Source organism: Pelophylax lessonae, assembly GCF_965119305.1.
Source record: "Pelophylax lessonae genome assembly, chromosome: 3".
Classification (NCBI taxonomy): domain Eukaryota; kingdom Metazoa; phylum Chordata; class Amphibia; order Anura; family Ranidae; genus Pelophylax; species Pelophylax lessonae.
The window spans coordinates 205,178,695-205,322,873 of record NC_138770.1 but is presented as its reverse complement, the minus strand read 5'-3'; positions in this window follow the sequence as shown (position 1 = coordinate 205,322,873).

The following is a 144,179-nucleotide window of genomic DNA, read 5'->3' as shown; positions in this document are numbered from 1 at the left end:
AAACACGTCTTTAACCCCCTTAGCGGTAATCCCGAGCGTGACTCGGGGTTGATTTTTCATATCAGGAGCGGTAACCCCGAGTCACGCTCGGGGTGGATTGCAGAGAGCGCAGCGGTGTTCTCTTACCTTATCCTGGCGATCCAGCGATGATCTCTCATTGCTGTGACTGCCAGCCGAGAGTCCCGCCGCTCCTCCGTCCCTCCGTCGGTCTGATCACTTCCTAGTTCCGTTCCCTGCAGCAGCAATGCTGCATGGGAGCGGAACTAGGGAGGGAAATTAAAAAAAAAAAAAAAACGTTGCACAAAACACAAAACACATTTTATATTATATATATATATATATATATATATATATATATATGCATATATATATATATATATGCGCATATATATATATATATATATATGCGCATATATATATATATATATATATATATATATATATATATATATATATATACACCGGTATATGTCAGGTTGGATGGTAAACGTTGGTGGACAGCCATTTTTAGGTCTCTCCAGAGATGCTCAATTGGGTTTAAGTCAGGGCTCTGGCTGGGCCATTCAAGAACAGTCACGGAGTTGTTGTGAAGCCACTCCTTCGTTATTTTAGCTGTGTGCTTAGGATCATTGTCTTGTTGGAAGGCCCAGTCTGAGGTCCAGAGCACTCTGGAGAAGGTTTTTGTCCAGGATATCCCTGTACTTGGCCGCATTTATCTTTCCCTCGATTGCAACCAGTCGTCCTGTCCCTGCAGCTGAAAAACACCCCCACAGCATGATGCTGCCAACACCATGCTTCACTGTTGGGACTGTATTGGACAGGTGATGAGCAGTGCCTGGTTTTCTCCACACATACCGCTTAGAATTAAGGCCATAAAGTTCTATTTTGGTCTCATCAGACCAGAGAATCTTATTTCTCACCATCTTGGAGTCCTTCAGGTGTTTTTTTAGCAAACTCCATGCGGCTTTCATGTGTCTTACACTGAGGAGAGGCTTCCGTCGGGCCACTCTTCCATAAAGCCCCGACTGGTGGAGGGCTGCAGTGATGGTTGACTTTCTACAACTTTCTCCCATCTCCTGACTGCATCTCTGGAGCTCAGCCACAGTGATCTTTGGTCGTCCCAAACGTCTTCCATTTGAGGATTATGGAGGCCACTGTGCTCTTAGGAACCTTAAGTGCAGCAGAAATCTTTTTGTAACCTTGGCCAGATCTGTGCCTTGCCACAATTCTGTCTCTGAGCTCTTCAAGCAGTTCCTTTGACCTCATGATTCTCATTTGCTCTGACATGCATTGTGATCTGGAAGGTCTTATATAGACAGGTGTGTGGCTTTCCTAATCAAGTCCAATCAGTATAATCAAACACAGCTGGACGCAAATGAAGGTGTAGAACCATCTCAAGGATGATCAGAAGAAATGGAAAGCACCTGAGTTAAATATATGAGTGTCACAGCAAAGAGTCTGAATAGGACCATGTGATATTTCAGTTTTTCTTTTTTAATAAATCTGCAACAATGTCAACAATTCTGTGTTTTTCTGTCAGTATGGGGTGCTATGTGTACATTCATGAGGAAGAAGAATGAACTTAAATGATTTTAGCAAATGGCTGCAATATAACAAAGAGTGGAAAATGTAAGGGGGTCTGAATACTTTCCGTACCCACTGTAATAGCGGTGGAAGCTTTATGAAGAGGTTCCACACTAAAATGGTGCCTTTGTTTACATTTGTAGACCTTTGGTAAATTGGTGCCGAAATTGGAAGTGATATATTGCTAAAACGGCACCTTTGTTTGCATTTGTAGATCTAAAGCTGGATACACACTATCCAACTTTTATGGTTAGATTTCCTTCAGATTTACCTTTTCTATGTAATGCAAGGGCCTGCCAGATTGCATACAAATTGAAAGTGTTTAGGTTTGATCTCATATTATATGGTTTTGGTAAGTCTAAAGGAAAAAGTCTTCAGAAAATCTTATAGTGTGTATGGCCCATAACGTAAAATGGCACCGAAACTGGAAGGGACATGTTGCTCCATGGCAAAATGGCGTAGAAAGTGGATATGACGTGAAAAATGATTCCGCGAGTAGGCTATATGTAGGGCCAATCACACTGTACACTAGAGGCTCCTGAGGATGAGCATTGGCTGGAAACACATTGGGTGGCGCCACTCACATGACGTCACGCCGCCGCGAGTGCTGTTTGGGGCGGCGTTTCACAAGTGAGTGTCTTTTGTTTGTATTTTATATAACATGACGAATTTTAATAAATGATGCTGCACTATAATATTCTGTTTGTTCTGCTTGTACATCATGTTGCGAGGAGAGTCTATGACTGTCCCTTCACCACATGTGGGTTGAGATTCCTGTGACGGTGATATCGGAGTCGGCTCACTCTTTGGAATACTGCTGTGACAGGTGCAGTGATTTATATCATCTGATGAGTTTGCATTGCATAAGGGTATGAAGGAGTGAGGCACTGGAAGTCTGTGTTTGTTTTCATCACAGGTGCACTTCTCCTATCTGCTTTGCAAAAAGTTCATTATCATACTGCACTATGATTATTTCGTTTTTATATGTTTTCCCCATGTTCTAATGTTGGGAAAGACAGAAGCATTCACCAACATTGACAGGCCCTCTTGTCTGGAGATCTACACAGGTATCTTCACAAGATATAAGGAGCCTATTTCCAATTTTTTGTTAGTGACTTAATGATTCCCAGTAAGACTCGATTCACACTAGTGCGACTTGTCAGGCAACTTGTCAGCCTGACAAGTCGCACTCCCTCGTGGTCCATTGACTGCTACAGGATCTGTTCTAATAGGAGCGACACAAGTCGCTCCGACTTAGAAAAAGGGTCCTGTACTACTTCGGAGCGACTTGCATAGACTTCCATTATGTGAAGTCCATGCAAGTCGCTCGGAAGTCGTGGTGCATGGGAATGCACAAGTCGCCCCCGAAGTAGTACAGAGTCGTGCCCGCCCCAGTGTGAACCGACTCTAAAGGAGGAGTTTATTTAGACTGCGTATGGACTTCATCTGGATGTTTTTGTTAAAAGAAAAACGAACCCAGTTGGACTCTTTATGAACTTGCTTTGGGCATCATTATCTAACTGTGAAGTATCACACTAATAATTGGTGTTTCATGACTGTTAGAAGTGCTGCAATTTATTATTGTTATTATTATCCAATAAGGTCTACCAGAGGCGTAACTAGAACCTTCAGGGCCCTGATGCAAGAAACCATGAATTGCCCCCCAGACCCCTGGCCGGGGCCCTTACCTTCAAGCCCAGGGCTCTTCCCACTAATCCTGGGGCTCTTTACACTCGTTGCATGGCCTTTTATTACGGTCCCACAGCAGGATTCTTTCACAAGTTCTGCAGTGGGCCCCCTTCCTTCAATCTTGTGGGCCCCCTTCCTGCAATCTTGGGGCCTCCCCACAGTGGTGCAATGCCAGGGTCCAGTCGCAAGTGTGACCTTTGCGATCCTGGAAGTTCACCCACTGGTTTGCTACCGGGCCCCCTGGAGCATGGGGCCCGGTAGCGATTGCAACCCCTGCAACCCCTGTAGTTACGCCCCTGAGGTCTACCAAAGGATTTCACAATGTGGAGCTTTCTCTTTCTCTTTTGTAATAAGTCCATGGAGATGATGTTGAGATGACCAGTAAAGCCTTAATCCCTATTCTTGGAGAAACATCTTGAAACATCTTTGAGAAATACCCCAGCCAGGTTGTTTGGCCACAGACTCAATTGACCTCTCTTTGATTTGAGGGTCCTCTGAAGGCGGTAAGCCTGCACTTTTTGCTAAGGTGGTAGTGTCACTTTTGAACTAAATTTCTTTATTCCTACTTGGACTTAATTTTATCAGGTTATCCTTACAGAGGGAAAATTTGTATGGACACTTGGATTATGCACTTAATTTTTGTATATCACTGCTAATATTTTTTGAATATTACAGTTTTGTAGCGTGGCTCTCTTTGATCCTTCTGTGATCTATGTGAAATGTTTAAAGGTGCACACCTGATCTTGTTAAGGTGAGTGCATTTGATTTATTTATTCTTTCAGTTTAATAAAGTGCTTTACTGCGCTAGATGTGCGTTTCCCTTGTGCGTGATCCCAGGGAGAGCTGCAGATCAATTAACACGTGGAGAGGACATATAATACGTCAGTGTTCTGTGAAGCTGATTATAAGGATACTTCAGCACATTAAGTGGAAAAACAACTATTTTCTTCTTGTTACTATTTTATTGCTTTCTGTGTCCCTGCAGATTATTCCTCATTTCCTGGCTAGTGAAAATATTGTCACAATATCAGTAAATACGGGGAAACCTCTCTAAGGCTCCGTTCACATGTCAGCGTTTGGATTGCGGGCAGAACCGCCGCGGTTCCGCCCGCGATCCGGAGATTTATTGCAAATCGCGGGACGCCTAGCGTTGCCCGTTGATTTGCAATAGCCCCCCAAACGCCGAGCGATGTTGCCGCGATTTCCGCCTGCCGAATCGCGGCAACATCGCGCAAACAAAATCGCGGGACGCAATACGCTCCAAAGAAGCTCTTGTACTTCTTTGGAGCGTATTGCGTCCCGCGATTTTGTTTGCGCGATGTTGCCGCGATTCGGCAGGCGGAAATCGCGGCAACATCGCTCTGCGTTTGGGGGGCTATTGCAAATCAACGGGCAACGCTAGGCGTCCCACGATTTGCAATAATCTCCGGATCGCGGGCGGAACCGCGGCGGTTCTGCCCGCGATCCAAACGCTGACATGTGAATGCAGCCTTATATAGCCCTGAATATCAGTGAAAAAAATAAACAACAGGGATTCCAATCCTTTCCCACTCTATCCTAAAGTAAAAAAAAAAAATCTGTGGCTGGACTTACATTTTAGGTTATACATGACAATTTTAGTTTTACATTTGACAACTTTACTCAAGGCAATTGTATGTTATACTTAAAAGAGTTGTAAAGGCAGAAGGTTTTTTTTTAACTTAATGAATTTTATGCATTAAGATAAAAAACCTTCAGTGTTTAGCAGCCCCACTAATACTTACCTGAGCCCTAGCTCTATCCAGCGATGTCCACGAGCCCCTCAGCTGTCCGGAACTCTCCCTCCTGATTGGCTGAGACACAGCCGTGTCGCCTTTGGCTCCCATGGTAGTCAATCAAAGTCAGTTAGCCAATTAGAAGAGAGAGAGTGGGCAGGGCAGAACAGCAGCTCTGTATCTGAATGGACACACGGAGCTGCAGCTCGACTCAGGTGCCCCCATAGCAAGCTGCTTGCTGTGGGGCACTCAATAGGAGGGAGGGGCCAGGAGCTCCAGCCAGGAACCTGAGAAGAGGAGGCTCTGGGCTGCTCTGTGCAAAACCAACTGCACAGATGAGGTAAGTATAACATGTTATTTTAAAAAAACTTTAAAGTGATTGTAAATTCTTTTCTTTTTTTTTTCAATAACTACATATTATACTTACCTCCTCTGTGCAGTTGGTTTTGCACAGAGCAGCCTGGATCCTCCTCTTCTCGGGTCCCTCTTCGGCTCTCCTGGCTGGATCGGAAGGAGCCTTAGGTGGGGCTGAGGGGGGCTGCTGCACACAGAAGGTTTTTTATCCTAATGCATGGAATGCATTAGGATAAAAACCTTCTGACTTTACAACCACTTGTTGTAAACCTTATGACTATAGACCTTTATACAGTCAAGGCAAACTTTATTTTGAAATACATGTCAGTGTTTAGTTATCCAGCTAGCAATAGAGAAAATTAAAGTGTTTGCTACCCCAATACTTCATATTCCTTATATGGGTCTGCTGTACCATGTACTTGTATGAGAAAGTATCCTATTCTCTTTGTATTGCTTCCTTTATGTGAAATTCCTGGTGTTCCTGTTAGTCCCTCTGCTTTTCTAGTAAAAACTGACCACACCAAGCAGGAGAGCACATTGTGGTCAGTTCTCTAGCTGTGCTGAAAACTCAGTGATTTCTCCTCCAATGATCAGACTTGTCCCAACATGCCCCCACTGCACAGCTATTCACTGGGAAGTTCAGTGTGCTGCTGCTTCAACTCAACCCCCCCCCCCCCCCCCCCAGCTCTTATGCAGCTGAGAACAGAAGGAATAAGATAATTTATAAAAAATGTATTTATAATGTTTTTTTATATCTATACAAAAATGTTTTGCCTTTCATTTCTGTTTTAACCACTTCAGCCCCGGAAGGTTTTACCCCCTTAATGACCAGGCCATTTTTTGCAAATCGGCACTGCATTGTTTTAACTAACAATTGCGTGGTCCTGCGACGCTGTACCCAAATACAATTAATGTCCTATTTTCTCCACAAATATAGCTTTCTTTTGGTGGTATTTGATCACCTCTGCAATTTTTAGATTTTGTGCTATAAACAAAAAAAGAGCAAGATTTTTGAAAAAAAAAAAAAAAAAAAAACCACAATGTTTTTTATTTTTTGCTATAAAACATTCCCAAAAAAAAAAAAAAATAATAAAATTTTGTGATCAGTTTAGGCCAATTTGTATTGTGCTACATATTTTTGGTAAAAAACAATCCCAAAAAGCATAACTTAATTGGTTTGCACAAAAGTTATAGCGTTTACAAACTATGGGATAGATTTTTGGACTTTTTTTTTTGTTTTTATTAGTAATGGCGGCATTTAGCGATTTTTAGCAGGACTGCGACATTGCAGTGGACAAATCTGACAATAAGTGACACTTTTTGGGGACCAGTGACAGCAATACAGTGATCAGAGCTAAATAATATGCATTGTTACTGTATAAATGACACTGGCAGGGAAGGGGTTAATACTGGAGGTGATCAAGGGGTTAAATGTGCTCCTAAATTGTGCTTTCTAAGTGTGGGAGGGGAGGGCTCTGTGAAAGGCACACAGAGATCGGTGTTTCAGCTCAGCTGAGACACATAATCTCATTGTGCCTGTCTGACAGGGGAGCCGCCTGCTTTGTTTACATAGGCAGACGGCTCTCCTGTCAGGTTCCCTGAAGATCGTGGGAGGCCGGTGGTGATTGAGCCGTTCCTCCCGCGGCCTGACTCTTGCTGTGTCTAAGCACAGCGGGAGCGCAGCTCTGGTGGCACGCATGCGCCGCCGACACCATGTGCACATAATCACATAGATCTATAAGATTATGCGCAGTCGAGCCACCCTGCCGCAGTAAATCTGCGTGGGGCGGTCGGCAAGTGGTTACACTGAATGTGTTGTTTTACAAGGTGATCAGTTACAATCACTTTAAGGTGCTCTAAACTCATTTTACCCATGTACAGTGGTGATTGAAAGTTTGGGCACCCCAGGTAAATTTCTGTATTAATGTGCATAAAGAAGCCAAGGAAAGATGGAAAAATCTCCAAAAGGCATCAAATTACAGATTAGACATTCTTATAATATGTCAACAAAAGTTAGATTTTATTTTCATCATTTACACTTTCAAAATTAGAGAAAACAAAAAAATGGCATCTGCAAAAGTTAATATCTTGTACTGCCCCCTTTGGCAAGTATCACAGCTTGTAAACGCATTTGTAGCCAGCCAAGAGTCTTTCAATTCTTGTTTGAGGTATCTTTGCCCATTCTTCTCACAAAAGTCTTCCAGTTCTTTGAGATTTCTGGGCTGTCTGTCACACACTGCTCTTTTAAGGTCTATCCATAGATTTTCAATTATGTTGAGGTCAGGAGATTGTGAAGGCCATGGCAAAACCTTCAGTTTACGCCTCTTGATGTAATCCCCAGTGGATTTCGAGGTGTGTTTAGGATCATTATCCATTTGTAGAAGCTTTCCTCTCTTTAACTTCAGCTTTTTCACAGATGGCATCAAGTTACCATCCAAAATTTGCTGAAATTTTATTGAATCCATTTTTCCTTCTACTCGTGAGTAGAGATGTATAGAACTGTTCGCCGGCGAACAGTTCCCGGCGAACTTCGCATGTTCGCGTTCGCCGCTGCGGGCGAACATATGCGATGTTCGGTCCGCCCCCCATAATACATCATTGAGGCAAACTTTGACCCTGAACCTCACAGTCAGCAGACACATTTCCAGCCAATCAGCATACCTCCCTCCCACACCCTCCCACCTCCTATAAATAAGCAAGGGCAGCATCCATCTTAGATCATTCTGAAGCAGTGTGTGTAGTGAGAGTAGGGAGAGAGCTGCTGCTGCTGCTGCTGCTGCTGCTGCTGCTGCTGTTAAGCTAGGGACAGTTAGTCAGTGTTCCTGGTCTTGCAGTGTTCTTGGTCCACTACTGCTGTAATATCAGCACCCCAAAAAGCCCTTCTAAGGGCTGGTATTTGTGTATTTTTTATATATATATATATATATATATATATATATATATATATATATATATATATATCTAGCGTCCCCAAAAGCCCTTTTAAGGGCTGGTAATTGAGTTGTTTCTTCTTATATATATATATATATCTATCTATCTATCTAGTGTCCCCAAAAGCCCTTTTAAGGGCTGGTAATTGAGGTTTTTTTTTTTTATTTATATATATATACATATATATATATATATATACATATATATATATTTAGCGTCCCCAAAAGCCCTTTTAAGGGCTGGTAACTGGTAATAGAGTTTTTTCTATATATATATATATATATATATATATATATATATATATATATATATATATATTGTAAGGGATTAGCTCGGTGGCGGGTGTGGATGACCCCTTGGGGGGTGCGTTTTCCCAGAGAGGTAGCCGACAAGTGCTTGCAAACAAACAGTGTGGTTTATTAAATGGTGTTTTCTTCACCAGGCTGTATGCAGCAAAACATCCAAAATAAAATAAAACAGAAAATAAATCCTTGCCTCTGTGGGCGGCTACCTTCTCACAACTGGAACCTGCCTAAGTGTCTGTCTCCAACCTACCGTCGGGCAGACTTCCTTGTCCTACAGCGGACACTCAATAGTCCTTTTATAATAGCTTCACAGGGCAACACAGTCCTTTTGTTTCTTTCACATCAACAGTTCGTCTTCTCACCTTTGAGACGTATTCACCCTTGGTTACCGTCCCGGGCACACATCACTCCGGGGGGTCTTCTCCCAGGCCCACACATCCTGTCGGGAGGCACACGCTGACTGTCCTCCTGCTCCCAGCCCACATGGCTTCAGGACACAGCTTCTGGAGGCAGCAGTCCTTCTCCCATGCCCACACGGCGTTGGGAGGTACACGTATGTCTGCCTTCCTCTCCCAGCCCACACGGCGACAGGAGGCAGCAAACAATAGGACTTTCTCTGAACAAATTATAGAGCCTTAACTCCCTCATTCTGAACAGGTGAAGGCCTTTCAACTTCCTGCTGGCTAGCTCTGTAGCCAACACCCTAAATTAATTAATGGACTTTCTAAATCAGGTGGAAATGTATCTCCTTCCTGTGACTACATTCCCAGATTTAGCTGACTTCCTGTCACATACCCCCCCCCTCTTGTTTCAACCCTAGGGTTGGGACACATATTTCCAGGCACGCATGTGTCAGGCACTGCTGACTCACTGATAAGCCTCCTATTATCCTCAAGCTTCCGGATGAAACTGTTTTGTCATCTTCATTGACGGATTTCTCATAAATGCCACACAGTTTGTCTCTCATCTCATATACACATTCTTCAACTGCATTTTTGGCATCATTTTGCTCCTTCTCGTTTCTGTCATCTTCATTGACAGCTTTCTCATAAATGTCAGACAGCTTGTCCCTCATAACCGTCTGTCCAATCCACCATGGAGGACCGTGATCCATAGGCAACTCAATTGGGCTAGTCTTAATGTCTTCAACATTCTTAAGACGCCTCTCTCTGCAATCCATAAATGTTTTCCACAAAACTTTGAGAACCTTTGCTTCACTAAGCTTTGTTCCAAGTAGGGACTCTTGACATCCCTCTGTGACTTGAGTTGCCTCTCCATACATCTGTACACAATCATTGACTTTTTGTTGTAAAAGGGAATGATCTTCCTTCTTGAGCTTTGCTTGCTCTAAGATGCTGTGCAGAGGATTTTCCAATTGAGACAACAGGCTGTCACACATTTCTTCAAAGTGACCCCTGTTCCTTTTCTCAGAGATATCAATATCATTCACCAAACATTTCATATTCATAGGCAGATCTGAAGCATTTGCACTCATCAACTTCTTAAACTTTTCGCCCTCCTGAGCGAGTCGCAGTAAAGGCCTACTATTTGATTTGATATTCAGTTTATATTTCTTGCCAAACTCTTCACAGAAGAAGCCAACCAGAACATCATCAACTTTCCTTCCACCAACATAGGGGTCAAAGGCAACAACACAGTTGAACCCAGCGATCTGGGTGGTATCCATTATAGACCTCCTCTCTGCATCAGTGAAGAAGCATGGAACTGCAACACATTCTTTTACAGGTTTCTTCAATGCACTTTCTGCTGAACTATTTGACCGCTCAAGGTCACCTAGTTCTTTTTCTCTATCTGAATTCCACATGGAATGCATCTCAAGATCACGATCAAACTTCTGCCACCCGTCTTTCACCAGTTCCATTTTGGAAACACTCCCTGAAAGGCACTTATTCATTTGCTTCACGTTTTCACCAACAGCCTTAGTTTTCTCCACTAGGTTTTCAGCCTGAACTGAGAAATCACCACATTTCTTACTCAGCTCCTTTGTTTGCTGAAGTTCTAATGATACATTTTCCAATGCTTGAAGTTTTTGAAGGAACGGTTTATTCCAAAGGGGTGATTCAAGCCACATGTCGTCACATTTCTGAGGCTCACTCAGGACAGACCCCAAAACACTGATCCTTTTAAAAACTGCATCAGGCACACTATCCCCTCTTTGGGACAGATCCTCTGTTGCCTGGAATTCCTCTTCCAGTTCCTGCAACGGAATCTTCATCTCTTCTACTTGCTGTTCTAAGGCTCGCTTAGACTTTTCTAGCTCCTGAACGCTTTTCACAACATCATCCTTGGAGCTGACCAATTCTTCCATTTCTGTACGCAGCTGTTTAACACTTTCTAGTTCAGCCTTACACTCTAGAGCTTCCTCCAAAGAGCGAGCCAAGAACAGGGCTTTGCTCTCGTTATCACGCACCTCCGTTTCTGCACGTGCGCGTTCTTCTGCATATTTTGCAGACACAGTCTTCTCTTCACCAAGCATCTGATCAAACTTCTTTTTCACATCTTCAACACACTGTAATGAACCAACGCTTTCTTCCATGCGTTTTTTCATATCCGCTATCTGAGCTTGCAATGTTGCGACTTGCTCTGATAGGTTTTTCTTTGCTTCCGCCTCCTCTTTTAATTGTTCCAGGAAGCCATTTTTCTCATCTTCCATTTGTTTGAGCTTTGTGCTAAAACTCAGCCTTTGACACCTCTCTTCCTGTAAGAGTTCCTGCGTGTCTTGCAGCTGCGATTCCAAGATAGAAAAATCTTCCGCAATTTCTCTAGATTTGCTGTCTGCTTGAGAAAGCTGATTTGTAACATTGTCCAACTCAACCTGCAGTCGGTTTGCCTTCTCTGACAGCTTAGCACACAATCGGTCACCTTCTGACACCTTGACTTGCGATTCCAGAAGCTGTGCCTCTACTTTTTCCCTCTTATGTTCACAATCTTCTTTTCCCTGCATAAGAGCCTTCACCTCATTGGCTAGTTTCTGGGAATGAGACTGTAATTCTGCCACACAGGCTTCTTTCTCCTTTAACTGCTGCTGGAAACGTTGGGCTTCACCTTTCCAACTTTCACAGTCTGCACGTAATTCATTTACCACATTGCTCAAAGTAGTGAGCTCATACACAGTACTCAGTAATTTAGCCTCTCTTTTACTTTTCTCGTTGTCGCTGAGAGACAATGTCGTTTTCAGAGCGACATTCTGTTCCTGCGACTCCTGCAGGTCTATTTTTGTAGCTCCCAAAGACTGAAGACTTTTTTCCAGCTGATTACGCAACTCCAACATATCAGCCATACTTTGCTTCTGCAAAGTCTGAATTTCACTTTCCTTTTCCATGAGGATGGTATCTTTCTCCATTATAGTCTCTCTGTGTTTTTGCAACTCGACCAAAAGAAGAGCAGTGGATTCTTCCCACTGTAACACATGAGACTTGAGTAGTTCATTCATTTCCTGCAAGTTTCTATGCTCCATTTTAAGCAATTCCAAGGCTTGTTCCTTTTCTTCCATTTTCCGTTGCAAGGCATCCAACTCAGCGCTGCACACATACTCGGTTTCCTCCAAACCGATGGCCTCCATTGGCTGCTGGCGTCTCTGTTTCCAGCCTGCCATGCTCTCTTGATGAGCCTTTTGTTGAGCTGCAAAGCTCTGCTGAAAATCCGCATTTGCCTGCTGTTGAGCTGCATTTGCTTGCTGTTGAGCTGCATTTGATATAATCAGATGTTTCAACATCTCCTCCATTTTGAGTTTACTTTTCATCTGAGCACACTGCGTCTCCATAGCAGTTTCATCAGTGTTGCTAGGGACAACAACCTTCCTCTTTAGTAGACTCTCTTTAGGCATGGATGGGGCTGGTTCAGACGGCAACATCCCCTCCATCCATAGAATCCGGTCTCTCATTTCATCTATCTTTGCATTTTTCAGGCGTTTGGACCGCCCCATCTTCAATAACTCCACAAACAAATTTTTCACAGTCCAGCAAACAATTTTCAGACCACTGTCTCTTCAACACATGTAGTTTTTCTCTCTCTTGCAGGATCTCTTTTCCTGCGCACACAGTTTGTGCAGTCACTTGCACCAGACACAACAAAGTTCATCAAAAAATTTTGAGACCCCTGTCTCTTTAAAACACTTTTTTTTTTTTTTTTTCTGTCAGGATCTTCTCTCCTGCACACATAGATTGTGCAATCTCATGCACCAGACAAAGTTCATCAAACATTTGCACTTCCTTGCAGGGATCTTCGCTTCTGCCCACTGCATACCTCCACCATATGTAAGGGATTAGCTCGGTGGCGGGTGTGGATGACCCCTTGGGGGGTGCGTTTTCCCAGAGAGGTAGCCGACAAGTGCTTGCAAACAAACAGTGTGGTTTATTAAATGGTGTTTTCTTCACCAGGCTGTATGCAGCAAAACATCCAAAATAAAATAAAACAGAAAATAAATCCTTGCCTCTGTGGGCGGCTACCTTCTCACAACTGGAACCTGCCTAAGTGTCTGTCTCCAACCTACCGTCGGGCAGACTTCCTTGTCCTACAGCGGACACTCAATAGTCCTTTTATAATAGCTTCACAGGGCAACACAGTCCTTTTGTTTCTTTCACATCAACAGTTCGTCTTCTCACCTTTGAGACGTATTCACCCTTGGTTACCGTCCCGGGCACACATCACTCCGGGGGGTCTTCTCCCAGGCCCACACATCCTGTCGGGAGGCACACGCTGACTGTCCTCCTGCTCCCAGCCCACATGGCTTCAGGACACAGCTTCTGGAGGCAGCAGTCCTTCTCCCATGCCCACACGGCGTCGGGAGGTACACGTATGTCTGCCTTCCTCTCCCAGCCCACACGGCGACAGGAGGCAGCAAACAATAGGACTTTCTCTTAACAAATTATAGAGCCTTAACTCCCTCATTCTGAACAGGTGAAGGCCTTTCAACTTCCTGCTGGCTAGCTCTGTAGCCAACACCCTAAATTAATTAATGGACTTTCTAAATCAGGTGGAAATGTATCTCCTTCCTGTGACTACATTCCCAGATTTAGCTGACTTCCTGTCACAATATATATATATATATTGTACACTGCAGTTGCCTGCCCGCTGTGTGTGAGAGGCCACAGACCTACCACAGACTGTACTGTGTGCACACCACACTCATTTCGGGTGGCACAGGCACAGTACCTGGCATTTTAAAAAATATTTTTTTTTTCCTCTGTCATAATTGCAGTGAGTGCTGTGTCAGGTCCACAGAGTGCACTGTACCCACTGCAGTGCACTGCCCACCACTGATATATATACGGTGGCACAGCATCTTGTTGCAATAAATTGAAAAAAAAAAATATTTTTTATTATTGCAGTTGCCTGGGCTGCCAGTGACTGTCAGGTCCACAGAGTGTACTGTGCCCACTGCAGTGCCACTGTGTGCCCACCCACCACTGATATATAAGGTGGCACAGCAGCTTGCAAAGTAAAAAAAAATATATATTTTTTTTAAATTGCAGTTGCCTGGGTGCCAGTGACTGCTGTCAGGTCCACAGAGAGTGTACTGTGCCACTGCCCACCCACCACTGATATATAAGGTGGCACAGCAGCTTGCAAAGTAAAAAAATATATATATTTTTTTAAATTGCAGTTGCCTGGGTGCCAGTGACTGCTGTCAGGTCCACAGAGAGTGTACTGTGCCACTGCCCACCCACCACTGATATATAAGGTGGCACAGCAGCTTGCAAAGTAAAAAAATATATATATTTTTTTAAATTACAGTTGCCTGGGTGCCAGTGACTGCTGTCAGGTCCACAGAGAGTGTACTGTGCCACTGCCCACCCACCACTGATATATATGCCTGCAAGAGAAAAAGACAGCCGCAGAGAAGCCGTATTCCTGGAAATATAAGAAAAATGCTGTTTTTTAGGGGTTCTGGACATGCTACAGAGCTGAAACTTGACAGGTACACTTTTTAGACCCCCCAGACACTGAATACAAAAAATGACATGCCTGCCTAAAAAAATGCCCGCTAAATGCCTGCAAGAAAAAAAGCCAGCCGCAGAGAAGCCGTATTCCTGAAAATATAAGAAAAATGCTGTTTTTTTAGGGGTTCTGGACATGCTACAGAGCTGAAACTTGACAGGTACACGCTTTAGACCCCCCAGACACTAAATACAAAAAATGACATGCCTGCCTAAAAAAATGCCCGCTAAATGCCTGCAAGAGAAAAAGCAAGCCGCAGAGAAGCCGTATTCCTGAAAATATAAGAAAAATGCTGTTTTTTAGGGGTTCTGGACATGCTATAGAGCTGAAACTTGACAGGTACACTTTTTAGACCCCCCAGACACTGAATACAAAAAATGACATGCCTGCCTAAAAAAATGCCCGCTAAATGCCTGCAAGAGAAAAAGCCAGCCGCAGAGAAGCCGTATTCCTGAAAATATAAGAAAAATGCTGTTTTTTAGGGGTTCTGGACATGCTACAGAGCTGAAACTTGACAGGTACACTTTTTAGACCCCCCAGACACTAAATACAAAAAATGACATGCCTGCCTAAAAAAATGCCCGCTAAATGCCTGCAAGAGAAAAAGCCAGCCGCAGAGAAGCCGTATTCCTGAAAATATAAGAAAAATGCTGTTTTTTAGGGGTTCTGGACATGCTACAGAGCTGAAACTTGACAGGTACACTTTTTAGACCCCCCAGACACTGAATACAAAAAATGACATGCCTGCCTAAAAAAATGCCAGCTAAATGCCTGCAAGAAAAAAAGCCAGCCGCAGAGAAGCCATATTCCTGAAAATATAAGAAAAATGCTGTTTTTTAGGGGTTCTGGACATGCTACAGAGCTGAAACTTGACAGGTACACTTTTTAGACCCCCCAGACACTAAATACAAAAAATGACATGCCTGCCTAAAAAAATGCCCGCTAAATGCCTGCAAGAGAAAAAGCCAGCCGCAGAGAAGCCGTATTCCTGAAAATATAAGAAAAATGCTGTTTTTTAGGGGTTCTGGACATGCTACAGAGCTGAAACTTGACAGGTACACTTTTTAGACCCCCCAGACACTAAATACAAAAAATGACATGCCTGCCTAAAAAAATGCCCGCTAAATGCCTGCAAGAGAAAAAGCCAGCCGCAGAGAAGCCGTATTCCTGAAAATATAAGAAAAATGCTGTTTTTTAGGGGTTCTGGACATGCTACAGAGCTGAAACTTGACAGATACACTTTTTAGACCCCCCAGATGCTAAATCCAAAGAAATTTTTTATTTTTATTTTTTTTTAATTTTTCCAATAATTGGCTCTCTATCAAAAAATTATAATTTTTAAGAACTTTTTTTTGCGTGATCCCTCTCCGGCATGCCACAGTCCAGGTGTTAGTCCCCTTGAAACAACTTTTCCATCACTATTGTGGCCAGAAAGAGTCCCTGTGTGTTTTAAAATTTGCCTGCCTATTGAAGTCTATGGCGGTTCGCCCGGTTCGCCGGTTCGCGAACATTTGCCGATGTTCGCGTTCGCCGTTCGCGAACGGCGAATTTTAGGTTCGCGACATCACTACTCGTGAGATGTTCCCTGTGCCACTGGCTGCAATACAACCCCAAAGCATGATTGATCCACTCCCATGCTTAACAGTTGGACAGAGGTTCTTTTCATTAAATTCTGTGCCCCTTCTTCTCCAAGCGTACCTTTGCTCATTCCGGCCAGAAAGTTCAATTTTAACCTCATCGGTCCACAGAACTTGTTTCCAAAATGCATCAGGCTTGTCTATATGTTCATTTGCAAAGTTCAAACGCTGATTTTTGTGGTGAGGACGTAGAAGAGGTTTTCTTCTGATGACTCTTCTGATGTATTTGTACAAGTATCTCTTTATAGTGGAATAGTGTACCACAACTCCATTGCCTGCCAGATCTTTCTGGAGGGATCGTGCAGTCAAACGTGGGTTTTGAATTGTTTTTCTCACAATCCTGCGAGCTGTTCTGTCTGATATTTTTCTTGGTCTTCCAGATCTTGCTTTAACTTCCACTGTTCCTGATGACTGCCATTTCTTAATTACATTCCAAACAGAGGATATTGACATCTGAAAACGCTTTGCTATCTTCTTATAGCCTTCTCCAGCTTTGTGAGCGTCAACTATTTCCAGTTTCAGTTTTATAGACAACTGCTTAAAAGATCCCATGGTTCTGATTGTTGGGGCAAGGTCAGATGAGTCTGGGCATTTAAAACATTTGAGAAAGACATCACCTGGTCTTCCCAGATGATGATTGAGAACAATCCATGACAGTGGCAGGTCTCAGCCTTGCAAAGGGGGCAGTGCATGCTATAAATTATGCAGGGTGCTCAAACTTTTGCAGACACCATTTTTTTGTTTTCTGTAATCTTGAAAGTGTCAATGATGGAAATAAAATCTAACTTTTGTTGACATATTATAAGAATGTCTAATCTGTAATTTGATGCCTTTTGGAGATTTTTCCATCTTTCCTTGGCTTCTTTATGCACATTAATACAAATCTTTACCTGGGGTGTGCAAACTTTCGATCACCACTGTATATAAGAAGGGACTTTTCAGTTATCATTTTCCTAGGACATAAAATTGTGCCTGCTCATCCCCAGTGTTCAGAATGACATATTCCTTCTTCTGATCTCATTTCACAATTGCAGATGCAAGCATCAAGCTGGTTGTTACTGACATAATAGGAAAGCAATGAAGGGTTGAGCAATAGGTTTTGGTTAGGGTTGACAAGTTAATTTATGGTTCGATGATTTCTGCTGGCTTCTAGCACATTTAGAAAAAAAAAAACCCGCTCCTTTCTAATCCCTCACCAATTATGTTATTGACTGTCCAATCAAGATGAAGAATAAGGTGACAGACCAGCGGAGCTGAGTGTAAGCCACTAAACCATGACTGATCATTTCCTGAGATTCACAACCATCATACATTTCTTACACCAAGTGTCCAAGAGAGCAATAAAACAGATCATCACCACTTTTATAATGAATTTACAGTCCAGCACATCACTTCTTATATACCTGACATTCAATACAACACTCGTAAGTCACGCTGTAACTACTTCTAGCCTAGACAAATAAACCTACAGCACTGGATTTCAAATATCTTGGCATACTTAACACTCCTTATATGTTACATTTTATAGTAAGCTTCATACATGAAGCTGTCTCTCTACATAGAGGTAGTGGAGTAGATCTACTAAAGGCAAATATGCTGTTCACTTTTCAAGGGAATTTTCCCTTAACTTAGTAAATTTACTTTGCCTAAAGGCCCAATCACATGTGTTTTTGCTGCACATTATTGAATGCTGGAAGTCAGCAAATCTACACCTCCTTCACTCAGCTCTGGGGAAAATTCTCTTGCAAATATAACATCCAATTTGCCTTTAGTAAATCAACCCCAGTAACTCAGTAGCACTCTGGAGCAGCATAGAAGATGGAGCTTCAATTTGAGCATCTGAGTGCAGTATGGGTTGGATTGTGTGCATACACGTGTGACCACGTGCTGCTTTTGTTGGTGCTAAGTAGACCGTTTTAAACTGTTGCACATGGCCAGTGCTGAATTGTTTTCAGCAGTACCTGTTAACATTTGTCCAGTATCTCTTGACTGACTTTCTGATATTGACCCAAATTTATCTTGACCTGCATCTATTATTGACCTGTACTGACCTTGGCTGTACCATGACCACATTTCCGACTGCTCCCCTTGCTCTAGATCTGCTCATCTGATACCGACCCCAGCTTGGAATCTGACCTCACACCTGTTATTGACTACCTGATCTGTTGGCCAGCTGATGACCCAACCTGCCCAACCTTGAACCAGCCTGAACTCCTGCATCACTTCTGCTTACCTGTCTGCAATTCCACTTACTATCTACCTGCCTATTCACCATTCTGCTGATCCTGTGTTTGCCCATCACAAATGCTGACTGGTCTCCAGCATTTCATCCTCCAGGGGGAAGTTACACATCCCAAACTTGACCAGTGGCTCCCAATTGTCGGCATCAGCACCCAGCAAACCAGCGAGGCACTCATACTAATTCATGCCCTTGTGCTACCTGTCCTGTATCAGGGCCCGGGCTGGAGGTATGAGAGAGGCCATTCTCATCTCACCAGGCTCTGCTGCAAGGTACATGATATGCAATTTGCTGATTGACTTTGTGGGGGAAGTAGAACTGAATAGAGATACAGCAGCAAATGAGACTGTACCATCTACACTTGTTTTATCATAGCATGGCATTAAGCTAAGCAGATGCTTCACTTAACACTGAGTCTGAGTACAACATTTGTCTCAATCCACCTTTTCTACTCTAAATGCTATGGAACACTTGAAAGGCAATAGTCGGTGTACATTTTATCTTACATTTAGCTGTCTACAGACAAGCTACAACGGTAGCTAAAAATGGATTGCCAAAATGATTTCCTCTATGCATTATGCATATTCACATTTATATCCTATAAGTGAGTATGTGAATGATTCAACCACGGTGACATTGCAGCTTATACATCATTGAGTTTTGTGGGTAGAAGTGTCTCGTCTAACAATTCACTCTGGTTAGGTGGAGGGATTTTTGGTCCCTTTTTACCCACTTCACTATAACCTGGTCTGGTTGTACTGTACAGGTCTTATGACTCACACCTTCACCACAGAAAGCCTAGTTTAGTACAGACATATGTATTTAGTATTGTGTTATTCTTGCATTGGATGAAAAAACACTTTAATAAAAGGAGGCCCATTTATAGATTACATATAATTTGGTTATTGAAAAAAAAAAACTGGCCATATGCTTTAGACCAGGGATGTCAAACTTAATTTCTTTGCAGCCCACATCAGCATTATGGTTGCCCTCAATGGCCAGTTGTATCTGTAAGACTAGATGTCTAGAGCGCCCCACTTCCCCTAAGACCAGATGTCAAGAGCCCCTCCACCATCAAAAGTCATCCATCATCAGAAGTCAAGAGTCCTCCACCATCCCTTACATCACAGTGCATCTCCCTTACCTTGTGCTGCTTCCAGGAAGAAGCTGAGACAGAGCTGGCAACTTCAGAGACACGTTGGGGGCCAGATAAAGGGGGTGCCGCAGTTTCAGGAGAGGTGTGAAGGCCACATGAAATGGCCTTGTGTTTGACAGGTGCTTTAGACACTATACACAATGCAACCTTCAAATATTTTTTCCTTTAAAATATGTAAGTGAGGATATTGTTTAATTTAGCAGGGGACCATGTTGCTGCAATTACAACAGAGAAAATTAAGTTGCTAGCCCTGAAAAAATCCTATCTGGCCAACAGAATGTTTTCATTGAGAACTGTTGGTAGAGAGACTGGGACCATGGCAGAGATTTTGGATAGAGAGTAGGAGGGAGATCCGTAAAAAGGTAATTCACAAATCTTCACTGCACTGAATGAACACAGAAAAGGCTGAACTATGAACACTTTCAAGTCTTCAGATTCCCCAGAGAGTTGTTGAGTAACTTGGAGATCAAGGACTCTTCATCTAGGTATGTGCTGGAGGCAGATAGGCATAGGATGTTATCTTAATACTATCAAATAGGTGGCCTCATATGATCATAATGAAATTAAGTAAAAATAAATAAATATGCATTAAAAAAAAAAAGAAAATAATTAAGGGCCCCTTCACACTCAATACACAAAAAATCATATCTGCACTATCTTTGGCAGCACAGCCCACAAAAATGCACATCTACATGTAGTGGCATTTAGGTCGATTGTATATATGCATTAGGGTACCATTCAGAAAGAATGCAGCACGCCACAAGTCACAAAGAGTATACCATATGGTAGCACATGCCAAACACGTATTTTAGCATGTGTTACTGCAACACAAAGGTGTTGAGAAGATCCTCCCACGTGCACATAATATACACTTTTAGGATCAACATCTATAAGTAAACATCTATTGGCTGAGCTTACTATTGATGCTATATAAATCCTGAAAAATAGTAATAATAATAATATTCTCCCCTTGCATATGCCACCAGTAGAAAGTATAATCTTAAGGTCATAATTTAGGCTTGAGGTTGGACAATTTTGGTACTTAATAACTCAACAAAACACACAAAGTTTAAACATTATTTTCCTTGTGTAAAATTTAATGGATTAAGCCTTTTGTCACAACTGTGTATTTTTTTACCTAAAATGGAGATTTAATAAACATTTGTTTGCAAATTTCAGAGATTTCCTACAAACATTTGTTTGCAGATTTTAGAGATTTCATTTTTTTTTTTTTTTACCGCCTAGTTACTTATTTTTTCCAACTGACTGAAAGAAATTTCTAGGAAAAACTGTTATTTTTATTTATAGTACTCCAAACGTAATTATCCACGGAGTAAAAATATGGAAAATGGTGTGCTCAAACATAGAATCTGTATTCAGGCTTCAAAAAAAGTAAAAGAAACTCAACAAATTACGTGTGTGCCTTGCTGGATACACACTATACAACTTTTGTTGGTAGATTACCTTTAGATTTACCTTCAACTATGTAGTGAAAGGACCTGCCTGATTGCATACAAATTGAAAGTGTTTAGGTTTGACCTCATATTATATGGTTTTGGTAAATCTAAAGAAAAAAGTCTAAATAAAGTTGTATAGTGTGTATCCAGCTTTACTCTTTTCTGTAAGGTTTGCTGACTTTTCTGTGGTCTGCTTCTATTCTTGAATCTAATACAAGTAAAATACGTGTAAGTTGAATGAAGAGGAAAGAAAACATGATTAATAAAGTAGTGTTATCTGGGAATTTGGGGAACCCAACCATAGTATGCCAAAATAGGCAATCTCTTACATGTCATTTTTTTTACACTTTCAACAAATTGCCTTTGGTAATTTGTGTGACCTCTAGGAGATAAAAAATATAAAAAAATCACAGGTCTCACCCAATGTAACTCATGTCTTTTACAAGCCAGTACTAAAAAGTGAGACTTGGAAAATAATCAGCTGACACGAACAATAAAATTGCACTGTTAATGGACTAAACTGCCCAGGTTTGATTCACCAAGGGTTTGCAAATTCTGTTCAAAATTTGTCCGAAATGTACTATTGAAAACAAAAAAACAGCAAGTGGTTTACTACAAAAATTAAACTTTTACAAATTACACAACAGGGTAACCTGCAAGCAGTAGCACAGCCTTAAATAGGGATAACAGACCTAACTGGCCTTTTCCCAAACTTTAAAAGGGGGTAATTCCCATGCTAGGATCTAAGTGACAGGCGACAGCCTACCTCACATTTCCCAATAGAGGGATATGAAAAATTAGAGATCAAAATGGAGGGAATGGGTGGCACTGCCTTGGAAACAACTATGGGTATGTCCAGGCAAAATCCTATTGCATGAAAGCCTTAAGTATGTGATAAACAAATGTAAAGTGCTGGTATACCAAACTGTTTTCTTATAACAGATCCTATATGTGTCTATAGTGTATAGATCAATAAATAAAGTGTTTAAATTACAAGTGATCTACAAAAAAAATCAATATACAATAATTACATAAATCGAAATAAAACATAATAAAAAAATGTGCAAAAAAAAAAAAAAATGCAAGGTGCATACAGTAAACCAAAAATCCATATAAAGTGACTAGTGCAAAAAATTGGTGCAAATTTGAGCTATGGTATTAAAACCATGGACAATTGTAGATCTGCAATGTGTTAATCTGCAAATCAATACAATAATTCATAAATCCATGAATGCACTGTGCAATGCTCGCCCAACAGTAGTGACCACTGACCTAAAATCAGCCACAAAATAAAATTTAATAATAGAAATAAAAAAAAGCAGCAAAGGGGTTGATTTCCCAATGAGCTAGCAATCCAAATTAAAGTACAGTTTTCTAACTAGCCCGGATCTCTTCCTGTGCAGTTTGCCAATTTATTCTTTGCTTTTTTGACATCGGTTTCCAATTCAATAACACTTTGGCTGTTCTGTTCCCCCCTTCCTTTTAAAATAAGGGGATTGGCATATTCAAAAGCCCCCTTTTGGCCCTTCCAAACCTGCTGGCCATAGTTTTCCCCCATAATGCGGAGTTCCGGCCACAAAAAAAAATTTCAATGAAAATACCCCCGGGACAGTCAGGGCTAGTACATTCCACAATGGATAGCCTCTGATCTGTCCCGGTTCGCACTTACCTTTTAGAAGAAATACTTACCTTGAAAATATCTTCTCCAGCGCTGCCATCTCGGCAGCTGAAGTCAGTGCATCCTCTTCTGCATCCTCTTCCGTGTCCTCTTCTCCCAGAATGCGCCTGCACCGGCCCCGCTCGTCACTTTCGGTGTGCGCGCGTCATCCCTCCACAACTTCTGGGAATGCCCAGAAGCTGTTTAGCAGGGAATGAGGCGCCGCACCGGAAGTGACGAGCGGGGCGGTGCAGGCGCATTGATTCCTGGGAGCGATGACGTTCAGCTCCCAGGAATCAATGCACAGAGGAAGTGACGGCGCGGGCCGCGGCCGCAGAGAGAGGAAGTGGAAGAAAGGTGAGTATATTTTTCTTCAATAACAAGGTAAGTAAACAAAACAAAAAAATCTTAATTATCCATTTCTTTTTCAGGTGACTAGAAGCAAGCAGATGGCCCAAAATCGACGATGTTGATTTTGTGGCCGGAACTCCGCTTTAAGGACCGGAAGATTTTACCCCCTAATGACCCAGCCATTTTTGCGATTCGGCACTGCGTTACTTTGACTGACAATTGCGCGGTTGTGCACCGCTGTACCCAAATAAAAATTGATGTACTTTATTTTTCACAAATAGACCTTTCTTTTGGTGGTATTTGATCACCTCTGCAGTTTCTCTTTTTTGCGCTATAAAAAAAAAAAAGAATGACACTTCTGTGAAAAAATAACAATATTTTTTACTTTCTGCTATAAAACATATCCAATAAAAACAAAATTAAACAATCAAATTTTTTTCATTAATTTAGGCCAATATGTATTCTGACACAAATTTTTTTGTAAAAAAAAATCCCAGTAAGTGTATATTGATTAGTTTGTGCAAAAGCTTCTACAAACTAGGGGATAGATTTATGGCATTTTTATTTATTTATTTATTTTTTACTAGTAATAGTGGCAATCAGCTATTTTTAGTGGCACTGCAACATTGTGGCCGACAGATCGGACATCTGACACTTTTGAGAAGACAAGTGACATTACTACAGTAATCAGTGCTAAAAATTTGCACTGTTACTGTACTAATGACACTGGCAGGGAAGGGGTTAACACCAGGGGCGATCTAAGGGTTAAATCTGCTCCTAGGGGGTGCTTTCTAACTGTATAGGGGAAGGACTCACTAGGTGAACACAGAGTTCATCTGTGACAGAACTGTGTTTGGCCTTGTTTACATAGGCAGACCGCCATTCTGTCTCCATGGGGAGCAATCGCGGGTGGCCGGCAGACATTGCGTCCGCCAAACCCACTGATTGGTAGCCCCCCTGGCCAATCAGTGCATGCCCCCACTGTCTATTACACTAAGTGACATACAGGTACGTCATTTTGCGTAGTAGAGCCGATCTGCCGCAGTAAAACTATGGCAGCTGGTCGACAAGTGGTTAAGGCTGGGTTCACACATATGTGGGCGTGGTTTCAGTGCGGCAGTCCGGTGCGTTTCTGTTCACCGGTTCAGGCGCAATTCAGGTGTGAATTTTTACCTGAAATCGCACCTGAACAGGACCCAAAAACGCACAGGACCCTTTTTGAAACTGCACCAGGGCCGCCGCGCACATGTGTGAACCAGCTGCATTGAAAGCAAATATGTGAACCCAACCTAAAAGTCATACAGTCCATTAGACTGAGACCAAAAGACATTTTGTGAGTCTGCACAAAAATTCCCTGGGACCATTAATTTGAACAGACAGGATCGTTTGTAGCTGCAAACCTAAACCTTCCCATAGAAGATGTTTTTTCCCTAGCAGTAGCAGTAAGTAATAATGTTTTTTTATTCAGATGACCAATGTTTTGGTAGGGCACAGCAATAGTAGAGATGGGCTGTGATGTCCTCTCTCCTGGAACAAAAGAGGATAACACTCCATACTGAGGACACAAGCAGTAATAAAAAACTGACAGGGGTTCTAATTTGTGAAGGTATTCAAAACTAAAAAAAAAAATAAAAAAAGCTTAAGGGCTCTTTCACACGGGCGGTCCGATCAGATCCGCCTGTCAGTTCTAAGTCCTGATTCAGCCCTATGGAGCAGCGGATGTCAGCGGTGACATGTCCCGGGGATCGGATCGGATGGGATCGGATGAGAGCGGACAGGCGGTCCGCTCTCATCCGATTCCCCATAGAGAGCAGCGGGGGGTGTGACACCTCCCTCTCCGCACTGCAAGCGGAGGCGGAGCTGTCATCTGCCGGCTCAGCGGGGATCACGGATCGATCCCCGCTGAGCAGAACGGATCCGCCTACAGAGGCGGACCGTGTGAAAGAGCCCTAAGGCTCATACACACTTGACGAGAATCGGACGAAATATCCTCCGATTTTTCTCTCTCATGCTCGGCGGTCATACCCGTTTTTAGTTGCATAAATGTTCACAAAATTTCTCGTTCAATTTTTTTTCTTTTTTGGGACATTTGTTCCTAGACTTCCGGGTCGTCAGCAACTTCAGATCATGCGCGGTCTTTCCTATCCGATTTTTCACGGACGTACTGTATACACATTAAACGAAAATTGGTCGTCTGGGGACGGACGATAAAACTTTTGGTGTTTGTCCCTCCATTTTTTTTCGATGAAAATGTCGGCATCGGCTGCTGAAAGTTGTGTACACACTAGCCGAAAATCGTACGATTTTACCTCGGATGGGAATTTTCGGCAGATTTTCTACTAGTGTCTACCCCACTTTAGCTTGAGTTGGGCTTTAGTAAGTGGCCTTGAGTGGGAGCAGATTTGAAATCCTGCCTAGGTAAGCATAATTTGCTGTAGAGTGCACATGGTTTTTATACTGTAGGTTTGCTAAATTTCTACGTTGTTTCTTATGATTATGAAAATGAATAAGGTTTACAACCATGTTTAGTATGCTGCCACACATGTCTTGTGTTTTCCCCAGGCTCTGGATCCAGTTTAACTTAGGAGGAGGCAGTGGTTTGTCAGTACTCTAGATTCACACATCGATAGTAGCCTGATCATTGTGATAACAGTAGAGTGAGTTCCACCAGCCTACATGTCTACTTCCTTTTCAAGACAGAAGAATTTCATAAATGTCTCATAGATGTCTGCGTTCATGGCTTTAATAATGTGTACAAGGTGTTTATAACAAGTTCAATTGATTTTGCCCCCAAATGTGCAATAGATTTGGTATTTCAGGCAATGAGTTCCATCAGCTGTGTGTTTGATCACAGAGTTCACCTTTGGACACGTATAAAGAAACTCTTGGACAGGGAGCAGATGGAGTATGTTTATAGGATGTAAGCTGCATGATGGATGAGGTGAACTGATAAGGAGAGGAAAGAGAAGATTAACAATGAAGGAATTTGAGACCCTACCCTAGCTTTGTAATCAGTGCTCTTCACACTGTGACTGAGCCAGAAGAAAGGATCCATCCAAAATGTATTTCACTCACAATCAGGAGATCATGTCATGAAGAACTGACTTTCACCACAGGGAAACCTGAAAAGAAAGCTTCAGGGTCACCTATGATCAGCCCTGGAAAACAATGCAGGTATTGTGCATGTGTGAGGATTATGGTTTGCAGCCATAGTCAAGCATTCTCCAGATATTTTTCATCTTATTTATTTTTTTATATTCCGTGCACTTTTAAAGTTAAACTCCAGGCGAACATAATTGAATTATACATATGCTTATTGTTTTTCTTGCCAGTGTATTTGCAATTTTGTAGAGCCATTTTTTTTTATTTACATACATTTTTCACCTTAACCACCTTAGTTCATGCAATGCTGTTTCCCATTTCCCCTCTCTGCCTCCAGCCCATTCATTGGAGAATGAATCATCAGCTTTATCACTTCTGTCCAGTGAGCAAGGGAGGGGTGACTCAGAAGACAGTAAAACTAGCGATTATTATTATTATATTATTATTATATAGGATTTATATAGCGCCAACAGTTTACGCAGTGCTTTATAACTTGAGGGTAGACAGTACAAATACAATACACTTTAATACAGTAGGAATCAGAGGGTCCTGCTCTTTAGAGCATACAATCTAAGAGGGAGGGTCAAGAGATAGAAGAGGTAATAATAATAGAGCTGATGGAGAAAATAAAGGTATAGTTGTTAGGTGGATGCCAGATAAGTTTCTCCGAAGAGATGTGTTTTCACTTTTCAGGGATCGTCTGAAAGTAGACAAAGTAGGATAGTCGGACAGATTGGGGTAGAGCATTCCAGAGGATGGGAGAGGCTCGGGAGCAGTCCTGGAGGCGAGGAAGAGGTTACAAGGGAGCTTGAGAGCAGGAGGTCCTGGGAGGAACGAAGAGAACGAGTTGGTTGGTATTTTGAGACCAGATTAGTGATGTAGCTGGGCGCTAAGTTATGGATGGCTTTATAAGTTATGGTTAGTAACTTGAATTTAATTTGTTGGTTGAGTGGCAGCCAATAGAGGGATTGGCAAAGAGGGGTAGCAAGCACAGAGCGGTTTGCAAGGCGGATGAGCGTTCATGATGGACTGAAGTGGGGATCATCCTGGCCTCATCCTGGCTGTGTGGTAGAGCAGAGCCATGAAAATCAAGAGTGTCTAAATAAAATTACAAATATGATGGAATCTGAAAAAGAAAATATGATGTATTTCAACTGTGTTTAGATGTTTGCCTGAAAATTCACTTAAACCATCATTATATTTACTAATCTTATCATAATGGTTTCATTGTGCAAACATAGTTTAGATTATTTCATTATTTTCCAAATGTGTGACATTAGTGAAATGAAATAAAGCAAATACAAAACTACTGACTGCAATTTATGGTTCGTTACCATTAATTCGATTTTATCTGTGATAAATAAAAAGCTGTACAATAAGATAAGCAGAAATATCAGATGTTGGAGAAGACTAAGCTGATCAGTAGAATTTTGTTCAAAGAAATTCATTTTCAGAACGTTTGTTCAAGTTTCTAACAGTTAGTGAGGTCAGGGCAGCAATCCTTTTCAACCATGGTGACAAGGAAAATTGAAGGAGAGGAAAAGAAATCTTTACTAAAAACAAATTCAATTCTAACTGTGAATGTGGTTTTCATTCGGGAATTCAAAAGATTGGAATGGCAATCAAACAAAAATTTTCAGAATTTTTATATGAAATTTGTTAAGTCCATAATAGTACTATCTAATGCTCTGACAAACAATTATTTTGAATTGCCATATTAATGTTTGAACAAGGCTATGTTCTCATGTTCTACAGTAAAGCAATACAAGAGATGTGCAACAAATGGCAGTCAGATATGAGGTGTTGTCAAATACGTAAAGTTCTTTCCTTAAAAAAGCATGCTCAGATTACCAAAATATAATTCAAAACATGAAATATGAAATAAATGTATCAGCCACACTCCACTCTAAGCTCCTCTTGCCATATTTATTAGTTGTCAAAAAATGACTGCATACAACATTGTCTCCATCTGAGAAGCAACCTTCCTTCATGCATTTCATCACTCCTGGCTTCTTTGCAAGGATACGGGAAGTCCCCTATCTGTGGCTGATAACGTTTTTCATATTTCCAACAGGGAGTGGAGATGGACTACAGTGGCCAGCATCCAAATTGTCCATGTACAGATGGGGTGAGTCTTGAGCGGAGCTGTGGATTTGGGTATGTCTGTTAAAATATCTTAAAATACACTGTAGCCTTAAAGTTGCTACGGGTTATAAATCAGCATTAGGAACAATGTTCTAAAGGTGCAGGTATCAGATGGCTATTGAATGGTTATTTTGGTGAAAGAGTAATGAAGAAACACATTTTTCACCTATATCTTTAAACATTTTATATCTAGCATTTCTATAAATCTATTCATTAAAGGAAAACCTGTCCCAAAATTTAGACAAATTGAACATATGGTTTAAAAATGCTTTAATTACTTGATCAATCGTTACAGTTATCCAAAGTTATATGCAAACCCTGACTCAGCTTGTAGAAGTCAGTCCTTGTCCCACCTTTCCAAGCCTTTCTATTGGTCACTGAGGCTGACCATCACTTTAAAGGATTAACACTGAGGCCCAGGAGGCAAGAAAAAGTAACAAAGCCTAATGTTTACTGGAAAAGTACAGATTTTACTTTTTCTCTACATTTACTGATCATCATTAGGTGTAGTTTTTCCCAAAGGCAAACTCTACTTATAATTTTTTTTTTAATCACTATCTCAATTTGAATAGGTCAGAATTGTAACAGATTCACTTAAAGTGGAACTTCACTCACACAATCAACATTTATTATTTTTATTCCTCATTAGTTAATAGATATGAAAGTATATCGTATTTACTTGTTTTAGGCTTTTTATTTTACATTTCTTCAGTTACTTCCTGGTTTCTTGCCTAGGCAAAATGATGTCATACATCCTAGGAATCTTTAGTAAGGTCAACAACTTGTAATGACAAAAAATTCCCCTAGGGGTGGGACTTTATAGGCACAATAGTATAAATTAGAACATATATGTATAAAAGATTTATATTTATTGAATACACATAGAAAAAAATACAACAATAGTTGGTATATACATTAAAAACAAGCAATGCAAGCACACTGTGTGTATGATGAAAACAGAACCTCAATCAACAGGACCAGATATCCGACGCGTTTTGAGGTTTTTATGACCCCTTCGTCAGGGATAATACTGGCACCCTATATGGTTGGTTTTCACAAATACAAGGGAGCTTGCAGGTTTAAAAACAGGGAATAGAGGAGCTACGACCCAGACAATGCCGTGTGTTCAGTGATGAGAGTTTTTTCTCCTTATTATGTATATCATCCAGGAGGTGGGAAAAGAAGACTAGTGGCCACAGTGCCTCCTAATTCAGGGCAGCTGGAGTCCAATTGTTGCTTAGCGGGATGGGACTGGCATAAGCCTGTCCAAGCTTTAAATTCCTCGGGGATCAGAGAGCTGTCTGGACTAGCCTTCTCCCAGTAAATGGATCGCCTGGAAGTGGCCACTAGTCTACTTTTCCCACCTCCTGGATGATATACATAATAAGGAGAAAAAACTCTCATCACTGAACACACGGCATTGTCTGGGTCATAGCTCCTCTATTCCCTGTTTTTAAACCTGCAAGCTCCCTTGTATTTGTGAAAACCAACCATATAGGATGCCAGTATTATCCCTGATGAAGGGGTCATAAAAACCTTGAAACGCGTCGGATATCTGGTCCTGTTGATTGAGGTTCTGTTTTCATCATACACACAGTGTGCTTGCATTGCTTGTTTTTAATGTATATACCAACTATTGTTGTATTTTTTTCTATGTGTATTCAATAAATATAAATCTTTTATACATATATGGTGATTGCCAGACCATTATTCTTGATCTTTAAGGATAGTTTACAGACGGGTATGGTGCCAGCTGATTGGAAAAAAGCCAACGTGGTACCAATATTTAAGAAGGGGCCGAGATATATCCCGGGTAACTATAGGCCGGTCAGCCTAACATCTGTAGTCTGCAAAATTTTGGAGGGGATGTTAAGGGACCACATACAAGACTTTAGTAATGAAAACGGTATTATAAGTAGTAATCAGCATGGATTTATGAAAAATCGTTCCTGCCAAACCAATCTATTAACCTTCTACGATGAAGTGAGCAGCCACCTAGATAAAGGGAAGCCTGTGGATGTGGTATATCTGGACTTTGCAAAGGCCTTTGACACCGTTCCCCACAAACGATTACTGTTCAAACTAAGGAAGGTAGGTATGGACCATAGGGTGAGTATCTGGATAGAGAACTGGCTCCAGGGGAGAGTACAAAGGGTGGTGATTAATGGGGAGTACTCGGATTGGGCGGGTGTGGAAAGTGGGGTCCCCCAGGGTTCTGTCCTGGGACCAATCCTGTTTAATTTGTTCATAAATGATCTAGAGGAGGGGATATCTAGTACAATCTCAGTATTTGCAGATGATACTAAACTAGGCATGCCAATATCTTCTATGCAGGATGTGGAAACCTTGCAAGCAGACCTGAACAAAATAACGGGGTGGGCAACTACATGGCAGATGAGGTTTAATGTTGATAAATGTAAAGTAATGCACTTGGGGGCCAGAAACCAGAAAGCAAGCTACTCACTAGGGGGGGAACCTCTGGGTGAGTCTAGGATGGAAAAGGACTTGGGGGTACTGGTAGACAACAAGCTTGGCAGTGGCATGCAATGCCAAGCCGCCGCAAGCAAAGCCAACAGAATACTGGGATGTATAAAAAAGGGGATTCACTCCAGAAATAAAGAGATTATTCTCCCACTCTACAAGACTCTGGTCCGGCCACATCTGGAGTATGCTGTCCAGTTCTGGGCACCGGTCCTCAGGAAGGATGTGCTGGAATTGGAGAAAGTCCAGAGAAGGGCAACAAAAATAATTAGGGGAATGGAGGACATCAGCTATGAGGAAAGACTACAAGCACTGAACCTTTTCTCTCTGGAGAAAAGACGATTGAGGGGGGATATAATATCAATGTACAAATACTGTACTGGTGACCCGAGCATAAGGAACAAACTATTCAGAGAAAGGAGATACAATAAGACACGTGGCCACTCACTAAAACTTGAGGAAAGGCGGTTCAACCTTAAAGTGCGTAAGGGGTTCTTCACTGTAAGAACGGTAAGGATGTGGAATTCTCTTCCACAAGCAGTCGTATCAGCAGGGAGCATTGATAGTTTCAAAAAACTATTAGATGGACACCTTAAAGACCACAACATACAGGGGTATACAATGTACGGTTAAAAGCAAACACACACACACACATCATAGGTTGAACTGGATGGACTGATGTCTTTTTTCAACCTCACTAACTATGTAACTATGTAATATATGTTCTAATTTATACTATTGTGCCTATAAAGTCCCACCCCTAGGGGAATTTTTTGTCATTATATGATATTAGGGATGTGGCTCACCTTATAGAGACTCATAGCAGGAACACACCCAATAAGGTCAACAACTTGGTCCATTTTTAAAGTAACCCAGAAGTCTTCAGGAAGGGAGCAGAGGAGATGGGGTTTTCTTAGCTAGGAACACTCTCGGCAATCAATGGTTAAATTGTCAAACAAAATGAGGCAAAGTCACCACAAATTGCTGCTGATTCACTGCAGATGTACTACATCAAGATGAAACATAAAATAATCAGCGCACGTTTGTATCCCTCTCCAGTTGGCCAAAAACTTGTAATCAACACGTGAATATATATATAAAAAATACTATTATATTACAAACTTCCAAGATTTAAATTGCCAATTAGATTGGTGTAAAAGATTATTTTATAGAAAGAAAAAAGGAGAGAAAGAAAAAAAAAAGGAAAAAAATGCAAGTGCAAAATAAATGAGCAAAAAATTCTTAAATGTCACAAAAACTGTGTAAATAGTTCATAAATTTGTTAATAATAAAAAGCTGCGAGGTGTCAGTAAAAACTATTCAATTCATATAGAAAAATCTTGTGAAAAAATTATTTAACAATCAGTGTAAATAAGTCCCAAAGTGCAAACAGTGCCAAAATATATACAGTAATTCATTCGATGCTCTCTCTTCGGTGTCCACTCGTGAAGAAACACCCAGTGTGCCACTTCCCCCGTATCCCCAAACTGACTCACCAGAAATAGAGCCGGTCAAATTATAAACCAGCAAACATGCTTCAAATAGTATAAATATTCTCCAGCAGGATGGTCTAAAATTCCCAGATTTGCTCTTTCCACTTTCTCCATGGATATTATATTCTCAGAGGTATACCAGGTAGGGTTTTTTTAAAAAAAGAGAAGGAAGGATTCCATAGTGTAAATCCGTATATTCAATGATTTATTAAAACATTTAAAAGAACTCACATTTCTATGTGTCTACCCGACACTGGGATGGATCACATATTAAAATCTCTCTCAGGCTCCAGCTGTGAGCCCGGGGTGTCAGACAATACTGCGTTGCGGTGTTGGTCGGCGTCCTGGCCCCGCCCACTCTCCTGAATGCATGCTTGAGCTAAGGACAGATGGATTCCAGGATGTAAATTCACTGCATCAAAATTGCAACCCGTTCAGTTCATCAGTTCAGTCACGTCAAAATGTATCAGTTTTCCATCCGTTTTTCATCCATTTTTCAACCGTTTTTCATCCGTTTTTCGTCAGTTGTCATCTGTTTTTCGTCAGTTGTTATCCGTTTTTCATCCGTTTTTTGTCAGTTGTTATCCGTTTTTCGTCAGTTGTTATCCGTTTTTCATCCGTTTTTCGTCAGTTGTTATCTGTTTTTCATCCGTTGTCATCCGTTTTTCATCCGTTGTCATCCGTTTTCATCCGTTGTCATCCGTTATTCATCCGTTTTTCATCCATTTTTCATCCGTTTTTTATCCGTTTTTCGTCAGTTGTTATCCGTTTTTCATCCGCTTTTCGTCAGTTGTTATCCGTTTTTCATCCGTTTTTCGTCAGTTGTTATCTGTTTTTCATCCGTTGTCATCCGTTGTCATCCGTTTTTCATCCGTTGTCATCCGTTATTCATCCGTTGTCATCCGTTATTCATCCGTTGTCATCCGTTTTTCATCCGTTATCATCCGTTTTTCGTCCGATCCGTTTTTTTGACGGATACATTGTCAACGGATGGATGAAAAACGGACAAACGGACAGCATGTGTGAAAGGGGCCTTAGGCCCCTTCCACACATACGGTCCGTTCAGTTCATCAGTTCAGTCACGTCAAATGTATCAGTTTTTCATCCGTTTTTCATCCGTTTTTCGTCAGTTGTCATCCATTTTCCGTCAGTTGTTATCCGTTTTTCATCCGTTTTTCATCAGTTGTTATCCGTTTTTCATCCGTTTTTCATCCGTTGTCGTCTGTTTTTCATCCGTTGTCATTCGTTGTCATCAGTTGACATACGTTTTTCATCCGTTGTCATCAGTTAACATCCGTTTTTCATCAGATCCGTTTTTTTGACGGATGAAAAATAGGGCATTCATCCGCTCAAAAAAACGGACATTGACGGAAGTGGATGAAAACGGATGTTAACTGATGATCATCAGTTGTCATCCGTTTTTACATAGAGATGCATTGATGTCCGTTTTTCATCCGTCAACGGATGGATGAAAAACGGACAAACGGACAGCATGTGTGAAAGGGGCCTAAATGGGAAAGGTTATAAAAGTCTTCCGGCTAACAATGATCCCAAAGACCCAGCTCGCACCACCTTCATATACTGTTTAGCTTTGAATTCTTGCCTGTGCGCCCAGGGAGCCCCTTGACCCCAAGTCTATGTTGTATGGAGTCCTCATATTCTGCTATAACAGTAATAATCCATTCTACTCCAGAGCTAATCCCTACTCTCCTCTATCCAACAGTCTGGCATAAGAGTCCTTGTAGCCTGTACAGCCTTTCATAGGGAACTTTTGAATTGTGGAGATAGGGCTAAGCTCTAGAGGGGCATGCCATTCACTAGAAGATTTTCACTGCATTAGATGACTTGACAAATGTCGTTCGGAAGTACTTCGAAATTTTGTTTGATTTTAATATTTGATTTTAGAATGAATGGACTTTACTGAAGGAAAACCACGAACACTGTTAGAAATTAATTTGTTCGAGAAAAATTTCCATCCTGCTCCTTTGAATTTTCCCATCACTGTGGTGGAAAATGAATGTTGATTTGACCCCACTAACGATTAAAAAATCAAATAAATATTCTTAAAACAAAAAAAAAAAAAAAAATAAAAGACAAAAGAAGTTACCAACCTTGCATTATTTGCTTATTGTCTAATATTGTGTTTTTTGTTTCAATCACTAAAGGTTTTATTGCATGTGCACTATAATATTTATGAGAAAAAAAAAGTTTGCTAGCTTCCAACTATCCTGGAATACTAGAAGGTATTCACGAAGGACTGCTATTTAGGTTGGAAATATATATATTTTCTTAATGATTTTTTTTATTATTTTCAAAACAAATTACAAAATAATTTAATCAAAACACAAAATAAAATAAGAATACAATAAAAAAAGGAAAGCTAACGTAAGCAATCTAAAAGGTACAGGTACCAACACAGGTTTCTTTTCAAAATATATTTTTTTAATACCGATTGATAAAGGCTTGCAATAGGTAAACAACAATTAACCACTTATGGACCACCCACCGTGTATTTACGTCGGTAGTTTGACGTTAAATCGCTACTAGGATTGGGCTCAGGCATGTTTGGATCGTAGTCCCAACCCACCTGGGCAATCCTGCCAGGAAGCCCTCACTGCACACCACCAACCATAGGCAGTGAGGCATTTCCTGGCCCGCAACTGAACATAAACAACGCTGCCTATGATTGGTAGTGTGCAGTAAAAGCTTTCTGGTGGGATTGCTCAGGTGTGTTGGGACTACGATCCGAACATGCCTGAGCCCATCCTTAAAGCGGAGTTCCGGGCACAGAAATGATTTTTCAACAAACATACCCCCGGGACAGTCAGGGCTAGTACATTCCACAATGGCTAGCCTCTGATCTGTCCCGGTTCGCACTTACCTTTTAGAAGAAATACTTACTTATAAAATTTCTTCCACAGCGTTTCCATCTCTCTTGTGGGCAGCTGAAGCCGGCGCGGTCCTCTTCGGCGTCTTCTTCCGCGTCTTCTTCTCCCAGAATGCGCCTGCACCAGCCCCTCTCGTCACTTCCGGTGCGGCGCCACATTCCTCCACAGCTTCTGGGCATGCCCAGAAGCTGTTTAGCAGGGGAATGCGGCGTCGCCCGGAAGTGACGAGCAGTACCGGTGCCGTCGCATTGATTCCTGGGAGCGATGATGTTCAGCTCCCAGGAATCATCGCGAGACAGGAAGTGACGGCGGAGCCGCGGCGCTGAGGGAGGAAGTACACTGAGGTGAGTATTTACGATCTTCAATTACAAGGTGAGTAAACAAAAAAAAAAAACTAACTATCCAATTCCTTTTCAGGTGATGTCGAACTAGCGGATGGGCACAAAAAAAAATATCGATTTTGTGCCCGGAACTCCGCTTTAAGCTCCGTACCCACGCGTCGAAAATTGGCAGGGAATTTTCGTCGGCTTGTTGGTATGATGCTTCCGACAACCAACTCCAACTTTTCGGCCGAAAAAAATCTGGTGTGCAGGCTATAAAATTTTTGTTGGCTGTCAACATAACGGCCGATTTTCGTGCAGTCAGTACAGATTTCGACAGGGAAAAATCTGATGAGCAAGTCTGTGCATGCTCAGTGAAGAAAGAACACAAAGAAAGCAAACCAACACATGACATCACTTCTGAAGTAGAATTTTGTTGGGCGAGAAAATTTGCGTGCAGTCTAGGCACATTCCAACCAACAAAACACAACTTTGGACAAAAGACGGACAATCGGTCGGCCGATAATCGTTGCGTGTGTACGGGGCTTTACTCTCTAGTAGTGTACTGACTATGCTGTCAGCTCTCCTGCTACCCAACCCATCCTTGATTTAAGCTGGCCATACAAGTAGAATTATGTTTGAATGTTCATACAGAAATTCTGAAAATTTATTTGTCCAAGCATTAGATAATAATATGAACTTGGAAAATATTGCATAAAAACCCTGAACATTTTTGTTTGATTGCCATAACAATGTTTTGAATTCTACGTTTTCAAATTTTGAATTCTACATTTTCAGTTTTAAGAATGTTTACAATTTTGGGATGCACATGCGCATTACAATAAGTATGTGTTTTCTGGGAAGAAAAGCACATCCACAGTTCAAATTTTGTTTAAGTAACATTTTTCATCCTTCTCATTTGATCCTCCACGTCACTATAGTGGAAAATGACCCCATTAACTATTGGAAAATCGATAGAATGTTCCACAGACAATTCAACTGAAATTCTACCAGGAAACAGCCAGCTTTAGGCATACTCTAATCCAGGGATCCTAAAATTTTGCCCCTCCAGCTGTTGCGGAACTACACATCCCATGAGGCATTGTAAAACTCTGACATTCACAGACATGACTAGGTATGATGGGAATTGTAGTTTCCGAACAACTGGAGGGCCAAAGTTTGAAGACCCCTGCTCTAATCTATCATCAGATCAATTTCTCGATTGTGCTAGCTGACACTGCCAGGTGCCACAGAGCCAGAAAGAACTACAAAGCCTTTATTGTCATTGCAAAAGCATAGAAGGAAATTTAGATGCCACTCTCACAAGAATAACAATATTGGCCAACCATTTTCTGCAGTTGTATTTATTGACCAAGTTCTCAGAAATATGAATACCCAACAATTTATAGGCAGATACCCTCTCCACATAGTCAATCATTTATAAAGTGGGGAATCTCTATGAAGCGTTTCATTTCATTTTTGAATTTCATTTAAAAAAAGTGTATTTTAAGAACTGAATTTCTAATGACTGACTTTAGCTTTTGACCACATTGATGAGAAAATTTGATAGAGCAGGATGGAAATGTTTTTGTTTGGGAAAGTCCATTCGATCCAAAGTCAAATGTTAAAAGTACATGTTTGCAAAGTATATTTGAACGCCTTTCGTCAGGTCATCAAATGTACTGATGAGAATTCCTGTAAGGGCTCTTTCACACGGGCGTTCCGTATGTCCGTTTTTCATCCCATCCGTTTGCGGATGAAAAACGGACATAATGTGTCTCTATGTAAATACATTTCGTCCTTTCAGTTCAGTTCAGTTTTTGAACGGAAGAGAAACCTATTTTTTCTTCTGTTCAAAAAACGGATGTCAGTGGTGTCATCCGCGCTGACATCCGTATTTACATAGAGATACATTATGTCAGTTTTTCATCCGCAAACGGATGGGATGAAAAACGGACAGACGGACCGGATGACACTTGTGTCATCAGTGTCCGTTTCAAAAAAAAAAAAAAAGGACCTGATCGGGCAAAAAAAACTGAACGCCCTAAGATTGTTTGTACAAATATTCATTCAAAAAATCTACTAGTATATGGGCAGCTTTAGGCTGTTCATCTACTCTCTTACTGTATTAGTATTGTGACAACGTTATTTATAATAATAGTAGGATGATATAGAGTGCACTCATAGATGTTAAAGTGTAACTCCACTTTTGTTGAGAAAAAAAACAATTCCCCTCTGGGTGATCTCTGTACATTGCAAGGATTTTAACAAACTTTGTTGCAGATTCCTACCTTTTGCTATTCTGAAGAAATTCCTGAGTGATTGTCTGTATCGATGTGGGAAAGTGAGTTAATTGGGAGTGGTTTCTTAATTATCAATCAGCTGTGCACCTACAGAGCTCTAATGAGGAAAGCTGCTGGGCTTGCATCCCTTTAGACTTGAGTTCCCATTGGAAGTAGCTCACCAAAAATGACATTTTGTTGCAGAGGATGACTGATTCCTGACTTGTATTCTAGGCATACTTCTGGGAAAATTGGTGAGCCAATCACGCAAGCAGGAAATAATGTTTCTGGGGTGTGGTCAGGACACATTCTGTGTATAGAACAGCTCCGGATAGCCATATTGCATTGTATTTTCAGAAAATGCAATTACAATATGACTTGTGTTGCAATTGTATACACTATATTTCTTTTACTTTATTTGCTATTTATTTCCCCACAAAAGTGGGGTTTAATTTTAACTAATGGGCTCAACACGCAGCTTTGTGCAGAGCCTGCACTTAAAGTGTTTGTTACCCCAACATTCCATCATTCTGATATGTGCCTGCTGTACCATGTACTTGTATGAAAAAGTACCCTTCTCTCTTTGTATTACTTTGTGGGAAATCCCTGGTGTTCCTGCAAGTCCCTCTGCTTTCCTATTAAAAACTGACCACACTAAGCAGGAGAGCACACTGTGGTCAGTTCTCTAGCTATGCTGGGAACTCAGCCTGCTCCCCTCCAATGATCAGACCTAACACCCCCCCCCCCCGCACAGGCTTTCACTGGGAAGCTCAATATAATGCTGCTTCTCCTTCCCCCAGCTCTTATGCTGCTGAGAACAGAGGGAATGTGATCACTTATAATAAAGGAATAAAAAGATATTTATAATGTTTTTCATTACTAGTTCTAACAAAAGGGGTTGTTTTATAAAGGTGATCATTTACAATCACTTTAACTTTTGCAGAAGAGCATAATGAGCCCACTTTAATCATTTGCCAATAGCCGGGACCACATCAAAGATTTACTATGGGGCCCCATGATCTGTAGTTTTCTTTATTTTGCACTTATCATGAGAGAAAACAATTCAAGTAGACTGTATGTGTGACCATCTATTACCTGAGATTCCATTTTCATTTCCTCATGACTATAATTGTTTGTTTTCTCCTGGGGTCATGATTAGCCTTTGTATCAACACAGGTTAGTTATCTATGTATGTATGTATGCTAACACCATTGTTCTCTATCTCTGTGTATACAAAGCTAGACCTCATACCTCAGCCCTCATATCCAGAGGAGGGGTATTGTCTTCGGGACACTAAATCAGAATTGTAATTACAAGGCCTTCAACCGATACAGGCAGGGAGGAAAATAGAGGTTTTTTTTTAATTGCCATGCCTGCAATTGAAAGGGTGCTCTGCACTGTAAAACACGGCGGCACAAGGTGTAAATCAGCTTTTAGAGCACAGCGCTGCATCTGACAGCACTTATGTAACATTCATCTTCCTTAGCTACAGAGGTCCATAATTGATGTAAAGAAAAGCAGGAATAATGAAGTGCCAAATAGCACACATTGTTTAATGGTGGAACAGCTTAGTAGTTCTTCTCTGGTAACAAAAATCTCCGAAGAGGCCTCATTTTTCTGCCTGACACTAGCTCCTTGTTCCTATATAAAACAGAATAGAATTTTTCTTATCCTTTGGATGTGGAAAACATTTTGCACAATATTTTTCTCTGACCTAGCGCTGTGAAATGTAGTTTACATTCATGGCGTGTTCTATTTAACATAAAGGCTTGTGATTTGTGTCTCAATGCAAACAAAAGAAAATAGGCCAGAACTAAACCAATAGAAGTGATACTTTTGTAGAAACTTCTCAAGGGATGTTTTCCCAGTGGAACGAATGTCTTCTCCAAAGTACGATTATCACCAGAATCCAGGTGGCTGCCTGGAATGCTTGAAAGGGGAATGAATATCCAACAAATAAAAGTATAGGAAAATTAAACTGTATCAAAACCACATTTTTTTTTTAGTTTGGATAGAGCGGGGAAGGTTTAGAACTCATGTCAAGTTTTTTTATTGCTGTCTGTGCCCCTACTGGGAAGATTAAACCTCTATAATTGTCCTGGTGACCGATGGGTGGGATTCCTTATTTTGCTGTTGGCAATGGAGGGAAAATCTTCAAATAGAGACATTAGTTCTGGTGACAACTGTCTAAGAGATTTTCCCCTGATTTTGGAGAGATCTCATTTTACGTACTGCTGTCTTCAGGGCAAAGGTTGAGGGAATTCTGCCAAGGGCCATGGGCAGCAACCCTCCCCCCCCCCAAAAAAAAAAAAAAAAACCTGAGAATTATTAACGTTTTAGCTTTAAATATTCTTTAAATGTGTATTGTTACTTGAATATTGAAGCACTTTGTGTATTTAACCCTTTCACACCACCTTCCTACAGCTCTTTAAATGGACTTTGGAAAAAAGAAGAAAAGAAGGACAAAATTGGACTTTACCGTAAAGGAGGGATAATGAAAACTAAATAAAATACATATTTGCTTATTATATCAAAAAAGTTTAAAAATATTTTACATAAAGACAAACCAATATACAGTACATCTAAAATAATCCTATTTAGGAATAACAATAGATACAGTAGGTTCTAATATGTAGTGCAGGTCTTCAAAGCCAACGCGTGACCGATGAGCCTTGGGAATGCTATTTTGGAGACCCTATATTGAGCTTGGGATTGATCTAATATTAGAAGATTTTGATCCTCTCAGTGATATCTGAGCCCCGTTGTGCAGCTATATGTGGCTACCCAAATAGTGAACAGTTACTAGGAACCTGTTCCATAGACTACAGATTCCCAATTTTACTTCCTCATCAGTATATTTTCCTGTTTTTTGGATTAAAAAACCAGGAAATTCTGTCCTTCTTTTCTCTTTATTCAATTATGGATGATGGTCTTATGTGTCACGGTTATTTCTTCCTTTAAATGGACTTTATTGAAGAGAGGTAGAGTGGTTGCTCGATGGCATAACCATTGTGATAGGCTCTTGAACTGGTCACATAATCAAGAGCATGTCCACCTGGACAAAAGTCAAAACTGAGAGCTGCCACTGTCACCTTGGTCAGTGAGGTCAATAAGTGTGCTGCGGTGGATGCGTATGTGCAAGGTAAAACAAACTTTGAATATGAAACCACTCCTACACTTAACCTCTGTGCTCTAGCATCCTGTAAAAGAACAGTCACTGCTGTTCTTGTTCAGGTCAACTGGTCTTGTATCTACCCGTTTCTATAGTTTTCTGCAGACAGCCTGTAGTGGGTGAGGTCTGTTGGGTCCCTACTACAGCTCTGCTCTCTGCATGGGCTATATGAAGCCCATATATATACAATTAATTGCACAGTTGAAATACAAATATGCATATGGGTACTCTTTTAATTGTAATTGTATACAGCCAATCTTGTGATCCAGGCACATCTGTCTGACAACATACCCAGGTCTGTAACCTCCTTTTTCTCTCATGTAGTAAAGTGATACAGCTAGGTCACCATCTCTGATGCTTACCTAAATTGTTTCCAAACCCAAAAACAAAAATGTATTATATTGCTGCATACCAGTCCTTGGATGCGATGGCTATATTACACGTTGTCTTTTTTGTCTCTTAGATTTCTCCCTTTTTAACAATCACTCACTATATTGTATCAGGACAGCAAAACAGGAGATGAATACAGAACCCTGCTCCTTTCCTCTTCTGTATAACATAACATTGAGGGATTGTGGAATCTACAGAGAGGGCTGGAACTAATGTAACTGATATTAGTTAGCACAAGCAGAGAGCATTGAAAGTTACCAGCTCACCAGAATTCGGGCAAGATCAGCCTAGTTTCTTGCTTTGTCAAACAGATATAAAAAAATGTTCCAATAGTATATTTGAAAGAATAAACAGACCAAATAGGAGAAGTTTATTGTTAGGGTTTACATACAATTTCACTTAAGTTTTACCCTCGGTGTCACCATTTTGTTTCCATGGCATGCTATTTAATTCAGGGCTGCCAAATACAATAAAATAATGCAAAGGTATAAAGGTTACATTCCGTTTACATTTCTGGGTCAGATCAGATCTGCCACTCAGATACATATGTAGATAGTTGAAACATAAAGTAAATAAATTATATTCTACTGATGTAACATACAGTATGTTCAAACATTATAGGCAGGTGTGAAGAAAGAGGAAGAAAGAGGAAGGATTGCTTTTAAAGAGTTCAATTGTTTATTTTTATCAAGGTGCAAAATGCAAAAATCTAAATGAAATCAATATTTGGTGTGACTATCCTTTGGCTCCAAACCAGCATCAATTCTTTCACTTGTACAAACTCAGCGATTGTTTAGGATTAAAGTCAAATGCGGGATTAACCAATTATACCAAGCAGGTGCTAATGGTTATCAATTTCTTATGTATGTTAAAATAAAGTGATTAAATGAAACAGGAACAGCTGTATAGGAAGCTTAAAACTGGGTGAGGAACAGCCAAACTCTGCTACTAAGGTGAGGTCGTAGAAGACTGTTTCACGTCATAGGTCATACATCATTGCAAGATGGAACATATCAGCAAGACACAAGATAGTTATACTGCATCAGCAAGGTCTCTCCCAGGCAAAGATTTCAAAGCAGACTGGGGTTTCTAGGTCTTTAGAAGAAGCACAAAGAAATGGGCAACATTGAAGACCGTAGGCGCAGTAGTCAGCAAAGGAAACATAATGCAGCAGGTGAAAAATATATCATGCTTACTTCCCTTCAGCATTGAAAGATGTCCAGTCATCAGCACAGAACTGTTGAAAACCAACGGGACCCAGGTACACCCATCTACTGTCCGGAGAAGTCTGGGTAGAAGTGGTCATCATGGAAGAATTATGGCCAAAAAGCCGTATTTGCAACATGAAAACAAGGGTAAGCAGCTCAACTCTGCACAAAAACATTAGAAACTGGCGTGCAGAAAATTTTCAGCAGGTGCTTTGGACTAATGAGTCAAAATTTGAAATATCTGTCTGTAGAAGAAGGCAGTTTGTTTACCGAAGGACTGGAGAGCGGTACAATAATGAGTGTCTGCAGGCAACAGTGAAGCATGGTGGAGGTTTCCTGCACGTTTAGGGCTGCATTTCTGAAAATGTAGTTGAAGATTTTGTGAGGATCAATGACATCCTCAATGCTGAGAAATACTTATCCATCATGCTATACCATCAGGCAGACATGTGACTGGCCCCAAATTTGTTCCGCAGCAGGTCAAGGACCCTAAAACATATAGCCAATGTTAATACGAACTATCTTCAGAGTAAAGAAGAACAAGGAGTCCTGGAAGTGATGGTTTGCCACCAACAGAGCCTTCATCTCAACATTATCGAGTCTGTTGGGGTTACATGAAATGGCAGAAGGATTTGAGGCAACCTACATCCACAGAAGATCTCTGGTTAGTTTTGCAAGATGTTTGGAACAACCTACCTGCCGAGTTCCTTTAAAAACTATGTGCAAGTGTACCTAGAAGAATTGATGCTGTTTTGAAGGCAAAGGATGGCCACACCAAATATTGATTTGATTTGTATCTCTTATCTGCTCATTTACTTTCCATTTTGTTAATTGTTAAAAAAAATAGCTATTATATCACTTCTATTTCTGAAAGCATTCCTAATTTACAGCATTTTTTCAGTATCTACATGTAATGACTCACTTTAAGTTACCCCTACATTCCACAATGCTGGTGCCCCTCAAGAGTTTGCTGAGAAACTGACTTTGCATTGTGGAATACAGAGCTTGTTTTTATTCACAACCCCAACTTTCAGGAACATACATGATATTGGTTCATATTGCCTTTATTTGTTATGGAAGATTTACTTTACCCAAATTTTTAACTCTCTTGGTAAAGTTGAAACACATATATTCCCTCTAACAGGTATACAGTATATTGTTATGTATATACTGTACAGGGATATAAAAACAAATTTTAAAGCAGAGCTCCACTCAAAAGGGGAAGCCATGCTTGTCTGCCCCCCCCCCTCCTCTGCCACATTTGGCACCTTTTGGGGGGGGGGGGGTACCTGGTTTAGACAGGTACCACTCCCACTTCCCGGCTCAGTTCGCCATGGCAATGAGCCAGAAGTTAGGCCCCCCTCTTTCCCCCACTCCCCATTCATAAATCGCAGCGCGCTTCGCGCATGTGCAGTAGGAAACTGGCTGTGAAGCCGCAAGTCTTCACTGCCAGTTTCTCTTAGTCAAGATGGCAGCCCCAGCACCCAAATGCCACTTGAAAAATCGCCTCAGATGAGGACACCGCTGGATTCCTGGACAGGTAAATGCCCTAATATTAAAAGTCAGCAGCTACAGTATTTGTAGCTGCTGACTTTTCATTTTTTTGGGGGGGAGCCTGGAGGTCCTCTTTAAGTATCATGGGGAAGGGATAGAACTTCTGAAGATGTTATTATGTCTAGACCTTTCTGTCCCGATGACAACCAGTCCTCTCATTTCTTGTAGTGGCACAAGGAGTTAATGGATAATCTTCTCAATGGGATCAACAGAAAGTAAAGTGTTACTAAACCTAGAACATTTTTTACCTTAATTCAATGTTTGCATTAGGGTAAAAAAAAAAAACGTTTTTAGTTTTCCTGTGCCCCCCTTCCCCTGTGTGAAGAGGAAGAGAGGGGAGAATAAATCATTGCTGTGCACGGCTGTATCTATTCTCCCCTTACTTCCTCTTCACATAGCATTCCAGCATTAGGAGCCATTGGTTCTTGCTACTGTCAATCAAATACCTAAGTCCCTCTGTGTAAGGCTCCTTTCACACGGCCGCTCCGTGTGAAAGGTCCGCTGCGGGACTTTTTTTTTTTTTTTCCACGGAGCGGATGACATTTCTGTCATCCGCTCCGTGTGCCCGCATATCATCCTATCCGTTTGCGGATGATATGCGGACATAATGTAAGTATATGGCACTGCGGATGTCAGCGGATGACACCGCTGACATCCGATTTTCCTTCCTTTCCGTTTTTTACACGGAAGGAAAAATGGGGTTCTGTTCCATTCGTAAAAACGGAACAGAACTGAAAGGAGGAAAATCGGGTGTCAGCGGATGGTATTCCGCTGACACCCGCAGTGCCATTCACTTACATTATGTCCGCAAATCATCCGCAAACGGATTGGATGATTTGCGGACACACGGAGCGGCCGTGTGAAAGGACCCTTAGTCTATGGAACGTGGCTCCATAGACACACAGGTCGGGAGGGAGCACGCACCACGTGTCCCCATAGCAAACTGCTTGCTATGGGGCTTGCTATGGGGACAAAAAAAGAAGAGGAAGAGCCAAGATCGCCACCGCGGACCCGAGAAGAGGAGGATCGGGGCCACTCGAGGAGCATAGCAAGTTTGTTATTTTAATTTTTTTTTTTAAATCTTTTTAAATCTAACTTTAGTAATACTTTAAAGCCTAATGCCTTCGCATTGAATGTATCCAAGATTATGGGGTAGATTTACTAAAACTGGAGAGAGCAGAATCTGGTGCAGCTCTGCTGACTGGCTACCATGCACAGCTGCACCAGATTTTGCACTCTCCAGTTTTAGCAAATCAACCCCATTAAGCCCTCATTTCAGGTAAATGTTGATCATATTTCAATAAAGATTATGCTTTTTTTTTCTTTTTTTTTTTAGGATGATGTTGGTGTGATGTGATGGAGGTATTCATCAATAAATTGCACTTTATCCTTGAACCATCTATTATTCCAGCTATGGGTTGGAACATTTATAGTAAGTATAAATTGGACAGATTAGCAGGGAAATCCAGTACAAGCACTAACCTTTACATTGTTGAAGGCCTTGAGTGGGCGAGTTGTAGATTGATCCTAAAAGAAAATGTATTTTCAATATTTTGACTTCTTTATTCTCTTAAATATTATTTTAAATAAAAGCTGTCATTGAAAAAATTATATATAATAATATTTCTTGAAGCAACCCTGTGTTAAAATAAAAAGGCGAATAGATGTGTTTGTAAACACAGGCAATTTGCCTGTATATATATATATATATATATATATATATATATATATATATATATATATATATATACATATATATATATATATATTAAGATGCTTCTAAAGATCTTTTATAGAAATGGTAGTCTACCCCAAATCTGACATGCATATTCCATCTTAATGGCAGTGGGAGAACAGGCACCCTGATCCCCCTGCACCCTACAATGCAATGTCCCTGATTACGATATCCAGAGGCCAGGATCTTGGCACTTCAGGGTTTTTTGGGTAGACTAGCAGACTAAAGCAGCACAGGTAACACTATACTTTCCTCCTCTCAGTAAACAGAAGGAATCATAGGTTGTGGTCAAAATGAAAATCTTCCAATGGACTGGAGCATTAATAACTGACTCCAATGGCAGCCATGCTCACAGTGTTTTGTACGGTATGCTCCTATATATATGGCATTTTGCTCCTACATTTATTTGCAAATGTTTGCAAAATGAAACTCATAATTTTGTAAAATACAGTCTACAGAACACTCACTACTGCCAAAGCAGTCCTCGCAGTAGCTAAGGGACCTTGGCCTGAGAGAGGTAACCTGTTTGGGGTCCTGGAGATGAGGAGTAAACAGCTGGAGAAAACTCCCCTTAGTGAAGTGGTTCTCAACCTCTGTCCTCAGGACGCACTAACAGGCCAGGTTTGCAAGATAACTGAAATACATCACAGGTGATATAATTTGCTGTTCAGTGATTGCAGTATTCTAGTTTGCATCTCCCCAAGGTAATACTTAAAATCTGTCCTGTTTGTAGGTCCTGAGGACAGGAGTTGAGAGCCACTACCTTAGTGTGTTCTAGAATCTAGGACACTCATCAGAACAGCAGAAGGTGCCTGAGGCTGAAATGCTGAGTGTTCCAACACCAGGCACTGGTCCAGCAGGCACCACAGGGAGGCATTGTACACAGTGCTTTCCCTAATGCCGAGCAGCTACAGACAGCTTGTCACGTGCACAGAGAGGGGATGAAGGGAAAGTTTCACTTCCCTTGGGGCACCTGTGCTGATAGCCGGTCTGATCAGTAAGTGTGAGGGTAGCAAAAAACTATGTTGCACACCGTCCCCTGCAAGTGTACCCCTGCCCTAGCCCTCTACCATGCAGTGACCCTCAAGCTAGCCCCAAAGTGTCTCTCCACCCACAGAGCCTGACAGCCCCCGCAGTACCTTTTAGCTGTCTGTAAAAGTCCCCATAAAGCCCTGATTTGGCTATAATGCCTTCCAGCCTGCTGCAAAGCCCACCACCTCTCCAGCCACCTGTAGAGTCCCAGAGTCCCTGCAGAGACTACCACAGGGTTGTCTGTAGTGTCCCTATTCCTCCAGAGTGCTACCCAGCCTGTCACAGACCCATCAGTTCCCACAGTGCCCCCACAGCCACATGCACATTTGCTGAGCCCTGCAGAGTCCCCCACTATGCCCCCCAGATCCCTGCAGGGCCCTTCAGCCCCCTCATAAATATTTTGTCTTCCCACTGACACCAATGTTGGGCAATTTCTTTCCTCCTTCTGACCTCTGACACTGAGGTATTTTTGCCTCTTAATGGCCACTGATCATTGATGCTTGACAATTTTTTCCCTCTTACTGACCACTAATGCCAGAGCCTTATTTTCACTCCTACTGACCTATCCCCCCCCCCCCCCTACCTGCCTAAACACTTACGAGGCACTTTTCCTCCTAATGGAAGCTAACACCAGGGAAGTTTTCCTCCCGCTGACCACTGCCATCAAGGTATTTTTTCCTCTCTTTGATCACTAACACCAAGGCATTTTTTCCCCTACTAACCAGCAATCGGGGGAGGAGGGGGCAGTCTTTTTTTCCTCCAACTGACAGGCCTTTTTCTCTCCTACAGACCTCTGGCATGAGGATCTCTTCTTCCTACTGGCCACTCACACCGGCACATTTTTTCCACCTAATGATCCTTGCCTTTTTGCAGTGAACTATGGTTTCTGAGTTCTGCACCATTAACACATGCTGTTAGGTTCATATCTTTTACAATATGGGTGCTTAACCTGTGGCCCCCCAGCTGTTGTGGAACTACAAGTTCCATCATGCCTCTGATTTTGGGGGTCATGCTTATGACTGTCAGTGGTTTGCAATGCCTCATGGGACTTATAGTTTCACAATAGCTGGAGGGCCATAGGTTGAGCATCCATGTTTTACAAAGTTCCAAGGTTCCACTATTTTAGATGCTATGACATGAGAGAGAGAAGTGAAGGGTTGCTCTGATGATCCAAATACACTCATTAGTGTATATGTACAGTATATAAGGGTCTTTTAATTCCTAGATCATTGTCAAAATGATTAAAGTTCTGTCTGGCTTAAGCCCTGTACACATGGGCCAACTGTCAGTCGGTATTGGCCGATTCAGTAGAAACCAGCCGACATTCGGCCCATGTGTACTGCAGCCGGCCCGACAGAAGCCGGCTTCTGTCAAAGGAACATGACCAAAAAAGGTCTGCAGACCAGCTCCTGGCTTACTATAGTGTTTTGGCGGGCGGTGTCCCCCTGTCAGAACACAATAGAACAGTCGGAGAGATCGCTGTACTAACATTGGATTTCATGGCTCCGACCTGAGCTGTCAGTTTTTTTTTTTCATTCAGCCCTTTGGGCTGGACGAAAAAGAAACTAGCAGTGTGTACTAGGCTTTAGACATTTGTAAAATACTTGGCCACTGTGGACACTCTAGTCAAAAATTGGTTCACAGTTAGAAGGATGTCATTGAAAGTTATCGACAAATGTATTACCTACCTCAAGTCTCCATCCAATTACATGCAAAAAAATTTACAAAATCCAGACACAACTTTATACACATTAATCACTTGAAACACTTGCTTCAAACGTTTTGAGTGATTGATGTGCGCAAGGAAGTGTCTGGATTCTGTATTTTTTTTTCTTTGCATGTAATTGGATGGAGACTTGAGGAAGTTATTACATTTGTCAATAATTTCTAGTGACATCTTTCTACTTGGCTGTGGATGAACAATACCATTAAATGTCCCTCTCACCATATACTTTATGGTCTACTGTATTTGAACTGTCAGTTATTCTCCTAATAACACATCATAGCTCCTGCGCAATGTATGTCTATGATAGGTTTGTTTGTTTTATGTAAAGCCAATACATATGTACAGTATCTCATTCAACTGTAGAATTAACTCCAAGTTTTTCACATATATGTCTGAAGCTATTGTATCTGCTTTGTGCAACCTGCTTACTCTTGTAACATTTTACATCCCACACTGAAACAGTAATGTCAAATTGGGCTGGTAATTAAGTGCCTGCAACACATTCAGTTGGCATGGAAACATTAAATAAAATCAGTAAGTCATTTTGTTCTGTCCCTTCAAATGTAATACAATGTCACAAATTAATTTTACATAATTACTACTGGTGACAGGTTTACAATTTGTCTTCTGTTTTCTTTGAATCAAGCTTAAATATATTTTTCTCACAATAAAGAAATTAGAAATGATATTGCAAATAAAACTGACTAGCTTTGATACAAGGGGTCACTTAGGCAAGAATGTATTTTTCATGCAGGCAGGTTATAACATGTGTCTATAGCTGAGTTCAGGAGCTGTAAAGATTAATACAAATGCAACAGTTATTAGACTAGTATGGAAGATTTCTATATGTGATGGAAAATTTAGCTTGGTTTTGCATGGGTTGGAGCTACACTGAACTGACAAAGGGGGCATATTGAAAACAGACTTTAGGGGTCCTTATATAGGCAGTTACCAGCAAAGAACTTGTGATTTGCTTAATTGCCCGCCAACCCAGAGCTTATACTCATCTCCAGCTCTTCATTTCCCTGTCAGTCTGGTCACCTGCCAAAAGTGTCATATGGGGTGGAGCAAATTATCCTTTTCCTTTCTTCCTCTGTGTATCTCTGGGTACAAGAGTGGGCAATTGCCAGGCCTGGGTGCTTTCAGATGAGAGCAAGGTTACAGTTCTCAGCACTATGCAATCTCCTAACAAAATGAACTGAACCTTACACATGGCTTTATTTCTTCAATCCAGCTGGCAAATAAAGGGAAGGAAGGCAAAGTTCATACTTGTAGCAGGGAGCAGGATATTAACCCTCCTCTTATGTTAGCTTTCTGTTACTATCCATGATGTTAACGGGTCGGTTTTGACCCGTGTCTTAAATCAGCCATAAAATACCCTCTGAACAATTATTTATCATCCAATTTGTTTCTTACCTCTTGGTTACCTTGTTAGGCTTCTTTATCCTTGAAAAGATTGGTTTTAATATTTTTGGTGTGACCCCTTAGACCTTTCTTTTGATAGCATACCTCTCATTTTCAAATTTAAAAAATGGTAAAATAAAGTCAGCAACTCTGAAATGTATTGGTCCTATGTTTCTTTACTTTATTTAGAGAAGCAGACAAGCAGGCAAAGAGATAGGCCCCTCCCTAACTACAGCTCACAGGGTTGAGAGTTGATTGGCTGTCACTGTTACTAAGCAGAGAGAGTGTTTATGATTTCAGTTTTGGCACTTATTAGTGTCCTATAATCCTATATTATAACTGGGTCAGAATTGACCCTAACACCATAAACGTATCACATTGCTTGCAGACAGATGTTTCTGCTAAAATCAACCCTGGAGAGTTTCCTTCAAGCCTCATGCACATTGGACATTTTTTGGCTTTCTTTTCCTGCCCCTAAACGCCCCTGCATGTTAGCCTACATGTCCGTGCCCACATAGGCCTTTAGAGGAGTTTAGTGGCAGGGGCGTTTGAAGGCAGAAAAAAAACCTCAGCCAGAACGTCCAGGAGTAGCAGCGTTTTGGCATTAAAAACTAGTGTAAACGCGCCTAAAAGCACCTAAGTGCTAGGTGCATTTAGCCAGTGCCGGGGCAAGGTCATCTAGAGCTCAGGACAAACATGCCAAACACTGCCCCCCCCCCCAAGATGTATGAGTATTATGTGTCAGCAAAAATCCCCCCACAAAAATCACTGAGCACTAATCTGCATGATTACCCCCCCCCCCTCCAAGTACAAATCTGCTGCCATGCTGAAATACCCCCTCCAAGCACAAATCTTTGCCCCCCCTTCCCCAAATCACCTTTGTGTAAATGCCCCCCCCCAAATAAAATGTACCCCTCCTAGTACAAATCCTCTACCCCTAAAATGTGCCCTCCTGGTACACATCTTCTTTCACCCACTTCAAATTTCGCCCCCCAGTACAAATTCCTCCCAAATCCCCCTTCTAGCACAAACCTTTTCCCCCACCCCCTTCCTACCACAAATCCCCCATAATCACCCCCCCCCCCCCCCACCAAACTTCCTCTCCTAGAACAATACATACCCCCGCTGCCCCCAAATTCCTTCTTCTGCCATAAATCCCCCCCAATCTCTTTGTGGTGCCCCCTCACCTCACATGATACCACAGTGCCCAGGGCAGCCCCCCCTTCCGCCCACCTCTTGTTCCGGCCCTGCATTTAGCCCTTGACTGTCAATAATTTTAATGGCCAAAATAAATTATTCTGGCAAAAATAAATGAATTAATTCCCAAGCACTTGGAGTGCCTACATATTTTACATGAGTTTACAAGCATCAAGTGTTTTTTTTCTGCCAAAACCCTGCTGCTAGGAGGAAAGGGGTCTAGGAGAGTTAGCAAAATGTCCTGTGTGCATGAGGCCCTACAGCTGCTGGAACAGCTATCTTTTGGCTCTATGAAAGTTTACAGCAGCCACTGCTACTGACAAAGGTTGCACCCCTCGTTGGTCCCTTCTGCCCTTTCTGCCATTCATATGGCATTTGAGAGATCTGAAGTATGAAAATGAATTAGATTGTATCCTTATTATTATCTAAAGCTGAAGTCTAGTTTTTGGGCAGAAGAGATGCCGCCATTCAACTGGTCCTTTTCCATTCACAAAGCATGATGCATTATGGAACAATAACAATAGGAGTTCTCAGATTTGTGGAGAGAGCAGGCGGTGCAGCTTTTCTCTGTAGAAGCATCTGCTGCTGTTGACTGTCACAGCGCCACAAGACAGCCACTCAAGGCAGCATCCCAGGGCTGGGAGGGAAACAAGCAAGGAAGATATTTACCAGAAGTACCCCTCTGCAGGTAATAGGATACACATCATTAACCACTTGCCGACCGCCCTATATCAGTTTTACTGCTACAGGGCCGCCACACTGAGCAGGGTCACGTATATATACGTGATCCTGCACTTTCGGGTCTGGGGCTCGCATGTGCAACCCGCTTCCACTGAAATTCTTCACAGCAGGAGCCAATCAGCGGGTACCGCAAACTCTATATCCTCTGGCACCCACTGATCATCCTGAAGGGAAGCAGAACAGTGGTCTGCCTATGTAAACAAGGCAGATTGCCGTTCTGACTGAAAAGAAGACATGGAACCTTTGTTCCTGCAAAGCAGGGACTAGGATCCATGTCTTCCCCTAGTAAAAGCACCTCCCACTCTGTAGTAAAACACTGGCTAGGCACACAGTTAACTCTTTGATCGCCCCTGATTTTTAACCCTTTCCCAGCCAGTGTCATTAGTACAGTGACAGTGCATATTTTTAGCACTGATCACGGTTTTAGTTTCACTGGTCCCCAAAAAGTGTCAGTGTCCGACTGTCCGCTGCAATATCGCAGTCTCGCTATAAGTCGCTGATCAGCGCCATTACTAGTAAAAAATGAAAATAAATGAATTAAAAATATACCATAGTTTGCAGACACTATAACTTTTGCGCAAACATATTAATATATGCTTATTGGGATTTGTTTTACCAAAAACATGTAGCAGAATACATATTGACCTAAACTGATGAAGAATTTAGATTTTTTACATTTTTTTAATTTGATATGTTTTATAGCAGAATGTAAAAAATGTTTTAAATTATCGGTCATTTTTTGTTTATAGCGTAAAAAAAAAAAATGCAGAGGCAATCAAATACCACCAAAAGAAAGCTCTATTTGTGGGGAAAAAAGGACAAAATTTAATTTGAGTAGAGCATTGCACAACCTCGTAATTGTCAGTTAAAGTAAGGCAGTGCCCGATTGCAATGGTCTGGTTGTAAAGGGAGGAAAATTTTGTCCTGCTGACCCGGCTCTGCTTGACAAAAATTTACTTTTTCTGAAACAGCGTCCATCCATGCTGCACCCACAGTTACACCTAACTAATGTGTTTAGTGTTGTGTCCCAAAAAATAAAAGAAAATCAACTTCAGCTTTAAAGTGTAACTCCACTTTTGTTGAGAAAAAAACATTCCCCTCTGAGGATTTCTGTACATTGCAGGGATTTTAACAAACTTTGTTGCAGATTCCTACCCTTTGTTATTCTGAAGAAATCATTGTTTGTTCCTCTGTGCTGAGTGGGTCAAATGGGAGTGGTTTCATAACTATCAATCAGCTGTGGCAGCTGCAGGGCTCTAACGAGGAAAGCTGCTGGGTCCATTTAGAGGTGTTCCTATTAGGAGTATCTCACCAAAAATGACATTTTTGTTGCAGGGGATGCCAGAAATCTGACTTGTATCTTAGTGCAGACTTCTGGGAAAATTGGTGAGCCAATCACACAATAGGAAATTATGTTTCTGGAGTGTGGTCAGTACACATTCTGTGTACAGAACACCACCAGGTAGCCATATTGCATTGCATAATCAGAAAATTGCAACAGCTGCAGATTGAAAAGGAAAGGTATTTGTTAACCACTTCCCGCCCGCCCTATAGCAGATTGACGGCGGGAATGTGGTTGTATTATCCTGACCGGACGTCATATGACGCAGAGCGGCGATCGGTGATGCGAGATGTCAGCCTGACACCCTGCATCTCCGATCTCGGTAAAGAGCCTACTGACGTAGGCTCTTTACCATGTGACCAGCTGTGTCCAATCATGGCTGGTCACATAGTAAACAGGAAGAGCCGTTGATCGGCTTTCCTTAGTTTGTGCCTGACAGGCACGAGTAAAGGAGCGCCGATCGGCAGCTCCCCTGACAGGGGGGGGTCGGCACTGCTAATCAGATCATTGATTACCAGTGTAGACCCTCGGGGGGGGGGGTGCCACTAGAACCACCAGGGATGCCCACCCATGACCCCAGGGATGCCCACCATGACCCCAGGGATGCCCACTATGGCCACCAGGGATGGCAATCAGGGCTCAGGGAGCCCCCCATTGCCCTCCCCATCAGTGCTGCCCGCCAGTGCCCTCCCTATCACTGCTGCCCACCAGTACCCATAATTGCCATCTATCAGTGTCGCCCACCAGTGCCCATTATTGCCCACCAGTGCCTCCTATCAGTGCCCATTAGTGCCCATCAGTGCCGCCCGTCAGTGCCAATAAGTGCCGCCTATCAGTGCCAATCAGTGCCCACCAGTGCTGCCTATCAGTGCCCATTAGTGCCAATCAGTGCCGCCTATCAGTGCCCATCAGTGCAGCCTATCAGTGCCCATCAATGCCGCCTATCAGTGCCCAGCAGTGCTGCCTATCAATGCCCACCAATGCTGCAAATCAGTGCTACCTATCAGTGCCACATATCAGTGCCGCCTATCAGTGCCACCCCATCAGTGCCACCCCATCAGTGCCTCCTCATCAGTGCCTGTCAGTGCAGTCTCATCAGTGCTCACAAGTGCAGGAAAAAACGTATTTATTTACAAAATTGTATAACATAAACAAAAAAACTTTTTTTTTTTTTCAAACTTTTCGGTCTTTTTTTATTTGTTTAGCAAAAAGGAAAAAACCCAGAGGTGATCAAATACCTGAAGAAAGCTCTATTTTTGGGGGGGAAATTACATAAATTTGGTTTAGGTACAGTGTTGCATGACCGCGCAATTGTCATTCAAAATGCAACAGCGCTAAAAGGGGAAAATTGGCCTGGGCAGGAAGGGGGTGAAAGTGCCCAGTATTGAAGTGGTTAATAAGATTCAATTACAATATGATTTGTGTCGCAAAATTGTTTTTTCTTTATTTGCTGATTTTTTTCCCTACGAAAGTAGAGTTACCCTTTCAGTAATAATATGCACACAATCTAATTACAACATAGTTTTCATACTTCAGATTTCTTAAATTCTAGCACATATAGATGTAGGGTGTCAAAAAAGAAAAAAAACCTTGTTAACGTGGTATGAGTGGTAAACAGCAGAATAAAGCCAGCGAAACCTCACATCAAACAGTAACTGCATGAGCCAGTTAGATGGAACATGCGAGGTACAACCCCCGGGGATTACTTCTCCAGAGGCAAGACAGACCTACATTTCACAGCTAGGCATCAGTAAATGAAGCAAGAATATGCTAAACCTATGCACCTGCCTCCTAAAACATGTGTGGAAGGAGAAGCAGGAAACCAGAACACTCATAAAACGATCTAACCCTTTCTGACGGCTATTGAAAGAAGGAGTGTTAATACTAACAGATTCAAATAGGACACCAATTAGCACCTCGTGTGAAGAAGAGATACACACTTCTTTAGGCTCAGATTATGGCATTATTTGAAATCTCTCGAGTAACGGAATGCCTAACCTGGCTTGACAGAATAGGATTACTGTAAAAACTCATTTCAAGGCTTGGATATCTAGCCTTACTCCTAATGATGACACAAATATATGATAGTACTCAATGCAGAGGAAGTAATCGTAAACCTACATAAACCCGTGATACATTAATACTGCTTAAGGTATATGTAAACCCAACATCTAGAATCTCATATAGGCTTCAATATGCTAATACAACTTCAAAAGCAAATTTCATATTTTGAAATCTAAAGCTTGAATAAAATAGCACATGGTGATCCTGTGATAAAGGTTCTTGTTCAGGCACTTCCTGTGATAGGGTGACAACGTTCTGTCCCTGCCTTCCCAATTGTGCGGCTGAAATGTCACCAGTGTTGCCAACTGTCAGTATTTTTACTGGCAGCTAGTAAAAAATGGGCACTTTTCACCTGCCAGGAAATGCCAGTGACAGGAAAAGGTCTCCAGTAAAAAGTATGGCTGTGACACTCGGCACGGAACTGGGCATGCCCAGTTCCGGTCCGCAGCCTGCTACAGTGTGTTTGGGTGGTGCTGGCGGTGGATGGGTCTGGTGGAAGTGGCGACTGAGCGTGTCATATGATGTCATGGTGCAAGAGAGCCAAGCGGAATGGGTGGGGCCTTGTGTGTGGGTCTGCAGAATGGGAGAAAGGCAAGCCTGGAGCGGGACTGTCAATGCTGGTTGGACTGGAGAGGACTGAAGGGACCACCTGACATGGAGAGAGACTGTCACTGTAGCTCAGGAGGGGACATGTCATGTCGGGGAGGTGTCATGATCATCTGTGTTGCTGTATACTGCTTTTAGTGTGTCACTGTGAGAGTCAATTTCATGTGTGTGTGTGACTGCCCATTAGAATTTCTTGCCCTCCTGTCCCTGAGCTACTTACTTACTATATTGAAAATAAAATAAGAAATATGTTTTTTTGACCTAATATCTACCTTAAAGTAATTGTAAAGTCTCTCTTTTTTTTTTCTTTTAATAACAAACATGTTATAGTTACCTGCTCTGTGCAGTGGCTTTGTACAGAGCAGCCCAGATCCTCCTCTTCTTCTCGGGTCCCTCTTCTGCTCTCCTGGCCCCTCCCTCCTGTTGAGTGCCCCCACAGTGAGCAGCTTGTATGGGGGCACCCGAGTCGAGTCACAGCTCCCTGTGTCCATTCAGACACAGAGCCACGACCTGTCCCCATCCCCTCTCTCTCCTGATTGTCTGACTGTTTTTTGATTGACAGCAGCGGAAGTCAATCACGCCACGCTGCTGTCTTAGCCAATAAGCTGGGTAGTCTCAGGCAGCTGAGACACTCCTGCAACATCGCTGGATAAAGATGGGCTCAGGTAAGTATTAGGGGGGCTGAGGGAGGGGGGGGCTGCTGCACACAGAAGCTTTTTTTATCCTAATGCATAGGATGCATTAAGATTAAAAAAAAAAAAACCTTCTGCCTTCAGAACCCCTTTAATTTACATTGCTAATTGCATTTTGTACTCATTTGTAGCCTAAATATTGAAATTTGCACTTAAAACTGTAATTTTGTAACTTTTGGAAATGCCGGTTAAAAACTTGGCTGTGCCAGTAAATTTTGGGGGTCATGTCAGTAAATTTAAATCTGATAGGTTGGCAACACTGTCATCACTGGCATCATGTGATGATTCAGTACATTAAGGCTGAATTCACACTTGAGCGTAGCGTTTTCGCGCATTTTTTACCCCGATTTTTACCGCGATTTTCAGGCGTTTTTTTCAGGCGTTTTTGGAGGCAGGCATTGACATCTATCAAAAACGCTGGGAATCAGCCCCAAAAGAAGCTCATGTACTTTTTTCAGGTACAGGCGTTTTGCTTCAGGCGTTAAAACGCTCAGATGTGAACAGGGGCCATTTAAATAAATGGGGTTTTACTTGTTGGGCGTTTTGGAACGTTTTTTTTGAGCGTTTTTGGAGCTGAAAAACGCTCAAAAACGCCCAGGTGTGAATGGAGCCTTAGATCTTTGCTTAATTTTTCTTATATCTCACCTTAGATATACTTGGGGTTAAATTACTGAAAGCAAAGAGGTTGTTAACTTTGCAAGGGAAATTGCACTTGGTGAAAGTGGTAAAATTTCTCTTTGCAAAGAATACCCAATCACATGCAAAAACATAACTCCCAACTGTCCCTGATTTTGAGGGACTGTCCTTGATTTGGAACAATGCCATTATTTCCTCCTTATTTGTCCCTCATTATGGTCTGATCTAAACCCCCGATCAATTTTTTATGTGTTATACAATCTTCTTTGTTACAACTTACAAATACTGTATCTCAGCTCATCACAGATGGGGGCTTGGTTGTTGAACTTTATTTAAACTTGCTATTATGTGAATTTGCTGTGACACATGCAGGTTTTCCTCCATAATTTAACCACTTGCCGACCGCCGCACGACTATCTACGTGGGCGGTCAGCCCCTCACAGGCAAAGTGACGTAGGTCTACGTCGCTCGCCTGTGAGGGTTTAGGGAGCGAGCGCGCGCCGCCGGAGGCGCGCTCCCGCTCCCGCGTGGTCACGGACCCCCCCGCGCGCGTGACCGGCGGACCCGATCGCCGCCGGCCACTCTGCGATCGGCGGGGGAGAGGGAGATAGTCAGGCAGCTTGTGTAAACAAGCTGCCTGTCATTCTCCTCTCTGTATGAGAGCTGATCACATGGATCTACTATGTAGATCCATTGATCACTCTGCATACAGTTGAAGCCACAGCCAATCACAGTTAGAATCACGCCCCTAGGGACACACACAGCCCCTCCCTCTCAAATAAAGTTAACCCCTTCACTACCAGTGCATTTTTACAGTAACAGTGCATATGTATAGCACTGATTACTGTAGAAATGTCACTGGTAACCCCAAAAGTGTCAAAAATGTCAGTCAAGGGTCCGATCTGTCCGCCGCAATGTCGCAGTACCGCAAAAAAAATCGCAGATCGCCGCCATTACGCGTTAAAAAAAAAAACAACAAAAATGACAAAAATCTTTCCCTTTGTTAGTAAACGCAATAACTTTTGCGCAAACCAATCAAAATACGCTTTTTGCGATTTTTTTTACCAAACATAGGTAGCATAAAACAAATTGGCCGAAAATATTAAAAAATTTTGATTTTTACATTTTTTTTTGGGGGAATTTCATATAAAAAAAAGGGAAAAATATTGCTATTTTTGCAAAATTTACGCTCTTTTTTTGTTTATAGCGCGTGATCAAAAAATCGCACAGGTGATCAAATACCACCAAAAGAAAGCTCTGTTTGTGGGAAAAAAAGGACGCCAAATTCGTTTCGGTACAGCGTCGCACGACCGCGCAATTGTCCGTTAAAGTCACGCAGTGCCGAATCGCAAAATGCCCTCTGGTCGTTTAGCAGCCAAATCCTCCGGGGCTTAAGTGGTTAATAGAAGAATTTTGTCTCTTTGTTGAGTTCTCTGTGTACTGACAGGTAGGAAGGTTAGTACTTAATATAATCTAAAGTCAGCTGTTAACAACTTACAGGGGAAGATTTGCATCCGGAATCTGGTGCAGCTGTGAATAGTAACCAATCAGCTTGTTTAGTTTTTACTTCTATAGAGCCAACAAAGAGACCAGTGGGATATGCTGGGACTTGAGATGCCTGCTGTTCTGCATAGGTGGCTACATTATCCATAGGTTTACTTCAAAACTGCTGGGAGCTTGCTACATGATTTGCAAATACTTGCTGAAGCTAAAACTTTTCAAACTTGCGCCCACCCACAAGATAAGATTAAAGGAAACAATAAGAGAAGGGGCGCACTGACCTTGTGCATTACCACTTAAAAGTTTATTAAAATCAAAGAAGGGTAGCTTTTGAGGACGCCATCACGCTATCCAGCAGTAGAGAAGTGTTCTGGAAGCGAGTGGTGCCCATTTCTTACTTGCTTGTTCATACCCTACATTTGTGAGTATATTGCACGCTACCCTTCTTTGGTTTTAATAAACTTTTAAGTGGTAACTCACAAGGTCGGCGCGCCCTTCTCTTGTTTTCTTGTAATGCCCTTTGGATACCCTTGGTTCTGAGGGGGGCAGCAAGACCACTTCATTTGTGCCATAAAACCACCTAGAACATTCACCTTCCCCCATACCTCTCGAGCGCAGGAGAGATATTGTTTTTTGGATGAGATTAAAGGAAACCTGTGTTAAGAGATACAAGGAGTATGCCATTGCTGACCTCCCCAGAGGAAAAAGCTAGTTGTCTAGCTGTCATTGCTAACATTTTTGCTGCAGTTTTTGCAGAGAAGGACTTCTCTCTGACTTGCTCTGAAAACTTGTTTTGGGTCTGTGACTCAGACTATTAGTGCCGATTCACATTGGTGCGATGCGGGAACCCTGTAAATCCATTGCCAAATGCAAACTGCTGGGAGTGTCAATACAAAGTTAAGTTTGCATATCGCAGTGCGAACTGTCAATTTGGACAGGAATCAGATCGCATAGGTCTGAACACCCATATGATCCGATTCTGGTGCGGACCAAAACAAGGGTCCTGCGCGACTTTGGTCCAAATGAGATGCAAATTCAGCCATACAATCTGTGATTTGCAGAGCAGTGCGTGCGAATCACATGCGATGTCTGACATCGCTATAGTGTGAACCGGCACTGAAGGCCATTGGTTGCATAACAGCTAGTCATAGTTACATAATTAAAGTAGAACTATAGGCAAAACTTTTTTTTTTCATTTTGGATAGAGTAAGGGAGGATTATAACCTCTATCGGTTAGATAGCCGAAAAAAAGAAGTGAGAGGAAATCCCTCACTGCACTGTCACTGTACTAATGACACTGGCTGGGAAGGGGTTAACATCACGGGCGATCAAAGGGTTAAAGTGAATGTAAAGTCTTTTTTTTTTTTTAAATAAAAATAACAAACATGTTATACTTGCCTCCTCTGTGCAGTTGGTTTTTGTATAGGACAGCCTGGATCCTCTTCTTCTTGGGTCCATCTTTGGCTTTCCTGGCTCCTCCCTCCCTTTGAGTGCCCCCACAGCAAGCAGTTTGTTATGGGGGCATCCGAGCCTAGTCACAGCCCTGTGTATCTATTAAGACACAGAGCTGGGGTTTGGCCCCGCTCGATCTCTGTCCTCATTGCCTAACTGACTTTAATTGAAAGCAGCGGGAGCCAATGGTGCCGCTGCTGAGTCTTAGGCAATGAGGAGGGGAGCCCCGGACGTCTGAGACAGTCGTGGACATCGCTGGATCGAGAGGGGGCTCATCTCTAGCACATATATAAGAGATGGTTTCAGAGATTGTAGACATGATAGAGATGGTCAGAGGCTAAGGACACAGCTGAGAGCAGAGGCTTCTCACACAGCCATGAATATGTACACACTACATACACAGAGACGAGTGTGTGTGTCTGCTGCTCTCCCTCACAAAAAACAGAGAAAAATAGCCCAGCTATCATGATTTTCAACCAGAGACTGAACTGCAGGGTCGAAACATACCTCTGGCTGCTTGGCTGGCATTAGGTCGGGCTGCCATATTTATCTTTTCCTCTACGAGGCTAGCCACCCCCCCCCCCCCTCTTTGAGTCCCACTCAATCATTGAGCGTCAAGTGCCACCTGACCTCCTTGCATGCTAAATCCATTGGAGAGCAGGAGGCGGGGGAGGATCTGAGAAAGCTTTCATATTAAACTGTGTGTTACCCCTGTGCTGCGGGGGGTTTTATAATGGAGAGTCTCTACTGGGCTGGCTGCTGCCCAGGACATTGATATTTTTTCGGGATTCTCCCCGGGACAACGTCTCCCCGGGACATCAGTCAATCTCCTGTGAATGTCCCGGGAAATTTGCGAGTGTTGGCAACTATGCTGTGTGAACCGACTCCATTGAGAGCCAGTCACAGTCTTCTGACATGCAAATTGGATGTGGGGAAACCCTGTTTCCGCCTTGTCCTGGTCCTTGAACTGCCCTGTGACTTCTGCTCTTCTGGTTGTCTGCTCCCAGCTCAACTACAATTCCTGATCCTCTAGTACTTCACTGTCTACAAGTTGTCATCCAGGACTGTTCCTGTTTTCTTCTCTGCTAACTTTTGTGGCACTTTTCTGCCCACCTATTTCTGACCTCAGCTTCTGTTTTGACCTTGTCTCGTCAGTTTATTACATTTTATGTTAAATCCTTGTGAACTGTGCTCTCAAAGTTTTTGTGATGTCAATATCACCCACTGCCACTCCCCTCTGTCCCTCCCTTATAATCCCTGTCTCTATCCAGGAATATTTGGACTGAAGCACTAAGAGAGACCACGCTTGTCATCTTGGTCTCCAGGGACAGTCATATAAAAAATGTAAGATAAAGTGTATGCATAACCAAAACTTTTATTATAAACGTTCAATAAATTGAAAGTGTTAGTACCATTATTTTTTTCCTGTATACCCCATTGGGTAGATTAACCCTTTTTATCTGTCCAGGTGACCACTGTCACCAAGAGATAATGTGATGGGTAACCAAAATTGTACAGTTATCAACAGAACAGGAACACAGTGGAAATCTTCTGGTTGCTCTTGTAAACAACTGTATAACAGGGGCTATCCCCCCATCTTGGAGAGATTTCTATTGTTGTGACTCTTTGATAGGCAGTAGAAGAAAATTTTCTTGAAGGGGACACAGACAATAAAAATTGATTGGGGGGAGGCATGGCTGCCTAAACCTGCTGCTCCTCTCAGCCCTGTGGGATCTTCACTTCACTAGGGGAACTTTCACAGCAATCCATGGGTAAATCCCACATCACTTGATCCCAGAATCAAGGAGGATCAGCTGGACAGCCTCCCCTTTCAGGTCTGCCGATCTATTCGTTCTTCAACTCTTATCTCTCCAGGACCCCAGCTGAGAGAGGCAGCCAGCGTGGTGAACCCATGGTCTCCCAGCCAGTCTCCTCTGCCTCCTGGAACCTCAGAGCCAGCCCAGATGGAAGACCGTCAGCTGGGACATGCTCCCCATGCCTCTCCTGCTGCCCGGGAAATATTTGAGTGCTCCCCACTCCCCCAAACCACTGCCTCAATGTCAGAGATGGCTCCCTTTACCCACGTAGAGCCATGTCAGCCATCTTGCCAAAAGACTCTGCATGGCAGCCAGGATCCCTGCACCCTCCCCCATGGTGCTCTGGGGACACATAATGAGCCCTATGTCAATACTGGGCATGCCAACTCTGCTCCAGGATTTGGCCCCCTCTCCCTCACGCCCTGCGGCCCATTATCAAACACGGCCGCGGACTACACTACCTCCAGGATTGACCCCTGCTCCCTTAGGGCCCACCGCTTGCTGGATTCTAGTGCATCTCGACACTTCTTTACCACCAGTGCAGCCCCACTGCGGTCCAACACAGACCATGGGCTGCCTTTTCCACAACCAATTAGTCCCCTCAAGTGGACCTGCAACCTGGTATGAGCCTTGGGACCCTCCTGACATGTCTGCAAGACCCACCTGGCCCCTTTTCCGGGCCTCCCCTGTATTATCTTTGAGGGAGCTGGCTTCATAGCGTGAGCAGTTTCAGACCCTACGTACTAAAGAGGATTTCAAGTTACTGATAGAGGAGGTTAAAAAGGCTTGCTGCAGTGAGATTAAAGCTCTTCAAACTGACTTTCATCATCTGGCTGCTCGGATCGAGGATGTAGAAGAAGACATGCAAACCACCGGGTTTCAAACTCAGCAGGTAGATGACCCTTATATCCTCCATGACATGCAGAGACACCTGGGGGACTTGGATAACCGCAACCATCGCAACAACATTTAGATTCATGGCATCCCGGAGGCAACGGACTCAGAAGACTTGAAAAACACTCTCCAGGCCTTGTTACACGGTCTATTGGGAGACCCTGTTTCTCAACATATTGAATTGGATAGGGCCCTTTGGACTCTGAAACCTAAAGGTTCGCCATTGAGACCTCCAAGATGTTATCTGTAGGGTGCAAGGATATCAAGCCTGAGCTACGAACCAGATTCTGTGTGAAAGTGCCCCTGTCCAACTGTACCCAGACTTCTCCTAGATTACCTTACAAAAGCGAAGACTACTACAACCACTTATTCATTCCCTAGGTGAGGTTAACATCATCTACTACTGGGTTTCCCCTTCAGCCTCTCAGCCACCCGCAACGGGATATCCCCTCTGAGTTCTTAAAGACCTGCGTACATTCTGCGAGATCCTTGATATACCTATTCCAGGGCTCCCCTGTTCGGACCTCCACCACCAGTTGTCTGGCAGAGGGTCATCTCCAAGAAACAACTATGTCCTCCTGACTCCTGAGTCATCTCACACGAGCCCTAAAACAAAACCTACCTGAGGAACTGTGCTACTACTGTATACTGCTATTTCTATTTGTTACTTTTAATTAATGGAATTCCCTCCTCTCTTTTTCATATCATAGACTGTTTTGTGTGAATATCCAATAGATGGCCTTTGATGGCCCTAACTTATATTAGGTTATGTGTGTCCTGTGGAATGCTGAGGCTCCAGACATGATGGTTGAGTTATTTTGTGCTTGGCCGTTATGATGGGGTTGCGGTATCCCTGGACAATACCCACTTTACCATTTGCCTATGTGTTTCTGCTAGGTACTCTTTAAGAGTTCATCTCTGACACGTCCCTTGTTCATTGCTTAAATGGCACAGGACTAATTTGTGTGCAAACGGTAAATGCTTTGCTTCTGACACTTCCCCCTCCCCTCTGATAGTGATTTTGAGTTCCTGTTGAAATCTTGACCTACCCTCCTGGGGGAGCCAGCTGCGCTGTCTTATATCACGCACCGCACTGCAGGCGGCCGTGATTTTTATGAGCATATGCTGATGTACTATGGATGTATGTAAGTGTCTGCCTATTTTTTGTTCAATAAATCATTTGGGTAATGCACTATCAGTCCCCTCTTTTTTCTATGGTGGATATTCCTTGAATTTCCATATCCGGAAGCATTCTGGAACCATGCAGTAAAGGAGTCGTTTGATCCATCCATCCCAGGGGAGAATATTTCCATTCTAAGCTGACCAGGAATTGGAACCTTTTGGTATTAAAGCTACAGCTCATCACTCCCTTATTTGTGGTAAGAATCCACCTTCACTATAGGGTGTCACCATCACTACTCACCACTAGTTCACCCATCTCTATGTTATTTGGATTTATCTTGCGGTAAGAGGCCACCTGAGCACCCTTCACACTAGTGACACCATATTCTCCTGATTTTCTTCACCGATGACTCCGACACGGAATTAGTGGTTATCACCTATCCTCAATTGAAAGAGACTTTTTTTCATTTTTGCAATAGTTTTTTTTCTATTTGTTTTTTATGTGTTACACTTGATTGTATATGGTGATATGATATGTCTAGTTATCACTTTAGAAGCGCATCTTTATAATTTAACATCATTTTTTATTAGAATCTTGTTTCACTTCCCCACCCTCGCTCGGAGTGCTGAAGGTATATCGGAACATTTGGATTAAGAAGATTTCATGGACTTTCATAGAGAGGGTGAATCTCCTTAATGGAGGAACAGACAGCAATAAAAATTGACAGGGGTTTTAATCCCTCTCCCCTCTATCCAAAACTAAAAAATGTTGTGCCTTTAGTTACACTTTAATCCTTCTTTGCTCTATCCATAATTAAAAAAAAAAAAAAAGAGATACATGTTAAAATAATAGTTCAAAATATGTATTGATTGACAAATTTTGTCAAATCATCTTCCATAGGGTGGACATAGGTAATTTTCTCACCAAGAACTATGAAGACATCTGTGCCCTGTCAAACTGGCACGCTGCCAGGGCCAGATTAAGAGCATCATGGGCTTGGTGCTGAGGATTTTGAAGGGCCTTAAGGGCCGTGCCTTGGCATGCACCCAGAGGAGGAAGGGTGCAGCCATGCATGCCTAATTCAACATGGGATGCTGTCTCTGAAGCCCATAAACACATCCATGCATCGGCAACTGTCCCTCCTTGTCCGGCCTTCGTGCTGTGTGGGGAGGTTCTAGGGAGCTGCCTGGGGAAGCGAGCATAGAAGCCAGACTTCTGTGTTTACAAGTGACAGAAGAGCGGTAACAGTGAATATGGCCAACCCGGGGCCTATATAAAGGTAGGGGCCTGGAGCTGCAGCTCCAATAGCCCCTACGTTAATCTGGCCCTGCACGCTGCCCCAACCTCAAGTGATCTTTTTTTCTATAGGAACCTATTAACTGTTGGTCACAAAAAGTGATTTTCCAGCATTATAAAAGATTTATTTTTCCAAGACAATCTTCTACAAAAAAAGTGCTTTATAAAAATGCATAAAATTAAGTCTACACATCCTAACTGTGACAAGTGATACTTGAATCAGTCTCATCACTTGCTTTGTCAAGTTGCATATGGCCAGCTTTAGAGAAGCAGAAAGATTGATGTGGACACTTTCCACATGTCTTGAGAAGTGAAGACTCTGTTCTACCAAGACAAATGGGACAGGTGAATATGAATGAGTTTAGAAGCAACAGCACAGAGACAATGAAAAACCTTGTAGGAGGCTGACATCTCAAGACAAACAACCAAAGCAACCTTTTATTTCCAGGAATGTATTCGTATGAGTGAATCTCCATGTTTTTCTAAAGCTCTTTTTTTGTCAGATTATGTTCTCTGTTGACCATTTATACTGGTGTTTCACTATTAGTAGCTGTCTGAATTTATCATGATTAGAAACCAAAGCTTTATACTAATAAAGACTCTTGTAAAAGGCAGCAGCAGAACGAGTAGGTGGCAGACCTGGACTGCAAAGGTGTATTAAGTTTATGAATGGAAAAAGTCTGAAACACAGAGGGTTAATGCCCAGCAAGCATACACACCATATAAAGGGAACTTGGGGTGAAAAGAAGTCCATTAAGTTCATTGGTCCATATATGCTGGAAAGGGAATGGCAATATGCACCAGCAGCTGCTATTCTCAGAGTTTGGCCAGCTCTGTGTAAGAAACCAAAGAAGAGAGAAGTGCAGTATTACCAAAGGGCAGGTTTAATATTAATGGATTAAAAAACACTCACAAGATACAAGATTAAAACATGCTCATTTGAATAGGTGCAATGAAAGTCTCTCCTTTCTGTTCTGCAAGTACTGCCAGTGGGAGTCCCAACTGCTGTAGATGGTATCGGCTGGGCTGAGGAGCCCGGAGAAAATCCGGAATTCCACACCAACCAGCGTGAATTGTAAGGGCGTAAATTACATCATGGGAAGGGTAGGAGGACAGAGCAAGTGACAGGCAGACAGTAGGGTTGATTTACTAAAGGCAAATAGACTGTGCACTTTTCAAAGTGTAGCTGCACACTGCTAGTGCAATTGCTCCAGTGCTTAGTAAATGAGGTAAAGCTTGACTTTGCAAAGAATACCCAATCACATGCAAGGAAAAAAAAAACAGAATTTTTTCTTTCACATGATTGGATGATGGAAGTCAGCAGAGCTTCTGCTCATGTAAGCAGCTCTGAAGAAACTGCAAAGTGCACAGTCTATTTGCCTTTAGTAAATCAACCCCATTTTGTCTCCATTTGGTTATATTTGTGGGACAGAAAGGAGAGACTTGTATTGCACCTATTTAGATGTGCGTGTTTTTATCTTGTATCTTGTGAGTGTTTTTAATCCACTGATATTAAACCAGCCTTTGGCAATACTGCACTTGGTTGGTGCCCCCCCCCCCCTTTTTCTCTTTTTTGGTTTCAAAATTTTGAGTGCGTGAGAACAGAACTAAGTGGAAGGGATGCTTTTGCCCAGAGATGGGTTTTAACCTAATTCTAAAATGTAACCCTAAGGCTCCTTTCACACACTCCGTCCGTTGGACGGAGTCTGTTTTTCTCAGCGGGGGATCGAGCCGCCGATCCCCCGCTGAGCAGCAGGAGGACAGCTGTGTCTCCGCGCTGTGTGCGGAGACACAGCTGACAGTTCCCCATGCATCTCTATGGGGGAAATCGGATGTCAACGGACCGTCAGTCCGTTCTCACCTGATCCCATCCGATCCGATCCGCTGGACGGATGGAAAATAGGGTTTCCATCTGTCCAGATTTGACGGATCGGATCGGGTCGGATGTCAGCGGACATGTCTCCGCTGACATCCGATGCCCCAGAGGAATGCATGGGGGGACCGTTCAGATCCGCCAAAAAAACGGACAGGCGGATCTGAACGGTCCGCCTGTGTGAAAGGGGCCTAAAGCCTCATGCACACTGCTGCTCCTAAACTCATGCTTAGGAGCTTTTGGCATTTTTTTGCCAAAGCCTCTGAACTCAACTCAACGAAATCCTATGTGTCCATTTAGTCAATGCTCCTCTCCTGAACACAGAATTATCTCCTTCAGGTGAGCAGCTTTTTGGCATAGAAAAGCTAAACGCACCTAAACACCTCTAAACGCGCCTAAGAGCTAGGCTTATTTAGCACTTTAGCACTTCAGCATTTATTCATTTCAATGACGAGAATAATTTAAAATTCTGTCCAATTAAATAACTAAAATCCCAAACACCAAACTTAACTAAACTGGTTTGAAAAAAATGCAGCCTAGGTGAATTTGTAATGCCGTTCTTCTTCTGTTAGGAGAAATAGCGTTTACAATAAACCAGTGTGCATGAAGCCTAAAACAAATCCTGACACTTTAACATAGCCTCAACCTAGACTTAACCTACAAACGGGTCATGAAAATTAACCAAAGCCATTTAACCTTACAGTATATCTAAACCCAAAAACCAAAATATTATATATTGCAGCTTACCAGTCCTTAGATGAGGTGGCACCTGGTTTTTCTGCAAGTAGCACATTTACTGTCCCTTTAAGGCTACAACCTGTTTGTCATTTTATCAAGGGGGGAGCCATGGTTGTCACACAGACTTGACTTCAAACATGTCTGCCTCTCTTCAACTCCATTACATGGTGGATTAATTTGGATCACAAGTTTACAAATGAAATATAAAATTGTTTTTGTTGACTTCTCAGCTTGTCACAAGGACACTCTTTTCTGGCAAGCTCAACAGATATTTTATTGTACTTCCTGAAAAGGTTTTTAGGCTGAAAAATACAAATGAATGAAGGACTGATTAACTGCAATATATTACATTTATATATATATATATTTTTTTTTTTAGTGTAGATATGCTTTGAAACTCTAAAATTATAACAAAAATAACCCCCCCCCCCTTCGCTGCATAGGTTACATGCTAATTATGTCTTGGAGGTAGAGCAACAGGCAATATTACCTACCCTTACTCCCTGTTCCAACAGACTCTGGAGCTGTTCTTTTCTCCTAAAAGCTCCAGCTGTGGTGGTCCCTCAATGTCATCTCATACAATGGCTATTAACTCATCACTGTATATAGAGGAGGCAAGCATGTGACCATGGCCATGAGCAATGTAGAGAGAGAAGGTTACAAGGGCCCAGTCACACATATAGAGTGTGTCTGCAGGAGCCATGGGGAAGGTAAGTATCACTACTTATCACTGTGCCCACCAGACTGAAAAAGTATTTAACCCTTGCAGTGTAAGTGTATTTTCCAGCCCAGAGTTCAGCTTTAACCCCAATACCTAACCCAGTACTTATAATGATACTATTGTTGCCCCAAGTTCAACGAGGTGACAAGCCCTCAGAACCGAAGGAAACTGCTAGAGTATTTGGTTTATTAAACAAAGAAAAGCAATAAATGTATAAGCTAATTGGTAAATTGACACACGTATTAAAGCAAAATTCCACTCAAAAGTGGAACTTCCGCTTATCTGTCTCCTCCCCCCCTCCAGTGCCACATTTGGCACCTTTCGGGGGGAAGGGGTAAGCGGTGAGGTACGTAAGCAGTCCGGCCCCCCTCCTCCTTCCTCCTCCTTCCTCCTCCTTCCTCTGCTTTCTGGTCAGTAATCGAGCGCAGCACGCTTTGCGCATGTGCAGTAGGGACCTGGTCGTGAAGCCTCAAGGCTTCACTTTTGGGTTCCCTTACCGGCAATGGCGGTGGCAGCATCCAACAGCCGATGGAAACATCAGCTGCGGTGCCGACATCGCTGGATTCCAGGACAGGTAAGTGTCCTAATATTAAAAGTCAGCTGCTACAGTATGTGTAGCTGCTGACTTTACATTTTTAGAGGGGGAGCCGGAAAACCGCTTTAAACAATCATTGTATAAGGCTTAAGCTCATATTTTTCACTAAAAAGTTTATTTTCAGTAAGGAACTAAGCTGTATTCATCATACAGGTTAGGGGAAAAAGTCCAGTGCATCCATAAAAATGCCATTTAAGGTGTTTGTCTATTCCTTTGAAATTTTTCAATATATTTATACCTATAAAGTACATGAATCTGTCCTGGTGTAATCTCCTGTACAGCAGCACTCAGACCAGGAGGAGCTCTATTGCGTTGCACATATAATAAGTGGGAACATGGAAACAGGAGAATGGAGCAGAGTGAATAGAGTTAATGACTTATCAGTGTGTTGCTGCTCCTTCATTGTCCAATCAGCAGGCTGAAGGTAGAGAGGTGACCCTGATGTATTCTTTAAAGAAACAGTTTAAAAAAACCACACATACTCATCACTTCTATGCTGCAGCATTGGTGTGATGATGCAACTGTCCCACCACTGATCGCTCAGTTCTTGGTCTGTAGCTTGTAGCGGCTCTGTGACGTCAGCAGACAGCGGCTGATTCTAGGCCATACTTCTCTTTTAAGTCTCAAAGCTGGCCATACAATGTCAGTCCATACTGCCAGTCTGTTATTATACGTTCTGCATCCTTAAGATACGTTCTGTTATTAATATTTATCTTGGTAGTTTTTTTTGTTACCAAAGCCACTAGTCATATTGCCTTATTTACAGGTAAGGGCTATAGGGGGAATCCACAATTGTATATGAAATATACAAAACAAAATAAAATATAGCTAAACACACATGCTGCTGTTGCATGAAATACTGGTTTTCAATAAATGGTACAATAAAAATGAAACAACCCTTATATAGAACAGTTAAAAAGGTAATTTTATTTTAAAAGACTGCTATGTTATACGCTGATGGAGAGGTAAAACCACTAGTCTCTTAGTTAAAAGACAAGTTTTTGCATTTAAAAAAAAATCTTCCCAGCCCCCCTTCCTAGCCACCTCATGCTGTCTGCCCCCTGGCTAGTATTTAATGGCAGGCTGCCTGCACCTGCACATAAATGTCCTTTGAATTTGAGGGGAGCATTGCAACTGAAGCATGGGTACATCCCATTCAAGTCTTTAGGATGTTAGCACCACTAGGTTTTTACCAGACAGATTTCAGAAAGCACAGAAAACTGCAGCTGTCAGAAGAAATAAGGACCTGTAGAGAGGGGTCACAGAGTAATATACTGAGGGTTGTAGGGAGGCATGGAGGGATTTAAAAAAAAAAAATTCGAACAGTTTCTTATTTCGCTTTAAGACTCCAAATAGCAAGAAGCCTCCATGCTGACCTCCCAGGTCTACATAGAGTACCTGCTGTTCCCAAATGTTTTATATTATTGGGAAAGCAAAAGATGTGGGAATGCCCCAAGGTTGGTGGAACCAACGACCCTCAAAAACTCAATAGACACAGAACATAGACTGGAACTATGGCATGGAGATTTAGTATATGTGAAGGCCTCACTAGCCAATAAAAGATGGAGCATAGCAAAAGCATACAATATCTGGTTGCATAAAAGCATAAAGAGCTCCTGGTTTTAGGGTCCCAGAACATTATAAAACCTAAACCAAGGTGCATGTTATGGGGTCCAGAGGGCATTCAAATATTATATTTGCTAAAGCTACATTTTAACATATTTAAATTGTGTATTCAGCAAACTGTAGTTGGTGGGGATACATTTTCTATAGTACCCAATCTTCAGTAAGAAAATGACTTGATCCAAAGATGTCAAGCAGACAAAAATAGCATCAAGAAAATAAATAGCTTTGCTCTTCATACTATCCTTATATGAGGAATTAGCCCCTGATCTGGATTTGTTATGGAAGTAAGACATACAGATATCATCTGTAGTAGTGTCAACCGTTCCAGTGTCTTTTGCTAAACAACTTATCCACTCCCGCTCTCAGACCTCTACAACACAAGGGCTAACTACTCTTTAGCCCAGGAGAAGAACTTGGGGTCAATAGCTTCCTGAAGATAACACAGGAAGTCTTTACAGGATACAGAACAGCTCTAAATTTCTTACGTATTAAACAAATGTAACAAAATGCTTCCATAGGTATACTTAACAGACCAAAAGGGAACAAAACGGGAGAAATTGATTTTCAAGTTTACATAAAGTTTAAGTGGCGGGCCTTAAGGTTCCTTTAAATTTATCCCACTACATCCTGTCTGGTTATACTTACTTCTGTCCTTAGTAATGTTACAAAGTTATCTGATCTATATGAGATTACTGTGACCACACCATTGACCAAATTTAAATAAAAAAGAAACATACTGTCATCACTTTCAAGCATCCGCTAGATTTGATTCTGAGATGTCCAATTTAGAGGGTAACTGCACAGATAAAGCTTGGTAGACTTAATGGAGGGTATACTAGAGGTAATAAAGAAATACAATAGGAAGACTGCAGTGTCATTTACTTTCAATGTAAAGAGATAAAACCAGCTCTGTCACATGATTCCCAGAAAGATCGTCATTGAAGATAGCATTGTCCTTTTATAAACACAATCAGCTCTGTTGTGACTGCATAGTGAATCAACGTCCATCGACACAGTCAATTGTTACAAGCTATTGTCCTAATCAAAGTATTAGGGGTTAAAATTGGGTTATATGAACACCCAAATATCTTACCACTTTTTCCTGTTAGTGACAGTTATTTTCCACAGGTGACCCAGTGATTGATGCACCCTGCCGCATGTTACATGGACTGACAGCTGTCAAAATGTAACAAAAGATTATCCTCTTGTGAAAGCATTGTATTACAGCATTGATCACTGCCGCCAAGATAAGGATGCAGAAATTCAGCACAATGTTTTCCCCAGATGTGGATTGTAATTACACATTGTGTTGATAGACGATGATGGATAGCCTGGCTGTATTTACAATGAAAAGTGGGATGTTATAAGCTTTAGATCTCAAGCTGCTGGATAGCTAAGATGCAAAGGACCATCAGTATTTATGTTCCACAAACCTGACATTATCTGCTGAATACCAATTTTCTGCCATCAATGTATGCCAAAAAAAATGACCAGAAAAATTCACTCACTAGCTACCAAATTTTGCGCTTACCCCAGAAGGGGCCAGTACAGAGGCTGCTAGTCACAAGCACAGTTCCATGCACACCGATAATACCGGTTCAGTCTACGGGGAATGTCTTTAGAATTTATTGCTGAATACTGTGAACAGGAAAGGGGTTCTGGGATAGTGATACTCTAAACAAATACAGAAATAACAGGACAGCAGCTTCTCACTAATTTTCTCTAAGCAGCCTTTCCTGGAAAACACAGGGAATGGACTAAGTATCTAGAACTCTATGAGAGCAGTGCCAGTCCATATAGCATCCTCTGGCACTTAGTTCCCTTTCTAGCACTTGAACACTAAAGAATCCACAGCAAGGTTTTTACTCACAATGTCCCATCAGCTATCTACCACCCTAGGGCTGTATCATGAAATTAGTAGGCCCATATGCAATATAAAAAGTGGGCCACAGGTAAAAAACAGCTGCTTAATGTGGAAGTGGCTTAAATTGTGCAAATATTGGGCATGGCTTAAAGGGGGTGTGATTTAACAGAGTCTGAGAGGCCTTACATAGCAGAATGCGGTAATGGTAAATAGGGAATGTACAGTGCAGAGTGTACAGTGGTGGGTAGTGAGTGTATGGAGGTGGTGGGTAGTATGTACAGGAGAGGAGTGCGTAGTGTATAGAGGCGGGTAGTATGTGCAGGTGAGGAGTGCGAAGTGTATGGAGGTGGGTAGTATGTACAGGAGAGGAGTGCGAAGTGTATGGAAGTGGGTAGTATGTGCAGGTGAGGAGTGCGAAGTGTATGGAGGTGGGTAGTATATACAGGAGAGGAGTGCGTAGTGTATAGAGGCGGGTAGTATGTGCAGGTGAGGAGTGCGAAGTGTATGGAGGTGGGTAGTATGTACAGGTGAGGAGTGCGTAGTGTATAGAGGCGGTAGTATGTGCAGGTGAGGAGTGCGGAGTCTATGGAGGTGGGTAGTATGTACAGGAGAGGAGTGCGGACTGTATGGAGGTGGGTAGTATGTGCAAGAGAGGAGAGCGGAGTGTATGGAGGTGGGTGGTATGTGCAAGAGAGGAATGTGGAGTGTATGAAGGTGGGTAGTATGCGAAGGCGAGGAGTGCGGAGTGTATGGAGGCGGGTGGTATGTGCAGGAGAGGAGTGCGGAGTGTATGGAGGCGGGTAGTATGTACAGGAGAGGAGTGCGGAGTGTATGGAGGTGGTTATTATGTGCAGGAGAGGAGTGTGGAGTGTATGGTGGTGGGAAGTATGTGCAGGAGAGGAGTGCAGAGTGTATGGAGGTGGATAGATTGTGCAGGTGAGGAGTGTGGAGTGTACAGCGGTGGGTAGTATGTGCAGGATGGTGTCAGTAGGGTAGTGGGTGGTGTTAGTAGTTCTTTATTTTTATTTTATTATTGTGTTTTTATTTTTTTCACAATGCTTATTTGGGGGAGGGGGTTGGGGCAGTGGACAGTGTTGGCAGGGTGGGGGGGTGTCAGGTTTTTTTTTTTTTTTTTAGAATTTTATTTTTTTACAATTTTTTACAATTTATTTTATTATTATTTATTGATTTTTTTTTTTTTATCAGCCCTTTTGGTTTGCTCTGGTGAGATATCAGGGATCTAAACAGACCCCTGGCATCTCCACTTTGAGACAGAGAAAGGGATTGAGGACACAGATTCCCCAGTTTCTTTCCCAGCAGCCTTGGCATTGAACATGAATCAACAGGAGACAGATTCTCCCGTTCATTCATAAACTGAAGCAGAGTAAACATAGTTTACTCTGCTCAGTTAACACAGGACACAGGAGCGATCAGTAGCAAAACACTCACTCTGTCAAATTCAGAAAAGGAAGGGGCCGGTAAATTACATGTTTACCGGCCCCTTCCTCCGCTCTCCATCCTGACACATCCCCCCAGCAGCTGATGGGAGAGGAGAGGAGGGAAGTCGGCTGTGGGGGACGAGGGAGGCGGAGGAGAAGGACAGGAGGCTGGAGGAGCAGCTGGAGGGGGAAGAGGAGGACAGGGGGGGGGGGGGCAAAGGAGGAGGACAAAGGGAGCAGCCGGGGATCGGTGCGGATAGACAGCTGTGAACACCGATATCCCGGCATGGCTTTTCAGCTGACAGCCACGGGAGGGAGAGGAGGAGAAGCGGAAGGGAGAGCCATGCAGGAGATCGATGCTCACAGCTGTCCCTCCCGCCACACCAGCTGTAAACCAGGGGACCATCTATGCATGCAGGGTGGGTTACATTGGGCCCCTCCCCTTAGGGGGCCCATGTGCAGTGAACACCCTGCACACATGGATGATACCCCACTGTACCACCCAGTTTCCACAGATAGTTCCTCAGTGAGGGGGGCCAAAAAGATCCTTCTCCAGGCCATCACCTGCTGAGGCCCACAGTGAAAAGGGAGGAAAAACAAGCGCTTTCAAAATGCAGCTGTGTTGACACGTTTTATTCAATTGATAAAAAAAACATACTCACAAACGGAGATAAAAAGCAGGCACTAAGGTGTCCTTTTATGAAACGGAGATGAGCAGTGATACTGCTGATCACAGCTCATTTCCGATCATTCTCAGTTTATGAAACAGAAATGATCGCAGGAGAACATGTTCTCCGCTGATCATCTCTTCACATGGGAATCTGTCATTGACAGACACAGAAATGGCCAGGCTATGAAGCTGCGATCCCCGCACTTCACTGGTGATCTGTGCCAGAATTCACACTCCTGGGTTCACCAGCCTGGAGCTTGTGAAGCGGGGAGTGAAGACAGAATCGGGGGAGAACTGAGGGGGAAAAAGGAAGATTATGGACTTCCTTCTTCCTCGTTCAGACCCCCCAACACAGTAATCATGTCCCCCTGCCCTATTTATGTATATATATACATGTATATATATACACACATACATGTAGATATATATTTAATGTGTATATATATATATACAATGTATGTGTGTGTGTATTCAGTGTATATATATATATATTTATGTAAGGGGACTATTATTTATAACCTCGTGTACTCAGCAGTGATAATTTATCTCTGCTTGTTAAAGCGCGCGAGGGATTTTCATACTACTGTAATCTCGCTTTGTCTCACGAGATTACAGACGCTCCATTGACTTCTACACAGATCTCCGAGAAAACCGTTCTCCTCTGATCACCCTGGGTGAACTGAAGTTCTCCGATTCATAAAATGGGTGCCAGATGTGATCATTTTCCCCGGAGAACTGTAGAGAAGCCAACGGAGAAAAAAATTCACCCGTTCATAAAAGGACACCTAAGTGATGTAGATTATCCTCAAGCATCACCGCTGGATGCAGCCGTTGGTCCCAGGATGCATGGGCCACTGTTGGTGAGCGGTGCTTCCTGGATCTGCTGAAATGCATGGACGTGATATCATCAACCGAAAATGATGCAAGGAATAGGGCGGCAATTTGTTTGTATCCTGTAGAAGGAGCGCATGCTCCGCAAATGCGTCACCGCCCTATTCCTTGCATCATTTTCAGTTGATGACGTCACGTCCATGTGTTCCAGCAGATCCAGGAAGCACCACTCACCAACAGTGGCCCATGCATCCTGGGACTGGACAACACATCCACCCACGGCTGATACTTGAAGATAATCTACATCACTATATGCCTGCTTTTTATCTCCGTTTGTGAGTATGTTTGTTTTTATCAATTGACTAAAACGTGTCAACAGAGCTGCACTTAGAAGGCATCAGCCAACAATCACCGAACACCTCGGGAGCCTCACCCCTCAAGCACCTAGAAAAACAATGTAATTAAAATCCCCTGCTATATTCTTCCGGTATATAAATCCTGAATATATAACCCAGCATTAGACAAGGTCTATAAGGGTAAATATACCCACCAGCAATCGCAGCCTCCGGGCTCACAATCAGCGGTAGTCACAAACAGCCCCAGTCAGCGCCAGCCATTCACTGCCTCACCAGTCAGATCCACCGGCTGTGGGTGGGATTGGCGCGCTTTTTGAATCCCTCCTGCATAGTCACGTGTAAGCCCGACACCATCCGGCGTCTCACGCTCCCCAAGCTGCGCACAAAAGGCCCATAGAACGGCCTGGAGACACAGCGTTCCGGGACCAATTTGGACATTTTAACTTAGGGGTGTACTTACTTTTGTTGCCAGCGGTTTAGACATTAATAGCTGCGTGTTGAGTTATTTTGAGGGGACAGCAAATTTACACTGTTATACGAGCTTTACACTCCCTACTTTACATTGTAGCAAAGTGTCATTTTTTAGTGTTGTCACATGAAAAGATATAATAAAATATTTACAAAAATGTGAGGGGTGTACTCACTTTTGTGAGATATTGTAATTAGGGAGAATTTGGGTTATCCTAACTTGTCATACACAATACAATCTAGGAGAACCTAAGCGTTTATACATCAGCAATAAAATACTGCCCTCTAGTGGCCATAATTCTCACAGAAACACAGCTAGCACAGTCTGAGAATTCTGAACTCCCATCCTTGCAAGTTGACTTTAATACATGAGAAATCAAAAAAAAAAAAATGACAGAGCTAAAACTGACAGTACTGCCTTAGAAACCAAGAACACCGATGTGATTAAATATTAAACACCCTTTGTGTCACAAGTCTTATAAAAGGAGGGCATGGTCCTAACAGTGAATATATGTCTTACAGCACAATATTTACATGTATAAAAAAACAAAAAAAAAAAGAAGGAATTTGTGTTGTCCCCAGTAACTAGATTCCTTCTCCTAGTGTAGGATTAAAAATGAAAGGAAGTATGTGAATGTTCACTGTAGGCTATTATGCATAAATTAGGAAGGAGTACAGGATTGCAGTTCTTGTATTGCATCTCTGTGGTTTTGGGTTCCATTTTTCAGGGGAATGCTCTGCACTTGTCTTTATGTTTCCCTCCTTGTATGAACTTCTCTTAGGTGAGTCCAAAAACAAACCAGGTCAAAATTTGTCCTAGTGTGTGTGCTTAGTTGAGCGCAGAGGCTAATGAAAATTATTCTATTTATACTGTATATCTCTAAAAAAAAATTTTTTTGCTTTATCTAGAATCGAAAGAGGTTTGTAAACCCAAGTTATTTTTGTTAAAATAAAAAAGAGGGTATACTCAGCTGTTCTTTGCAATGGTATTACACAAAGCAATCCCTTACCTTCTCCTCTGGAGTCCCCCTTTCCTGCATGTGGCTGAGCCCATAGCAAGCTTTGTGCTATGGTGGCCCATCTAACGTCACCAACAGAAAGCATTGAAGTTTTCAAAGCCACAAAGGGTCACTTTAATGTCATGGAGACATTAAAGTGCCATATCTGTTTATCCAAAGGCGGTGTGCTGGGGAAATCTTGGTCTGGACTTATACTTTGGCGTCACCATTCACCGTCTCACCACAGCACCCTCCTATGGCTGTGTCTCATTGCTGTATAAGCTGCAATTATCATATTTTATAATGCATGTTATCAACACTAGTGATGAGAGGAGAGGTCAATTCTTACTGCAAATTTATTGATTTTGCTATTAGCAAAATTCCACTAAAGGAAATTCTTAATTTTGTGCGTTGTGCTGCTTAGGGAAATTTATTTCAACTTAAAAAAACATATTTTTTCCTCTTATTTGGAGGCTTTGCAGTATTTTTTTTTTCTGTATTTAGTATAGTTTTGTTTTCTGTGTTTTTTTTATCCTCATTTGTGTATTGTCGCATTAAGTTTTTATTTTATTCTTTTTTTCTCAATTTTTTCTTTCTGTATAATAAAAATAAAATAAAGAGGCACATTTTGTACCTTATCCAAACTGCTATGTCAGTTATATGTGTCAGGAAAATATCCCAGCATTTCAAGTGTTTGTAAATGTTCAATTTGTTTTCTTAAATAACAAACATGTCATACTTACCAGTTTTGTGGAGTGGTTTTGCACAAAGCAGCCCCCATTGTCCTCTTCATGGGTCCATCGCCAGCGCTCCTGGCCCCTCCCCCCCTGCTGAGTGCCCCCAGAGCAAGCTGCTTGCTCTGGGGGCACTCATGTGTGCTCGCTCCTGAGCCACCTCTGTGTGCCTTTGAGACACACAGAGCGTAGCTCGGCCCTACCCCCCGGCTCCCTCCTCACTGGCCGTGATGATTGACAGCAGAGGGACCCAATGGCTCCCGCCGCTGTGCCTCAGAAAATGAGGAGGGAGAGCTTCTGCTCTCGTGCACAATGCTGGATCTAGGTTGGGCTCAGGTGAGTATTGGGGGGGGGGGGGGGGCACTGCACACTGAAGGTTTTTACTTTCATGCAGAGAATACATGAAGGTAAAAACCTTCAGCCCTTAGAACCACTTTAAATCTACACCTATCACCTATATCTCACATTGTAAAGCGCTGCACAAACTGTTGGCTCTATATAAATCCTGTATAATAATATAATAATATACCTATACCTAAAAGGTATCACCTTTTACTATAGAAAAGGCAGATGTTTTTGGCCAAGAACAGAATGAGAAGTGTGAAAATTGTGGAGATTTATTCTATTTACTGTACATAATCCCATCCTTGGTGTCAGGAAGTTAACCCTTTAATGTACCTGAAGGTGTGAGTAAATATACCACGACCTGAATAAATATAAACCTTCACAGATATTTTGCCAGACTGTGATGCTGGAATGGATTTCGCTAACCTACGTCTTTGTGCTCTGGGTTTGGTTTAGTTCCTTCAGTGAACAGAAGTTTTTTTAGAGGTAGGACTCTATGACAACAATATGCAAACATCCGTTTTTAAAAGGTTGTTTCCTTGTTTTAATATGTTCAATAACTTACAATGTAATGGATAGAAGACTTTATGGAAGTTTTAGTGCTTAAAATGCATGTGAGTGAACTTTATAACGAGGGCAAGCTGAGCAGTTGTATATGAAATAGCCTGCACATACTGTGATCTATGACTTAATAACCATACTGCAATGTGATTTATGATTGAATTATAGATTAGCCTATTTTGCTCTGTATCTTCTGCCATTTTATAAATAATGTAAAATACAATATAGGGATATGCAGTCATAGCTGCCTGTTATGATACAAGTGGGCTTTTGACCTTGGTGTACAAACAGTGACATGTTTCCCTATTGTCCTACCAGTGTGTTTCATTCATGCTTCTGTTCTTACAATTAGGGTCTGTACAGGACGTCATGGATGGGTCCTGGACGGGTACTATGTGAAACCAATATTCGGGTTGCGGTTCCTTAAAGGGTGATAGGTTAGTGTACTCAGGGGTCTCACCCATGCAGGGTGAGGAAATTCTGGGATAGTTGTACAGAACAGAGGACTGACTCGCAGTCTTCTCAGCATTAGTTGAGAGGAGACCTGGCTATGTATTGCGTGTGTGCTACAAAACCTTTGAAGATGGACTTTTGCTTATTTAATAAGTTTGATTTGTGCTGAAGATAAGCTGACTTTTTCTGTTAGGCCCCGTTCACACTGGGGCGACGCTACTTGCCGGGGCGACCTCACAGGTCGCGGCGCGCAGCTCGCACCGCGACCTCGGAGCGGCCGGCACAGACTTCATAACATTGAAGTCAATGCAGGTCGCTCCGGGTCGCCCCAAAGAAGCTCCGGACCCTTTTTCTAAGTCGGAGCGACTTGTGTCGCTCCTATTAGAACGGGTCCACAGCTTCTCTATGGCAGGCGACCTGTCAGGCGACCAGGTCGCCTGACAGGTCGCCCCAGTGTGAATGGGGTCTTACATTTTCTGGAGTTTGTTTTGCTGCTGGAAGCCCTTTTGTGTTTGCCTAAACAAAATAAAGACTTTTACGTTCAAGTTAACTGGCTGTTGCACATGGTCCCGAGGTGCTACCTCCCCTGAATAATACAGGTCCTATGTAAAAGTCACTATATGATCACTGTTCATGTAATGTTAACTTGAGTACACAGAGATGTTTTTCCGGAGATGGGCAGTTGTATACAGACAGTGCATAGTATACAGACAATGGCAGTGTTTCCCTATTGCCTTACAGGGCTCCAGCCAAGTGCACTCCAGTTCAATAAAGACTGGAAATCTAGCGTGTCTCTACCATATGCCTTTAAATCCATTTATGCATAGCTGCGGATGTCTGATTAATGTGGGGAGGGGGAGTTGGTCCGAGAGGGTCAACTACATGTGCTGCAAATTGATATATAATATTACAGGTTACCAAAAAGCACAAGAAAGTGTAAATGTATATATTAGCAAATACTGAATTACACCTTAAGAATAACCATACACACAAAATAAAAAATACTCCCATGTATTCCGCAATATACACTACTGTGCAAAATTTTTAGGCAGGTGTGAACAAATGCTCCAAATTTTGAATGCTTTCAGAAATAGAAGTGGTAATAGGTAATTTTATCCATTAGCAAAATAAAAAGAAAAATAAACAGATAGAGAGATCCAAATCAAATCAATATTTGGTGTGATCACCCTTTGCCTTCAAAACAGTATCAGTTCTTCTAGGTACTTGCACACAGTTTTTGAAAGATCTCGGCAGGTAGGTTGTTCCAAACATGCTTCAGGATCCAAACTGCCTCAGATCCTTCTGTCTCTTCATGTAATCCCAGACAGACTTGATGGTGTTGAGATCAAGGATCAATTCAAGGACTCCCTGTTCTTTACGTTGTCCTGTCGCAGAATAAATTTGCCACTAATCACACACCTCCCTGATGGTATGGCATGATGGATAAGTATCTGCCTGTATTTCTCAGCAGTGTGGACACCATTGATCCTGACCAAATCTCTAACTCCAATTGCAGAAATGTAGCCCCAAACTCCCAAAGAACCTCCACCATGCTTCACTGTTGCCTGCAGACACTCATTATTGTATCACTTTCCAGCCCTTCGTGAACAAACTGCCTTCTGCTACAGCCAAATATTTCACATTTTGACTCATCTGTCCAGAGCACCTGTTGCCAGTTTTCTGGACCCCAGTTTCTTTGTTTTCATGCATAGAGGAGCCTTATTTCCACATGGAGGTATGGATTTTTGGCCACAACTCTTCCACGAAGAACACTTCTGGCCAGACTTCTCTGGACAGTAGATGGGTGTACCTGGGATCCACTGGTTTCTACCAGTTCTGTGCTAAAGGCACTGTTGGACATCTTCCAATGTTGAAGGGATGTAAGCATGACGTGTCTTTCATCTGCTGCATTAAGTTTCCAAGGCCAACCACTGCCTCTACAGTCCTCGATGTTGGACGATTCTTTGTGATTCTTCAAAGGAGCTTGAACAGCACATCTTAAAACCCCAGTCTGTTTTGAATTATTTGCCTGGGAGAGACTTTGCTGATGCAGTATAATTACCTTGTGTCTTCTTGCTGTGCTCAGACTTGCCATGATGCATGACCTGTGATATGAAACTGCCTTCCACAAAACCAACCTTAGCAGCACAGTTTGGCTGTTCCTCACCCGGGTTTAAGCCTCCTACACACCTGTGCTTCAGTTAATAACTGTGTTTCATTTACAGTGTTACATTTGAAATTGATTATCATTAGCACTTGCTTGGTATAATTGGTTAATCATACACCTGACTCTAATCCTACAAAATCTAAGCAAGTTAAAAAGTATCTCTAGCCAAAGTTTTTTGTTTTTTTGGATAGAAAAGGGGATAGTTAGAACTGGTTCAAAATGTATGTTAAGCTTGTGCCCTCTTGGAAAGTTTCCCCTTACTTCTTGCCATGGGACACAACAGATAGTAAGCATAATTCTCTTTAAAGCAAGGGAAATATCTCTTCATAAACATGTGCCACTAGAGCAGTGTTTCTCAACTATGGTCCTCAGGGCACACTAACAGGCCAGGTTTTAAGTTTTACCTTGGGGAGATGCAGACTAGAATACTGCAAACACTGAGCAGCAAATTATATCACCTGTGATGTATTTCAGTTTTCTTGCAAACCCGGCCTGTTAGTGTGCCCTGAGGACCAGAGTTGAGAAACACTACACTAGAGTATGTCCCCATTAAAAGATTTTCCTTCAGCTGCTGTTCATCTGGCAACTGTAACATTTTTGATTTCCCATCACTTTTGGTTCCAGTAACAATGGTCATTCGGACAAATAGAGAGGATGACCCAACATGCACATAGTCTGCAATAAAAAACCTGACAAAGATCTCACACAGTGGTCCCCAAACTGTGGCCCTTTGCTTGCCTTTATCTGGCCCTTGGGACACCATTCCTCCAGTTACATCAATGATGAGTAGTGATGAGCCAAACATCCCCCTGTTTGGTTCACACCAGAACATCTCAAACAGGGTAAATGTTCTAGCGAATATGCAAACTCCATTAAAGTCTATGGGACACGCACATGAAAAATCAAAAGTCCTAATTTTAAAGGCTTAAATGCAAGTTATTGGCCCAAAAATTTGTATGGAGACCTGGGTACTGCCCTGGGGAACATGAATCAATGCAAAAAATATTTTTAAAAACAATCGTTTTTACAGGAGCAGTGATTTTAATAATGCTTTAAGTAAAACAATAAAAATGAAAAATTCCTTTAAATATCGTGCCTGGGGGGGCCCCCTTAATATGCCTGTAAAGTGGCGCATTTGTGCGATGTATGTAGCCTGCTGCAGCAATACTGACAATTCTAAAGGAAAAAATGTAATTTAATCTTGCTTGCGACTGTAATGTATTGTCGGCTCCGGCAATACAGATAACAAAAAAACAAAAAAAACGGCGTGGGGTTCCCCCTAAAAAGCCATACCAGACCCTTATCCCAGCACACAGCCTGGCTGGTCAGGATGGGGGCGAGTGAGTGCCCCCCCTTTTTCTGAACCATACCAGACCACATGCCCTCAACATGGGGGCTGTGGTTGCACAGCCCCCCTTGCCCCAAAGCACCCACTGCCCCGTGTTGAGGGCATGTAGCCTGGTATGGTTCAGGAGCAGGGGGCGCTTGCACGCCCCCACCCCCATATCTGGCCAGCCAGGCTGTGTAATTGAAAATATGAGACCGCACTCTGGTCACAAATTGAAATCAAAAAGTGGTTCCTTTATTCCTTTAAAAATGAATGAAGGTAGACAGACAGTGTACAGACAGACGTGCAAGGTTGACGCGTTTCACGACATTCCCAGTCGCTTACTCATAACCACACTGCGAGACTGCAAAAATCGGCCAAGTATTTGTAAGCAGGTCATCTAACAAGGATCAGGTGGTGTAATCACTCACATGTTGAATCATTAGAAGGGATGATCAGACCAATTTGTTTGCAGCATCGCAGTGAGGACATAACAATCACATGAAATCCCCTGAGGGGAAACAATAAAGAATTTAATTAAACAAATATTTGCAAAAGCATTAGATAAAAAACGGATAAAATCACATCACATGTGCAACACGGAATGTCACAGAAAACAGGCTGTATGAATATAAATAAAATTAAAATAATCTAAGGTAAATATTATCCAAAAAAGCAGAAGAGGGGGGAGGGGAGGGGCTTTTTGAAAAGGAAATATTGACCGGCAAAACCAATGGAAGACATGTGAAGAAAGATACAAGTGAAAAACCATTGTTTCACCATCAATAAACCAAAAAGTGATAATAAATATATAATATTAGAATAATATATTGTGTTGATAAATAATAAAAAATAAAGAATAAAATATGATTACATAAACAACAATCGGTGTGTGTGATTGTTGTGATCGACAGAGCCTGTGAAGAAGACTTGTAACTGTGAAAGAATATCAGAGTTTGTCATTGTGAATGAAGGTGTATTAAGATGCAACAATAATGTTGCAAAAAGTTGCAAAAAATTACAAAAAGCCATCTTCTTCTGTAAATATTGAAAAAGCCAGGCTGTGTGCTTAGATAAGGGTCTGGTATGAATTTTAGGGGGAACCCCACGCTGTTTTTAACTTTAGCGCGGGGTTCCCCTTAAAATCCATACCAGACCCGGGGGGTCTGATGTGGACTGGGGGGGGGGCACGCCGTTTTTTTCAGCAATACTGACATAAACTGATATAAACTGAAGTGCCTATATATATGTATATATATATATATATATATATATATACACACCTTTGTAGTATACACTGCACTATATGATCTCAACAAACTGTAAAAAGCAAAAATCTCTCTCCCTGCCAGCAATGTATTATTAACTATACTACACTATCTGTTAAACTCACTACACTCTCCCTGAAGGAATTCCACTTATAAATCAACCGCTGGCCAGGGGATTCAAACCCACAACCAGTGCGCAGTGCATTATAGATGCGGGAACTCGAAGTTCCCACGAAGAAGCCCATCTGTTCACCATTCGGCGAACGGGCTGTGATTGAGTCAAACTTAGGTTCCACTCAAACACGAAGCCCATTCCTAATGATGAGGTTACTCCTCAACTGACACCGAAGATGGGACATTATTCTTCTCACTGACACCATCGATGGGCCATTATTTTTTTTCACTGATACTATTTTCTACTCCCATGGGCCACAGTCCTTACTTCCTATGGGCAGTAAACTGGCATGGACATCCGCAGGTAGGGGCAAGGGGGAGAAAGTGCCCCCCCCCCCCCGGAATCTCAACTTCCCCTTTCAAGTGGTTGTTGAGCCACTTTATACCATCTTATCTGGTCTGTTTAATAATCCTGTGTGTCTGTTTTAAAAAAATAAGCTGTTCTTTATCGTTTTTCAGAGGGCCGAGCGCCGCTCACGTGACCAGTCCGCTCTCTCCTCTTCCCATCTGACAGCTGCCTGCAGCAGGCAGAGCCAAGGATTCTTCACTGATGTCAGAAATACATCTGACAAAATAAGTATAATGACTAAGCACCTCCCCTTCATTGCATTGTTAAAAAGGGGCGGAGCATGGGTGACCTTAAAATGATGCCTTCCCCTGAAAAAAGTTCTGGGGACGGCCATGTAAACTGGCCCTTTGTTTAGAATGTTCGGAGACCCCCGTTTTAACCTTTTGCCACTCTATTTACAACTAAAAAATATTCTAGCTAGAAGATACACTTTAACCACCATGCATGTTCCATCCGTTCCTTACCAGGTTGTTTTTCAGTTTTTAGTACTGTGATAGTTTGACTGACAATTATTTGGTTATGCAATATTGTACCCAAATGAACTGTATTTTTTATTATTTTTTAAACAGATTCAGATTTTCTTTGGTATTATTTATTAATCATTGGATTGTTTTTTTCATTCTACTATATAAAGAAAAAAAGACATGACATTTGAAAAAAAGGTTTCCCTTGCTTTCCAATAAAATAAAAATGCTAGAGCAGTACAAACAAAACCCTTTTTGGAAAGTAGACTCCCCAATATCATCGCATTTCTGCCTCACTTTTTGGAAATTGAGAAACATGCTGGTAGTGAGATGGATTTCTGACTGTATACTGTATATATACGGCGGCAAGGTGGCTCTCCTGTGCAGAATCACATACCTGTACGTGATTCTGCACTTCCGGGTCTGGGGCTCCCTCTGTGATTGGACACTGCCGATGTAAACAAGGCAGATCACCGTTCTGTGAGAAGGGGAGGTAGAGATCCTGTTTTTCTCCTAAGCAGGAACACGGATCCCTGCCTTCTCACAGTAAAAGCACATCCCCCACAGTTAGTAATCACTCCCAAGGAACACATTTATGCTCTTTGATCGCCCATGATGTTAACACCTTCCCTGCCAGTGTCATTAGTACAGTGACAGTGCATATTTTTAGCACTGATCACTGTATTAGTGTCACTGATCCTTAAAAACGTGTCACTTAGTGCCGCAATGTGGCAGTCCCACTATAAGCCACGGATCGCCGCCATTACTAGTAAAAACAGCATAAATAAATAAATACACATTTCGTAAATCTATCCCATTATTTGTAGATGCTATAACTTTTGCGCAAACCAATCAGTATTCATACATATTGGCCTAAATTGATGAAGAGATTTGATTATTTTCCATATTGTTTATTGAATTTGTTTTATAGCAGAAAGTAAGAAATAATGTTTTTTTTTTTTCAAAATAGTCGGACTTTTTTGTTTATAGCACAAAATATAAAAACCGCAGAGGTGATCAAATAGCACCAAAAGAAAGCTCTATTTGTGGGGGGGAAAGGATATCAATTTTATTTGGGTACAGCATTGCACAACTGCTTAATTGTCAGTTAAATTAACATAGAACCGTATTGCAAACAAAATGGCCACCTGGTCATGAAAGGGGGTAAACTTTCCGGAGCTCAAGTGGTTAAAGAGAACTTGTACTAATACCAAACAGTGTAGCTATTCCCAGAGCATTTACTTGGCCCTGTTTTCTATGCGATATCTATGTGGGGCGATTACACATACATAAACAAAGACATTCTATTTGAAAAACACACTCTATGAGGCAAGAAAATGTCACTTGTGTTTTGTGAACATTTTCTTTATAAATGGCACTGTGGTGGTGGGCAGGGAATTCTGTCACTGCTGAGTCACAAACATCTCCTCACTATGCCATCTTGGGACATGTCAACCTGCCATGGCTGAAAAACAGAGACCACAACCCCACATAGAAAAAAAATGTGCCAGAGAACAGAAGCCAGAGTGGAGGAATGACACATCGATCTCTTACATCCTCCTACCGACTACTCCCACTTCCCAGGCACTGCGCCATAGATATTCAACAGATCGCACAGACAGAAGGCTGCACTGCTGGGGAAGCCCAGGATGCCATGTACAATAAAACAGAAACAAGAGCGTCTTCTACAAAGAAAATGCACCGTCTATATTAGACACATCATTTCTACACCTACTGTTTCTACACAGAGATCACTGCATGAAACAATAAAGGTTAGCTGCACCGAAGATAAAACAGACCACAAAGAAACCACCACAACAGAAGCATTTTATTGTCAGCTAATGTTTCATTTATGACTATGTAGCACTGCCCCCTAGAGGGCTACTGAAGATTACACTTTCAGGATTCTCCTGGGTTACCTGTAGCAAATGCAAGCAGAAATCTTACAAAGGAAAAAGGGAAGAAAGGAAGCATCTCTAAGTGCAATAGTACATGATTTATTGGAAATTAAACAATAAAACAACACACAAAATCTGAGGAGTTGAAAGCCTGAAAGTAGATATCCTGTGTCCTGTGTGAACCATCAAATGTCCTCTGGCAACGGCAAGATGCGAGAGAGGGGGTCCATGCTCCGTGATGTAAAGGCCGGCTGTACAGTATACAGAGACAACCTGACTGACGCTGGCTAGTGGACGAGCCAAGAACGAGGCATGAAGTGCAGGACGTCATGCTGGAGAAGGAAGTGACGTCACAAAGCGTGACACGTTTCCAAGCTGGCGGGCTGCGATGACATATGCAGCGACACTCTTGCTTCAATAGCGAGGACAATATACCGATGCAGACCTCTGTCTGCTTTTATGTTGCCACAAAAGGAGGGGCTTTGGATTGAACACCAAAATTGTTTTGAATAAAGCCAATCAAAAAAAGGAGGGAAAAAAGTACACCGTATAAACTGAAAAAATGAATAAATGAATCAAACTAGAATCAAATAGAGGTGGAAAAATGATGGATGGATAAGCAGAAATCTTAGTACTTTAAGTTCTTGGCTCAGTCATTGATCAGTCTAGGGGTTGTTGTTTTTGTTGTTTTATTGTAATTGCAATGGGAGAAGGGATTATTATTATTTATTATACAGGATTTATATAGTGCCAACAGTTTGCGCAGCGCTTTACAATGTGAGGGAAGACAATACGTTTACAATACAATTCAATACAGGAGAAATTAGAGGGATGAGTGGGATACTCCAACTGTAAACTATTCACAATGCTGAGGACTCTAAACTTGAGAATGCGGCCAGGCCACTGCTTCATCCTGACACTTGAATGAAGGTAAGGTAAGTGTTTCCATTACATTTCTCTTCAGGGCACTCCCCTGGTACCCCCTTTCTCTCTGGGCTAGCTGACACCCGTCCACTGGTTCTACACTCCGAAGTGGTCCCCTTCCTGGGCAGACCCCTGGGCAAGTTCCTCTATACTCATGGACACTGTTTTTCCAGATTCTGCTGTGCCCCAACTCCTGTAGTCAGCTTCTCCTGGACCTCTGGGTTCAGTCTCATGCCCCTGCCTGTGACCACCACCAACTGTTGCAGAAGAGGAGGCAGCAGCCACCTTCCTTCTGGGACCTTGATTCCCACCCAAAGACCTCTATCTCATTTGCCCCAGGCTTTTTATACCCTGTCCCATAATGCACCACTGTCTGGGACAGTACCAAAAGCCTGTGTACCATTGGTCAGGTTTCCTCCAGCATCCAACGTGCCTCCCATTTGGATCTGCTGGGGACACTCCCTGAGACCAGATGGATACACACTGGGCACATTGAGTAGACCTAACTACCAATCCTGCTCCCTAATAAGCAGAGTGCACATAGGCTTTGCCTGTTACTCTTCTGATAAGCAGACAATGCCAAAACTACTCGTTCTACCTAGCACCTGACTAGGAGGGTGCTACAACTAAATTCAGAATCAGATCTCACAGCTGTCCTAATGCCTAAAGAGGTTCTAATGTCCTATTGTTTTTTACCTTAAAGTGTTTGTTACCCTACAAAAAAAAAATAGATCCTGTTCCCTTTGGCCCCTGTATCACTTAAAAACCTTGTCAATCCTGCCTAGTTCCGTCTTCCCCCCTGTAAACTGACCACGGTTTATAATGGCTGCCAAGCCCTGACACCATGGTCAGTTTACATGCCTCTGTCATCCGCTCCCACCCTCCCTCTCTGCCTGTCTGCTAGTGACAATGCCCGCCCCTCTCTTCCTACTGCTTTGAAAATTATAATATATTCATGCCATCCCCTCTGTTATATAACAATATGTAAAATTATATATATATATATATATATATATATATATATATATGCGTGCAGGAAAATGGAAGCTGAACAAGCCCCTTCACCAGTGGTATATGCACCACGCTCACCTGAGATCACTAAATCAGAGCTTTCCCTTACGGGTATAAACCAAAAGGCAGACTCCAAGACACCACAGCACATACAGGGAAAACCTCCTGAATAGATCTGGACTTGATCCCGCTCACCAATATTACATCAGGTGACATATGAATATAAAAAAAAATCTAAGTGCTCTCCGTTTTAAAAGATTTTATTTAAACACAAACAATAGCACTCACATGGATGAAGCAGAATATTGGCCTGAAAAGCACCTCCCGGATAAAGAAACATCTCTCGGATAGAAGTAACGGTGCCGCTGCCGGGATCACAGCTTCCGGCATCGGATGGTCAAAGAGGGTAGCAGCGAGTGACGAGCGGCACCACCTCTCGTGCGCGTATCATCGCTGATCAGCGGCATTTCCTCACAGAGGAGATCTGCACAGATAATCAGGGCACTGATCATCAGTGCCCTGATTATCAGTGCAGCCCCATTAGTGCCCATCAGTGATGTCTGTCAGCACTCCCTTTCAGTGCCTGCTCATGAGTGCTGCCTATCAGTGCTGTAAAACAGTGCCCATCAGTGCTGCTTATCCATGCCACCTATCAGTGCTCATAAGTGCCGCCTATCAGTGCCACCTATTAGTGCTGCATATCAAGGCCACCTATCAGTGCCCTTTAGTGCTGCATATTAGTGCCTACTCATCAGTGCCACCTCAACAGTGCCATCAGTGCCACTTCAACAGTGCCCATCAGTGCAGCCTATCAGTGCTCGTCAGTGCAGCCTCATCAGCACACGTCAGTAAGGGGGAAAAAATTACTTATTTACAACATTTTAAACAGAAACTAAGAAACACTTTTTGTTTTTTTTTTTTTTTTTCCTATCTTTTTTTATTTGTTTAGCAAAAAAAAAGAGAAGAAAAAAAAAAACCTAGTGGTGATTAAATACTACCAAAAGAGAGCTCTGTCTCAAAAAAAAATGAGAAAAATATTGTTTGGATACAGCATTGCATGACTGCGCAATTGTCAGTTAAAGTGCGGCAGCACTGAAAGCTGAAATTTGACCTAGGCAGAAAGAGGGTAAAACTGATAAGTAGGCAAATGGTTAAAATATCAATCTATACATAAATCCATATATTTAATTATTCCTACATAGAATTTCAATTATTTATAGCCTTATAATGATCTTAGCAATGCTTAAGCTTGTAAACTTTCTTTCTGAAGATCCCTAAATATGTATGTCCTTGATTGTATGACTATATATTCACTATGCTCTGTGAGTAGGCACTACATGTCACACATTTCACAGAGCCTACCTTCTGAACTACAGAGGTGCTGAATGGAGGAGTTTCAGGAGGCGGAGTCATAAACAGGTATCACTGCTTGCAGGCTTCAAGGTACCATGGGATATATAGTCCTTGGAATTTGGCAGCAAACAGCAGAGGAGAAGCTGCAAACCATGCAGGGAATCCAGGATGTTGTGGAAAGAGAAGACCAGCAGACCGACAGCAATCACAACATGAAAGTAAATTTTTCAAGTAAGCTTATATTGGATTGTAAAATATAACTGCTGGTTGTATTGTTATTACAGCACTGTTGTTATGAAAGGAAAGTATAGGCAAAAATTTTTTTTTCATTTTGAAAATAGCAGAAGAAGGGTTATAACCCCTGTCAGATTTTTGTTTGTCATCTGTGTCCTATTGCGGAAATTTCCCTTCGCTTCCTGTTCTATAACCAAACATGAGATCAAAATCCCTGAAAATTAAGGGAATCCATTAGGGACCCTTAGGTCACCAGAATTAGTGTCCCTATTGGAAGAGTTCCCCACTATTTCTTTTCTAGGGACAACCCAAAATTTGGAATTGCCATTTACTTTTACTTTCAATGATAATGGTAAACAGTGAACATAGAAAGGGTGAATCTCACTAACAAGGGCACAGACAGTAATAAAAACTGACAAGCATTCTAATCCCTCTCCACTCTATCCAAAACTTAAAAAAAAAAAAGTTTTGCCTTTAGCTATACTTTAAATAGGTTAATTATAGCTACAATAGCTACTGGAATCTGTCTTTATATTACCTTTGTTAATCTCCTGTACAAAATGCTCAGAGGGAGTCAGAACTGTGAGCCTGCTAGGCTGCATGCCATTGCACAGTGCCGACAATAAACCTCCTAGCCAGGTAATGCTCCATCACTGGCCAATTGGAAGCCTGGGAACTGGTAAGTTTAAAAGTGGAGTGGGTGATTTGTAATGTAGTTTGCCATGGGGAAATGGATCACTAGGCTGGCTGAACAGAATTACATGTATGCATTGTAACTGTATATATATGTTTTTTGGGCTTTGGAGTATTCAGGTGTAGGCTGGGTTTCCACTTGCTATGACTAGTGAGTCTCACTGTGCAGTAGCAAGGCATGCTAACTACTGGGCCTCCAATACTTTCGAAAAAAGTCACAAAACTTTTTGTTGATTGTGTATTACACAACTATTGGCTCTTTCATTTTGAGTTCATGATTGGTGGGCTGCAGAGTCCAGTGACAACTCTACACCTAGAGCATCTTAATATTAAATTGCATATTATTGTTGTTGACCAAAGGGACAAAACTGAGGGCGGGTTCACATATGTGCGCAATTCGCATGACATGCAAGTGTGACTGGCTCTTAATGGAGCCGGTTCACACAGGTGCGGGGCGAACGCAGGCCACATTCCAAAAGGATCCTGTGCGTGTTTGGGTCCGGTTCAGGTGCGAATTCAGGCAAAAATTGGGACTGGATTTGCAACTAAACCAGTGAACAGAAACGCACTGGACCCCATACTGGTAACTGGCCGCACATATGTGAACCTGGGCTGAATGAGTGGGCATTATCATTAGTGCCTATGACAACAATCCTACCTTGGAGAAGAGGAGGATTCTAAAATGGTCATTTATAAGCCAGTCCCACTCAAACCGGTCCATTTCCTGAAGGAGCAATACATTGTACATGCACCCCCATGTCAGGAACCTTTTAGGAGTGCCCAGTAAGAGTTGCACCCTTTGGAACCCCTGTAGCTGGTGATGTGCACAGGCCACAAAATGACTCCCTTAGATTTAAGCTTCATACCACAGGGATACCATCAGTTCCAAATAGACACTGATTCATCCCAAATCAGAATTCAATTATGGCAGCCGGTTTTATTTTTATCAAAAAATTTACAGTTGTCATCAACATCTACAGTATGTTGATACATAGTGAATAGTGGACGACCATACTGACTGCACATACACATGTATCTTATCAACAAAGGCCACTTCTGAAAGCTCAGTTGGGTTGGGAACCAAGCAGGGACTCTTTTAGATTAAACTATATGTATACATGACCATAAATTACAAAATCCAATGACCTAAATACACAGGGAAAGTAGAAATGGTTTGACAGATTCCAATCACTGAGTATGAGCATCTCTACCAGATTCTAAGGCCCCTTTAACATGATCAGACCGATCGGGTCCGTCTGTCCGTTTTTCAGGTGGATCGGATTGGGCCACCCAGTCTACTCTATGGGGAGGCGGATATCAGCGTACATGTGTCCGCTGACACCCGACTGGCATCCGATCCGACAAGATCTGCTGAAAATAGACATATGGCAATATATTCGCCATCCATCCAGTGGCTCGGATCAAATGGGAACGGATGAAAATAGACAGGCTGTCCTTTTTCACACAATCTCCTCATAGAGGAGAGCGAGACTCTGACAGGTCCGTCTCTGCACAGTGAGCAGAGACGAACCTGTCCATCAAAATGGATCCGTCCCATGTAAAAGGGGCCTTTGGGTATCACAGTGTACTCGCGGTTTTCATGCAGATGGTTGCCTGTGGTTTCCCATGGACTTCTATTAAATTGCATGCTGGACTTTTGGTGCGCTCTCAGAAAACACACAAACACATGCAATCTAATATAAGTCTATGGGAAACCATGGGTATACTGCGCTACACCCGAGCTGTGGCCAAACCACAGCATGGCAGTGTGATACAGCCCTAAATGAAAACTGTGCATGTGTCAGTCGTGCAGTGATTTTAAAGCAGAGACATGTTCAGTCACACATAGAATGTACTGACAACCTTTCCTAGTATTACATGCATTTTCCTGTTATAGCAATTGCTCATTTTGCCTAAGGACTCGTTGACAAAGTCTTTGGCCTCTGAAGAGCAATCTGTTTTCAAATCACTCTTCAGAGAACATTTGACAGGTGGTAAGGAGGCACTGTATGGCCTCTTCACCACCTGCTTTAACCCCTTGATTACTGTATTAGTGTGCTGCAACCGCTAGCAATGCACACTGATGTGGGGCACTTGCAGAGCAGTCCCATTTACTGGAAAGGGTTGCATTCGGCAGCCACTACACTTTCCAAAAGTGACAGGGGGTAGAATTCCTGCTGTGGCTGAAAAGCATCATGGGCACAGCATGTGTACACCCCCGGCAGCTACCTCTGCAAGAAAAAAAAAAGGGGCTAGTTGTTGGAAGACAGTTTTATTTCCGCCTAACTGCTAGCATAAACTCGCCCTAAATGTAATTGTGCAGTCCAATAGACCTGAATTTCACTGCACACCACACCACAGTGCCCTCCATAATCCACCAGAACTGGTCAGATGCTCCCCTTTGTTCCTCAATACTAAAAGTCTGTGTGAGGACACTTGTGGCGAGGACACTTGTGATGGCCGTTATTTATCTATGCTAGCACAGAGAATTGGAACTGGAATGCAGAAAGCCGAGTTTTCCCTAAGGCTGGCCATACATTATACAATTTTCTTGTGCAATTTTTCTTTAGATTTACCAAAACCATATAATATGAGGTCATAACTAAACACTCTCGATTCGTATGTAATCTGGCAGACCCTTGCACTACATAGTTGACGGTAAATCTAAAGGAATTTGAATAAGAAAATTGTATAATGTTTGGCCAGCTTAAGGGCTCTTTCACACGAATGGCTGGGGAGTGGTAAAAACAGGAAGCGGAGCTGGGGTTTTGCTGCCCACCTAAATTCTAACATTACAACTAAACAGGGCTGTAAAAATGCCATGGTATTCTAACATATTGAGGTCAATGGGAATGAGTCACAACTGTGAGCCAAATTCTTGGCTTATGGTTACAGTGCAACTTTTTGATACAAAATCTTCCTTGAGTTTAAAAAAAAGAAATAAATAAAATAAACCCAAAAATCAAAGATTCAAAAAGTGTCAGGATCACCTCCTGAATACCTGCCAGCTGCTGCTATACCACCCTTTAAAAAAACAATCCACCTCAAGTTGCTTTTCGGAGAGCATTACTCACTTTCATGTGAAAGAGCCCAGGCTACCTTCACATGCGGGCGTAGCGGATCATAGGCAGAATCACTGCGATTCTGACGGCGATCCGGAAGTAATTGCAAATCGCGGGACGCCTGTGCGATGCCCGTGATTTGCAATAGCACCCCAAACGCTGTGCGATGTTGCCGCGATTTTCGCCTGCTGAATCACAGTAACATCGCGCAAACAGAATCGCGGGATGCATGACGCCCTAAAAAGGTACAAGAGCTTCTTTTGTCCCGCGATTCTGTTTGTGCAATATTACCGCGATTCGGCAGGCGGAAATCGCACAGCGTTTGGGGCGCAATTGCAAATCACGGGCATCGCACAGGTGTCCCGCGATTTGCAATGATTTCCGGATCGCGGGCAGAATCGCGGTGATTCTGCCCGTGATCCGCCGCGCCCACATGTGAACGTAGCCTAATGGAATTTTCGAACAAACATTCATAAGAATAAATGTAAGAACATTTGTAAAATAATTCTTTTACATTCGATGATTGGACAAATGTTGTCTGCAAGTACTTTAAAACTCAATTTGTGTTTCACATTCGATTTTGGAATTAAATAATTTCCCTAACGAAAATCACATTCACGGTTATAAATTTGTTAGTTGGAGAAAAATTGGCCATCCTGCTCTATGAATTTTCTCGTCACTGTGGTCAAAAAGATTGTCAATTTCATCCCACTAACTAATAAAAAAATGATTGAACGTTCTTAAAACTAAAAATATCTAAAATCTACCAGTGTATAGCAAGCTTAGAAAGTGTGTTGTAAGACATATCCAAGTGAAAATCAGTCCAAAGTCATAACCTGTGGCAGTGCAGATCTATGGAGATAAGGACTTCATTGGGGCTTTAACTATGGTCACCTCTCCCATTCAGCAATTATCTAGAAGTGATCCATCTGTCTACAGCCACCCAGACCAGATTTGCTGTCTTAAGACTTGCAAGGCTATCTGCCTTTAATGTGTGTAGGTGACAAAATCAATTAGGTACTCGTCCAAAGAACAAACACTCTATTATATGCCCACTCTTAACCTTATAGTTAAAATTCCTATGTCATTAGGTTAGATTCAGCTGCATTATGTTGTTTGTTAATGGCTCACAGTGTGTTCTCAACCCACACAGGGAGGACACAGAATGAAGCTGAATTGCAGGTGGGATATTGGGTCCTAGAGCTATGCTACGTGCCTGTTGAGCGTGTTGTTAGCAGGAGATGAAAAGGATGTATTATGTTGTGTTCCGGAATTTACACATTGTGCAGAGTAACCCCCTTTATAATATTTTCCAAGCTAAACATGATGTCAGCTAAAGCTTTTGTTCTGTCTGTATTTGTGTTGATCTCTTTTAAGTCCTGCCAGATAAACTTATTTCACATTGTCTGCTAGCCTCAGACTCACCTTGACTATAGGCAGGCTGTGGATTTTGGTTTTCACAGCTGACAGGTAACCACCCTTGTTCCTTCCAATCTATGTGGATAGAATAACAAAACGTGTCCTTGTGTCCTAACCCTGTACACGGCTATGATTTTTTTTTTTTTTTTTTATATGGCTTTCTTCCTTGTGGTCAGAAACCATCAATAGCTAGGTATGAGGTCTCTCTGAGCCTTGTGCAACACCCTCCTAGTCAGGTGCTGGGTAAAATCATTTGTGCGCTTTTCTGCTTATCAGGGAGCAGGATTTCTAGTTAGGCCTGTTACATGTGTCCAGGTGTGATTCACTTGGTCTGAGGGAGTGTCCCCACTGTATCCAATAGGGGAGCATGTTGGACAGTGGAGGAAACCCAACCAGTGACACACAGGCTTTTGTGACAGTCCCAGTGGGAGGGCACAACGGCAGTTCATCCTGGGATTGGTCATAAAAGCCTAGGACACATGTGACAGGGCGTCTTTAGCGGGAAGCAGAGTCCCAGGAGGAGGGTGACAGCTGTCTCTCCTCCTGTCAGAGAGGAAGTGGTCACAGGCAGTCAGCCTAGTGGACCAGAAATGTGGGGCTGAGGTGTGAGGTCCTGTGGAAGCTGACAGTGGAGCAGTGGCAGAGATTCCTGTGGAAGACAGTATCCGTGAGTACTAGGGAGCTTGCCAGGGGTCTGCTCAGGAAGGGGACCATTCCAGGGAGTGTCAGTGGACAGAAGCCAGCACACACAGTGGGTCAGAAAAGGGGTGCCAAGATAAACCCTGAAGAAAAGCTTAAAGTACTGTTCATCATTTAGAACCTTCACCTCAGTGGCAAAGTGAAGCAGCGGCCTTGCCGCACACACCACAGATGGTTGTCCTCAAGTTGTGCATAGTTGCTAGTTGGAGTATCCCACTCATCCCTTCTCCCATCCCAGTTCCAAAATAAAATACAAAAAAAAAAAACAAATCCCCTGGACTGTCCATTGACTGAGCTGAGGACTTAAAGCTATAAGTTCAATTGTCCGTTGCTATGGGTAACCCAGGGGAATCCAATTTAAGCAGCTCCCATGGGGGCAGTGCTACACTTGCATTTATCAGCAATTAAAAAAAAAAATAATAATGCACTGACATGCCATGACATCAGCAGATGTCCTCGCTAACCACAAAGGCTGTAAAGTCACTTTGTGTGAACCAAATGCCTTTGCAAACCTAGAAATAGCACATAAAGCAAAAGTAAATTGACATTTTCAGGATCGCATGCAGTATTTGGGAAAACACCTAAATACCGCATGCGATCTGCTTTTGTGAATGGAGCCCAATGTGACAGTTTTTACTTTTTGCTTTGCAGGGAGAAAAAAAAAATGGCACATCACTGCTGTCTGTAGAGAGAACTGTGTTTTTACCAACCTAAATCATTGGCCGGAACCTGCTGTTCGGCTTGTGCTGCAGCGAATGACAACGAATGACAATTCGGGTTTCCAGGTGTGCGCACGCAGATCTGGAAGAAAGCCCTGACATACAGGTATGTTATAGTGCCTGTATCTGTACGGTTTAATGAAAGGAAATGTACACCGCTTCAGGTGAGGAGGACAATCCAACCCTCAAACAACTAGGTGCAAGTCCAGTCCGCGGTAAAGAGGTTTGACCACACTCCAGTGGATGAAGATAAAATGATCCTTTATCAACCACTTGCCTACAGTGCACGTTCTCCCCCTTCCTGCCCAGGCCAATTTTCAGCTTTCAGCGCTCTCACACTTTGAATGACAATTGCGCGGTCATGCTACACTGTACCCATATGAAATTTTTATCATTTTTTTCACACAAATGGAGCTTTCTTTTGGTGCTATTTAATTACATTATTAATGTAAACACATTCTACTGGCCAGAAGATACATTTATTGTGTCAACAAGGAGAAATTTACACTCATATATGTACCTTTAGGCCTGGTTCACACCTATGCATTTTTTAGTACATTTTCAGTTTTGCAGAGACACCCTACAGTCCATTTAACATGGTTTCCTATGGATCACATTCACATCTGTGCATTTTATGGAAAGGGCCAGGGACTTTTTTCTGATTTTTAAATCTATAGACTTCAATTAATCAAAAATTATATTGAAAAACGCAAAATGCAACCGGAATATGATGCAAACTGCAACCTGCATAGGTGTGAACCAGGCCTTAGGCACTTTTTTGGGTGTATGCATGTAAATAATGCTCAAAAGCTCTTCTCTAAATGCAGCTTTGGTGTATTTGTTTCTGCTTCTAAGCGCTGCTCCTAAAATACTGATCTAAACGCCAAATGCATGACCACATTGGCTAACATAGAACTGCAAGTGGTTGTGCAAGTAGGAGGTTTTTTTACTTTAATGCATTCTTTGCATTACCCCCCCCCCCCCCCCCCCCCGATCACTCAGGTACGACTTCTGGTTGGCCATGCGATTTAAAAATCATACCTGAAGTAGCATCTAATGTGTTTCTATGGCAGAGTCTTAATAGGTACGATTTCAAATCAGTACCATTTGAGCAGTAGTTCATGTGTTACTTTTTCATGACTTTTTCACTGTCATAGTAATGTATAATAATAATATATAATGTATATGTAATGTAAATTGTGCTGCAAATCCTACCTGGGTCTATATCGGCACAACTTGAGACTAAAAGAAGTTAAATATTAACCCTTTGCTAGGTAAACTTTTGTTCATAACCTCACTGTTCCTCCATGTGACATGGACAGCCTCTCTCACTGAAGTAGCACTGAAGTCGTATCAAATTGTTACAATTTGTGTGGCGGCCACATTTGCAAGTGTTGGAGATTTTTTCATTTGTTTTGGTTATTTTTAATGTACTGTATGCAGAGATTTCAAAAAAATACTACTCTATGGAAGTTATATCTGGCTCAGTTTAGTGAGCATCTATACAGCCACACTCTATATTCATGCACCCTGGACTGTGAAGATCTGGTCAGTGGGTCTGTTTAAAGGGGCCGCTTCCATGATAAAGTTGTTGGCATCTGGGTGATTACAAGAAGCTCTTTTGCTTCTTCTAATTTTTGGCAATCACAAGTTCTGGTGAGCATGGAATGTTGCTGGTGGCAGGGCCACTGAGAGGGTGGGGGGGGCACTAGTCCTCCTGTAGGGGGCCTGGGCACACAGGGGGCCCCAACAGCACAGGGAATTGGTGAGTTCGGGCAGGAGGGGCAATTACAGAAGGAAGCCTCGTATGGCTCTCTGCAGCAGCTGAAAGCCAGTTTCTCTCCCTCCTGCCAGCTTTCAGCTGCTGCGGGGAGAGAGAAGGAGAGAGAGAGAGACAGAGACACAGGGCATCATTCCTGTAATTGCTTCTCTGACACCAATCCCCCTCCCCCTGTTCTGCCTGCTTCTGATCCCCCCCCCCCCCCTCCCCGTGTGCCTCCCTTTCACCCCCCCCCCCCCCAGACCGCTGAAGGCTTCCCTGTCCTGTAAAAAAAAATCAATACATTCTAAAAAAAAAAAATTAACATTTTAATAAATAATTTAAACAAATTGTAAAATAAAATATTTGTAAACATTAACATTTATTAAAAAAAAACTTATAATTTTTTTAATGTAAAAAACAATTAAAAAGGGCTTATTCACAAAGGTTCTCTGCTATGTTTATGTCTGCTAATAATGATATTAGTGTATTTTTTGTCTTGCTATATACGGTAGGGGGGGGGGGTGCCTGCCAGGTAGGTTGGAAGGTTTACCATGATTTCTAACAGCAGCCCTGGGTTGTAGTTCTGGAATAGTTGTGATTCACGCATATTCAATGAAGTAAAGGAGGAATTAGCCATATGTTCAGGAATTGGTGGCTTTATTATACACATTGATATATGGACTATTGATTGGTCTCCTATTTGTGTATCATTTTTTCACATTTACATGAATTTAATTCTATATAATACTTTTTATTTTTAATTTTTTTGTTTGTATTGAAGTCTTTTTAATTATTAATGGTATATATTTTTAGATGTTAACTTTTCTATAGCGCTGCACCCATATATCTTTACATTTAATATGTTTTAGCTTTTCGAACTAGTAGATATTTAATAGGAATTTTGTAAAATGTTAAAGGGTTAAACTGCTGGATAAATCTAGCCCTATGATAATAATGTAAAGGATAATCCTTTAATTTACAGCTTGTGCAGTAATAGATACTGCTGTGTCACTCTATGTACAGTGAGCGTGAAACAGAAGAAACACTTGATATGAAGGCTTTAGATTTCTTCCGGAAGTGTCAGATGAATTTAATGAAGGGCACCTTTCTTCAGCTTTCTCCATCTCATTATTCTCCTTATGTGTAGGAGATGGAGAAGTGTTAGGATGAGGGCGGTGAACATCCTGCTGGAGGGACAGGGAAGCACTGCGAAGACAAATGAAGGCACAAATCCCACACTTAGATGTGCTTTAAATATATGACATTTTGATATGGAGTACATGGCCAGTCACAGACGTTGTGTGGGTAGGCAGAAGATTAGCAGACTATATTTGTGATCTGAAACAGATTTCTGTTTTCTTCCCTCTGTGTCACCCTGCAGCAGAGCAATACTGACACTGCGTATTGTTTGTGCACAACGCTCGCTACAACCACTAACTACAACACAACAGAAGCCTCAACAACTGAGACTGAAGCTGGCCATACAACATATGGATCTGGGAGTTCTGATCCAAGAACAATTGACTTTTCAACTAAAACTCACATCTGTTTTGCCTCATTCAAGGCTTGCAGAGGACTGTAATGCCCCGTACACACGTTCAGATTATCGTACAACAAACCTCGCTTTCGACCTAGTCTCACGATAATCGGATCGTTAGTACACAGCTTTTCGACAGCCGATCACGACAGTTGGTCCAACAAAATCCGAAGGGACAAACCTGAAAACTTCTGTCGTACGACATCTTCTCGAACGATAATCGTTTCGTCAGTACAGTATTCATACGCTAAAAGTCGATCGACAAATACCACGCATGATCGGAAACAGTAAGATATTCCGCAGTGGTCAGACGTATATACATCACTTCCGTTACGTAGCTATGAAAAATACACTTGGTCAGTGAATCGTACGAAGAAAGTCGGATGGTTTTTAGGCAGAGTTGCTTTCGATTTTAGTAACATACAACAATTGCGAAACTTTAGTCGTACGATAATCGGAACGTGTGTATGGGGCATTAGAGACAGCCCCCTACAATATTTCATGGGACTTCACAAATTTGCAGCTAACTTACTAATCACACTTTCACATCTTTACTGATGTTTCAAAAGAGCAGTAGGAAGCAACAGGGGCCACAAGTCTCAAGATGAGAGGTAGTAACCAGTCCTTTTTCTTCCTACAGCAGTCTAAAGCCCCATACACATGCTACAAATTTCCACCGACCGGTCTGATGTGGAAAGTGAAGAGGTTTTTTTCATACAAATTTTCCCGTACGACAGAATTCTACTTCAGAAGTGATGTCATGTGTTGGATTACTTTGTATGTGTTCTTTCGTCTCTGAGCATGCCTAGTCTTGCTCTTAAGATTTTTTTACGTCAAAATCTGTACTAATGAGACGAAAATCGGACGTTGTATTACGGACAGCAAAAATTTTATAGCCTGCAAATCAGGATTTTGTCAGCCGAAAAGTCGGAGTCGGCTGTCGAAAGCACCATACTAACAACCTGAAAATCGGCAGATCGGTCGTCGGACGAATTTTCCCTTCCGAATTTCTTATCGTGTGTACGGGGCTTAAGGCTGGTTTCACACAGGCTGTCTGATCAGATCTGTCTGTCAGTTTTTCAGGTGGACCTGATCGGGCCCTCCATAGCTCTTTATGGAGTGGCGGATGTCAGCAGACATGTGTCTGCTGGCACCGGCCAGCATCCGGTCCGATCCGATCCTGTCCGTCAAAAACAGACAGATAGGGGATCCATTCCCTATCTGTCTGGTGGATCAGATGGCAAGTTGGTTGGAAACGGACAGGCGGTTAGTTTCCATCTGACATCCACATAGAGAACAGCGGGGCTGTGGATCTGTCATTCGCCTGCTCAGTGGGGATCAGCAAAGAGATCATCTGCTGTGCAGGCATATGCACATTACCACCCGTGTGAAACCAACCTAAGAAGATTTGTCCTCTAACAATTTCCCCAACACAGGTCTCTGCAATAGAGTATACTAGATACTTTTCAGAAGTATATACTGTATAGCAACTAGACTACAATAACATTTTTGGTAACTTCACTCTTCCTTTCTACCAAAAAAGAGAAATAGGGAACTAGATAAATGCTGCCACAGAACCCTCAGAAACTAGATGTCTGTTTCTTAGTTTGTATTTCATACACAATAAGATTGTCGCAGAAACTTTATTTGATATCTGGTCACCTTGAGAATGAGCCTTGTGTAAAATTAAAGCGATTTAAACCCCAAACCAAAAATGTAATCTATTGTATCCTATTGTAGTGCACCCCCTTAGGAGCAGCAAGTAGAATTGGATTCCCCACTCTGCACAGCCAGGCTCACTGAATTTCCATAGGTAATCAGTCAGAGAACAGTCCTGACTTTTTTTTTTGTTTGTTTATTAAAGGATATTGTTAGGGATTGGAAATTATTGGATGCCCACTTGACTTCAGAATAACTATATATAGAGTCTCTATATACCCTCCACTTCTTCCTCCAGTAGTCGCTTGCTGAACTCAGCTGGCACACTGTACAGATCTGACAAGGCACTTAGTCAGATTAGAGCAATAGCCTGTTATAGGCAGGGACATGAGGACCCTTGGATGTGTAGCAAAAGTTCAGTGTCCAGCTTACACTCCTCCTGTGGCTACTGATCCCAGCACCACCTCTTCAGGCACTGCCAACCCGCCTGGCTGCAGCTGCCCCTTTCATTAGGCCTCCAGCCAAACTTCTCCCCACAGTCCTCCAGACTGACACTCTCTCCCCAGTCCTCCAGACTGGCACTTACCAGCCCACCTGACTGACTCTCAGGAGATCTCCCGGACGTGCCGACATGCTGCTGCTGTCCTCTCCTTGCTCCCGAGCCTCCAGGAAGGGCATCTTCCATGGGTTTTGGGGAATCCTTCCAGCATCCAAGCCCCAGGCCCAAAGTCACTGCCCCCCCTCTTCAGACTAGGGGATGCCCTCAAGGGGCACTGACAGCCTCCTCAGCACTTCATCTCCATCTTCCACCTGACTGCCCCTGCTGACATGACACATGTCTATTTGTGAGGCATCCTGCCTCTTCCAGGAGTCACCAAACTCTGGCCCAGATTCACAACCCAGGCCTGCCTCTCAGCCAAGCGAATTTGCCTACTCTTAACAACTGACCTATTTACATCTAGAACACTTAGAGGGTGCTACATTACCAATCATTCAATGTGATAGCTGGATTAGTTTTATTTTTTCAGGTTTTTTCCCCTCTATTTTCACCTGGTGTTTGGGCCAGTGACATACTCCTGCATTAGGGTGCTTACTCTCTGAATGAAGGAAACCCCTTTGGACAGCAGCATTGTTAGGCTGGTAGAAGAGTGATAGATGCATTAGCAGATTTACAATTACTAATTAATTGAAGCCAAACTCCAGTTGAGGCTAGGTCCACATTTGTGCAGCTATCATTTGATCAGATTATCAGTGCAATTCCGCAGTGCGACTTGGTTGCATTTTGACATATTTTTGATACTTCTGCATTTTTTCGTAGGGTAAGGAGACTGAATGCTGGTTTTTAAAGAGCCAGCACCCGCCAGAGTCCTAACAACTGACGATTCAATCCTGCTGTATGGCATGGGGACCTCCCACAATCCATACCAGCCCCCATCCGACAACAAACGCACCTTGTCTCAATGTTGATGAGGAAAAGGTTAAAAAAATAAATTGTCACAGCGGCTTGTTCAGTCAGGGTTTTTTTTAGAGGGGGTCAGTGAATCTTTGATTTGTTACAAAACTGAGGGACACATTTGAGGCATGGCACTTCCACTTGGTTGGTTTTTGGTGTTTCTTCCCTGGTTTCAAGTAAGGTCACTTAACCACTTTACCTCCAGTCACATTGCTGCTACTGCAGCAATGTGGCTCGTTATCGTCCAGCGACGTAGACCTACGTCGCTGGACTCCACCCCTTGTGGGCGGTGCACGCGCGCCGCCGGAGGCTCGCTCCCGCTGTGTTCAGTCACAGTGGGAGTCGGGCCAGGGGAGGAGCCCGACTCCCAGAGCCACCGCTCTTCCCCGATCGTCGGGGAATCTAGTTTGGAGATCCGCCCGCTTGTGTAAACAGAGCGGGCGGATCTCCTAAGTGACAGACAGGGACAGATTGCAGGGTTCAGCATAGTTGAACATGCGATCTGTCCTTCTGTCACTCAGTCACCTCCCCCCACACACGTTAGTAAGCACCAGGCATACATTAACCCCTCCCTCTCCAATAAAATTAACCCCTTCCCTGTCATTTTTACAGTAACAGTGCATATTTATAGCACTGATTACTACAGAAATGTCACTGGTACCCCCAAAAGTGTCAAAAATGTCAGTCAAGGGTCCGATCTGTCCGCCGCAATGTCGCAGTCCCGCAAAAAAAATCGCAGATCGCCGCCATTACGCGTTAAAAAAAAAACACCAAAAATGACAGAAATCTTTCCCTTAGTTAGTAAACGCAATAACTTTTGCGCAAACCAATCAAAATACACTTATTGTGATTTTTTTTTTTTACCAAACATAGGTAGCAGAAAACAAATTGGCCAAAAATTTAAAAAAATTTTGATTTTTACATTTTTTTGGGGGGGAATTTCATATAATAAATGTGAAAAATATTGTTATTTTTTCAAAATAAACGCTATTTTTTTTTGTTTATAGCGCAAAAAGTAAAAATCGTGATCAAATACCACCAAAAGAAAGCTCTGTTTGTGGGGAAAAAGGACGTAAATTTTGTTTGGGTACGGCGTCGCACGACCGCGCAATTGTGAGTTAAAGTCGCACAGCGCCGAATCGCAAAAAGTGGTCTGGACGTAAGACAGCAAAATCCTCCGGTGGTAAAGTGGTTAAAGTAGAACTATAGGCAATTTTTTTTTTTTTTTCCATTTTGGATAGAGTAAGAGAGGGTTATAACCTGTCATTTTCGTTTTTGCCATTTGTGTTCCATTGGGGAGATTTCCCTTAACTTCCTGTCCCAAAGCCAAAACGGGAAGTGAGAGAAAATCCCTACAAATCAAGGGAATTTATTGGGGGCCCCCAGTTCACCAGAACTAGTGTCCGCATTGGAAGATTTCCTCTCTATAACCTTTCTGGGGACACCCCAACATTTTAAAGTTTCTTTTACTTTCAATGATAATGGTAAACAGCACAAATGGAGAGAGTGAATCTCCAAACCAGGAGCAGAGAAAGCAATATGAACTGACGGGTTCTAATCCCTCTCCACTATATCCAAAACTTAGAAAAAAAAGTTTTTCCTTTATTTGTACTTTAACGCTTTATAGTATATACATCCTGTAATTTGGAACATAAATCTTGTATCAATCCAGATATTCTTTGTGCTCCAATAAATTCCTCCTCTCTCTCCAAAGTACTCAGTTACGCATGTAAAAAAAATAAAAGCTATATAGTGCTATACCCTTGTACATTCATATGTTTCTTTAAGTATGTACTACTCACATAAATAAAATTCACTGTACTTTATTTATATGCAATCAACTTTGCCACCTTCACCAGATGTGCCCTCACCTGGGCACATCTAATACATGAGCTTTGTGTAAGAATGGTACCCCCCTTCAGTTGGATAAAACAAGAGTGAGGTCCATGACACTCTGCAAACGAGTAACTTCTCCTCCTGATATTTTTCAATCCATTCTACCTCTCAATCACATGTAATATCAAAGAAAGTTGCAACGGTGCTCTATCCTTTCAAAACCTTTAGTCATCAGATACCAATTAAAAACTAACATATGCATCTTTATACATATGCCTCTTATAATATGTCAAAATCGCTGTTCGGTGTTGTTATTTTGACTCCATATAATGCCATATACATACAACTCATCTCAGATCTATCTACCAGTGTCTTTCGTCAGGTCCTGCCCCTATGAGTTTCGTCACCAACCACGTGACTTCCTCAGGGAAATTTTCCTTTACTTGAAAGCAGGATCAAACAAATCAGGTGAGAGCAACTGGCTAATACGCACGCAAAGAAGAATGATCACAAATCACAACATAAAGACTTTTGTATGGATGTTTATATGGACTGTTTGTTAGAAGTGACTTTAGATTTTTCGATTTTTGATTTATGATATAAGCACCGCACTAATATTGCGATTTGTCAAGATGTCTTTGAAATACTGAGTGTGATAAAACAAGTAGATCATGGTTGAAGTGCTAACTTATCTTCCAGTTTAGCAGAACTTGTTACTGGTACTGCAATGTTCTTGTAGATAGGCACCTATCAAGACTGCAGATGAAATTGCCTGCAAACTGTCCTATATGTGTAGCCAGCCAAAATCTTTATATTTAAAACTCATATCCAGGCATATACAAACCTCTAATTCCTCTCTCCCACTACCCCACTACATTTCCCTATAAAAAAAGAAACTCTCTTAGGGTCCGGTCACACTTTTAGCCAGGCAGTGATTCAAATAGGTGATTGAGCTGCAGTTTTGCCACCCTCCCAACATAACATGGCATCCAAAAGGGGGTCATACACATACTGCTCCCATGATGTTTTGTGGCCATGGAATAAAAAATGTACCCTTTATTCTTTCAGCAGGTAATATTGCCACCAAACGCGACCTACTCAGGTGAAAAGGGGCATGCCACATTTTGCCCTGCCTGTTAACCCTTCCCGTACTGCCCCAGAGTCTGTATGGCTAAAGAAAGGGCGTTAAGAATTGGCGATCATGTGACCACTGGGATTGGCTCTCACAGGGAGCTGGTCATGCCAACTACCTGTTGTTAGTGAGGACTGAGAGCGGTCTTGGACAGCTCAGTCTCTGTGATGGGGGCATGCTCTCAGCACAGATGCCTTGGTCACCCATTGACACATATCTGCAAAATATGTGTCCGTGGGTTAAAATAAGTACTGAGGAGGGGGACATATATACCTTCCAGCAACCTGTGAGCCACCAGCAAGGGCTACTGCAAATGTAGATGAGCCCTAACGGCATTCTTCGATACCTATTCCCCTCTTTATGACATTATTGCACTGTGCAGTCTTCTGAAACCTGGGAGAACCCCACCTTTTGGACAGCTGCTTTAATGAGTTGCTGTAGAACTTTCCTTTCATCAATGAAATTCAAAGAGAATGAAGAGGGTGCTTCATAAGGGGCAGGGTCATGGTAACATTACTGACCATTTACTATAAGGACATATCCATGTATGGTCAATGACATCACTGGGTGACCCTGCCAGGATGTCATTTAGCATAGGTTAGTGATGGGATTGGTTGGGTGTCTGCGGGTGGCAGGTATTCTTTTGTGTGTGTGGGGGGGGGGGGGTGGTGGCCATTGTTCATCGTGTTTGACATGGACTTATATCACTGGATAACCTGAATGGCAATGGATGTACACGGGGCCACTGATAAGGCAGTACAGCCAGCCCTTCTGTAATAGGCCCAGGCTTCTTCAGTTCAAAAGGAGGGCCAGCAGTACTGCCTTATTGCTGGCACTTGTGACTCTTGTGCATTGCTGTGGCTTCTGCTTTTCTTTTAATCTTCCAGCTACACTGGAGGGTGATCAGTTCTAGTATCTCTGCCCCCTTCCCCTTGCTTTCTGGGACCCCTGTGTGCCCCTTTCCCCTGCAGTGCTACTGTATTTGGCACACTGGTGGGTTATTTCAGGATGGTGAGTGGTTGGGGGGGGGGGGTCGCTCACCATTCTGAACGAACACATTGCCCTGAATGAGCACAGTGAGTGATCAGTACTGATTGCTCACTGTGGGGTGCAGATATTGCCTTGTTCTGCTATCTCTTGAAAGGGTTTTGTTCAGTGGGGGTATAATCTCTGCCATGGTTGCAAAGCATAGCATCATTTGCATGTTAGCATGTTGCATTTTAGCAAAAATATAATGATAATAAGATAAGATAAGATAATTATATTTTTGGAGGAGGGGGGCCCTGTCAGGTAGGCTGTATGGGTCTCTGTGATTTCTTTTAGCAGCCCTGGATGTACATTGGGGAAACTTACAAAACTGTGTTTTTTTTTTTTTTTTACCACTGACTTTTTTTGGTGAACAAGTTGGGGTACCATGTATCCCTTACTCATTCACATGGGGTGGGATCTAGGGGTCCCCTTTTTAATAAAGGGGGATTTCTGATTCAGGTAATCCCTTCCCCCGCAGCCCTTACAACCACTGGGCCAGGGTCCTCTTTAACATGGGGACCAGATGTTTTCCCAGGTTTGGTTCAGGAGGGAGGGAGGCCACAAACTTGTCCCCAACTTCCTGGCCTGCCAGGCTGCATGCTCAAATAAGGGTCTGTATGGATTTTGGGTGGACCTCACACCATTTTTTTGACTAATGAGGATAGGCTGATGAACTCTAATACAAAGTCTAGTAAGATCACTCTAATTTGCATCTGTAGTACTCTTATTGGTCAGGAAAAAGTTAGGATGGCAGGGCTTAGGCTCAGAGTTAGGGAGGTTAAGAACGTCCAAAAAAGGAAAACAGGGTCATAATCACACCCAGAAGAAGCTTTAAAAGCTAACAAAGGTAATAAACTTGAGATGCTTTCAGTTGGACAACTTTTACTTTAAAAAGAAAAAGTTTCTAAAGAACTTTACCTTAAAGAAGGCATTAAAAACACGGTGACTTGGGCTAGCTATGACCGTTTTTTTCGGGCTCCAAAATGTCATTCATCCCCTTTCCGATGTTCAAACTTTTGCTTTTTTTTATGGTATTGTGTCAGATGACAATTTCTCCAACAGCTAATCAAAAGATACACCTCACACATACTGTAACTATATCTTCCTTTGACAAAACATGCTTTGGTGAAAGTATAGATTATTTAGTGTTTCATATACCGTTCACTGTGTTTAATCCACATTCCATTTATCTATTAACAAATTGTATATCACATGAAAGGTTTGACCTAGTTTTGCCTGACTTTCTAATGCTTCATGGAGGACTTTATCATTGTGCTGGATGAAAGTGAAAAGAATATGAACAATGCCATTGTCTATAATAGAACAGACAACATCATGCATTTTATGTACAATTTTAGATATATTTAGATTCACTACAATTGTACAAGTGTGAGAAGAACCTAAATGATGGAGGTTTACAATCGTTGTGCATTCCAAATTTTACCTCTAAAAGCCAGAATGTAAAACAAGTTATAACGCCCAAAAGTACTTAAAGGAAAAAGGAAAACTGTCTCTAAAATAGTAAAAAAATGTAATTTAGCTGTAAATTTCTGTAACTAGACACAGCACAAAAAAAACTGAAATATTCTATTTTCCTTACATTTATGGTAATATGACTTATATATATTTGTTTTGTTTTTATATCCTACTGAAAACATGACTATGGCCTTGCCTCTTCTCTGACACTAACCTAGATCTACCCATTTTACATTTTTTTATTTCTTTCTTTTTTTCCCACACAGACTTTTTTTTTTTTTTTTTTGTGTACATTCTTTTCCTCTGACTAGGAGAAAATGATAATTCTTTTGCTGCAAACCTCTAAAGCACACATATGCTTCAAAAGAAGCCTGAATTCCGAAATGCTGCCTATATGTGTGAACGCGTTGTAAATGGGCTATGGCATTTGTAAACCCAAGCACAAAAATTGAATATACTCTTTTTACCATGTCATTTCAGATGACATTTTCAATATCTTTATATGTACAGATTTTATTAAAGCGGTATTAAACCCAAAACCAAAAATGTAATTTATTGCAGCTTACGAATTATTATATGTGGTGACTGCATTTGTTTTCTTTTTTAGGCCCCTTTCACTCATTTCATCAGTTCAGTCAAGTTTTTTTGTCATTTGTTTTTTCAGTCAATAAAATTTTTTCAATCGTTTTTTCATCCGTTTTTTTCATCCATTGTCATCAGTTTTTCATCCTTTTTTCATCCTTCATCCATTTTTCATTTTCTTTTCATCCGTTTATCATCCGTTTATCATCCGTTTATCATCCGTTTATCATCCGTTTATCATCCGTTTATCATCCGTTTATCATCCGTTTATCATCCGTTTTTCATCCGTTTATCATCTGTTTATCATCCGTTTTATTATCCGTTTATCATCCTTTGTCATCAGTTTTTTTCATCCGTTGTCCTCTATTTTCATCCGTTTTTCGTGCAATCCATTTTTTTTATCCGTAATAGGGCTTTCATCCGTTCAAAAAAACGGATATTGACAGACATGGATGAAAACAGATGTACATGAATGATCATCCATTTTTCCATAGGAATGCATTGATGTCCATTTTTCATCCATCAACGAATAGATGAAAAACAGATGAACAGGTCCATACACACGATATGAAAATCGGAAGTAAAATTTCGTCTGAAGATCTGCCGATTTTCGGATTGTTAGTATAGTGCTTTTGACAGCCGATTATAAATTTTCGGACGACAAAAACTGGATGTGCAGGCTATAAAATTTTTATCGTACATCAACACAACGTCTGATTTTTGTTTAAAGAGGTTGTAAACTCATTTAAAAAAATTTTTTTTTTTTTACAACCTGCAAGAGAAAAACATAATGAGCTAGTATGCTTCGCATACTAGCTCATTATGAAATACTTACCTTAGAACGAGCCCCCGCCGTGCCGCTCTCTTACCTGTATGACGGGCGACATGACATGTCGCCCGTCTTCCGGGATCGCGGCATCCGGTCATCTGATTGGCCGGAGCCGCGGTGACGTCACTCCCGCGGACGCGCACGGGAGCCGACGGTCACGGCACGGGGCTCTGAAGGAACGGCACGATCAGCCGTTCCTTCAGAGCGCATGCGCCAGTGACGTCACTGGCTGCATTAAAGGTAAATATCTCCTAAACGGTGTAAGTTTAGGAGATATTTACAGTACCTATAGGTAAGCCTTATCATAGGCTTACCTATAGGTACAACTTCCTGAGGAGGGTTTACTTCCTCTTTAATTAGTACAGTTCAAAAAAAAAAATCATAAGAACAAGACTAGGCATGCTCAGAAATGAAACCTGGTGATTTGCACAGTAGCACATATTCTGTATTAAAATGCCTACACTTTGGATGAAGGAGCAACAGAGACAGCTTTTGGACAGCAGACACTTTGCAGGAGCTCCTGAGGATGATGTGGCATCTGTCTTTGTGTCAAAGACTTATTGTCCAACCAACCTGGAACGCAGCTTCTCACTAACAGGAACTGGCGTGTCACATGACACAACACGGGGCGGGGGGGGGTACTTGTGCTGCATTGTTTCTGAGATTTGTAAGTTCAGAAAGGGAGGGGGTAATTTTACTAGGGACAAAATGGCAAAGGGGAGGGATAGCCAAGATTGGTCATGGGTGTAGCGGATTTGTGCAAGGGCGTGAGAATTTGGGGGAAGAGGATTTGTGCTAGGAGGAGTTTGGGGCAGAAGGGATTTGTGCTAGGAGGGCAATTTATGGGAGGGGTTTTGTGCTGGGGAGAAGGGATTTGCTGGAGAGAGGTTTTGTGCCGGGGGGGATTTGGTGGAGATGATTAGTGCCTGTATGTACCGACAGTTAGCTTTTTAAGTGTCTACACACTGCTAATGGGAGTGTGTGCAAATATATCCTACAGCAGTGGTAGTAAAAGGATTACAGGGCCACCAGCCACGGGTCCAAAATTTAAGGTCTTGAATCCTTATCCTAGGCCTTATTCACATGCACTGTAAGCCTACAGTTATATGCCTATAAGTGCCGGTTCACGTATCTGCGGTGACAGATATCGCATATGATTTAGCAGCACACTGCTCTGCAAATCAAATACAGTGTCTGTGTGATGCAAATCGCATTCAGACCAAAGTCGTGCAGGACCCTTTTTTTGGTCCGCACCAGAATCGGAACACCCATGCGATCCAATTCCTGTCTGAATTGACAGTTCGCACTGCGATATGCAAACTGATCTGGGGGTGTCATTAACTTTGTATTGACACTCCCAGCAGTTTGCATATGGCAGTGTGAACTGCCTGCGAATCGGATGCGATGCGGGAACCCGCAATGGATTTGCAGGGTTTCCCGCATCTCACCAATGTGAACCGGCATTTATGCTCTCAATTTTGAGCAATAGTAGTGTTTTTTGGGCTGTTTTTGATGTGCTAAAGGGCCATAATGGGTGCCTGAAGTGGTCAGGGATCCTTTTTTTTTCCTGCAAGAATACTAGGTGCTTTGTTGGATAATATCCCTGTGAGTGGGACCAAAGCAGAACACAGCAGGTTAGGTCCCAACCCTCGGTAGGCTTGTGTCGGGATGGGCAGGTATCTCCCTGTCTATCGTTCTTGGGGTAGATATCTAAATATAGTAATATACAGTATTTATATATTGTAAAACCACTTTCATTGCTTGGAATTGCTGGGCCAAGTATTGCCAGCTTTATTTGTCTTTATATCCAATTCTAAAAACACATAATTCTTTCATTTTTAAGCAAATATGTTCAGTTTGAATTTATTTTCATTATTTAAATGTTTATTTTAATTTCCGAGAAAGTGACATAGTACTGACTTGGTATTATATTTGTCTTATAGCACTGCATCTGGATATTAAAATAACAGGATTTGTTATTAGCTGAGGACTGTCACTTAAGTTTTACTTTCTTTCTGCCCCTGTGTGTCACCAAATTCCCTTAAGCAATTAGCTAATCAACAGGATGTTAATGAATTGCTGGGCGAAGAGATGGAGGGTAAAGATATATCTCTGTATTTTATTTCAAGAAAGACTGCCTCTCTAGATCATTTTGTAACAGTGATCTGAACTGAAAAAAAAATAATTATTAGGTAGAATACAAACAAAAACACATTTTTTACAGAGGCAGGCTGCAAATTTACATTTGATCTGTGTGTAGCCTAATTAGATTAATTAAGCATGCATGCATGAACATCAAGGCAGGTGGCAAATCAGACTCAAAATGACTTACGATCTATCCCCACTGACAATTGGAAAACTGAAACAAAAGGATATTAAGATTATTAATAGATACACTTAATCCCTTCAAAGATGACATATTTAGATAGAAATATGATGGATTCTCATCTTGGGATCATAAATTCTTGAGTCCATTATTTATCATATCTTTACTTAGTAAAGCAGTTAGGTTGTGAATAGATATTAAATGACAGTCTAAATGTCTTTAGAACATTCTCCTATTCCACCATCAGTATGCCTCCATATGGTCCAAGAGGGACCAGTCTGGTGCAAACCAATAGTGTCCTATTTATTTTAAAGGTTGTCTCTAGGCAAAATATAATTTTAGATAGAGTAGGGAACTGTCTGTTACTGTCTTTGGACCTTCTAGGAAGAATTACAAATTCTATTTGTCCCGGTGAGGATTGTCAGCAGGACAGCTATTGAATGGGAATCCAAAAATTCTTTGTAAAAAAAAAAAAAAATATTCCTCTCTTTGGAAAAATTTCCCCTCACCGTCTCCAAGACAGAAAAAAACAAACAAAAAAATAATACAATGATTTAAACCAAAAACTTTTTGGTTGGATACACTTTAAAGGGAAAAGTATAGTGCAAGTTAGACACATATTTATAACTATTATTGCAGTGTTTCACATTTTTACAACCTTCCTCTTTTTTGTTATTTAGATAAATATAGAGATTTGAAGATAAGCCACTAAAGGTATACCATGTACTACTGTCGCGAAGCACCTGTTTATCGCCATACTCAAAAACAGGTTAGGGCCTCTTTAACTCAATTTCCCACAATTTTCTAAGTTCCAGGACATGCCTAGGGAGTACAAATTTCTTCCCTCCTTCTACAGCTCAGAAAGGCCACACCTGATGAGGCAGAGGTAACTGGGCAATAGATTCGTAGCCAGGTGAGTGGCAGGGTTGCCAACTGTCAGTAAATTCAGACAGTATGTAAAAGTCAGTGATTTTTACAACTGTCAGCACATTCTATGTCCGTAAAAATCAGTCCTTTTTTTCAGGCAGGTTAGTGTTGGCTTGGCAAGTTTAAGCAAGAACAGCTTGATACAACACCAGTAGCCACTTATCCAGGCAGAGTTTGGAGCCAGTTAGGCTTAGGCCCCTTTCACACTTGCCACTCCGTCGGTGGACTCCGTTTTTCTCAGCGGGGGATTGATCCGCTGAGCAGGCGGATGGCAGCTCTGTCTCCGAGCTGTGAGGTCCCCGCTGTTCTCTATGGGGGAATCGGATGAGAACGGACCGCCAGACGGATGGAAAATAGGGTTTCCATCCATCCGGATTTGACAGACAGGATCGGATCGGATGTCCACGGACATGTCTCCGCTGACATCCGATGCCCCATAGAGATGCATGGGGCATCCGTTCATATCCGCCTGAAAAACTGACAGGCGGATCTGATCGTTTTGCAAGTGTGAAAGGGGCCTTATTTTAAATAGAAGCGGACGGAAGGAGCAGGCCACCACATTTGCTGATCCTGCTCCTCTAGTTTCAGCTGCAGAGTGATTTCAAATGATTACAACTCAACTTGTGGAATTCTCTACCACAAGTGGTAGTAACTGCGGGGAGAATGGCTACTTTTAAAAAACTCTTGGACGTACATCTCAAGGATCATAACATTCAGGGGTATGTGAGATGATTGCATCCACACACACCTACACAGGTTGAACGGGATGGACTGTTGTCTTTATTCTCAACTACTATGTAACTATGTAACTGTGCTCCGCCTGCCCCCTCTTTGCATAGATAGGTAGTTGGAACCCGGTGCTTGTCTGGTGGCAACAGCTCCTGAAGTCTGTGCCCATGGCCCCACGTGCCCCGCAACTACGCTACATTCTCCTCCTGAGTAATCTATCCAACTCTTCTGCAGCTCTTTATCAAGCAGTGTGAAGTAGAGGGATTTGACTGTGAAACCTGACATAAAATTGCTGTACTATGAAGCTAAACATCTAGACCATGTCAATGTGTACTCACCCAAGCAGCTGTTATGTTCATTAGGAGGTAGGTGGCCAGGGAGCGATTCTGTCTAATCATCCTCTTTTAGGATATTCCCACTATTAGACCCAATCTGGTCATGGCCATTGCTCTCTTTGGTATGCCTAATAGAACTTGTATTCAACTGTATCCCAGCAGGATAGCTGATAATTTGTCATGCTGTGTTGACTTTTTAAATATACACCAGGCCAATTACCTGTTATGGTTATTGTCAGTGTTTACAGATTGTGGCAATATTGTTTAAATATCGATTATTATTTTAGTTTCTAATAGGAGTTCTGCCATTTTTTCAGGTTGTCAGTAAAAAATGTGCTCTGTCAGTAACTTTTCCATGTTCTGTCAGTAAAAAAAGGTTACAGGAGGTTGGCAACCCTGGTGAGTGGCACTCCACTGTCAGAACCAGTGTAGGCAGACGGGCAGGAGCATAATTGCAGAAGACCCAGCCACTGTGGGGAGTCCCTCCCCAGTAGCTACCAGAGTGCTTTAGTTGCGGTGGGGAGGCCCAATTGACCATGGATCCCTCCAGATGTTTGCCAGTGTTACCGAAGCTAACCTGGACTTCACTGTGAGGGATGCTGTTTATAAAGATAATCACAAGTGGCTATTAGTGTTCTGAACTGTTTAGTGAAGTAGTGATTCTCTAAACTCCTCCACCTATCTTTTGACCAGGAGGGTCCTCTTGGTTGATGGTTGGAATTTACAGTAATGCTTCTCCTTGTATGTAATGAATGTTCCGGTTGATCCATGTATGGATGTGCATGTTTACAAAATATATTAACATTTATGCCAACATTTATATTGATATTAATGTTCATGCACATGCACACGCATATGCCTCCTCCGAACTACACTTCTCTCATCAGATTCAATCGTTTAATCTTCATTTTGTCCTTTACCTCAATAGTTCATCGGTCTTTCTCTTTTTCCTATGGTCTGACTTTTCCGGTATATGTTCAGTCTAGGGAGATTCTTTAGATCAAGTTATAAATACATATATATCCTTATATGTGGTATATGTCTTTGGATATCTATTGATTAATTTTTTAATATATATTCTTAAACCTTATTCTTTGGTTCGAGTTATTTATACATGTATATTCTCATATGTGGCATATGCCTTTGGATATCTACTGATTGATTTCATAATATATATTCTTGCACCTTATTAAGGATCATACTCGAGCAATCATTTATGGGTCTAAATATAGTTCTCGCTTCCCTTTTGGAATTAACTTTTGCTATACAATTTGTCATGTATCTATATTGTGACTCTCTGCCGCTTTAATTTACTTCCACTGTTTAGTACATGTATTTTCTATATCTGCACTTTTATTTCCATATTTTTTCACTCATTCATCTCTTTTTTCATTTATCATTTTCATACAATCTTTTAATTTTTTAGTTTTTAACTGTTCGGATGATACGGAGACCGGTGTGTGTGTGTGTATATATGTATATATATATATATATATATATATATATATATATATATATATATATATATATATATATATATATATATATATATATATATATATATATATATATATATATATATATATATACCTGGTCCGGTGCACACTGTGGGAGGTTGTTCTGTCTCCTTTTCCTTTTCTTTGTGATTTATCACTAATTACACTTTATATTAATTAAGTTTAGCCCTTTATTTGTGGTATATATTCATATATTTATATGTATTTATATGAATATGTTCCCATTTTGTATGTTCACTTCATATGATGTCTTTGATGTTTTTGATGTCCATTATTTCTTGGTTAATACAAGGAGATGTGACAATTTGGTTTTAGTATGCCAGTTGGATTGTGGCTGCAGGTGAGAGGCATTTCGGCAAGGAGCATGAAGCACTGCAATTATCATTCATCATTCTCAGCTGTTGCGCCTCTTTATTAGCGGTCTCTCCACTTGGCATTTTTTATGGTTATGATTAAGTGATCATAGTGTCATGAAACGCGTTAACCTATGTACCTGTCCTGTGATGTGTCAAGTCATGTATGGAATTTGTGGTGATGAATAAAACTTCAATGTTTCTATTTAAATCGGAGTGCGGTCACTACCTTTTTGCTTGGATTCTCTAAACTCTGTTGTTCTAGACTAGAGTCCCTCTTCTCCATTTCAGGGAGGAATCAAGCACACATTTTTGCTTGAATTTGGACCTGAAGCAGAGCCAAAGATGCACAGGACTCCTGTGCAATGTGCTCCGTGGCCGCCCCGGAGATGTGTGAACCGGCTCCATTGAGAGCAGGTCACATTTTCCTGTCATGCAATTGGATGCAGAGAAACCTGCATCTGATTTGCATAAGTGTGAATCCAGCCTTAATAGTTTATTTTTATCAATGATCAAAATGGAAAGTAAATGAACAGAACAGAAATCTAAATCAAATCAATATTGGTATTACCACCCTTTGCCTTCAAAACACCATTAATACTTCTGGGTACACTTGCACACAGTTTTTGAAGGAACTCAGAAGATTGGTTAATCCAAACATCTTGGAGAACTAACCACAGATCTACTGTGGATCTAGGCTGCCTCAAATCTTCCTGTCTCTTTATATAACCCCAGACAGACTTGATGATGTTGAGATCACGGCTCTGTGGAAGGCAAACCATCACTTCCAGGATTCCTTGTTCTTCTAGTTCTTAATGACACTGGCTGTATGTTAAGGATTGTTATCCTGTTGAAGAATACATTTTGGGCCAATCACACGCCTCCCTGATGGTATGGCAGGATGGATAAGTATCTACCTGTATTTCCCAGCATTGAGGACACCATTGATCCTGATCAAATATTAATTTGCAGAAATGCAGCCCAAAACGTGCAAGGAACCTCCACCATGCTTCACTGTTCCCTGCATATACTCATTATTGTACCACTCTCCAGCCCTTCCTTAACAAATTGTCTTTTTCCTACAGCCAAATATTTAAAAATTTTTACTCATCAGTCCAGAGCACCTGCTACCATTTGTCAGCGGCACCCCAGTTCCTATGTTTTTGTGCATAGTTGTGTTTCTAAGCCTTGTTTCCATATCCTATGCACAAAAACATAGGAACTGGAGTGCAGAAACATTACAACAGGTGCTCTGGACTAATGTCAAAATTGTAAATATTTAACTGTAGCAAAAGGCAGTTTGGTAGGAGCCAGGGGAACAAAGGGGGCTTGCAGAATAATTTTTTACAGGAAGGGCAGTCCTTTGAGATGTTCTTCGGGCTATCGTTGGCGCCCATATGGTGCATCTTTGCACTTAATGACAGTCTCAGTTAACCTGCATGCAGTATGGGTACTGTATAGCATTATAGCTTAACCATCATATGGCTGCTGTCTCAAACTTCAACTCCCAGCATTCTCAGAACTCTGCATAGAATTCTATGGGCTTGCTTGGCTCTAGTTCTCCCCCCTACTAGCCAGAGGAGGAAGATGCAGCATAACATCACAAACAAACAAAGGTTTCTCATTACACTTGCCAGCCTGCAATACAACCAAATTGACCCTTTCTAACAATTTACGTTAAAAAAAGAGAGTTTTGTTCGAACACATTTACAAATATATGCATAAGCTCCAGTGCCCACATCAAGGCTTCTCTGTATATTGAAGTCCTAACACTATAATTTTCAGAGTTTCTTAAGTAGCAGCACATACAGCAGTGGATAGATTAAGGGCAGGTGTGCCTGGAAGGAGCCCACCCCTCCTAAAGGCACAGGATGTGCGTGACGCCAAGCAAACGCACAATGGCAGCAAAGGAACCCAGTGCGTCCTTGGACCCAATTCAAACCAACTGTACAAAAAAGTAGCAACCACCCCAACCTATAGCTAGCTTTTACAGTAAGGTGCACATGGAAAAGCAACACACATCACAAACAAACAGAAGGTTTCCCAGCACTCTTACCAACCAGCCTGCAAAACAATCATATTGACCCTAACAATTTACATTAAAAACTGAGGGCTTTGTTTGCACACATTTTCAAATATATGCGTAGGCTGCAGTGCCCATGTCAAGACTCCTCTGTACAGGGCTGCTGTTAGAAATTACGTGGCCCCGTTCAGTCTACCTTATGCCCCCCCTCCCACAAATATTGAATGATACTTAGAATAAAAATACACTAAATCATTATTATTGGACACAAACACATTAGAAATCCTACTAAAGCTAAAAGCTAAAAGTGAACTGCAAAATAAATAAAGCTGTGTTTGTGTGAATGAGATATTGGGGCTCATTCAAAAGAGCACTGTGGCCTGTACAATGTGAATCAGTGGTTTATGTAGCTGGTGCCACTTGGAGCTATGTGCAGGCAGAATATGTTACACTATAGGTGACAGGTGTGTGAGCGCAGGTGTATGGCCCCAAAAAAAGCGTGCATCAAGGACCACTCCCCTACAATTGCACACCTGTCAAATTAATAAATGGAGAAATTTCTGCGCTAAGGGTGTGGAAGTAATGAAACAGTGAGAAAAAAAGCTGCTGGCACTAGACCAACAGACAGTGATCCAAAATGTATAAATAAAAAATAGTGCAGCGCTAATATAAAATGCGGAATAAATGAATATTACCATGTATAATAAACATAAATGATAAATATGAAAAAAATAATAACGATGTAAGGTGTATAAAAAAGTCCCATAAACATGTGAACGCGTCTTTACAACAGAATAGTATGGTAGAGGCCGGCACGAATGGGGGCATGTGGACGTTGCGTCTGGTGCCGCCAGGCGCAGACCCAACGTCCACACGCCCCCATCCGTGGCGGCCTCTACCATACTATTCTGTTGTGAAGACGCGGGACGCCACGGTCGGACCTTCAGTCATGTTTTGTGATGTGCCTGTAATTGTCTGATGTCCTGTAAGTAGCCTTTTAATACATTTTGCCTGGAATTTTTATGGGATTACGCTATGGTCTATTTGCCTTACTTTCCATATATACCTGTATCCATCTGACCATTTGCATTCACTGTGGGAATTGGACCCTTCTGAGTACTGTGTCCATGATGAGATTGGAGTCTATCTGTTTATCCAAAAGCCTGTGAGGCCATTTCATTAATTTGATTGGCCATGTTGCTCTGGTAAGCTGCCTCCCATTATGACTGCACAGTGGTGTCCCTTGCCTGCACTTCCCTGTGGTGGTCACAAAAAGAATTTCACCATTTATCTTGGAATTAAGCCTTTGTTTTTCTTTGGACATGATTTTCCCCTTCACTGTTTATGGGACTTTTTTATACACCTTACACCCGTCAAATTGCACACCTGTCAAATTGGGACCTGTGGCTGTGTTCATACAACCACCGTGTCTCCTTAGAGTAACAGGCTGCTCCAGCTGTATGAACAATTTACTCATTCGTGTGGCCAGAGTACCTGGATGAATAGGTCCTTAGGGCTCATTTACACTCCAGTTTGGCGGTGGGAAAAAAACAATGGTTGAGCTGTGCTTTTACTGCCTGCCAAACTGCTATGCCCTTTAGCAATAGAGGCAGTGGCTAGGGGTATACACATGCCATGACTACAATGCTGTGCTTTACAGCCATGGCAGAAATTCTACCCTTGTAGAAAAAAGACCCATCGAGTGAATAGCGCTGCTCTGCAAGTGCCCTGCAACCGCATGAAAAGCACATGATTGTAAGTGACATGCTAGTGTGGGGTTTAAACAGGCAGTGAGGAGGCAAGTTGCCTCCTTCCCTGTCAAAAACTCTCTGAAGAGCAGTCAAAATGCTGACAGCTCTTCAGATTGCAAAGCATATGTGAATGGGCCCTTCATTTTTCGCTAATTTATGTTTTAGAATTTTTTTTTTTTTTTTTTAGAATTGTATTTATTCTTCTCTGAGACTTTTACCCTTGTGATCTGCTGCGGGTGCCATTGTATTGTCAATGCCACCTGTATGTAAGCAGATTGCAAACACACCACTAAAAAGTAGTGCATGCACTATTTTTTCTGTGTTCTGGTGTAAATTAAAGCCCATTCACATTAATGGCCTCCAAAATCACACTGCATGGGGATGCTGAGGACAACCGAACCCCTCTCAGTACAAATCTCCCCTCCAAGGGCATATTCCCCCCATGAAGATTCCCCCCCTACAGCCCTAAAATCCCCACCCAGGACAGGTCCCCTCACAGTCCTAAACTCTTCTCAGCACAGACCACCCTCCCAGCCCCATTTCATTACAGACCCTCTAATAGGGACCATGGTGGGCATAGGAACATAATAAAATAAACTAGAAGATGTGGTGCTCCAGCTCTCCCAGCCTTTCTTGCAGCCTGCCTTTACTAAAGTCAGCCACCTTATTAGTGCACTTCGGGTACAAATGACTGGGCAGACCCCCTGGGGATGCAGCTGGGGGAAGAGTTGTGAATGGCTTTGTAGGTTGTTGTTGGTATATTTAAACTTGTAATCTTTGGATGTACAGAAACAAAGGGGAGTAGCAGTCACTGAATAGTTGGTAAGGTGGGCGAGTCTAGCGGTAGCATTCATTGTGGGCTGAAGAGGGGCTAGTTTATGTAAAGGTAAGCTAATGAGGAGGGAGATCCAGTAGTGGAGCAAAGAGTCAGTTTCAGTTAAAAGTGGATGTTGAGAGCAGCAGTGATAACCTGCAAAGGAACCGAGAACAGAAATGATCAGGTGATGCTATGCTAGTTTGCCCAGCTACTTCCTCAAAATGGCACTTAAACAAGATGGCATCTGCCAATGCCAAAACTACACTGTGTTTCCCTAGCCTTAGTAGATTTATACAATACAATAAAACTCTGACTTATACTGTCTACCACCTGTGACGGTACGGTTCCATATCATGGTGTTTGCCGACCAGGATTCTCAACAAGGCAGGTTGATGTGATCCAGGATGATTGTGTACTTTGGAGGAAACAGTTTTATGGTTGGTAAAATCCAGTTTGGGACCTGGAGCCTGGAGATTTCATAGCTATCTGGGTGGGAGGGAATCTTCAATCCTGGGACCAAGTATTGGGAACAGCCAGCACACTGATTATACAGTTGGGTGTTGGTCTTTTTTTAGAGTCAGGACCAGGGTTTTGGGCTCCACCCTCACAAGGAGTCCAGGCATGCAAGGGAGAAGCCAGGGAGTGAATATGTGACTGAGAAAGCCAGAGGGTTCGAGCAGCAACACCCTGCTCTCTACGTGTACAGTGTTGGCAAGGAATGGTCTGTGGGTGACGGACAAGTGCCTGAAGTGGAAGACCTGAGGAACACTGCTGTGTTTGTAAGCCAGGAGCCTGAATAACTACATTACATGTGTAAGCCAGTAGGCTAAATTTACTGTTCCTTTTGTTAACCACTCTACGACCGCTCACAGTAATACTACTGCGGCAGAGTGGTTCGTTATCGTCCAGCCACGTAGTATTAACGTGATTGGACACTCCCCCTTCTGGGCGGCGCTTGCGCGCCGCCGGAGGCTCGCTCCCGCTGTTTTCATTCACAGCGGGAGTCGGGCCAGGGGAGGAGCAGCGGCGATCGCCGCTGCTCTTACCCGATCGTCGGGGATCGAGTCTGGAGATCCGCCCGCTGTGTGTAAACACAGCGGGCGGATCTCCATAGTGACAGGGAGTGACAGATCGGACTGTTCAGCATAGCTGGACATCCGATCTGTCCATGACTCACACAGTCACCTCCCCCCCTACACGTCAGTAAGCACCAGGCATACATTAACCCCTCCCTCTCCAATAAAATTAACCCCTTCCCTGCCAGTGTCATTTTTACAGTAACAGTGCATATATATAGCACTGATTACTGCAGTAATGTCACTGGTACCCCCAAAAGTGTCAAAAATGTCAGTCAGGGGTCCGGTCTGTCCGCCGCAATGTCGCAGTCCCGCAAAAAAAATCGCAGATCGCCGCCATTACGCGTTAAAAAAAAAACACCAAAAATGACAGAAATCTTTCCCTTTGTTAGTAAACGCAATAACTTTTGCGCAAACTAATCAAAATACGCTTATTGCGATTTTTTTTTTACCAAACATATGTAGCATAAAACAAATTGGCCAAAAATTTTTAAAAAAATTGGTTTTTACATCTTTTTTGGGGGGAATTTCATATAAAAAAATGTGAAAAATATTGTTATTTTTTCAAAATAAACGCTCTTTTTTTGTTTATAGCGCAAAAAGTAAAAATCGCACAGGTGATCAAATACCACCAAAAGAAAGCTCTGTTTGTGGGAAAAAAAGGACCTAAATTTCGTTTGGGTACGGCGTCGCACGACCGCGCAATTGTCAGTTGAAGTCGCACAGCGCCGAATCGCAAAAAGTGGCCTGGACGGAAGACAGCAAAATCCTCCGGTGGTAAAGTGGTTAATGGTGGAAACCCCCTGCAAGGGAAACCCTTTGATTTTGTTTTCTGAAACATCCTTTAATAAAAGTGGGCTTAAATAATAATTTATGGCGTGGACTGTACTCGCTAGTAGGCGCTAAACTTGAGCTATACAAACCCAAACATCACACACCAGAAATGGGTGCTGTTGTGCAGAATGTTTTATTTAACTGCATATTTGTTCATTCTTGTGTAAAATGCATAGTGAAAAAGTAAGAATATAGTTGCTTACAATGCAGAAAAACACACATGCACACCACTTTTTAACCACAAAGTACTGAGAATTGGGTAGTGCCTGCACAGTACCCTAAATGCCAAGGACCCATACTAGCACAAAACCATCACATCCATATTGGTGGTACAGAGTATTATAAGTTGCCATTTTTCCATTACATGAACATACACACTGATTTCCACTTCAGAAATAGTCACAAGTCACCATGTTGGTGTGATTAATGTCGAATACTGAGCACTTGCTGTGTCTGAAATCCCTGCTAGCCAGTTTACTTTGAACGGATTCACATCATGTGCAAATATCACCTCCAGCTGCATAATTTCCTTGGCTAGCTATTATTCTAACTTAAATTTAGTATATTTTTCGTTTTTTTTTTTTTATTATTATGTATATAGTCTGACCCAGATGATATTAAGATCTATTTATGTTTTAAAAAATGATTTAGTATTTTTTCAATTGGCAAATTATATGAGCACCTCAAATATTTAAAAGGTATGGTATTCAATAGGTTCATGATGCACAAAGACTATTTAGTATGGCAAGCAAGTTCCCTCCTAGCCCCTAATAGAGTCAAAAGTGGCAGAACACATTGGGCAGAGAAGGATACATTCTCACACTGTTAATAAACTGTTTAAAATGCCACTTTGTTGTGCACTTTATGAAGAGCTATGAACAACTTCAGTGCCTTTAGCATTTATTTTTAAATAAATTATTATTACACTATCGGCAGTTCTATCCTACTGAGCGGTGCCAAGGAAAGAATTGAGAAGTATCTTATTTGGCCTTGAAGGATTTTTAAAAGCTCTTTTTGAGCTTTTTTAGGTATATGATTATATGTAAGAAATTAAACCCTTTTCATTAATTGCATCAACAGGATTTGGTGGCACTTGTTTTTTTTGTGTAAAATTGGTTTATTATTGAGGAACTCTATAGTACCTATAGTTATAGAACTCATCACTCACACTATATGGTTTAGTTCCTACTCGTTCATTTATTATAGTGGGTATATAAATTATTGTTGACATTTTTACAAGTGCAGCATTTTTTTGTACTATCTGTTCTACGCGATTGTTTTTTGTGTGTGGCAGCAAGTGTTTTATACAATTTTAGTTCTGTATGGTTGCGCTGCCCAGAATTTCTATGCTTTTTTAAGTTTCTTTTACAGTTATTGTGGTATTGTGGTAAATTTTGCATGCACTATATATCTTGAAAGTCCCCCTGACATTTGTTTCTTAGATGGACCCATAACCTATCTTGAACCTCCTACTCACACTTGTGAATGGCTGCTGCCCATGTAGTAACAGCAATTACACATGGTAAAACCAGCAGGGGTTCCCCTCCCCCCAATTAGCTGTGGGGGGCATCTCCATTGAAAGCAATGTTAGGCTGACAGCTCCTGCAGCTAATCGCAACCACTTGCATGTAATCGCTCATGGAGATATTACCTGTGAATTATCAGCCCTGGGCACCACAGACTGTCTTCTTATTTATGTTGAAGTATAACTAAAGGCAAAACTTTTTTTTTCGTTTTGAATAGTGTGGAGAGGGATTAGATGCTTGTCAGTTTTTATTACAGTTTTTGCACCCCTTGTCCTTTTAATTAACATTAAAAGTAAAGGCACAAAAAAAAATCCCTAATATTGGGTTTTCCTCAGAAAAGCAATTGAGGATGAATCTTTGAATGAGGATGCTAGTTCTGATGACCTAGGGGTCCCCAAGGAATTCCCCTAATTTACACGGATTTCCTCCCACTTCCTGCTTGGCTATAGGACAGGAAGTGAAGGGAAATCTCTACAATGGGACAAAGGTGGTGAAAAAAAATCTGACAGGGGTTATAACCCTACCTTGCTCTATCCAAAATGAAAAAAAAAAAAGTTTTGCCCCCTAGTTCTACTATAACCACTTCCCGACCACCCGCCGCCTTTTTACTGCAGCAGGGTGGCTCTCCTGCGCAAACTGACGTAGACCTACTTCGGTCGCGTGCGGGAACCTAGGGAGCGAGCACGTGCTGCTGGCGGCGCTCTCCTGCCCCCACTCGGCAGTGGGGAAGCCGATGCATGGGTCAGGCAGCTCCGATTGCCGCCTGACACCTGCGATCGCTCCCCGTTGAAGGACGGCCGACTGTTGTAAACACAGCTGACCGTTCTTCTCCCTGAAATGATCATAGATCCTTCCATATAAGATCACATGTCTCTATGGTCATTTCAGAAGCCACCCACCCCCCACAGTTACAATTACTCCCCTAGGCTCACATTTAACCCACTGATCACCCACAGGGTTAACCCCTTTCCTGCCAATGGCATTATTACAGAAACAGTGCATATTTTTATCACTGATTACTGTATTAATGTCACTGGTACCCCCAAAAGTGTCATAAATGTCAGTTAGGGGTCTGATCTGTCCGCTGATCAGTCCTGCAAAAAATCGCAGATCGCCGCCATTGCTAGTAAAAAAAAAAAAAAACAATAAAAATGACATAAATCTTTTCCGTAGTTAGTAGACGCAATAACTTTTGCGCAAACCAATCAAGATACGCTTATTGCGATTTTTATTTTATTTTTTTTACCAAAAATATGTAGCAGAAAACAAATTGGCCTAAAATGTTAAAAAATTTAGATTTTTACATTTTTTATTTGAGAATGTCATATAGAAGAATGGGAAAAATATTGTTTTTTTTTTTTTTTCAAAATTGTTGCTCTTTTTTTGTTTGTTTATAGCGCAGAAAACAAAAATCGCAGAGGTGATCAAATACCACCAAAAGAAAGCTCTATTTGTGGGAAAAAAAGAACATCAATTTTATTTTGGTACAGCATCGCACAACCGCGCAATTGTCCGTTAACGTACGCAGTACAGAATCGCAAAATAGGGCCTTGTCGGGAAGGGGGCAAATCCTTCCAGTCTTAAAGTGATTAAAGTGTATTTTACCCCAACATTTCATGTTCCTTATATGCAACTGTTGTACCATGTAAGGGCTCTTTCACACGGGCGTTCAGTTTTTTTTGCCCGATCAGGTCCTTTTTTTTTTTTTTTTGAAACGGACACGGATGACACTTGTGTCATCCGGTCCGTATGTCCGTTTTTCATCCCATCCGTTTGCGGATGAAAAACGGACATAATGCATGTCTATGTAAATACGGATGTCAGCGGATGACACCACTGACATCCGTTTTTACGTCCGTTCCGTTTTTTGAACGGAAGAAAAAATAGGGTTCTCTTCCGTTCCAAAAAACTGAACTGAACGGATCTGACGAAAAACGGATGTCAGCGGATGATCATCCGCTGACATCCGTATTTACATAGAGATACATTATGTCCGTTTTTCATCCGCAAACGGATGGGATGAAAAACGGACATACGGAACGCCCGTGTGAAAGAGCCCTTATTGTGTTAAAAAGTATCCTGTTCTCTTTGTATTGCTTCTTCTGTGTGAAATATCTGGTGATCCTGCCAGCCCCCCTGCTCTCCTCCTTTTTTCAAATTTGACCACTCAAGGCATGGAAGCATATCCTTCCCGATGTAATGTTAAAAAACCCTACCCCATGAAAATTCCCTACCCTCATCACTTCCTGTGCACGTACATCATCTATCAGCTGAGCAGCTTCCCAGTGCGCATGCCCAGGCAGTAAATGATCGGCTCACACCGGAAGTGACGAGGGTAGGGAATTTTCACGGGGTAGGGTTTTTTCAACGTTACAACGGCTTCCCGTGAAATAACCCTACCCTCGTTCCCAGTGCTTAAAGCGTTGGGTTAGCAAATGATGTTGGCTTCCCGTGAAAATACCCTACCCTCGTTCCCCAGCGGGTCGAGGAAAATGTAAAAGTGTTTCCTAATGGAGGAAAATTTAAAATATATAAATACATTTTTTTATCATTTCATTTAGATTAATATATATACATTTTCTTCCATTAGAAGGCACTTTTACATTTTTCTGGACCCGCCGGGGAACGAGGGTAGGGTATTTTGATGGGAAGCCGCCGCTTTAAGGACTGGGAAGGAGGGTAGGGTTTTTTCACGGAACACCGGCATAGTCATTTTTCTTCTTTCCATTCTACTTGGCAGCAGAGTCTGCCTGTCCTCCAGTCGTCACACTTGTGCTTATATGCCCCTATGCACATTTAATAACTGGGAAGATCATTGTACTACTGTTTCTCTACCTCCTGCTGAGTCCACTCCCTGGAGTCTCTTCCCCCACCTCTCTAAAGGCTTGTACACACAATATGAAAATCGGAAGGAAGATTTCGTCCGATGAATGATCTGCCGATTTTCGGATTGTTAGTGTAGTGCTTTCGACAGCCGATTATGAATTTTCGGACGACAAAAACTGGATGTGCAGGCTATAAAAATTTTTATCGTACGTCAACACAACGCCGGATTTTCGTTTAATTGGTACAGTTTTCATCTGAAAAAAATTGTGAGAGAAAATTAGGCATGCTCAGAAATGAATACAAAACAATTCAACACATGACATCACTTCTGAAGTTGAATTCTGTCGTACGGGACAAAAAGAAAGATTGTCTGATAATCTGATCGTGTGTACGAGGCCTAAATTCTAACTGAGAATAGAGATAATGTGATGCTTCATTGTACATCAATTCTGAGTTTGACTTTCCTTTTAAGAGCAGAGAGCCAGTCCTTTAGGAGCAGATATTTCAATTAAGTAAAAGCTGATGAAAATGATTCTATCTCCATACTCAGCTAATTGATCGCAAACCACTTAATTAAAATTTGTATTGCGAATGAAGTAAACAAATTCCTTTGCAAAGCAGGACATTAATAAAGGGACTTAATCTTCCCGAATCAGTTGTGTCAGAGCTGCATGAGAATTTTAAATAATGAGAAGTGCTCACAAAGGAAGGACACACATGATCTACATACGTAAACATGGATGTTTAAGGGAAACTCCATACTTAACCCTATTTTACATAAGACTTCCTCTTTTATTCCACAGAAAAACTTTACTCTTATACTCCTACATTATTTCACATTGGGGGGGGTCACATGCCATGCTGCTGCATGGGAATGCATGGGGTGCTTGTGCATTTCTGTTAGGGCGCACACCGTCCTCGCACGGGTGTATGATTAAGTATGCCCCTGTAAACGAGGCCTTAGATATATGTTCTCTTCCAGAAAAAGTTTCCATCCTGTTCCTTTGATCTTTCTTGTCATTGCAGTTGAAAACAAATGTCCATTTGACCTCACCAATGTTAAGAATATAATATAAATGTTCATACTATGAATTTTCAGTGAAATTTTACAAGTGTTTTGCCAGTTTAGGATGATGTCATCAGTCAGCATTTCCCATGCACCCGCACAAAAGACCCACGAGTTTGCAGCCTTCCCGCATCGCACAAGTGTGAACCGGGACTCAAAAATGTAAAAAAACTGTGATTGATACAGTATTTTTTTCCTCTATTTGTTGAACTAGATGGACTTTTTTCAGCCAGACTAACTATGTTACTATGCTAATTAATGTGTATGCAAAATGTCAAATCTGGCATTAGGTCCTATATTCAATTGTTTGAGTAAATATAAAATTAAACTCCCGTCATATCCATTTATTTAATATATCTATATAAGAGAGCTGTTTTACTTACCAAATGATTTGCATTTCTGTTCCTATTAGTTCTGAGTTTTACACAACCCCATAACACAGCATAAGCAAGTGTTTGAGTGTTTCCTATCAGAATCTCCCCATTAGAACATCCCTGGCCATTTCTGTCCCCATCAGAGCCTCCCTACTCATTTGTGTCCCCAGCAGAACCTCCCCATCAGACCCTCCCCGCCCATTTGTGTCCCCAGCAGAACCTCCCCATCTGTGTCCCCATCAAAGCCTCCCTGCCCATTTGTGTCCCCAGCAGAACCTCCCCATACCTTTGTGTCCCCATCAGAACCTTCCTGCCTATTTGTGTTCCCAGCAGAACCTCCCCATCTGTGTCCCCATCAAAGCCTCCCTGCCCATTTGTGTCCTCAGCAGAATCTCCCCATACCTTTGTGTCCCCATCAGAATCTAGCTGCCTTTTTGTGTTCCCAGCAGAACCTCCCCATCTGTGTCCCCATCAGAGCCTCCCTGCACATTTGTGTCTCCAGCAGAACCTCCCAATACATCTGATTCCCCATCAGATTCTCCCAACACAATTGTGTCCTCATTAAACTCCCTGCAGAATGGCCTCTCTCTTGCACCCGCGGGGGCGCACAGTGCGGGGATCGTGGCTGCGCCGTGTTGCTAGGACACGGCACGACCCCGATCTTGGTAAAGAGCCAATGATGTGGCTCTTTACCCATGTGATTGGCTGTGTCCAATCACAGCCGGTCACATGTAAATGAGTAAGTGCCATTTATTGGCTCTCCTCGCCTCACACTGTTAGAGTGTGTGTGTGGCGAGGAGAGCCAATCAGCGGCTCCTCCTCAAAATGGAGTCTAGGACAGGTAATCAGGGCACTGATCATCAGTGACCCGATTACAGAAAAGTTAAAAAACAGTGCCCATCAGTGCCCACAGTGACCACCATCAGTACCCACAATCAGTGCCCATAGTGCTGCCAGTCAGTGCCTGCTCATCTGTGCTATCCATCAGTGTCCATCAGTGCCACCCATCAGTGCCGCCTATCAGTGCTAATCAGTGCCACCTATCAGTGCGACATATTAGTACATCCTCATCAGTGCCACCTCATCAGTGCCCATCAGTACAGCCTATCAGTGCCCATCAGTGCTGCCTCATCAGCGCACATCAGTGTCTGTCTGGAGAGGCAGAATGCTGCCTGGCCGTCTCATACCCAAACTGTAAGATGTCCAAGGAACTTGTGAGCCCTAAGCTTTCCCTTCTCCCCTTCTCACCTGGAACCTTTCCCTGCCACTAATAATGTCCCTGACAGACAGAAGACCTGTCCCTACACTATCCACATGTGAATATGTGCCAACTGCCAAGACCTGGGGAGTAGGAACTTAAAAAGACTCTGCTGACCCAAACTGGATGCCACGCAGCCAACCATAACACTGCCTCCAAGTACTAGTAAACCACAGAGGAACTACATTTCCTTGACCTCCTCTCCAAGCTGTGATGACGCCCCGGTCGAGCGCCACCTACAGTGGAGAAAACAGACTGCACCTGCCTACATGTAATTTCATATATTGGAATTTGAAATAGAACTCTGAGCATTTTAGAGCCAGGCATCAGCTCAAACACTAAGACAGGCATCAGTCGTGATGGTGTGAGCATCAGGAGAAACGGCTTTCTAGTGACATTTCACAAAGCTAGATCTTCAGAAAGATCTTCAGAAAGAAAAATGTGCATTTACACATAGGATGATTGTCACAATATGTGGATATTACGGTCAAGTCAGGAAATTATGGCATGTACTGTATATGTGCTTGATGTCTCTAGCTTTCCCCATCCCAGCTTCTCTTGTTATCTCAGTTTTGTTCCCCCCCCAAGACAGACCTGCACTAGATAGGCCTAGCGCCTCTTGCCTTCTTGGTCATATACATGCATATTTAGGCAATTTGATCATGCATTTCTGTAGTAAGACCCTTCATATGACAACCTGATCTTCTAGTGGTTGGATCATGTCTGCAGATTCGACCATTCTCTGATGTTTTTGGGTAGCTGTTTGGATTTATATAAAGTAAAATATGGTGAAAACCCCTCTCTGTTGTTTTCCTCTCTGTGTCCTTCTGGGATGATATCTCTTTGGTCCCTTTCCCAGAGATACAACAGAAAATGAGAGGAAAGCTGTTTGGTTGACTATTGTAAAACTTTGGAATTCCCAGTGACAATATTCACCAGAACAAGCAATAGGTGAATTTCCCAAAAAGGACAGAGACAGAAAAAAAACTGTTAGCAGTGCTAAAGTGATACTAAAGTCTCATTGTTTTTAAGTTAAAAATAACAAAGATGTTATACTTGCCTGCTCTGTGCAGTGGATTTGCAGAGAGTTGCCAGATCCTTCTCTTCTCGGGTCCCTCTTCGGTGCTCCTGGTCCCTCCCTCCTGTTGAGTGCCCCCACAGCAAGTAGCTTGCTATGTGGGCACCCGAGCCAAGCCACAGCTCCCTGGGTCCATTCAAACATGGAGCTGTGTCCTGGCCCCCGCCCCTTTCTCTCTTCATTGGCTGACTGACTTTGACAGCAGCGGAAGCCAATAGTGCTGCACTTCTGTCTCAGCCAATGAGGAAAGGAGTCCTGGGCAGCCGAGACACTGCTGCAACATTGCTGGATCTAGAGGGACCTCAGCTAAGTATTAGGGGGGCTGCCGCATACACAAGGCTTTTTATTCTAATGCATAGAGTGCATTAAGATAAAAAAAAAAAACCTTCTGCCTTTATAACAACTTTAACTGTTCCAAACTCCATTAAAACAAAAAGGTTTTGGCCTTAAGTGCAATTTTTAATTTGCCACATTCCTATTCACCCAAATTATAATTGAATAGTCTTGGGTGGAGAATGTAAGCAAACATTCTAAATTATATAATAAAATGAGTTGTAGTTATATTTTCATAGATAGCAAAATGTGCAAACACAAGTCGCTAAAGAGGAAGGATTTCATTCAGTCTGGAGTATTTCCAGACATAAAAATATGCTCCATAATTACATTTATTGATTCTGTGGCGGCTTATAGGACTCTGCATTTCATGAGGACAAGTCAAGCAGCTGAGACTGTAGTCTAGTTGCTCAGTTCCAAAAAAACTATGATTATGGATGCAATTGTCAATGCTAAAATGTAACACTAATTAAGCATCTAGTTTTTAGCTTCCAGCCGGTTAAAGAGGTGCCTTAATTAACCTGACTGATGTGGCGCCTCAGCTATTTAATTGTACAAATTACAATTTCATGTAGAGAAAGATGTCAAGAAACTTGAGAGGTTATTTGCCGAGGTCTTCCAAATGCTACCCAGAGAATTGCCCGCAAAAAATAACCTGACTTGATAGCTGGAGCTTTATGTATTTCATGTGAGATGATTAAAATGTTCTCACATTTTTTTTTTCTGTAAAGTTGCATGTTAAATTGAAAAGGCACCCTATGCTTTTTCATTCTTTTGTTTTCATTGTTGTGGGGCTGCCTTGATCTGCCTCCAGCTTCTTTTTACATTTGGTGACCCTTGTGCGATAATTTCGCTTCACCATAGGTCAAGATGTGATGGTGAAAGCTATGATCTGCATTTTCTGATTCCCCTCTGTGGAGTGTATTTTCCACGCAAAATCCATTAGGGTATCTAATATTGTCAGTGGCTACCTGGTGGTTCTTCATATTAATTAAAGCCCATCTCAGGCATACGTAATTCCCACCCCACACTCACTCTCCCACCCTATTTCACCTTAACCACTTTACCACCGGAGGATTTTGCTGTCTTACGTCCAGGCCACTTTTTTGCGATTCGGCACTGTGCGACTTTAACTGACAATTGCGCGGTCATGCAATGCTGCACCCAAACGAAATTTATGTCCTTTTTTCCCACAAACAGAGCTTTCTTTTGGTGGTATTTAATCACCTGTGCGATTTTTACTTTTTGCGCTATAAACAAAAAAAGAGCGAAAATTTTGAAAAAATAATATTTTTCACATTTTTTTATATGAAATTCCCCCCCAAAAAAATGTAAAAATCTACATTTTTTTTATCATTTTTGGCCAATTTGTTTTCTGCTACATATTTTTGATAAAAAAAATCACAATAAGCGTATTTTGATTGGTTTGCGCAAAAGTTATTGCGTTTGCTAAGTAAGGGAAAGATTTCTGTCTGTTTTTTTTTTTTTTTGCGGGACTGTGACATTGCGGTGGACAGATCGGACCCTTGACTGACATTTTTGACACTTTTGGGGGTACCAGTGACATTACTACAGTAATCAGTGCTATACATATGCACTGTTACTGTAAAAATGACACTGGCAAGGAAGGAGTTAATTTTATTGGAGAGGGAGGGGTTAATGTATGCCTGGTGCTTACTGACAAGTGTGGGGGGAGGTGACTGAGTGACACAGGGACAGATCGCAGGTTCAGCACAAGCGGGCGGATCTCCACACTCGATTCCCCTGGCCCGACTCCCCCTGTGACTGAAAACAGCGGGAGCGAGCCTCCGGCGGCGCGCGCTGCCCACAAGGGGAGGAGTCCAGCGACGTAGGTCTACGTCGCTGGACGATAATGAGCCACATTGCTGCTACTGCGGCAAGTGGTTAAAAAGAAACTTGGTCTTTTTACCTACCTGACTGTGGCATCTGTGTCCCCTACCAGTGCCACTTCCAGGAATGGAAACCAGTCATATAGTGCTGCTGTCCGTGTCAACGTTGACCAGTAACCTTGTGACATCATTACACTGCTTTGCCTGAGAGGACCCATCCCTGGACAGCCAATAGGAAGTGTTTACATCACTCTACCAGTGATATGGGCACCTGAATAAGGACCCTACCATTCTGCTTTAGAAAGAGGAAACGACTTATGCATAGCCATCACTATGAATGTAGGGGAAAGGACCTTCAGGCTCCTTCACACTGCACATGGCTACCTGCATTTTCCTATTGATTGTGGGTGTTTTTGGTGCGTTTTCTGAAAGCATGGAGGACTTTAAAAGTATTTTTTTTAATAGCCAGTGATTAGTTGGAAGGAGGGGGTGTACCCTTTTGGTCTGTTAAATATACCATTGTACACATTTTGTTATATCTGTTTGATTTTGATAAGTGCAAAAAGCATACCATTTTATCGTACCTTGTAAACGAATAACTTACTGTGTTCCCTGTGCTGCACTCTAATCAGTTACATTATTCCTAGCTATCTCTCCGAACTACAGAACACAGAGGATGGGGAGGGAGGTGGTTTATAGTGCTGTCTTAGAATTAAACCACTGATCCTGAGCGTTATCACCCTATGAGAGGAAGTGTGTTATTGTCATGATTATAAGGTGAAAATGCATGCCTGGAAAAAAATAAGAAAACTAATATATAAAAATGGTGGTGCTAGGATTAGATGCACTTTAACGTTTAACAGTAGAAAGAATTTGATTGCACATGATTGGATGACTGAAGTCAACAGAGCTTCAAATCATCCCCAATATGTAAAAAAAAAACAAACACATAATTATGACTACACTGGACAGAATTTCTTAGATAGCCAAGAAAACGAAATGTAATATTTCTGTTTCTCTTTTTTTTTTTTTTTTTTTTTTGCCTACTCATGGGAGCTTTCACAGAATGTCCAGCAATATACTTTTATTGCCTTCTGCTACCAGAAGAAATAGTAGAGATTCTCAGAGATATGTGAAGGGTCCCTGAAGGCATAACTACCTTTTTGCCATAATTCTTGCTGAGAACAGATGGTTTTAAGACTGGAAGGTCCAGCTAATTTGTCTCATAAAGGTATTTATGAGTTCCTTTTTCAGTCAAAAAATGAGCCTGGGTGACAAGTTCTGCCTGTTCAAAGACCCTTCATATGAGTTAAGATCTATGACTGCAATGAAGGCTTGTTGAAAATCATTATGGACATTAGCGTGAAACAGCCTTTTGATTGAGACACTTCCCAAGGATGTTATGTGCAGGGCCGGTAATAAGGGAAACAGAAGGATCCTACAAACAAGCTTTATGTAGCAAAATTTTATTGCCCCACTATGGCTTTTGAAGTGGACACAATTCACAGATTGACTGTCAATTTACAAGATGAGATATTCCCCATTGCAGGCAACATCTTCCTTACAATGGACTTCATAGAAGTATTATGTAGTTGCAGTGGAGGATAGGATGGCATAAAATATCACCCAAATTACTATCATCTACATCTATCTCTCAGAAATGAATTTGGAGACATAGGAGATGAGTGACATTATGTGTACACGCTGATCTGAGCAATGCATTGCAAAGGGATTTTAGTCTTTTTTTAACGCGATTTACATAAAAATGCCAAAAATATCAAATTGATGTAAAGCTTATCTGTTCGTATTAATGTTTTCCAAATGTTGTTTCTCTGTATAGTTTGATAATTACATACAGTGGGTATAGAAAACAGTCACCCCCTTTTAAAATAATCACACTTTGTTGCTTTGCAGCCTGAAATGTAGACAGACATAGTTTTTTTTATCCAGCTGTATTTATTACTTACAACATTCAAGTGAAAGATTTTATAATAACATGTCAGAAAGAAATAAATAATATTAAAAAACAGAATCACTGAGCTGGAAAAAGAATCAGCCCCTTGTGTCAGTATTTTGTCGAATCACCTTTTGCTTTAATTACAGCCTTTAGTCTGTTGGGATATGTCTCTACTAACTTTGCACATTTAGACTTAGCAATATTTGCCCACTCTTCTTTGCAGAACTGCTCAAGTTCAGTTACATTTGATGGTGACTGTATGTGGACTGCAGTCTTCAATTCATTTCACAGATTTGCAATGGGGTTTAAGTTTGGGCTTTGACTAGGCCATGCAAGGACATCACCCTTTTCTTCTTCAACCATGGTGTGGTCATTTTTGCTATGTCCTTTGGGTCATTGTCTTGTTGGAAGGTAAACCTTCTTTTCATTGACAACTTTCTGGCAGAGGGAAGCAGATTTTCCTCAAGAATTTGACGGTATTTTACCCCATCCGTTTTTCTTCTACGTGTTCCAGTCTCCACTGTAGAGAAACACCCCCATAACAGTATATTACCATCTCCATGCTTTACTGTAGGAATGCTATTATTTGGATGGTGAGCTGTAGCGGATTTCAGACATATTGTTTGGTGTTGAGGCCAAATAATTCAATGTTAGTCTCATCTGATCAGAACACCTTTTTCCATGTGGCCTCAGAATCTTCAAGGTGCGTTTTGGCAAAGTTTAGTCATGGCTGCATGTGGCCTTTCTTGAGGAGAGGCTTTTTTCTTGCAACCCTCTCATACAAGCCACATCTGTGGAGAATTTGTGATATTATTGTCACATGCACACAATGACCACTCTTTGTCATAAATTCCTGCAACTGCTTCAGAGTTGCTGTAGGCCTCTTGGTAGCCTCTCTGACCAGTTTCCTCCTGGCTCTTTCATCCAGTTTGGAGCAACGTCCTGATCCAGGAAGGGTTTGTGTTGTACCAGATACCTTCCACTTCTTGATAATAGCCTTCACTGTACTTCTAGGGATAATACCTTTTGACATTTTTTGTATTCATCTCCTGACTTGTGCCTGTCCACAACATTATCCCAGAGATCTTTTGACAGTGCCTTGCCACCCATAGTTGATTGTTTGCTTCAGTTGCTCTACCAGGGACTGAAATGCTCCAGGAAAGCTCTTTTAATGCTGAGTTAATTAAAATGACCACAGCTGATCACAGTTAAAGGTCAAATGGCTTTGTGTGCTATTGAGAAGGTGATTAGCTATACCTTATTGAGTTTACAAGTAATTTTTAGGAGGGGGGTGATACTTTTTCCAACTCAGTAGTTCTTTTTTTTTTTTTCTTTCTTTATGACATGTTGGTGTAATATCTTTTATTTGGATGTTATACAACTGTATAAAACAAAAACGGTGTCTGTGTTCATTACAGGCTGCAAAGCAACAAAGTGTGATTATTTTAAAGGGGGGGGGGGTTCTTTTCTATACCCACTGTAGGTACATGGGGACAGACATATTATATATGCAGGAGCTGTTTTCAATGCTTCACAATGGTTTTGCTTTACTGCCCAGTGTCATATAGCAATTCTAGCTGACTCCTTTGAAAACAATGCACTCCCTGTGTGGCTGATATCTCTCAAAAGTTAAGAGAGAAGGCTAATTCATGAAACTGTATTTACAGCTTTAAGATTAGCGGTAAAATATTGCATAGCGCCAGTGGCGGGACAAGGTCAACTAGTGCCCAGGGCGAAAATGCCAAATTGCACCCTCGCCTAAGGAGTTGGGAGGGGGTCTTGGAGAAGCATATGAAGCGCTGAAATGCATGTACTGGTTACAGCATGTGCTGCAATGATTACAGCCTACAATATCCCCCAATGACCCCTAAGTTTCAAAAGCAGCTATATGGAGGTATACATTATAATGCATATCAGGTCTGACATGCTTCCTCTTATGCGTGTCTACACATATCATAGTATACACATATCTTTATTCTTAGAGAGTAGTAGTACTCATGTCAGACCTGATATGCATTAGAATGTGTAGCTAGTCCTGGGTACAAATTATAGTAAATATTGGATATAAGGACAATCTTGATAAATTGGTTTTGTATATGGAGGTATACACAAGCCAGGCTGAGATGCTTTGTATCCTAGTATGGTAAAAATAATTCCCTGTAGTGTTCGGTGGGTAGCACTACCTGCAGAATATGACCTTATCTGCCACCTGTAAACCATGTGCAATTTGTGAGCTCACAGCACAGTGGTGAAGACTTTTGGAGGTTCAGGCTGGGTTCATACTGGTGTAACTGGAAACCCTGCAATTCCTGTGCGGGTTCCTGCATCGCACCACCTAAATCGTTGGTGGTTCACACTGACATCTGCAAACTGCTGCAGGTGTCAAAGTAAAGTTAATGACACCCCCCAGACGGGTTCACAGAACGCAGTGCGAACTGTGAAATGGTGCAGGAATGGGATGCCATTCAATTCCAGTGTGGAATAAAAAAAGGGTCCTGCATTATTTTGGTCCGAAATGTGATGCAATTTCAGCCATATTGCACAGACATTGCATGTGATCTGCACAGCAATATGGTGTGAATCACATGTGATGTCTGTCATCACAATAGTGTGAACCCAGCCTAAAAAAGGTGGAGAAGAGGCAACATAATGCCTCCTAAGCACCTGCAATAAGGCATATTGCACTTTACTTTTAACACCTCTACCTATTAGCAGAATCTTGTGAATTTGCGTGTTTTTGGGAAAAGGGGGGGGGGGGACTAGGTCTGATTAGTGAACTATAAGCCCCTTTTACTGCCAACCTCTTCCTGAGAATGCTAGTTAGTTGGTGTTATGCTAACCCACTATCTTTAATACATTTCTGACCTAAAACCTATATGTCAGTAAAATCAGCGAAAATTCACATGCCCCAATCTGTATACTTCCACTGAATCAAAACAATGCAGTCAGCATGCCAACCAAGCAACTAGCATTTTCAGAAAAAAAAAACAATCACAGCCTCCCTGTTTCATGTTGGGTTTCCTTTAACTTTGCTATTGTTGGCTTTAATTAGCAATAAAAGAGCAATTTTTATTGAGATGAAGCTCTTCAGGAATAGTGTATTTTTCCCTATCTCTGTGTAATGCATAACTGTCAGACACCCCTCCCTGCATTCCTACCCCCCATTCCTTTCCAAAATACATGCTATCGCTCTATTTGAAGCAAGCTCTCCTCTGCTGCAATATCATCACCAACATAACAATTCACTGTTTTCTCCCTCTTTTCAGTAACCGCAAAAGGGGGCAGTAGCTTAGCTTGGTTCCTCCGTGCTGCTAGTATCTTCTAGGAATGCTGCCATTTGGTTCTCTGTAGCTTTATCCCCCCATAGGACACACATAGGCTGACTGTAGAGGTTAGCAGGAGCCTGGCATGTGTGTGTGTGGGGGGGGGGGGGGGGGGGCAGCGATTGCACACGCATAACTTTAGTTTTTTCCTCTTGTCGCTGGCAAAAGGCTGCATTTCTATGGTCTTTGGAAACAAACTGAAGGACGCTCTTCCCTCATTCCCCAGCGCTCTATACGCAGAAGGAGGTGTTTTCCTTGGCTGTCCTCCACTCCTCTGTTAACAGGTTGCTATTGGAGAGAGCAGTCTCTTCCCTTTAGCAGCTATCGAGTTCCCTGCTCTGCCTGACAGTAATGACACTACTATCACTTTTGTAAGTGAGGCAGCTTAAGAACAGAGTGGCTCCAGCGCGCCCCTCCCTCTTCATTTAATACTCTGCCCAGGGAACTCATCCCTTCTGCCCACCCCTTGTACCAGCCCTGCATAGCGCTATTTAAAATCTTTTTCGCCCTTCATCAAAAAATGCTTGTAAAATAAGACATGCGTTATTCCTTTTCCAGTGGACACTTCTGAGGGACCTTGCAGATGAAGGAGCGATGGTGGAGAGTCTGGAAGTAAAGCCCAATGTCCTGGATTTTGTAGAACAAATGGCACCTTTTGTTTAAACGCTTCCATGCCCTGCCCATTGAGGTGTGGCACCTCCTTACCAAACACAATTCAAAGATTCTTTAAATATCACATGCCTGGACTTATTTAATATACAACGTTACTTTAGTGTTACTATTTTTCCATGTTTTTCGGTTAAATATTCCATGTATCCTTTAACCACTAATGTACCAGTGTATGTTTATCGATGGTGGATTAATGGCCTCCTATTTACCCAGTGTCATTTACAATATCTCACAAAAGGGAGTACACCCCTCACGTTTTTGTAAATATTTTATTATATCTTTTCATGTGACAATTACACTGCTACAATGTAAAGTAGTGAGCGTACAGCTTGTATAACAGTGCAAATTTGCTGTCCCCTCAAAATAACCCAGCCCACAGTCATTAATGTCTAAACCACTGGCAACAACAGTGAGTACACCCTAAGGGAAAATGTCCAAATTGGGCCCAATTAGCCATTTTCCCTCCCCCCGGTATCATGTGACTCATTAGTGTTACAAGGTCTCAGGTGTGAATTGGGAGCAGGTTTGTTAAATTTGGTGTAATCGCTCTCACTCTCTCATACTGGTCACTGGAAGTTCATTATGGCACCTCATAGCAAAGAACTTTCTGAGGATCTGAAAAAAAAATGCTGCTCTACATAAAGATGGCCTAGGCTATAAGAAGATTGCCAAGACCCTGAAACTGAGCTGCAGCATGGTGGCCAAGACCATACAGAGGTTTAACAGGACAGGTTCAACCCAGAACAGGCCTCGCCATGGTCGACCAAAGAAGTTGAGTGCACGTGCTCAGCGTCATATCCAGAGGTTGTCTTTGAGAATAGATGTATGAGTGCTGCCAGCATTGCTGCAGAAGTTGAAGGGGAGGGGGGGTCAGCCTGTCAGTGCTCAGATCATATACCGCACACTGCATCAAATTGGTCTGCATGGCTGTCGTCCCAGAAGGAATATGATGCACAAGAAAGCCCGCAAACAGTTTGCTGAAGACAAGCAGACTAAGGACATGGATTACTGGAACCATGTCCTGTGGTCTGATGAGACCAAGATAAACTTATTTGGTTCAGATGGTGTCAGGCGTGTGTCATGGCAACCAGGTGAGCAGTGCAAAGACAGGTGTGTCCTGCCTACAGTCAAGCATGGTGGTGAGAGTGTCATGGTCTGGGGCTGGGTGCTGCCAGAACTGGGGAGCTACAGTTCATTGAGGGAACCATGAATGCCAACATGTACTGTGACATACTGAAGCAGAGCATGATCTCCTCTCTTTGGAGACCGGGCCACAGGACAGTATTCCAACATGATAATGACCCCAAACACACCTCCAAAATGGCTGGTGCCTTGCTAAAGAAGCTGAGGGTAAAGGTGATGGACTGGCCAAGCATGTCTCCAGACCTAAATCCTATTGAACATCTGTGGGGCATCCTCAAATGGAAGGTGGAGGAGCACAAGGTCTCTAACATCCACCAGCTCTGTGATGTTGTCATGGAGGAGTGGAAGAGGACTCCACTGGCAACCTGTGAAGCTCTGGTAAACTCCATGCTTAAGCGGGTTAAGGCAGCGTGGGAAAAAAATGGTGGCCACACAAAATATTGACACTTTGGGCCGAATTTGGACATTTTCACTTAGGGGTGTACTTAGTTATGTTGCCAGTGGTTTAGACATTAATGGCTGTGTGTTGAGTTTTTTTAAGGGGACAGTAAATGTATGCCGTTATACAAGCTGTGCACTCACTACTTTACATTTTAGCAAAATGTAATTTCTTCAGTGTTGTCACATGAAAAGATATATAACAAAATATTTACAAAAATGTGATGGGTGTAATTACTTTTGTAAGATACTGTATATCCCTCCTTATTCTTGATGGCTCGTCACACAGTAAACAGTCCAGGGATATTGGTTTTTAGTATTTATTTTGGAACTTGGATGGGAGAAGGGAATAGTGGGATACTCGCGGAAAGAGCAGTGCTGTTTAATCCATACTGCCACTTGTATGGAAAGGGTTAAGTCTCCTTGCTCTTTTCTCTCCAACAATAGACTTGGTGATCCTACATTATCTTCAGGACACTCACTAGCATCCCCTATATTAATACCCGTCTACTGACTCTTCTAGTGGCAGGGGTGGTCCCCCTCATGTCAGGCCCCTTAACACAGATCTGTACTCACTGTACTGCAGAATCAGATCCTCCAGTGTCTCCCCTTTCAGTCAGCTTCCCTGGACCTCTGGGTTCAGCTCCTCACTGGGACTCTCTAGACCCGCAGGTCGACTACCTGAGGCCTCACAACCCTTCTACAGAGGAGGAGGCAGTGGTCCCTCTCCCTTCGGGACTCCGCTACCCAGTCGAAAGGCCCCAAGCACATGTGCTCCTGGCCTTTATACAGTATCCCAGCATGCACTGAGATACTTTTCCTCTGTCAAATCACCAGGGCTGTATCAAAAGTCTGTGCACTCATTTGTCAGGTTTCCCCTGACTGTCCAATATGCCTTCCTATTTGACCAATGTGAAACACTCTGCAGACAGAACGAGTTGCACCCAAGCACAATGAGCAGACCTCACACAGATCCTGCTCTCTGGTAAGCAGAGAACAATATAGATTTACCTGCAGTCCTTCTAGTAAGCAGACAGGACAAAAAACGATACTTTCTTTCTAGCACCTACCTAGGAGGGTGCTACATTTATTTATTTATTGGTATTGGTATGGGTGTTCATTACTGGTCCCAGCCCCAGCAGTGTTTGCGGCACTTTCCATCCACTTCCCACAGGTATCGCCATTCTGGGTGTCAGCAACTCCTGTGTGATTCCTGTCTCCCAACTTTTATACAGTCTCCTGGGCGAGCAATCAATCCTCTCCGTTTGCAACATGTCACCGCAACGCCCACACTGACCCCACGCCTGCAGCCGCATGGACATCGGCTACATACCAGTCCTAGATGCTCCATGTCCCCTCCGCTGCACAGGGCCAGGCTTTTATTGGGCACTAGTCGCACCCCAGTTTCCCACAGGGTTGAGCTCCATGACTCAGTGTCTTCAGCAGGTACTCCGCCAACGCGTTGGATAGTCCCTGTGCTCCGGCTCACTCTGGCCTCTGCCATCTTGCTCCTCCACACACGTGTCTGCTCCTCAGCTACACCTGATGGCAGAAGTGATGTCTCAGCTCCCCTCCTTCACTCGGATTGGAAGCCCGCAGGCCGCGACTCCGCCCACTGCTCCAGACTCGCTGACTTTGGCGGTCACTCCTCCTGCAAGGCAGATCTCTTTAGCACGCGCTTTCCCGCGCAGTACAGTAACCCCTTCGCCACTGCCATAACTCTGATCAGCCTGCACCAATGGTGCTGCAATGCAAATTATGTTCCCTGCCACACATACACATACATCTGCCTCTTCTGTCTGTACTTGAGCTTCAGTTGCACTCCTCCATTCACAGGCCAACCAAACTCTCTTACTGCTGTTAGAAATTGTCCCACTTTAACCAGCTGCATGGCAGACATTTTCTTTCACAGTACATGTATAGACACGATCCCTGATGTGCTAAAGCCTGTGTCCCGGATCACTGCTTTCTTACCGTCACTTAAAAACCTACTTGCACTGATTACTGTAAAGCAGACATCATTTTCTCCTACAATACAGCACATCCTATCTCCATAGACACTCCAGCACTTTACTTGAGAAGACACATTGTTTCCTTGGTAAATGTCTAGTCGTTGCCGATAGCAACCAATGCCGTGACCATAACTTAGAAGCACACTTTCACCGGTCACTGTAGAGCAGACATTACTCTCTCCGCTAACACTCCAGTACTTTGCTTGAGAAGACATAGCGTTACTTGAGCAAATACTTGGCCATTGCCGATAGCAACCGCTGCTGTAACTCAGAGAAAAATCCCAGAGGACACCCCTAAATGTAGCACTGTCCCTGTAGGGCCTGCTGTAAGATGACTTCTCAGGCCTCATCTGATTACCATCACACCGTCACTTAACCACTTGCCGACCGCCGCCCGACTATATACGGCGGCGGTCAGACCCTCCCAGGCAAAGTGACGTACCCCGAATAGGGGGCGAGCGCGCACCGCCGGAGGTGCGCTCCCGCCCCCGCTCGTACTCGAAGAAGCCGGCGCATGTGACCAGCGGACCCGATGTCCGCCGGTCACTGGTGATCTTCGGGTGGAGAGGGAGAAAGGCCGGCGGCTAATGTAAACAAAGCCGCCTGTCACTCTCCCCTGTGTAAAAGCACTGATCACTCGGTCCTGCTATGTAGAACCATTGATCTGTGCTGTTACACACACAGCCACATCCAATGACAGTAAGAAACACGCCCCTAGGGACACACTTAACCCCTCCCTCTCCAATAAAGTTAACCCCTTCCCTCCAAGTGTCATACAGTAACAGTGCATATGTATAGCACTGATTACTGTAGTAATGTCACTGGTACCCCCAAAAGTGTCAAAAATGTCAGTCAAGGGTCCGATCTGTCCGCCGCAATGTCGCAGTCCCGCAAAAAAAATCGCAGATCGCCGCCATTACTCGTTAAAAAAAAAACAATAGAA